Source organism: Salmo salar, chromosome ssa01, assembly GCF_905237065.1.
Source record: "Salmo salar chromosome ssa01, Ssal_v3.1, whole genome shotgun sequence".
NCBI lineage: Eukaryota > Metazoa > Chordata > Actinopteri > Salmoniformes > Salmonidae > Salmo > Salmo salar.
Genome location: NC_059442.1, coordinates 4,648,373 through 4,765,858, shown reverse-complemented (window position 1 = coordinate 4,765,858; position 117,486 = coordinate 4,648,373). Strand labels below are relative to the sequence as shown.

The window sequence follows — 117,486 nt, the reverse complement described above, 5'->3', positions numbered from 1 at the left end:
TTTTAATCAACTTGAGGGATACCTTTTCGAGAACAAACTTCTTTATGAACTCCAGTCTGGCTTTAGAACAGCTCATTCCACTGGTACTTGCCTTATCCACATTTTTGACCTCAACAAGCAGGAACGTGAGAAGGGGAACTATACAGGACTGGTCATGTTAGACTTGCAGAAAGCTTTTGATACTGTGGACCATGATATTCTCCTGATGAAACTGAAATTCATGTTTAAAAAATGATGTAGCTGTCATAAGCGTCGAAAGGGACAGACCAAGGCGCAGCGTGTTGAGTGCTCATCTTCTTTTATTTTTTGAGAGAACACTTAAACAAAATAAACAAACGACAAGGGACAGTTCTGTAACTATACGAAAAAACAACCACCCATAAAACCCAAAGGAAAACAGGCTGCCTAAATATGGCTCCCAATCAAAGACAACGAAAAACACCTGCCTCTGATTGGAAACCATACTCGGCCAAACATGGAAAATTAAACATAGAAATAGAAAACTAGAACCAAAATCCTCTAGAACCAAAAAAACCCAAAACACACAAAACAAACCCCCCTGCCACGCCCTGACCATTCTACTATGGCAAATGACCCTTTTTACTGGTCAGGACGTGACAGTTGCAGTGAATTGGTTTAGGTCTTATCTGACCAATAGAATACAAGTATAATGTTGATTATGTTCTGTCAGAGGCCAAAGAAATATCCCGTGGAGTACCACAGGGATCCATTTTAGGGCCTCTCTTATTTCTTATATACGTTAATGATATACCAGATACAGTAAAGTGCAAACTCCTGCTTTATGCTGATGACTCAGCCATACTGGTATCAGGGAAGGATACAGTTTACATAGAGGAGACCCTGATTAAGGAATTGCATTTTGTTAGAGATTGGTTGACTGACAACCCAAAATTGCTGCTAAAATTATTTCTAAAATGGCGAACAAATTGAAATGTTTATATCGTAACGCTTGATATTGTAACATCAAAATTAAGAAACTGCTTGTCTCAACTCAGTGTCATTTTTATTATGCCTGAACTGCTTGGTTTATCGTTGCTCTCTGAAAAAGAGAATGCAGGTCATGCAAAATAATGTTATCAGGTATATGCTGAATATCCCTCTAGGACCCACATAGGGTCCGGGAGGTGGGCTTTGTTTCCTTTGGCGTCCAGAGTGGATCAACTTAAATCTAATCATATATTTGACATCCTTAAATGATTGTTCCCCCAGGTTATATGAAAAACCACATTTGATATGGTCTATAAACAAGTCAGTTACAATTACCAGAGCTAATGTTATGTCTTGTAAAATCCCAAGAGTAAACAGTACTGCAAGGAGCATGTTCTTTTTCCAAACAGGCATTTGTCTATGGAATAACCTTCCCTTAGAGATCAAGCAAAGAAAAAGTAGAAATAGCTTTTTAAAAAGAAAAGCCAGCAAAGGTTTTAATTTGGACAGGGTTGTCTCAGTAAGAGAAACCACTCCACTGACCCTTGTGCCCCCTACTGCTGCTCAGTTGTATATATCTGAAGGGTCGGTATGATGTGCAATTAATAGACTGTTTTAATGTGAAAATAATACGGTTGATTTTTTTAAGGTTAGGGAGACGTGCAGTGAATAGTGCCCCTTAATAGGATGTCAATATAAATGAATGTATTTATGGTTGTTTGTAATTTTTTTTCTTGCCTTTTTAATCATTATATGTGTTATTGTTTGGAGAACCACTTTAGAAACAAACGTTTTAATTAATACTTTCAAGTGATATCCTTTGGTTCCACAGTGTACATTTTTTGTTGTGTATGTCTGTTACCCAAAATAACCGTATTCTACCTGTCAGAGGCATGTTTGTTCTACATGGCATATTTCTATCTGAATGTTCCCAAACATTGTGTCCTGATGAACGCACCCCTATGGAGGCAGAATTGGATGCAATGCTTGTATGACCTTGTATTGTTCTGGTATTGGGGAGCAACATGATGATCATCAACTGAGATTATTTGATTTAACAGATCACTGCCTTTGTAACAGCTTAGCTTCCGTCCCTCTCCTCGCCCCAACCTGGGCTCGAACCAGGGACCCTCTGCGCACATCAACATCTGACACCCCACGAAGCAACGTTACCCATCGCGCCACAAAAGCCGCGGCTCTTGCGGTGCAAGGGGAACAACTACTTAAGGTCGCAGAGCGAGTGACGTCAGCTGATTGAAACGCTACTAGCGCGCACCACCGCTAACTACCTAGCCATTTCACATCGGTTACACCTTCATAGAACCATAATGGATTATTTGCATTGTGCTTTAAAGGAGTAGTTAGCGGTTTAGGTATGTTCACAGAACATGTGGAGAATCTCAATTAGATTTTTTTCAATAAATACTACCTAGTGTGATATGTTGTCATTAGTGTGATTGCCCCCACCTGGATCATGACCTAATAAACTACCACATGATCTTGGCCCGTGTGGTTGTCTGTAGAGCATGGTGCTTGCAATGCTAAGGATTGTGGGTTCTATTCCCGCTAGGGCCACCCATACGTAAAATGTATGCACACATGAATGTAAGTCGTTTTTGATAAAAGCGCCTGTTAAATGTCGCTGTGACTTTACTTTCATTAATCTGATGACTGTTATTTATCTAATCAATTAACTCTGTTTAATTGTGACCCGATTTAAATTCATCATGTAACAATTAACTCATTAGGATTTGGGGCACCACGAGAGCGGTTCTTTAAAGAGTGACCATCTCCCGAATTAAACTCTAAAGGTCTTAACCTATCACACCTTAACAGTAAACGTATTAATCATAACCTTGTATCATATCATTCTGAACAGTCGTAACCTCCTTGCATCTGCAAAAACCCCAGCCTTACTTATGATTCAGTACTACCCAAATTGGTTTAATTAATTATTTACTAGCTAACTAAATGGTAAAACAGGATAAACATACACACTTAATACATTAGAAACAGGTCCCTAGCGGACTGACACAATATGGCGGCTTGTTACAAAAGAGATGGAGAGGCGGGCAGAGAGCGACAGAGACAGAATTTGATACATTTAGAAACTACTCTCACAGTAATCATATACTTTGCACACGAACCGCCGCCCGTTTGGAGTAAGAAATCATGAATGTATTTACATGTAAATGTCTTGCTTCTTCATGTATTTCTATCGGGACCAGACCTTCTTGGAAAAGGGTGTTGGGCCTTTTTGCGGCACACTTGTAAGGCTCCGATTGTCCAAAAGGGATCCCCACCCGTCTCCTATTGTTGTTCTCCTCTGCTGTTGTCCGGTATCTGGTTACCTGTCGTGTAGTCTTGAACAGAACTACAGAGTTGATTTTCCTTCCATTCGCTCTAGAAGATGCTCCTTTGAAGATAGGCTAGCCAGCCGCGTCGATGGTTTCCAATGGTTTGAAGAAAGTAGTAGAATGGTCCCACTTAAAATCGCTATTCGAGAAACTAGCTGTACCAGTGATTGTCTGGGAGGTAACTTTATCTTCTCTACCTCGTGTTGAGATTCAACGTTTAAACCACTTTAAATATGAGCTGCAGCTCAATGTCTTTCTGATCTGATATGTTAATTCTTAACCCATCATTTTATACTGTTGGTTCAAAAGGGGCGGTTCCATCAGGAGACTACTTACTTACAATTTCCTTCGTTTCTACGATCACATCCCTCTCTTAACAAAAACATGTTCATCGTTTTTCATATTTCATGCACAATGCATCGGATGGACACTTCACACATATAGTGGGTATACCTTCCAAGTTACAGTATTTCCTTTATTACATTTTTAATGACATCACAAAGTAACAACCGAAACGTCACCAGTGTTCTCCAGATTGCCTCTGCCCATTCTCCACATTCTATGTTAGAAATATTGTTCCAGTGTTCGCCTTAGAACGTGTTAGAGTTTCGGCTGGAAAAGTTCTGTTAAAACAAAGGCACATATCTTAGGTGAATTTGGAGGGGGAGATAGCTGAATGTTCTGTCCTTGATTTGTAACAGGGCATGACCCCCCCATCAGTTCCCTTCTATCAGACCTCAGTATTAGACCCAGATGCAGTTCGAAATAACAGGTGTTTATTAACAAAACCGGGCGCATGCAGACGACAGGTCAGGGCCAGTCAGAGGTCAGTAATCCAGGGCAGAGTCAGAAAAATACAGAACGGCAGGGCCTGGAAAGAAGAGACAGAGGGCTGTGAGACAGAGGTTTAATCCTTGATACATGAAAAGTGGGATGTATACGGAGGGTGTGGGGCAACGGAAGATGAACAGCAGAGGGGCTAAGGATCTAAGAGATGGGGATAGGGGCGATAAAACGGGGGAGAAAGTTTGCGGGATTACACCTGGAAGGGAAGATCCCAAGTGGACAGCCATACCCTCTGCCTGAGACGATAACGGGGAGCTGGGGTCCAGTGGCGGTCCGCCTGTCGTCTATCTGGAGGTGGTCTTGAGAAGAGAAGACCGGGCTCTCTTCCATGTACGGCGACAGCGGCGGACAGACATCTGGACCGAGGGTATGTTGACCTCTTCCTCTTGCTCAGGGAAGAGCGGTGGCTGATATCCAGTCGAACACTCAAAAGGCGAGAGACCAGTGGCTGAGCAGGGTAAGGTGTTGAGTGCGTGTTCTACCCACACTAGTTGCTGGCTTCAGGTGGTGGGGTTGGTGGAGACAAGGCAACGAAGAGTCGTCTCCAGGTCCTAATTATCTCGCTCCGACTGGCCATTAGACTGGGAGTGAAACGGGCGCAGGGTTTTGTCCCTGCAGCCAGCGAGTCCTCAATGTACACTACCGGTCAAAAGTTTTAGAACACCTTCACATTCAAGTGTTTTTCTTAAATAGTAAAGACATTAAAACTATATAATAACACATATGGAATCATGTAGTAAACAAAAAAGTGTTAAACAAATCAAAATATATTTTATATTTGAGATTCTTCAAATAGCCACCCTTTGCCTTGATGACAGCGTTGCACACGCTTGGCATTCTCTCAACCAGCTTCATGAGGTAGTCACCTGGAATGCATTTCAATTAACAGGTGTGCCTTGTTAAAAGTTATTTTGTGTAATTTCTTTCCTTCTTAATGGGTTTGAGCCCATCAGTTGTGTTGTGACAAGTCTCCTGTGACAAGACTCTGCTGCAGAGGATACGTTCATTAGAGTTACCAGCCTCAGAAATTGCAGCCCAAAAAAATGCTTCACAGAGTTCAAGTAACAGACAAATCTCAACATCAACTGTTCAGAGGAGACTGTGTGAAATCAGGCCTTCATGGTTAAATTGCTGCATAGGACACCAATAATAAGAAGAGACTTGCTTGGGCCCAAGAAACACGAGAAATGGACATTAGCCCGTGCCAAATTTGAGGTTTTTGATTCCAATCGCTGTGTCTTTGTGAGACACGGTGTGGGGGAACGGATGATCTCTGCATGTGTATTTTCCACCATGAAGCATGGAGGATGAGGTGTTATGGTGTGAAGGTGCTTTGCTGGTGACACTGTCAGTGATGCATTTAGAATTCAATGCACTCTTAAACAGCATGGCTACCACAACATTCTGAAGCAGTATGCCATCCCTTCTGATTTGTGCTTAGTTGGAGTATCAATTGTTTTTCAACAGGGCAATGACCCAACACACCTCCAGGCTGTGTAAGGGCTATTTGACCAAGAAGGAGAGTGATGGAGTGCTGCATCAGATGACCACAATCCCGCGACCTCAACCGAATTGAGATGATTTGGGATGAGTTGGACCGCAGAGTGAAGGAACAGCAGCCAACAAGTGCTCAGCATATGTGGGAACTCCTTCAAGACTGTTGGAAAAGCATTCCAGGTGAAGCTGGTTGAGAGAATGCCAAGAGTGTGCAAAGCTGTCATCAAGGCAAAGGGTGGCTACTTTTTTGTTTACTACATGTGTCACGTCCTGACCAGTATTTAGGTATTATTTGTATTGTAGTTTGGTCAGGAAAGAAGTTGAGTACACATAACCCCGCTGCGTATTGGTCCACTTTCTCCGACGATGATTTCTCTGTATCGTCTGACAAAGAAGAGTGTTACAACATGTGTTATTTCATAGTTTTGATGTCTTCACTATTATTCTACAATGTAGAAAATAGTCAAAATAAAGAAAACCCCTTGAATGATGTGGTGTTCTAAAACTTTTGACCGGTAGTGTATGTTTAGTGTCCGGACCCGACAGTGAATACAGCCATCCCCGGGGTGGTGTAGTGCCCGTAGAAGGTCGATCCCGCAGTCAAAGGGTCGATGCAGTGGAAGCGAAGTAGCCCAGGCTGTAAACCTTTTAATGGACAGGTAGACACATAATGACCGGTAGTCCCGCAATACAGACAACTCTCGGTGTTAAGTCTGCATAAACGTTCGGCTGGAGACAGCCTAGCTCTGCTGAGTTGCATTGGCTCCGGAAGAGGCGATTCGGCAGACCTTGGGGGAACTCGGGTAACCTCAGATTCTCTCGAGAACGTAGAAGCCGGGGACTTCCGGGATTCCTCGGAGGTGAGGTGGGATCCTTGGGCGAGCGAATGGGACCGGAATCAGACTTCCTCTCCCTCCTAAGTTCCCGTAGCCGCCCATCGATCCAGATGGTCCAGGCGATGAGCGAGTCGAGACCCGTAGGCAGCTCCCAGGACGCGAGCTCGTCTTTAACCTCCTCCGATAATTCATGAAGGAACGCGTCGAGGCGTTCTCCACTGTCAATGTGTGAAAATTATCTGCGTAGTTTGCCACACCATGAGAGTCCTGACGTAGTTGGAGAAGTTTACGAGCTGCCTCTCTTCCTGGACAACGGAAAATGAAACACTTTACGTACCTCCGCTACAAATTCCTCCAGACTGAGACAAGCTGCGGATTGTTGCTCCCACACCGCCGTAGCCCAGGCGAGAGCCCTCCCAGACATAAGCGTTATCAAGTACGCTATCCTCGAGCGATCCGAGGGAATTGAAAAGGGCTTCAGCTCAAAGATGAGAGAACACTGGGCGAGAAACACCCGGCAGGATCCTGGATCTCCAGCGTAGCGCTCCGGAGGTGGTAAGCGCGGTTCTCGGGAAGTCGGGGTAGGTTGGGTAGAGGCGCCGCTGTTAGCTGGGTAACTGACAGTCTGGGGGGTTACTGTAGTGGCGGGCTGCCTAACAGATAATCCGCGGAATTGCTCCAGCAATGTATGGAAGGCACGGTCATGGCGTTCCGCCACGGTCTAGAATCCTCCCTTAAGACCTTAAAGTAACTCCTTGTGTCTTCCAATGGTGGCTCCTTGGGAGGAGACGGCGTTGCGGAGCTGGTCCGAATCTGCTGGGTCAATCGTGGCCAGTTTGTACTATCAGACCTCAGGATAAGACCCAGATGCAGAAAGTTAAAATAACAGATGTTTATTAACAAAATGGGGCAGGCAGACGACAGGTCAAGGGCAGGCAGAGGTCAGTAATACGGAGCAGTGTCCGACAGGTACAGAACGGCATGCAGGCTCAGGGTCAGGACAGGCACAGTGGTCAAAACTAGAAAAACAAGGGCTAGAGTGAAACAGGAGTATGGGGAAAAACACACTGGTAGGCTTGACGAGACAAGACGAACTGGCAACAGACAAATAGAAAACACAGGTATAAATGCACAGGGGATAATGGGGGAAATGAGCAACACCTGGAAGGGGGGGTGGAGACAAGCACAAGACAGGTGAAACAGATCAGGGTGTGACACCTTCTCCCCCCCCCTCTGAGAGGTGGTCTGGTTGAAGTAATTTATTGCAAAGCTAATCTGACCTATTTGGATCCTTACAGGACAGTCATGACAATATAATAATGTAATTAGTATTATATGATTGAGACAAACAGTTTAGCAGCCTTATATAGCCTTGCTTATGCAACGAATAGTGTCTTAACACAACACACCCTCCAGATAGGTGTAATGCGATGCTCCTGGCGGCAGAGAAGTCAGGCGCAGGAGAGCGGAAACTCATTTACACCGTCAACAGAACAATACAATAAATGGGTCAAACAAAACCCGGTAAATACCAGCATACCGTGCACAAGCACTACAACAAACAATACCGGACAAGGACATGGGGGGGGGTTAAATAACAGAGGGTTAAAGAGGGTAACAGAGGGTTAAATACACAACATGCAATTGATGGAATTGGAACCAGGTGTGATGGAAGACAAGGCAAAACCAATGGAAAATGAAAAGTGGATCGGCGATGGCTAGAAAGCCGGAGACGTCGACCGCCGAACGCCGCCCGAACAAGGAGAGGGACCAACTTCAGCGGAAGTCGTAACAATAGGTTTTAAACATGCCTTGTAGAGTGATGGAAAGAATGACTGTGTACCAATGAATGGTGTTGTGACAGTGAATGGTGTTGTAACAGTGAATGGTGTTGTAACAGTGGATGGTGTTGTAACAGAGTAACAGTGAATGGTGTTGTGACAGTGAATGGTGTTGTAACAGTGAATGGTGTTGTAACAGTGGATGGTGTTGTAACAGAGTAACAGTGAATGGTGTTGTGACAGTGAATGGTGTTGTGACAGAGAATGGTGTTGTAACAGTGAATGGTGTTGTAACAGTGAATGGTGTTGTAACAGTGAATGTTGTTGTAACAGTGAATGGTGTTGTAACAGAGTAACAGTGAATGGTGTTGTAACAGTGAATGGTGTTGTGACAGTGAATGGTGTTGTAACAGTGAATGGTGTTGTAACAGTGAATGGTGTTGTAACAGTGAATGGTGTTGTAACAGAGTAACAGTGAATGGTGTTGTAACAGAGTAACAGTGAATGGTGTTGTAACAGTGAATGGTGTTGTAACAGTGAATGGTGTTGTAACAGTGAATGGTGTTGTAACAGTGAATGGTGTTGTAACAGTGAATGGTGTTGTTACAGTGAATGGTGTTGTAACAGTGAATGGTATTGTAACAGTGAATGGTGTTGTGACAGTGAATGGTGTTGTGACAGTGAATGGTGTTGTAACAGAGAATGGTGTTGTGACAGTGAATGGTGTTGTAACAGTGAATGGTGTTGTGACAGTGAATGGTGTTGTAACAGTGAATGGTGTTGTGACAGTGAATGGTGTTGTGACAGTGAATGGTGTTGTGACAGTGAATGGTGTTGTAACAGTGAATGGTATTGTAACAGTGAATGGTGTTGTAACAGTGAATGGTGTTGTAACAGTGAATGGTGTTGTAACAGTGAATGGTGTTGTAACAGAGTAACAGTGAATGGTGTTGTAACAGTGAATGGTGTTGTAACAGTGAATGGTGTTGTAACAGTGAATGGTGTTGTAACAGAGAATGGTGTTGTAACAGAGTAACAGTGAATGGTGTTGTAACAGTGAATGGTGTTGTAACAGAGTAACAGTGAATGGTGTTGTAACAGTGAATGGTGTTGTAACAGTGAATGGTGTTGTAACAGTGAATGGTGTTGTTACAGTGAATGGTGTTGTAACAGTGAATGGTGTTGTTACAGTGAATGGTGTTGTAACAGTGAATGGTATTGTAACAGTGAATGGTGTTGTGACAGTGAATGGTGTTGTGACAGTGAATGGTGTTGTAACAGAGAATGGTGTTGTGACAGTGAATGGTGTGGTAACAGTGAATGGTGTTGTGACAGTGAATGGTGTTGTAACAGTGAATGGTGTTGTGACAGTGAATGGTGTTGTAACAGTGAATGGTGTTGTGACAGTGAATGGTGTTGTAACAGTGAATGGTGTTGTGACAGTGAATGGTGTTGTGACAGTGAATGGTGTTGTGACAGTGAATGGTGTTGTAACAGTGAATGGTATTGTAACAGTGAATGGTGTTGTAACAGTGAATGGTGTTGTAACAGTGAATGGTGTTGTAACAGAGTAACAGTGAATGGTGTTGTAACAGTGAATGGTTTTGTGTTGATAGGTGAGACTCAACTGTGTTTACTGAACACCCACTGCCATGTAGGCCTCTGGTGAAAGCCCAGCGACTCAGGCCCAGACCGAGGCAAGCCTTTACATGTCAATGCAATAAGGCTAGATTAATTATAGGTAGTGGAAGTTGACTCTCATCTTCCTACAGAATCAGAAAAATAGAATAGATTATAAAATAAGATAAAAAAATCACTTTGCTGTAGAACCAGAATCAGAACGGAGGAATGTAACAGAAAACAGAACTGTGCATGTCTTCAGAGTCCCATTGTAGAATCGTGTCCTATTGATCTGTTCCTTCGATAATTATAAATAAATTTTCAAGTAGGCCCATACTTTGGATTAATGCGCCCTCTGATATCCCATCTGGGGCATTTCCCCCTCTCCCCTCTGCGGTGGTTCGAGGGGGCTGTCTCTCTTTGATTGAATCCAGCTGTTGTCAGAAATGCTCGAGGACCTGTCCCGGTCATTTGCATTGCTAAACTAAACTGTACAGTTTAGAGAGGGGGGGGGAAATAGACCAGACCGTTTCGAAAGACATTCCCCGTAAGGTGGGGCATAGATCAAGGTTTCGGTCGACTGGATAGCTGTTTATCAAATCCTGGTTTAGGTTTTCGGCGTAGTCTGGGCGGTGTGACTGGCGAGAGTAGCCCACCACATGCGCATTGGATTTTCGACTTCACAACAGTAGCAAAAGTGTTCAAAACCTTTCTTGCTCCAAAGTATCCACGGGTCATCTGAGTATATCAGCAAGATCCATAGAACATGTTTTTGGACATACGTGGCTTGAATGTCTGGACTTACGCAAGGTTAGTGAATGATGTTGGTTGTGAAATAGTTGTGATAAAGTTGACCAAGTTTTGTTGTAAAACAGAGCCATAGATTTTACTTTTATGTCACCAATATAATCTTACTCTGGTACATGCAATGGTTTGATATATCCTGATTCTTTTAAAACAGCCTTTAGCCTATATGGATTTGTCCCGTTGAATAATACAGGAGCCCAGTATTGAGATTATTCCATACATGATCCATCCTTGTGGAATTAAGATTATTTCTGACCAAAAAAAACCTCAATCTTTTCAGAATGTTGACAGTTGCGGTGTTGGTGTTATGTAGCATCCACTCTGGATATGGCCAGGTAACACATGTATTTATTTCTCATGGTATTTATTGAGACGTCTGTCTGTCTGCCTGCCTGCCTGCCTGCCTGCCTTCCTTCCTTCCTTCCTTCCCTGCTTCCCTCCTGCCCATCTGTCTTCACGCATTTCATTCATTCCTGCATGCATCTACAAAGAGTAGAGTGAATAGTGATGGACAGTAGGAGGCTTCAGTGGAAAATGATAAACTATGAACAAGATAATGTACGAATGAATGAAACAAAGTTACTGCAATGTTCCAAGTGCTTCATAAATTTTTTTCAAAAACCCAGAAAAGCAGCTCAACTTAAAGCTTCTACTGTAATGATGAATTAGTTGACTTCATAGTGTTTGTTTTTGCTTTCACTCACTGGTTGTCTGAATAATGCTCTTGGCCATCTGCTCTTTCCTATTCTTTCACGTAGACCTGCACGGAGGGGTTCGCCTATGATCGCAGAGCAAGAGTATGTGTTGGTGAGTTTAATCTCCCCTCCCCTCCCCTCCCCCACACACACCTACAGTATCCATTCTGTCTGTCTATAGGCTGTGTTTTGAGCAGTATCCATTCTGTCTATAGGCTGTGTTTTGAGCAGTATCCATTCTGTCTGTCTATAGGCTGTGTTTTGAGCAGTATCCATTCTGTCTGTCTATAGGCTGTGTTTTGAACAGTATCCGTTCTGTCTGTCTATAGGCTGTGTTTTGAGCAGTATCCATTCTGTCTGTCTATAGGCTGTGTTTTGAGCAGTATCCATTCTGTCTGTCTATAGGCTGTGTTTTGAGCAGTATCCATTCTGTCTGTCTATAGGCTGTGTTTTGAGCAGTATCCATTCTGTCTGTCTATAGGCTGTGTTTTGAGCAGTATCCATTCTGTCTGTCTATAGGCTGTGTTTTGAACAGTATCCATTCTGTCTGTCTATAGGCTGTGTTTTGAGCAGTATCCATTCTGTCTGTCTATAGGCTGTGTTTTGAACAGTATCCATTCTGTCTGTCTATAGGCTGTGTTTTGAGCAGTATCCATTCTGTCTGTCTATAGGCTGTGTTTTGAACAGTATCCATTCTGTCTGTCTATAGGCTGTGATTTGAGCAGTATCCATTCTGTCTGTCTATAGGCTGTGTTTTGAGCAGTATCCATTCTGTCTGTCTATAGGCTGTGTTTTGAACAGTATCCATTCTGTCTGTCTATAGGCTGTGTTTTGAGCAGTATCCATTCTGTCTGTCTATAGGCTGTGTTTTGAGCAGTATCCATTCTGTCTGTCTATAGGCTGTGTTTTGAACAGTATCCATTCTGTCTGTCTATAGGCTGTGTTTTGAGCAGTATCCATTCTCTCTGTCTATAGGCTGTGATTTGAGCAGTATCCATTCTGTCTGTCTATAGGCTGTGTTTTGAGCAGTACCCATTCTGTCTGTCTATAGGCTGTGTTTTGAGCAGTACCCATTCTGTCTGTCTATAGGCTGTGTTTTGAGCAGTATCCATTCTGTCTGTCTATAGGCTGTGTTTTGAGCAGTATCCATTCTGTCTGTCTATAGGCTGTGTTTTGAGCAGTATCCATTCTGTCTGTCTATAGGCTGTGTTTTGAGCAGTATCCATTCTGTCTGTCTATAGGCTGTGTTTTGAGCAGTATCCATTCTGTCTGTCTATAGGCTGTGTTTTGAGCAGTATCCATTCTGTCTGTCTATAGGCTGTGTTTTGAACAGTATCCATTCTGTCTGTCTATAGGCTGTGTTTTGAGCAGTATCCATTCTGTCTGTCTATAGGCTGTGATTTGAGCAGTATCCATTCTGTCTGTCTATAGGCTGTGTTTTGAGCAGTACCCATTCTGTCTGTCTATAGGCTGTGTTTTGAGCAGTATCCATCTTGCATCTTTATACATTATGTTTTGCAGGCAGATTGTTTACAAGTTGTCCAAGATAATTTTCCACTCTGGAACAATAAAGTTTCCCTATTCTTATCCTTAACTGGTGTCCCTTCCTCCCTAGACATTGATGAGTGTCGTACGGTACCAGACGCCTGCAGAGGAGACATGCAGTGTGTGAACCAGAACGGAGGCTATCTCTGCATCCCCCGGGGGCTGTACAGCCAGCCTACCTACCCCCGGGCTGGTGGAGAAGGTGGAGGGGCAGGCAGGTCCCAGGCCAGCTACCCAGACACCTCCCTGGGCTTCCCAGAACCAGACCCCTACCCTCTACAACCCCCTCCAGGTCCCGTGGCACCCAGCTACCCCGTCGTAAGCCGCTCCGCTCCCTGCCTTCTGGGATACACCCTGGCAGAAGATGGGACCTGTCATGGTGAGTCTTGGTGATTATGTCCATATACTATTTTCATGAGAAGGTCTAATGGATTTGTCCCATGTCCCTGGTTGTTTTAAAGTTAGATACCTGTAATGGTGAGCACTTCTTTGTCACAAATGTCATAACATATTATACTCAACTAAAATGGCTTTTTCATAAATAGGCGCAAGGTGGATTTAGTGGGTTGTATATTTGGTGGTCTTGATGGGATAGTGGGCTGTATATCTGGTGGGATAGTGGGCTGTATATCTGGTGGGATAGTGGGCTTATATTTGGTGGTCTTGGTGGGATAGTGGGCTGTATATCTGGTGGGATAGTGGGCTGTATATCTGGTGGGATAGTGGGTTGTATATCTGGTGGGATAGTGGGCTGTATATCTGGTGGGATAGTGGGCTGTATATCGGGTGGTCTTGGTGGGATAGTGGGCTGTATATCTGGTGGGATAGTGGGCTGTATATCTGGTGGGATAGTGGGCTGTATATCTGGTGGGATAGTGGGCTGTATATCTGGTGGGATAGTGGGCTGTATATCTGGTGGGATAGTGGGCTGTATATCTGGTGTCTTGGTGGGATAGTGGGCTGTATATCTGGTGGGATAGTGGGCTGTATATCTGGTGGTCTTGGTGGGATAGTGGGCTGTATATCTGGTGGGATAGTGGGCTTTATATCTGGTGGGATAGTGGGCTGTATATCTGGTGGTCTTGGTGGGATAGTGGGCTGTATATCTGGCGGGATAGTGGGCTGTATATCTGGTGGGATAGTGGGCTGTATATCTGGTGGTCTTGGTGGGATAGTGGGCTGTATATCTGGTGGGATAGTGGGCTGTATATCTGGTGGGATAGTGGGCTGTATATCTGGTGGGATAGTGGGCTGTATATCTGGTGGGATAGTGGGTTGTATATCTGGTGGTCTTGGTGGGATAGTGGGCTGTATATCTGGTGGGATAGTGGGCTGTATATCTGGTGGTCTTGGTGGGATAGTGGGCTTTATATCTGGTGGGATAGTGGGCTGTATATCTGGTGGGATAGTGGGTTGTATATCTGGTGGTCTTGGTGGGATAGTGGGCTGTATATCTGGTGGGATAGTGGGCTGTATATCTGGTAGTCTTGGTGGGATAGTGGGCTGTATATCTGGTGGGATAGTGGGTTGTATATCTGGTGGTCTTGGTGGGATAGTGGGCTGTATATCTGGTGGGATAGTGGGTTGTATATCTGGTGGTCTTGGTGGGATAGTGGGCTGTATATCTGGTGGGATAGTGGGCTGTATATCTGGTGGTCTTGGTGGGATAGTGGGCTGTATATCTGGTGGGATAGTGGGCTGTATATCTGGTGGGATAGTGGGCTGTATATCTGGTGGGATAGTGGGCTGTATATCTGGTAGTCTTGGTGGGATAGTGGGCTGTATATCTGGTGGTCCATTTCAATGTCAATAACTTGTCAAATGCCAAACATATCACTGACTACTTCAACAAAAGCATTGCTTCCTAGTTCTTCGAATTTTGTTGAGCACAGTATCATGTTTCGATTTTAGATGTTTGTGTCCTTGCATATCTTCAGTCTGAATGAATGCACAATCATGGGATTATCTAAACCTTTGTATGATTGGCTCTGTATCTCTCACCCAGTATTGGCTTACTCCCTGCTGATTGGCTAAGGAAGTACGTTACACCCTGCTGATTGGCTGAGGCAGCAGGTCCACCTCCATCTTCCCCCTGGGATGTACAGAGCGGTCCCTGACTCTCAGCTCTCTCTGATACATTGGACCAGAGCCATATCTATACAGTAGTGATGCTCGGGTTGACTCATAACCCGCAGTCCCCACGGGCAGGCGGGTTGAATAAAGAGAAAACAATACCCAACATTAAAACACCCAGAAATGTCTTATTTTTGTTCACTTACATTTTAACATTTTAGTCATTTAGCAGACACTCTTATCCAGAGCGACTTACAGTAGTGAATGCATACATTTCATTTCATGCATTTAAAAAATACTTTTTTTTGTACTGGCCCCCCGTGGGAATGAAACCCACAACCCTGGCGTTGCAAACACCATGCTGGCGTTGCAAACACCATGCTCTACCAACTGAGCCACTTCATATCTATAGGCTACATTGAGGTTTTTCTTTCACTATTTTCAGCTGTCATTAGTGCTTACGCTTTAGTGAGCCAAGTAGCCTACACACCAATCGCCAAATGCTTTTGGTAACAGTTACTGTTGGTAAGTTAACTTTGATCCACTGAGTCACAGAAAGGACAATGTTGGAGCATAATTCAATAAGAGAAAAGCTGCGAATTGGAGAGTTGAATATTTAAAAAAAAAATATCTTATTATATTTTAATTTAACCTATATTTAACTAGGCAAGTCAGTAAAGGACACATTCTTATTAACAATGACGGCCTACCCCGGCCAAACCCGGACGACCGCTGGGCCAATTGTGCGCCGCCGTATGGGACTCCCAATCACAGCCGGATGTGATTTAGCCTGGATTTCGAACCAGGGACTGTAGCGTCGCCTCTTGCACTGACAGAAAATAAAGAGAAGGGAGGGCCAGAAAAGTCATGTTTTGGGAAAAATTAGGTGACGGGGTAAAAGACAATGATAGCAGTACCGTTTATGTTATGATTGTGAGGCGCTATATAAATTAGACAGTCACAAGACGGAGACTTGAAACGGGAGTATGGCACGTCAATGGAACTTGTTCAGATGTGAAAAATGCAAACTGAAATGTGGACACTGACTGTAAGTCTATAACATCTCATTCAGCCTTAATATCAACTCATGCAGACTCAAGCATTTCTTGCATTAAAATTATACACCAAATGTAGGTACAATTTTTTTTACACGGGAACAGGAGTGGAGAAATATGATTTCTTTCAGCATCTTGACAGAATGTGAATGTGCAGTTAGGGATCATCTGTAAAGGTGTTGTCTTTATCAGCATCATAAAAGCTGATAGTATTTCAATCACAGTTAGGGACCGTCTGTAAAGGTGCTGTCTTTATCAGCATCATAAAAGCTGATAGTATTTCAATCACAGTTAGGGACCGTCTGTAAAGGTGCTGTCTTTATCAGCATCATAAAAGCTGATAGTATTTCAATCACAGTTAGGGACCGTCTGTAAAGGTGCTCTCTTTATCAGCATCATAAAAGCTGATAGTATTTCAATCACAGTTAGGGACCGTCACTCAAACGGTTCCGGTGTCTCTGACTGTAGCTTCTAGCGCATTTTCTATATTAGTGGGTTAGTGTCGGGTTCACTTTAGTGGGTTAGTTCACTTTAGTGGGTTAGTCTCAGATTCACTTTATCATATGTAGTCAGACGGTTGCGGATGGGTTATTAGCAATTGCTGGCTGTCACGTCCTGACCAGTATAAGGGGTTATTTGTTATTGTAGTTTGGTCAGGATGTGGCAGGGGTGTGTTTGTTTAGAGTGTTTCGGGGTTTGTTGGGCTATGTTCTTATTTAAGAGGGGTGTTTGTTTAGAGTGTTTCGGGGTTTGTTGGGCTATGTTCTATGTTAGTATATTTCTATGTTTATCTAGTATGTCTAGTTCTATGTTTAGTTAATGGGGTTGACCTTCAATTGGAAGCAGCTGCTCCTCGTTGCTTCTAATTGAAGGTCCTATTTAAGAGGGGTGTTTTTTTCTATGGGATTTGTGGGTAGTTGTTCTTTGTATAGCCTAGTAGCCTTACAGGACTGTTTCGTCGTTGTTTTTGTATACGTTTTAGTTTTCCTTCTTTCTGCCAAATAAAAAGAAGATGAGTATACACATTCCCGCTGCACCTTGGTCCAATCCATACGACGCCTGTGACACTGGCGGTTGAAAACAAGCATACAAGACAAAAATATAAATGCAACATGTAAAGTGTTGGTCCCATGTTTCACGAGCTGAAATAAAATAAATCAAATGTTCCAAACGCAAAAAAAACATATTTCTCCCAAATTTTGCTCACACATTTATTTACGTCCCCATTTCTCCTTTGTCAAGATAATCCATCCACCTGACAGGTGTGGCATATCAAGAAGTTGATTAAACAGCATGATCATTACACAGGTGCACCTTGTGCTGGGGACAATAAAAGACCACTCTAAAATGTGCAGTTTTGTCACACAACAGAATGCCACAGATGCCTGAAGTTTTGAGGGAGTGTGAAATTGGCATGCTGACGGCAGGAATGTACACCAGAGCTGTTGCCAGAAAATTTAATGTTCATTTCTCTACCATAAGCCGCCTCCAACGTCGCTTAGAGAATTTGTCAGTACGTCCAACGGGTCTCACAACCGCAGATCACGTGTAAGTAACCACGCCAGCCCAGGACAGCTGATGGGTTTGCACGACCGAATAATTTTTGCACAAACCGTCAGAAACCGTCTCAGGGAAGCTCATCTGTGTGCTCGTCGTCCTCACCAGGGTCTTGACCTGACTGCACTTCAGCGTCGTAACTGACTTCAATGGGCAACTTCGATGACCACTGGCACGCTGGAGAAGTGTGCTCTTCACGGATGAATCCCGGTTTCAACTGTACCTGGCAGATGGCAGACAGCGTGTATAGAGAGTCGTGTGGGGGAGTGGTTTGCTGATGTCAACGTTGTGAACAGAGTGGTCCATGGTGGAGATGGGGTTATGGTATGGGCCCCATGGTGGAGGTGGGGTTATGGTATGGGCCCCATGGTGGAGGTGGGGTTATGGTTGTTAACAGAGTGGTCCATGGTGGAGGTGGGGTTATGGTTGTGAACAGAGTGCCCCATGGTGGAGGTGGGGTTATGGTTGTTAACAGAGTGGTCCATGGTGGAGGTGGGGTTATGGTATGGGCCCCATGGTGGAGGTGGCGTTATAGTTGTTAACAGAGTGGTCCATGGTGGAGGTGGGGTTATGGTTGTGAACAGAGTGCCCCATGGTGGAGGTGGGGTTATGGTTGTTAACAGAGTGGTCCATGGTGGAGGTGGGGTTATGGTATGGGCCCCATGGTGGAGGTGGGGTTATGGTTGTTAACAGAGTGGTCCATGGTGGAGGTGGGGTTATGGTTGTGAACAGAGTGCCCCATGGTGGAGGTGGGGTTATGGTTGTTAACAGAGAGCCCCATGGTGGAGGTGGGGTTATGGTATGGGTCCCATGGTGGAGGTGGGGTTATGGTATGGGCAGGCATAAGCTACAGACAACGAACACAATTGCATTTTATTGATGGTAATTTTAATGCAGAGAGATACCGTGACGAGATCCTGAGGCCCATTGTCGTGCCATTCATCCACAGCCATCACCTCATGTTTCAGCATGATAATGCACAGCCAGTGGAGTAACTTCACACAGCCTTTGAAGAGGAGCGGGACAACATTCCACAGGCCACAATCAACAGCCTGATCAACTCCATGTGAAGGAGATGTGTAGCGCTGCATGAGACAAATGGTGGTCACACCAGATACTGACTGCTTTTCTGATCCACGCCCCTTCCATTCTTTTTAAGGTATCTGTGACTAACAGATGCATATCTGTATTCCCAGTCATGTGGAATCCATAGATTAGGGTCTAATAAATGTATTTCAATTGACTGATTTCTTTATATGAACTGTAGCTCAGTAAAATCTTTGAAATTGTTGCATGTTGCGTTTAATTTTGTACATAGCTCTGGGTTGGGTAACCTCTGGGTTTTATTATGTTATTGTATATATATTGTATTCCTCTATTACGGATATATCTGAAAGGACAACAATCCTCATTCTTGAGCAAGATTGCACAGCTGATCTGATACATTCTTTGTGATTTCAATAGAATAACACATACCAGTTAAGAAATAAACAGTAAACTTCCTTTCCAGTGATAGTCTTTACATTCTGAAAGTGTTGCATAAAGCAGGCCTGTACTGAGCCTGTTATGGACAAGCTGTTGAAATGGACAGAGCAGACGGAAATGAGCAGTGCAGAAGCCCCATTAGGGCATATTTCTGCCATTCTGGCTAAATGAAGCGTGACTCTATAATAAGTGGAAAATGCCTTCCTTACTTTCAGTTTAGACTGGCACATATGTATCCCGGCTTTTTGTGGGAAGGAAAAAAAAAGGAGATTTCAGTGATTCTACTACAGTATGCTAAAACCTTGGTAAAAACCCAAATCCTCCTCCTCCTCAGAGACAGAGAGAGCTGCTATGTATTCCAACCATCTGCAATGCCCATCACACACACACACACACACACACACACACACACACACACACACACACACACACACACACACACACACACACACACACACACACACACACACACACACACACACACACACACACACCCAAACGATGAGGTAATGTGGTAGTTGCAAAATCTGTGCCTTGTTGGTTGGCGGAATAGACATTCCTCTGTATAGAGCTGGGTAAGGACTTAGAGGCTTCATCTCACCCTGTGTGTGTGTGTGTGTGTGTGTGTGTGTGTGTGTGTGTGTGTGTGTGTGTGTGTGTGTGTGTGTGTGTGTGTGTGTGTGTGTGTGTGTGTGAGTGTGTGTGTGTGTGTGTGTGTGTGTGTGTGTGTGTGTGTGTGTGTGTGTGTGTGTGTGTGTGTGTGTGTGTGTGTGTGTGTGTGTGAGCGAGTGTGTGTGAGCGAGTGTGAGAGCGAGTGTGTGTGAGCGTGTGTGTGTGTGTGTGTGTGTGTGTGTGTGTGTGTGTGTGTGTGTGTGTGTGTGTGTGTGTGTGTGTGTGAGCGAGAGTGTATGTGTGTGTGTGTGTGAGCGAGAGTGTATGTGTGTGTGTGTGTGAGCGAGTGTGTGTGTGTGTGTGTGAGAGAGTGTATGTGTGTGTGTGTGTGTGTGTGTGTGAGCGAGTGTGTGTGTGTGTGTGTGTGTGTGTGTGTGTGTGTGTGTGTGTGTGTGTGTGTGAGAGTGTATGTGTGTGTGTGTGTGTGTGAGCGAGTGTGTGTGTGTGTGTGTGTGTGTGTGTGTGTGTGTGTGTGTGTGTGTGTGTGTGTGTGTGTGTGTGTGTGTGTGTGTGTGTGTGTGAGAGTGTATGTGTGTGTGTGTGTGAGCGAGCTCTTACAGGGCAGAGATTTTCCAGACCGTGACTTCCTGTCTCAACTAGTTAGCGGCAGATGTGGCTTTGTCTTAATGGCGGAGCTTTTCCTCTTCCACTAATGGTCATTAGCCATCAAACAACACGAAACACAAGACCCTCTGTAAGGGATGCCGCCATTGAAACTAGCAGAGAGACCCCCATCAGTCTGTTACCCTATTAGCAGAGAGACCTCCATCAGTCTGTTACCCTATTAGCAGAGAGACCCCCATCAGTCTGTTACCCTATTAGCAGAGAGACCTCCATCAGTCTGTTACCCTATTAGCAGAGAGACCCCCATCAGTCTGTTACCCTATTAGCAGAGACCCCCATCAGTCTGTTACCCTATTAGCAGAGAGACCTCCATCAGTCTGTTACCCTATTAGCAGAGAGACCCCCATCAGTGTGTTACCCTATTAGCAGAGAGAACCCCATCAGTCTGTTACCCTATTAGCAGAGAGACCCCCATCAGTCTGTTACCTATTAGCAGAGAGACCTCCATCAGTCTGTTACCCTATTAGCAGAGACCCCCATCAGTCTGTTACCCTATTAGCAGAGACCTCCATCAGTCTGTTACCCTATTAGCAGAGACCCCCATCAGTCTGTTACCTATTAGCAGAGAGACCCCATCAGTCTGTTACCCTATTAGCAGAGAGACCCCCATCAGTCTGTTACCCTATTAGCAGAGAGACCCCCATCAGTCTGTTACCCTATTAGCAGAGAGACCCCCATCAGTCTGTTACCCTATTAGCAGAGACCCCCATCAGTCTGTTACCCTATTAGCAGAGACCCCCATCAGTCTGTTACCCTATTAGCAGAGACCCCCATCAGTCTGTTACCCTATTAGCAGAGACCCCCATCAGTCTGTTACCCTATTAGCAGAGACCCCCATCAGTCTGTTACCCTATTAGCAGAGAGACCCCCATCAGTCTGTTACCCTATTAGCAGAGACCCCCATCAGTCTGTTACCCTATTAGCAGAGACCCCCATCAGTCTGTTACCCTATTAGCAGAGACCCCCATCAGTCTGTTACCCTATTAGCAGAGACCCCCATCAGTCTGTTACCCTATTAGCAGAGACCTCCATCAGTCTGTTACCCTATTAGCAGAGACCCCCATCAGTGTGTTACCCTATTAGCAGAGAGACCCCCATCAGTCTGTTACCCTATTAGCAGAGACCCCCATCAGTCTGTTACCCTATTAGCAGAGAGACCCCCATCAGTCTGTTACCCTATTAGCAGAGACCTCCATCAGTCTGTTACCCTATTAGCAGAGAGACCCCCATCAGTCTGTTACCCTATTAGCAGAGAGACCCCCATCAGTCTGTTACCCTATTAGCAGAGACCCCCATCAGTCTGTTACCCTATTAGCAGAGAGACCTCCATCAGTCTGTTACCCTATTAGCAGAGAGACCCCCATCAGTCTGTTACCTATTAGCAGAGACCCCCATCAGTGTGTTACCCTATTAGCAGAGAGACCCCCATCAGTCTGTTACCCTATTAGCAGAGAGACCTCCATCAGTCTGTTACCCTATTAGCAGAGACCCCCATCAGTGTGTTACCCTATTAGCAGAGAGACCCCCATCAGTCTGTTACCCTATTAGCAGAGACCCCCATCAGTCTGTTACCCTATTAGCAGAGAGACCCCCATCAGTCTGTTACCCTATTAGCAGAGACCTCCATCAGTCTGTTACCCTATTAGCAGAGAGACCCCCATCAGTCTGTTACCCTATTAGCAGAGAGACCCCCATCAGTGTGTTACCCTATTAGCAGAGAGACCTCCATCAGTCTGTTACCCTATTAGCAGAGAGACCCCCATCAGTCTGTTACCCTATTAGCAGAGACCCCCATCAGTCTGTTACCCTATTAGCAGAGAGACCCCATCAGTCTGTTACCCTATTAGCAGAGACCCCCATCAGTCTGTTACCCTATTAGCAGAGAGACCCCCATCAGTGTGTTACCCTATTAGCAGAGACCCCCATCAGTCTGTTACCCTATTAGCAGAGACCCCCATCAGTCTGTTACCCTATTAGCAGAGACCCCCATCAGTCTGTTACCCTATTAGCAGAGACCCCCATCAGTCTGTTACCCTATTAGCAGAGACCCCCATCAGTCTGTTACCCTATTAGCAGAGACCCCCATCAGTGTGTTACCCTATTAGCAGAGACCCCCATCAGTCTGTTACCCTATTAGCAGAGACCTCCATCAGTCTGTTACCCTATTAGCAGAGAGACCCCCATCAGTCTGTTACCCTATTAGCAGAGAGACCCCCATCAGTCTGTTACCCTATTAGCAGAGAGACCCCATCAGTCTGTTACCCTATTAGCAGAGACCCCCATCAGTCTGTTACCCTATTAGCAGAGACCCCCATCAGTCTGTTACCCTATTAGCAGAGAGACCCCCATCAGTCTGTTACCCTTTTTAAATACACTACAAGTTTTACCTTTCCTGCATCGCAGAAAAGTTATCCTGCAACAGGGTGATCAAATGAAGATCCTACATCTGTATATCAGGAGCTGAACTGAAAGGCTCCCAGACTGTGTTCATTAGTGGAGTTACCACACAGACAGGAGTTACCACACACACAAACCTTTAGTACTGGTTTGTAGACTACCTTGCACAGTGTTGACACTTGATGTGCAATTCTGAGCTCACCAAACACTAGAACCAAGGAATGTTCTTTCAATTCTTTGACTAGAACACTGAAGTACGATTGGAGACGACTTTGTTTTGATTTCAAACTTTCTTTGTGTGGAGTAACTGTCTTATTAAACAACAGTCATAATTTACTTAACCAATCATCATTTTCCTTTAACAGCTTTATCAATTGATTAATCAAATCAAATGTATTTATAAAGCCCTTCTTACATCAGCTGATATATCAAAGTGCTGTACAGAAACCCAGCCTAAAACCCCAAACAGCAAGCAATGCAGGTGTAGAAGCACGGTGGCTAGGGAAAAAACTCCCTAGAAAGGCCAAAACCTAGGGAAGAAACCAAGCGAGGAACCAGGCTATGAGGGGTAGCCAGTCCGCATCTGGCTGTGCCGGGTGGAGATTATAACAGAACATGGCCAAGATGTTCAAATGTTCATTAATGACCAGCATGGTCAAATAATAATAATCACAGTGAACAGGTCAGGGTTCCATAGCCGCAGGCAGAACAGTTGAAACTGGAGCAGCAGCACGACCAGGTGGACTGGGGACAACAAGGAGTCATCATGCCAGGTAGTCCTGAGGTATGGTCCTAGGGCTCAGGTCCTCCGAGAGAAAGAAAGAAAGAGAGAATTAGAGAGAGCATACTTCAATTCCACACAGGACACTGGATAAGACAGTACAAATACTCCACAGATATAACAGACTGACCCTAGCCCCCGACACATAAACTACTGCAGCATAAATACTGGAGGCTGAGACAGGAGGGGTCAGGAGACACTGTGGCCCCATCCGATGAAACCCCCGGACAGGGCCAAACAGGCAGAATAAAGTAATACATGAATGGTTGAAGGTTGGTTACTATAGCTAGGTTATATGGTTGAAGGTTGGTTACTATAGCTAGGTTATATGGTTGAAGGGAGGTTACTATAGCTAGGTTATATGGTTGAAGGGAGGTTACTATAGTGAGATTATATGGTTGAAGGGAGGTTACTATAGTGAGGTTATATGGTTGAATACTATAGTGAGGTTATACTGTGGTATTCTATAGTGTGGTATTCTATAGTGTGGTATTCTATACTGTGGTATTCTATAGTGTGGTATTCTATAGTGTGGTATTCTATAGTGTGGTATTCTATAGTGTGGTATTCTATAGTGTGGTATTCTATACTGTGGTATTCTATACTGTGGTATTCTATAGTGTGGTATTCTATACTGTGGTATTCTATAGTGTGGTATTCTATACTGTGGTATTCTATAGTGTGGTGTTCTATAGTGTGGTATTCTATACTGTGGTATTCTATACTGTGGTATTCTACAGTGTGGTATTCTATACTGTGGTATTCTATAGTGTGGTATTCTATACTGTGGTATTCTATACTGTGGTATTCTATAGTGTGGTATTATAGTGTGGTTTTCTATAGTGTGTTATTCTACAGTGTGGTATTCTATAGTGTGGTATTCTATAGTGTGGTATTCTATACTGTGGTATTCTATAGTGTGGTATTCTATAGTGTGGTATTATAGTGTGGTATTCTATAGTGTGGTATTATAGTGTGGTATTCTATAGTGTGGTATTCTATAGTGTGGTGTTCTACAGTGTGGTATTCTATACTGTGGTATTCTATACTGTGGTATTCTATAGTGTGGTATTCTATACTGTGGTATTCTATAGTGTGGTATTCTATAGTGTGGTATTCTATAGTGTGGTATTCTATACTGTGGTATTCTATACTGTGGTATTCTATAGTGTGGTATTCTATACTGTGGTATTCTATAGTGTGGTATTCTATACTGTGGTATTCTATAGTGTGGTGTTCTATAGTGTGGTATTCTATACTGTGGTATTCTATACTGTGGTATTCTACAGTGTGGTATTCTATACTGTGGTATTCTATAGTGTGGTATTCTATACTGTGGTATTCTATACTGTGGTATTCTATAGTGTGGTATTATAGTGTGGTTTTCTATAGTGTGTTATTCTACAGTGTGGTATTCTATAGTGTGGTATTCTATACTGTGGTATTCTATAGTGTGGTATTCTATAGTGTGGTATTATAGTGTGGTATTCTATAGTGTGGTATTATAGTGTGGTATTCTATAGTGTGGTATTCTATAGTGTGGTGTTCTACAGTGTGGTATTCTATACTGTGGTATTCTATACTGTGGTATTCTATAGTGTGGTATTCTATACTGTGGTATTCTATAGTGTGGTGTTCTACAGTGTGGTATTCTATACTGTGGTATTCTATAGTGTGGTATTCTATAGTGTGGTGTTCTATAGTGTGGTATTCTATACTGTGGTATTCTATAGTGTGGTATTCTATAGTGTGGTATTCTATAGTGTGGTATTCTATACTGTGGTATTCTATTGTGTGGTATTCTATTGTGTGGTATTCTATAGTGTGGTATTCTATAGTGTGGTGTTCTATAGTGTGGTATTCTATAGTGTGGTATTCTATAGTGTGGTATTATATACTGTGGTATTCTATACTGTGGTATTCTATAGTGTGGTATTCTATAGTGTGGTATTCTATAGTGTGGTATTCTATACTGTGGTATTCTACAGTGTGGTATTCTATACTGTGGTATTCTATAGTGTGGTATTCTATAGTGTGGTATTCTATACTGTGGTATTCTATACTGTGGTATTCTATAGTGTGGTATTATAGTGTGGTATTCTATAGTGTGTTATTCTACAGTGTGGTATTCTATAGTGTGGTATTCTATACTGTGGTATTCTATAGTGTGGTATTCTATAGTGTGGTATTATAGTGTGGTATTCTATAGTGTGGTATTCTATAGTGTGGTATTCTATACTGTGGTATTCTATAGTGTGGTATTCTATAGTGTGGTATTCTATAGTGTGGTGTTCTACAGTGTGGTATTCTATACTGTGGTATTCTATACTGTGGTATTCTATAGTGTGGTATTCTATACTGTGGTATTCTATAGTGTGGTGTTCTACAGTGTGGTATTCTATACTGTGGTATTCTATAGTGTGGTATTCTATAGTGTGGTATTCTATAGTGTGGTGTTCTATAGTGTGGTATTCTATACTGTGGTATTCTATAGTGTGGTATTCTATAGTGTGGTATTCTATACTGTGGTATTCTATAGTGTGGTATTCTATTGTGTGGTATTCTATAGTGTGGTATTCTATACTGTGGTATTCTATAGTGTGGTGTTCTACAGTGTGGTATTCTATACTGTGGTATTCTATACTGTGGTATTCTATAGTGTGGTATTCTACAGTGTGGTGTTCTATAGTGTGGTATTCTATAGTGTGGTATTCTATACTGTGGTGTTCTATAGTGTGGTGTTCTATAGTGTGGTATTCTATACTGTGGTATTCTATACTGTGGTATTCTATAGTGTGGTGTTCTACAGTGTGGTATTCTATACTGTGGTATTCTATACTGTGGTATTCTATACTGTGGTATTCTATAGTGTGGTATTCTACAGTGTGGTATTCTATACTGTGGTATTCTATAGTGTGGTATTCTATAGTGTGGTATTCTATAGTGTGGTATTCTATAGTGTGGTATTCTACAGTGTGGTATTCTATACTGTGGTATTCTATAGTGTGGTATTCTATACTGTGGTATTCTATACTGTGGTATTCTATAGTGTGGTATTCTATAGTGTGGTATTCTACAGTGTGGTATTCTATACTGTGGTATTCTATAGTGTGGTATTCTATACTGTGGTATTCTATACTGTGGTATTCTATAGTGTGGTATTCTATAGTGTGGTATTCTATAGTGTGGTATTCTATACTGTGGTATTCTATAGTGTGGTATTCTACAGTGTGGTGTTCTATAGTGTGGTGTTCTATAGTGTGGTATTCTATAGTGTGGTATTCTATAGTGTGGTATTCTATAGTGTGGTGTTCTATAGTGTGGTATTCTATACTGTGGTATTCTATACTGTGGTGTTCTACAGTGTGGTATTCTATACTGTGGTATTCTATACTGTGGTATTCTATAGTGTGGTATTCTATAGTGTGGTATTATATACTGTGGTATTCTATACTGTGGTATTCTATAGTGTGGTATTCTATAGTGTGGTATTCTATAGTGTGGTATTCTATACTGTGGTATTCTACAGTGTGGTATTCTATACTGTGGTATTCTATAGTGTGGTATTCTATAGTGTGGTATTCTATACTGTGGTATTCTATACTGTGGTATTCTATAGTGTGGTATTATAGTGTGGTATTCTATAGTGTGTTATTCTACAGTGTGGTATTCTATAGTGTGGTATTCTATACTGTGGTATTCTATAGTGTGGTATTCTATAGTGTGGTATTATAGTGTGGTATTCTATAGTGTGGTATTCTATAGTGTGGTATTCTATACTGTGGTATTCTATAGTGTGGTATTCTATAGTGTGGTATTCTATAGTGTGGTGTTCTACAGTGTGGTATTCTATACTGTGGTATTCTATACTGTGGTATTCTATAGTGTGGTATTCTATACTGTGGTATTCTATAGTGTGGTGTTCTACAGTGTGGTATTCTATACTGTGGTATTCTATAGTGTGGTATTCTATAGTGTGGTATTCTATAGTGTGGTGTTCTATAGTGTGGTATTCTATACTGTGGTATTCTATAGTGTGGTATTCTATAGTGTGGTATTCTATACTGTGGTATTCTATAGTGTGGTATTCTATTGTGTGGTATTCTATAGTGTGGTATTCTATACTGTGGTATTCTATAGTGTGGTGTTCTACAGTGTGGTATTCTATACTGTGGTATTCTATACTGTGGTATTCTATAGTGTGGTATTCTACAGTGTGGTGTTCTATAGTGTGGTATTCTATAGTGTGGTATTCTATACTGTGGTGTTCTATAGTGTGGTGTTCTATAGTGTGGTATTCTATACTGTGGTATTCTATACTGTGGTATTCTATAGTGTGGTGTTCTACAGTGTGGTATTCTATACTGTGGTATTCTATACTGTGGTATTCTATACTGTGGTATTCTATAGTGTGGTATTCTACAGTGTGGTATTCTATACTGTGGTATTCTATAGTGTGGTATTCTATAGTGTGGTATTCTATAGTGTGGTATTCTATAGTGTGGTATTCTACAGTGTGGTATTCTATACTGTGGTATTCTATAGTGTGGTATTCTATACTGTGGTATTCTATACTGTGGTATTCTATAGTGTGGTATTCTATAGTGTGGTATTCTATAGTGTGGTATTCTATACTGTGGTATTCTATAGTGTGGTATTCTATACTGTGGTATTCTATAGTGTGGTATTCTATAGTGTGGTATTCTATAGTGTGGTATTCTATACTGTGGTATTCTATAGTGTGGTATTCTACAGTGTGGTGTTCTATAGTGTGGTGTTCTATAGTGTGGTATTCTATAGTGTGGTATTCTATAGTGTGGTATTCTATAGTGTGGTGTTCTATAGTGTGGTATTCTATACTGTGGTATTCTATACTGTGGTGTTCTACAGTGTGGTATTCTATACTGTGGTATTCTATACTGTGGTATTCTATAGTGTGGTATTCTATAGTGTGGTATTCTACAGTGTGGTATTCTATACTGTGGTATTCTATACTGTGGTATTCTACAGTGTGGTATTCTATACTGTGGTATTCTATACTGTGGTATTCTATAGTGTGGTATTCTATAGTGTGGTATTCTATAGTGTGGTGTTCTATAGTGTGGTATTCTATACTGTGGTATTCTATACTGTGGTGTTCTACAGTGTGGTATTCTATAGTGTGGTATTATATACTGTGGTATTCTACAGTGTGGTATTCTATACTGTGGTATTCTATACTGTGGTATTCTATAGTGTGGTGTTCTATAGTGTGGTATTCTACAGTGTGGTATTCTATACTGTGGTATTCTATACTGTGGTATTCTCTACTGTGGTATTCTATAGTGTGGTATTCTATACTGTGGTATTCTATAGTGTGGTATTCTATACTGTGGTATTATATAGTGTGGTATTCTACAGTGTGGTGTTCTATAGTGTGGTGTTCTATAGTGTGGTATTCTATAGTGTGGTATTCTATAGTGTGGTATTCTATAGTGTGGTGTTCTATAGTGTGGTATTCTATACTGTGGTATTCTATACTGTGGTGTTCTACAGTGTGGTATTCTATACTGTGGTATTCTATACTGTGGTATTCTATAGTGTGGTATTCTATAGTGTGGTATTCTACAGTGTGGTATTCTATACTGTGGTATTCTATAGTGTGGTGTTCTATAGTGTGGTATTCTACAGTGTGGTATTCTATACTGTGGTATTCTATAGTGTGGTGTTCTATAGTGTGGTATTCTATACTGTGGTATTCTATACTGTGGTATTCTATACTGTGGTGTTCTACAGTGTGGTATTCTATACTGTGGTATTCTATACTGTGGTATTCTATAGTGTGGTATTCTATAGTGTGGTATTCTACAGTGTGGTATTCTATACTGTGGTGTTCTACAGTGTGGTATTCTATACTGTGGTATTCTATACTGTAGTATTCTATAGTGTGGTGTTCTATAGTGTGGTATTCTATACTGTGCTATTGTAGTAGGAGATTGGACAAAAGTGTAGTAGTCTTATTAGTGATGACATATGTGATCTAACTGCCCCAGACTCCAAATTAATACGGTTGATATACAGTCATGGCCAAAAGTTTTGAGAATGACAAATATTAATACAAACTGCTGCCTCAGTTTGTATGATGGCAATTTGCATATACTCCAGAATGTTATGAAGAGTGATCAGATGAATTGCAATTAATTGCAAAGTCCCTCTTTGCCATGCAAATGAACTGAATCCCCAAAAAACATTTCCACTGCATTTCAGCCCTGCCACAAAAGGACCAGCTGACATCATGTCAGTGATTCTCTCGTTAACACAGATGTGAGTGTTTACGAGGACAATGCTGGAGATCACTCTGTCATGCTGATTGAGTTCGAATAACAGACTGGAAGCTTCAAAAGGAGGGTGGTGCTTGGAATCATTGTTCTTCCTCTGTCAACCATGGTTACCTGCAAGGAAACACGTGCCGTCATCATTGCTTTGCACAAAAAGGGCTTCACAGCCAAGGATATTGCTGCCAGTAAGATTGCACCTAAATCAACCATTTATCGGATCATCAAGAACTTCAAGGAGAGTGGTTCAATTGTTGTGAAGAAGGCTTCAGGGCACCCAAGAATGTCCAGCAAGCGCCATGACCGTCTCCTAAAGTTGATTCAGCTGCGGGATCGGGGAAACACCAGCACAGAGCTTGCTCAGGAAAGGCAGCAGGCAGGTGTGAGTGCATCTGCACGCACAGTGAGGCGAAGACTTTTGGAGGATGGCCTGGTGTCAAGAAGGGCAGCAAAGAAGCCACTTCTCTCCAGGAAAAACATCAGGGACAGACTGATATTCTGCAAAAGGTACAGGAATTGGACTGCTGAGGACTGGGGTAAAGTCATTTTCTCTGATGAATCCCCTTTCCGATTGTTTGGGGCATCCGGAAAAAAGCTTGTCTGGAGAAGACACGGTGAGCGCTCCCATCAGTCCTGTGTCATGCCAACAGTAAAGCATCCTGAGACCATTCATGTGTGTGGTTGCTTCTCAGCCAAGGGAGTGGGCTCACTCACAATTTTGCCTAAGAACACAGCCATGAATAAAGATTGGTACCAACACATCCTCTGAGAGCAACCTCTCCCAACCATCCAGGAACAGTTTGGTGACAAACAATGCCTTTTCCAGCATGATGGAGCACCTTGCCATAAGGCAAAAGTGATAACTAAGTGGCTCGGGGAACAAAACATTGATATTTTGGGTCCATGGCCAGGAAACTCCCCAGACCTTAATCCCATTGAGAACTTGTGGTCAAACCTCAAGAGGCGGATGGACAAACAAAACCCCACAAATTCTGACAAACTCCAAGCATTGATTATGCAAGAACGGGCTGCCATCAGTCAGGATGTGGCCCAGAAGTTAATTGACAGCATGCCAGGGCGGATTGCAGAGGTCTTGAAAAAGAAGGGTCAACACTGCAAATATTGACTCTTTGCATCAACTTCATGTAATTGTCAATAAAAGCCTTTGACACTTATGAAATGCTTGTAATTATACTTCAGTATTCCGTAGTAACATCTGACAAAAATATCTAAAGACACTGAGGCAGCAAACTTTGTGGAAATTAATATTTGTGTCATACTCAAAACTTTTGGCCACGACTGTAGTAGTCTATCAAAACAATCACACCAATTATTTTAATATTCTTAACTTTGACAATATTTCACCTCTTCACTTAAAAGTCAAATGTTTTACATTTTTAACATTTTTAGTCATTTAGCAGACGCTCTTATCCAGAGCGACTTACAGTAGTGAATACATACATTTCATACATTATTATTATTATTTTTTCATACTGGTCCCCCGTGGGAATCGAACCCACAACCCTGGCGTTGCAAACACCATGCTCTACCAACTGAGCCACACGTGACCAGGCTCAGTACCACAACAATACTTTCAAAAAGCTGAAGCAAGTCACAAAATATTTATTTGTGGAAAATTACCATGTAATTACCATATTTAGAATACTATTTGAACCCAGTTCTGCCTGAGAGAGTATATAGCAGTTTAAATGCTGGCAGGTGCTGCTCTGTGTTTCTGTGTTGCTGTGCTGCTGTGCTGCTCTGTGTTGCTGTGTAGCTGTGTTGCTGTGTGTTGCTGTGCTGCTCTGTGTTGCTGTGCTGCTGTGCTGCTCTGTGTTGCTGTGTAGCTGTGCTGCTGTGTGTTGCTGTGCTGCTCTGTGTTGCTGTGTTGCTCTGTGTTGCTGTGTTGCAGTGCTGCTCTGTGTTGCTGTGCTGCTGTGTGTTGCTGTGCTGCTCTGAGCTGCTGTGCTGCTCTGTGTTGCTGTGTTGCTGTGCTGCTCTGTGTTGCTGTGCTGCTCTGTGCTGCTGTGCTGCTCTGTGTTTCTGTGTTGCTGTGCTGCTGTGCTGCTCTGTGTTGCTGTGTTGCTGTGCTGCTGTGCTGCTCTGTGTTGCAGTGTAGCTGTGCTGCTGTGTGTTGCTGTGCTTCTCTGTGTTGCTGTGCTGCTCTGTGTTGCTGTGCTGCTCTGTGTTGCTGTGTTGCTGTGCTGCTCTGTGTTGCTGTGCTGCTCTGTGTTGCTGTGCTGCTGTGTGTTGCTCTGCTGCTCTGTGTTGCTGTGTTGCTCTGTGTTGCTGTGTTGCTGTGCTGCTCTGTGTTGCTGTGTTGCTGTGCTGCTGTGTGTTGCTGTGCTGCTCTGAGCTGCTGTGCTGCTCTGTGTTGCTGTGTTGCTGTGCTGCTCCGTGTTGCTGTGCTGCTCTGTGCTGCTGTGCTGCTCTGTGTTTCTGTGTTGCTGTGCTGCTCTGTGTTGCTGTGTTGCTGTGCTGCTGTGCTGCTCTGTGTTGCAGTGTAGCTGTGCTGCTGTGTGTTGCTGTGCTTCTCTGTGTTGCTGTGCTGCTCTGTGTTGCTGTGCTGCTCTGTGTTGCTGTGTTGCTGTGCTGCTCTGTGTTGCTGTGCTGCTCTGTGTTGCTGTGCTGCTCTGTGTTGCTGTGCTGCTGTGTGTTGCTCTGCTGCTCTGTGTTGCTGTGTTGCTCTGTGTTGCTGTGTTGCTGTGCTGCTCTGTGTTGCTGTGCTGCTCTGTGTTGCTGTGTTGCTGTGCTGCTGTGTGTTGCTGTGCTGCTCTGAGCTGCTGTGCTGCTCTGTGTTGCTGTGTTGCTGTGCTGCTCTGTGTTGCTGTGCTGCTCTGTGCTGCTGTGCTGCTCTGTGTTTCTGTGTTGCTGTGCTGCTGTGCTGCTCTGTGTTGCTGTGTTGCTGTGCTGCTGTGCTGCTCTGTGTTGCAGTGTAGCTGTGCTGCTGTGTGTTGCTGTGCTTCTCTGTGTTGCTGTGCTGCTCTGTGTTGCTGTGCTGCTCTGTGTTGCTGTGTTGCTGTGCTGCTCTGTGTTGCTGTGCTGCTCTGTGTTGCTGTGCTGCTCTGTGTTGCTGTGCTGCTGTGTGTTGCTCTGCTGCTCTGTGTTGCTGTGTTGCTGTGCTGCTCTGTGTTGCTGTGCTGCTCTGTGTTGCTGTGCTGCTGTGTGTTGCTGTGCTGCTGTGTGTTGCTGTGCTGCTCTGTGTTGCTGTGTTGCTGTGCTGCTCTGTGTTGCTGTGTTGCTGTGTGTTGCTGTGCTGCTCTGTGTTGCTGTGCTGCTCTGTGTTGCTGTGCTGCTCTGTGTTGCTGTGTTGCCGTGTGTTGCTGTGTGTTGCTGTGCTGCTGTGCTGCTGTGTTGGCTATCAGCCGGCTGATACAACCCTGTCTAACACCCCTCCACCTCCTCACCCCTCCACCTCCTCACCCCTCACCCCTCCACCTCCTCACCCTTCCACCTCCTCACCCCTCACCCCTCCTCACCCCTCCATCCCCTCACCCCTCCACCTCCTCACCCCTCCACCTCCTCACCCCTCCAACCCCTCACCCCTCACCTCTCCTCACCCCTCCTCACCCCTCCAACCCCTCACACCTCCACCTCCTCACCCCTCCACCTCCTCATCCCTCGCCCACCCCTCCACACCTATTCCCTATATAGTGCACTGCTTTAGACCAGAGCCCTATTCCCTATATAGTGCACTACTTTAGACCAGAGCTCTACATGTACTATATAGGGAAGAGAGTGCCGTCTGGGACGCTGATCAACACTTACCGGGCCGGACTGCAGACTTTACCGTTTATCACAGCTGCCTGTTTAAACAAGAACACTTTGCTTAGCTGACTTCTCACCCTCCCTCCCTCCCTCCCTCCCTCCCTCCCTCCCTCCCTCCCTCCCTCCCTCCCCTCTACATAAAATAACTTCATTGTCTGAGAACCACGAACAGTCTGAATTTTGATTTGTAATATCCACATAAGGAAATGTAATGTTACAGTGGGGGAAAAAAGTATTTGATCCCCTGCTGATTTTGTACGTTTGCCCACTGATAAAGAAAGGATCAGTCTATAATTTTAATGGTAGGTTTATTTGAACAGTGAGAGACAGAATAACAACAAAAATATCCAGAAAAACGCATGTCAACATTTTTTTTAATTGATTTGCATTTTAATGAGGGAAATAAGTATTTGACCCCTCTCTCAATCCGAAAGATTTCTGGCTCCCAGGTGTCTTTTATACAGGTAACGAGCTGAGATTAGGAGCACACTCTTAAAGGGAGTGCTCCTAACCACAGCTTGTTACCTGTAAAAAAGACACCTGTCCACAGAAGCAATCAATCAATCAGATTCCAAACTCTCCACCATGGCCAAGACCAAAGAGCTCTCCAAGGATGTCAGGGACAAGATTGTAGATCTACACAAGGCTGGAATGGGCTACAAGACCATCGCCAAGCAGCTTGGTGAGAAGGTGACAACATTTGGTGCGATTATTCGCAAATGGAAGAAACACAAATGAACTGTCAATCTCCCTCGGCCTGGGGCTCCATGCAAGATCTCACCTCGTGGAGTTGCAATGATCATGAGAACGGTGAGGAACCAGCCCAGAACTACACGGGAGGATCTTGTCAATGATCTCAAGGCAGCTGGGACCATAGTCACAAAGAAAACAATTGGTAACACACTACGCCGTGAAGGACTGAAATCCTGCAGTGCCCGCAAGGTCCCCCTGCTCAATAATACATGTACATGCCCGTCTGAAGTTTGCCAATGAACATCTAAATGATTCAGAGGACAACTGGTGAAAGTGTTGTGGTCAGATGAGAGCAAAATGGAGCTCTTTGGCATCAACTCAACTCGCCGTGTTTGGAGGAGGAGGAATGATGCCTATGACCCCAAGAACACCATCCCCACCGTCAAACATGGAGGTGGAAACATTATGTTTAGGGGGTGTTTTTCTGCTAAGGGGACAGGACAACTTCACCGCATCAAAAAGACAATGGATGGGGCCATGTACCGTCAAATCTTGGGTGAGAACATCCTTCCCTCAGCCAGGGCATTGAAAATGAGTCGTGGATGGGTATTCCAGCATGACAATGACCCAAAACACACGGCCAAGGCAAAAAAGGAGTGGCTCAAGAAGAAGCACATTAAGGTCCTGGAGTGTCCAGTCTCCAGACCTTAATCCCATAGAAAATCAGTGGAGGGAGCTGAAGGTTTGAGTTGCCAAACGTCAGCCTCGAAACCTTAATGACTTGGAGAAGATCTGCAAAGAGGAGTGGGACAAAATCCCTCCTGAGATGTGTGCAAACCTGGTGGCCAACTACAAGAAACATCTGACCTCTGTGATTGCCAACAAGGGTTTTGCCACCAAGTACTAAGTCATGTTTTGCAGAGGGGTCAAATACTCATTTCCCTCATTAAAATGCAAATCATTTTAAAACATTTTTGACATGGGTTTTTCTGGATTTTTTGGTTGTTATTCTGTCTCTCACTGTTCAAATAAACCTACCATTAAAATTATAGACTGATCATTTCTTTGTAAGTGGGCAAACGTACAAAATCAGCAGGGGATCAAATACTTTCCCCCCCCACTGTAGCTTCCCTTTTCATCAGTGCTGTGACTATAGGGCTGCGGTGTGAATTGGAAACACTCCTAGTCTAAGGTGCATGAAACCCGTTAAACTACCACAAACCTTGTGAATCTGATATCAAAAGAGCCGGAGACAACAACTTCGATGGACAACATCCTCTGTAGTTTAGTGAACTACCAGAGCAGGGCTGAGCATTGTGCAAACAATGGTTACAATGTCTTTAAATATTAATTTCACTCTATACACACAATGTTAAACAGTAGATTTATAAATAAACCACCCTGCTCTCCCTGCTCTCCCTCCCTCCCTCCCTCCCTCCCTCCCTCCCTCCCTCCCTCCCTCCCTCCCTCCCTCCCTCCCTCCCCTCTACATAAAATGACTTCATTGTCTGAGAACCATGAACAGTCTGAATTTTGATTTGTAATATCCACATAAGGAAATGTTATGTGTTGATTATGGGGTAGTGTGTGAAACTGTTTAAGGGAAGTTAAATGAATTTCACCCAGAACATTAGTCTTTAATCTAGTGTAATACACGGAATTACAGTTATTTATGTGCAATCTGTGGGAACTATTATCATACTACATTAAGAACAATACATTCAGTTAATGCGATACTGACCTGTAGCAACTGCATATTTAGTGAAACTTAGAATGTTAAGGTAGGCTACCTCCAAAAAACGTTGTAATATTGGGTAGATTCAACAAACAAGGTTACTTCACGATCAATAGTGACTTTTTTTTATCAACTATCAAGGTTACTTCACGATCACTATTCACATACTGGGGTGGGGGACAGTTCTACATGAACTGGGGTGGGGGACAGTTCTACATGTACTGGGGTGGGGGACAGTTCTACATGAACTGGGGTGGTGGATAGTTCTACATGTACTGGGGTGGGGGACAGTTCTAAATGTACTGGGGTGGGGGACAGTTCTATATGTGCTGGGGTGGGGGACAGTTCTACATGTACTGGGGTGGGGGACAGTTCTATATGTACTGGGGTGGGGGGACAGTTCTATATGTACTGGGGTGGGGGACAGTTCTATATGTACTGGGGTGGGGGGACAGTTCTATATGTACTGGGGTGGGGGACAGTTCTACATGTACTGGGGTGGGGGGACAGTTCTACATGTACTGGGGTGGGGGGACAGTTCTATATGTACTGGGGTGGGGGGACAGTTCTATATGTACTGGGGTGGGGGGACAGTTCTACATGTACTGGGGTGGGGGGACAGTTCTATATGTACTGGGGTGGGGGGACAGTTCTATATGTACTGGGGTGGGGGGACAGTTCTATATGTACTGGGGTGGGGGGACAGTTCTATATGTACTGGGGTGGGGGACAGTTCTATATGTACTGGGGTGGGGGGACAGTTCTATATGTACTGGGGTGGGGGGACAGTTCTATATGTACTGGGGTGGGAGGACAGTTCTATATGTACTGGGGTGGGGGGACAGTTCTATATGTACTGGGGTGGGGGACAGTTCTATATGTACTGGGGTGGGGGACAGTTCTATATGTACTGGGGTGGGGGGACAGTTCTATATGTACTGGGGTGGGGGACAGTTCTATATGTACTGGGGTGGGGGACAGTTCTATATGTACTGGGGTGGGGGGGACAGTTCTATATGTACTGGGGTGGGGGGGACAGTTCTATATGTACTGGGGTGGGGGGACAGTTCTATATGTACTGGGGTGGGGGGACAGTTCTATATGTACTGAGGTGGGGGGACAGTTCTATATGTACTGAGGTGGGGGGACAGTTCTATATGTACTGGGGTGGGGGACAGTTCTATATGTACTGGGGTGGGGGGACAGTTCTATATGTACTGGGGTGGGGGGACAGTTCTACATGTACTGGGGTGGGGGGACAGTTCTATATGTACTGTGGTGGGGGGACAGTTCTATATGTACTGGGGTGGGGGGACAGTTCTATATGTACTGGGGTGGGGGGACAGTTCTATATGTACTGGGGTGGGGGGGACAGTTCTATATGTACTGGGGTGGGGGACAGTTCTATATGTACTGGGGTGGGGGACAGTTCTATATGTACTGGGGTGGGGGGACAGTTCTATATGTACTGGGGTGGGGGGACAGTTCTATATGTACTGGGGTGGGGGGACAGTTCTATATGTACTGGGGTGGGGGACAGTTCTATATGTACTGGGGTGGGGGACAGTTCTATATGTACTGGGGTGGGGGGACAGTTCTATATGTACTGGGGTGGGGGACAGTTCTACATGTACTGGGGTGGGGGGGACAGTTCTACATGTACTGGGGTGGGGGGACAGTTCTACATGTACTGGGGTGGGGGACAGTTCTACATGTACTGGGGTGGGGGGACAGTTCTATATGTACTGGGGTGGGGGGACAGTTCTACATGTACTGGGGTGGGGGGACAGTTCTACATGTACTGGGGTGGGGGACAGTTCTACATGTACTGGGGTGGGGGACAGTTCTATATGTACTGGGGTGGGGGACAGTTCTATATGTACTGGGGTGGGGGGGACAGTTCTATATGTACTGGGGTGGGGGACAGTTCTATATGTACTGGGGTGGGGGGACAGTTCTATATGTACTGGGGTGGGGGGACAGTTCTATATGTACTGGGGTGGGGGGACAGTTCTATATGTACTGGGGTGGGGGACAGTTCTATATGTACTGGGGTGGGGGACAGTTCTACATGTACTGGGGTGGGGGACAGTTCTATATGTACTGGGGTGGGGGAGAGTTCTACATGTACTGGGGTGCGGGACAGTTCTACATGTACTGGGGTGGGGGACAGTTCTATATCCAGCTCATAATATTTGTTTAACTAGGCAAGTCAGTTATGAACAAATTCTTATTTTATAATGACGGCCTACTGGGGAACAGTGGGTTAACTGCCTTGTTCAGGGGCAGAACGACACATTTTGTTCGAGGATTCAATCCAGCAACCTTTCAGTTACTGGCCCAATGCTCTAACCACTAGGTTACCTGCCGCCCCAAAATTTATGGAAGATGCCAAATATTATTGTTATTTTTTTTAGGGTGTAGATCAGCTTTAATATTGCAGATAGATTGTGGCTTCCGTCATTGAATATATACAGTACTGGTCAAAAGTTTAGACACCTACTTCAAGGGGTTTTCTTTATTTTATTTTTTTTACTATATTCTACAAAAAAAAAGTCAAAAGCTATGAAATAACACCAAAGAAGTGTTAAACAAATCAAAATATATTTTATAAATGAGATTCTTCAAAGTACCCACCGTTTGCCTTGATGACAGCTTGGCATTCTCTCAACCAGCTTCCCCTGGAATGCTTTTCCGACAGTCTTGAAGCATTTCCCACATATGCTGAGCACATGTTGGCTGCTTTTCCTTCAGTCACAATCCGAGGGGGAGGAAGAAGTCAAGACTATCCAACCACACGGAGCAGGACCAGAACAAGGCTGTGATCAACATTTCTGGAGAACCCCTTTCTGATGATTGCGTAAGGGTATTGTCTAAAGGACTGTCCTTTGCCCCCACATACTCAACTAATGAATTTAATACAAAGATTGACCTATTTCGTTTCTACAGGAATCTACATCTGAAGGCCTGGTACAAGCAAAACATCTCTCCAGTGTGATGAGACAGGCAGAGAGTGTAATGAGACAGGCAGGGAGAGAGTGATGAGACAGGCAGGGAGAGAGTGATGAGACAGGCAGGGAGAGTGATGAGACAGGCAGAGAGAGTGATGAGACAGGCAGGGAGAGAGTGATGAGACAGGCAGTGAGAGTGATGAGACAGGCAGGGAGAGTGATGAGACAGGCAGAGAGTGTAATGAGACAAGCAGGGAGAGTGATGAGACAGGCAGAGAGAGTGATGAGACAGGCAGGGAGAGTGATGAGACAGGCAGGGAGAGTGATGAGATAGGCAGGGAGAGTGATGAGACAGGCAGGGAGAGTGATGAGACAGGCAGGGAGAGTGATGAGACAGGCAGGGAGAGTGATGAGACAGGCAGGGAGAGTGAGCTCATCCGTGGTGTCTCGGCAAACCCTCAAGCTTCTGGCCCGTTAGCTCTGTGTAGCATCGACTATTCCACAAAACCATCCTGAAGAGGTCAAGTCTATATCCACGTTTATAAACAAAGAATCACTACAGTTATTGTTATTTGTGGTGGTGATCATTGTTTTTTTTTGTTCATTTTATCAGAGAGGAGGGTGTGACCATTTCTTTTATAGTACAAGGGGGAAAATATATTTTCCATTGGGGGAGGAGGGATACATTTAACCCAGTCGAACCAACCTGTCTCTGTTCCTCTATTGCAGACATTGATGAGTGTGAGACAGATTCCCACCAGTGTAACCCCACCCAGGTGTGTATCAACACAGCTGGAGGTTACACCTGTTCCTGTACCGAGGGCTACTGGCTGGTCGGGGGACAGTGTCAGGGTAAGAACCTGTGTGTGTGTGTGTGTGTGTGTGTGTGTGTGTGTGTGTGTGTGTGTGTGTGTGTGTGTGTAGGACAGATACTACCCTATATCGTCATTATGGAAATGTCAATCATTACTATATGTGGAAATACACTATATGTTTACGTTTTTTTTTGTTGCTGTGTCAAACTTGGCTTTTCCTGATTGTTCCAGGTCTTTCCAGATATTGATTGTTTAACTTCCAGATATTGATTGATTAACTTCCACCTCTCTGTGTCCAGATATTGATTATTTAACTTCCAGATATTGATTGTTTAACTTCCAGATATTGATTGTTTAACTTCCATCTCTCTGTGTCCAGATATTGATTGTTTAACTTCCAGATATTGATTGTTTAACTTCCAGATATTGATTGTTTAACTTCCATCTCTCTGTGTCCAGATATTGATTGTTTAACTTCCAGATATTGATTGTTTAACTTCCACCTCTCTGTGTCCAGATATTGATGAGTGCCGTTACGGGTACTGCCAGCAGCTGTGTGCCAACGTGCCAGGCTCCTATTCCTGCTCCTGTAACCCTGGCTTCCTCCTCAACCCTGACAGCAGAACCTGTCAAGGTGGACACACACACACACACACACACACACACACACACACACACACACACACACACACACACACACACACACACACACACACACACACACACACACACACACCGTGCAGACACACACACACACACACACACCGTGCAGACACACACACACACTGGCATCCATGCATGCACCCGTATACACACACACACACACACACACACACACACACACACACACACACACACACACACACACACACACACACACACACACACACACGTATAAAGTGCCTTATGAAAGTATTCACAGCCCTTTACTTTTTCCACATTTTTTTGTGTTAAAAGGTGAGATTAAAATGTTTGTAATTGTCATTTTTTTGGGGTCAACGATCTACACAAAATACTCTGTAATGTCAAAGAGGAAAGAAAAATTCTAACATTTGTTAAAAAATAAATCATGAAAAATCAAACACTAATATATCATGATTAGATAAGTATTCAACCTCCTAAGTCAACAGTACATGTTAGAATCACCTTAGGTAGTGATTACAGCTGTGAGTCTTTCTGGGTAAGTCTCTAAGAGCTTTCCACACCTGGATTGTGCAACATTTGCCCATTTTATTATTTTTACAATTCTTCAAGCTTTGTCAAGTTGGTTGTTGATCATTGCTAAGACAACGATTTTCAGGTCTTGGCATAGATTTTCAAGTAAATTTAAGACAAAACTGTAACTAGGCCACTCAGGAACATTCACTGTCTTCTTGGTGAGCAACTCCAGTGTAGATGTGGCCTTGTGTTTTAGGTTATTGTCCTGCTGAAAGGTGAATTCATCTCCCAGTGACTGGTGGAAAGCAGACTGAACCAGGTTTTCCTCAAGGGTTTTGCCTGTGCTTAGCTCCATTCCATTTCTTTTTTATCCTGAAAAACTCCCCAGTCCTTATAGATTACAAGCATACCCATAACATGATGCAGCCACCGCTATGCTTGAAAATATGGAGTGGTACTCAGTAATGTATTTGTATTGGATTTTCCCCAAACATAACACCTTGTATTCAGGACAAAAAGTTAATTGCTTTGCCACATTATTTGAAGTATTACTTTAATGCATTGTTGCAAACAGGTTGCATATTTTGGAATATTTGTATTCTGTACAGGCTTCCTTCTTTTCACTCTGTCAGTTAGGTTAGTATTGTAGAGTGACTACAATACATTGTTAATCCATCCTCATTTTTCTCCTATCACAGTCATTAAACTCTGTAACTGTTTTAAAGTCACCATTGGCCTCATGGTTAAATCCCTGAGCAGTTTCCTTCCTCTCCGATATTCAATGTCTGCTTTTTACATTTTTACCCATCTACCAATAGGTGCCCTTCTTTGCGAGGCATTGGAAAACCTCCCTGGTCTTTGTGGTTGAATCTGTGTTTGAAATTCACTGCTCGACTGAGGGACCTTACAGATAATTGTCTGTGTTGGGTACAGAGATGAGGTAGTCATTCAACCATGCAACTTATTATGTGACTTGTTAAGCACATTTTTACTCCTGAACTTATTTAACCTCTACTGGAGCGGTGACCAACAAAAAAATAAATAGAAAACACATGTTTTTTTCTTTGTAATATCTTTTACCAGATCTAATGTGTTATGTTCTCCTATATTAATTTCACCTTTCCACAAACTTCAAAGTGTTTCCTTTCAAATGGAATTAAGAATCAGCATATCCTTGCTTCAGGTCCTGAGCTACAGGCAGTTAGATTTGGGTATGTCATTTTAGGTGACATTTTTTTTTAAAGGGTCCGATCCTTAAGAGGTTTTAAGCTTGTCATAACAAAGGGGTTGAATACTTCTTGACTCAAGACATTTCAATTTTTTTCATTTGTAATTAATTTGTAAAAAAAAAAATTAAAACCAGAATTCCTTTTTTTTTTTAAATATTATGGGGTATTGTGTGTAGGCCAGTAATCAATTTTAAATTCAGGCTGTAACACAACAAAATGGTGAAAAAGTCAAGGTAATAACCTTGTTGTAGTGAAGGTGTTAATCTAACCTCCTCTCTCCTCTCTCTAGATGTGGACGAGTGCGAGGATAACCCCTGTACCCACGGCTGTTTCAACACCTACGGCTCCTACATGTGTAGCTGTGAAGAGGGGTTTGAGCTGGCTTCTGACGGGACCACTTGCAATGGTGATGACGCGAGATCAAATAAGTTCTGTGTTGCTGCAACCAAAGAGAAGGGTGTCCATCCCCAATGACACCCTATTCTCTATATATAGTGCACTACATACATGACCTCAGAGAGTCAGGACACCCCTTTAACGTCCCATCCGGAAGACGGCACCCTACACAGGGCAGTGGGATATTTTTTAGACCAGAGGAAAGAGTGCCTCCTACTGGCCCTCCAACCAGGGACTGATGGGTGCCCTATGGCACCCTATTCCCTACATATATAGTGCACTATGTTTGACCAGAGCCCTATGGTGCACTATATATAGGGAATAGGGTGCTATTTGAGCCACTAAGTTGTTGAAGTGAGACAGATAAAGGAGGTCTATGGTAACCTAGTGATTCATAACCATCCAAATCATTATTTTATATCTGGCTATTGTTCAGTCATTATTGTGCCCCTCCTTACACTTTGAACTGTAATTCTTGGGCAATATTGTAATGACAGTGATGACTATGATGTGGTGTTTTATGATGTACTGTGGTATACTGTGGTGTACTGTGATGACTGTGGTATACTGTGGTGTACTGTGATGACTGTGATGTACTGTGGTGTACTGTGATGTACTGCGATGTACTGTGATGACTGTGGTGTACTGTGATGACTGTGGTGTACTGTGATGTACTGTGGTGTACTGTGGTGTACTGCGATGTACTGCGGTGTACTGTGATGACTGTGGTGTACTGTGATGTACTGTGGTGTACCGTGGTGTACTGTGATGTACTGTGGTGTACTGTGATGTACTGTGGTGTACTGTGGTGTACTGTGATGTACTGTGGTGTACTGTGATGTACTGTGGTGTACTGTGGTGTACTGTGATGTACTGTGATGTACTGTGATGTACTGGGGTGTACTGTGATTGACTGTGGTGTACTGCGATGTACTGTGGTGTACTGTGGTGTGCTGTGATGTACTGTGATGTACTGTGGTGTACTGTGATGTACTGCGATGTACTGTGATGACTGTGGTGTACTGTGATGACTGTGGTGTACTGTGATGTACTGTGGTGTACTGTGGTGTACTGCGATGTACTGTGGTGTACTGTGATGACTGTGGTGTACTGTGATGTACTGTGGTGTACCGTGGTGTACTGTGGTGTACTGTGATGTACTGTGGTGTACTGTGATGTACTGTGGTGTACTGTGGTGTACTGTGATGTACTGTGATGTACTGTGATGTACTGGGGTGTACTGTGATTGACTGTGGTGTACTGCGATGTACTGTGGTGTACTGTGGTGTGCTGTGATGTACTGTGATGTACTGTGGTGTACTGTGATTGACTGTGGTGTACTGTGATTGACTGTGGTGTACTGTGGTGTACTGTGGTGTGCTGTGATGTACTGTGACGTACTGTGATGTACTGTGATAACTACTAATGCTGTGTATCACCCGTAGACCTGGACGAGTGTGGTTTCTCAGAGTTTCTGTGTCAGCACCGCTGTGTGAACACACCTGGCTCCTTCCAGTGTCACTGCCCAGGGGGATACTACCTTTATGAGGATGGGAGAAGCTGTGAAGGTAATCAGGACACCTACTGTACTAACCCTAACCTGTCCAGGGGTGGGAGAAGCTGTGAAGGTAATCAGGACACCTACTGTACTAACCCTAACTTGTCCAGGGATGGGAGAAGCTGTGAAGGTAATCAGGACACCTACTGTACTAACCCTAACCTGTCCAGGGGTGGGAGAAGCTGTGAAGGTAATCAGGACACCTACTGTACTAACCCTAACTTGTCCAGGGATGGGAGAAGCTGTGAAGGTAATCAGGACACCTACTGTACTAACCCTAACCTGTCCAGGGGTGGGAGAAGCTGTGAAGGTAATCAGGACACCTACTGTACTAACCCTAACTTGTCCAGGGATGGGAGAAGCTGTGAAGGTAATCAGGACACCTACTGTACTAACCCTAACCTGTCCAGGGGTGGGAGAAGCTGTGAAGGTAATCAGGACACCTACTGTACTAACCCTAACCTGTCCAGGGGTGGGAGAAGCTGTGAAGGTAATCAGGACACCTACTGTACTAACCCTAACCTGTCCAGGGGTGGGAGAAGCTGTGAAGGTAATCAGGACACCTACTGTACTAACCCTAACCTGTCCAGGGGTGGGAGAAGCTGTGAAGGTAATCAGGACACCTACTGTACTAACCCTAACCTGTCCAGGGGTGGGAGAAGCTGTGAAGGTAATCAGGACACCTACTGTACTAACCCTAACTTGTCCAGGGATGGGAGAAGCTGTGAAGGTAATCAGGACACCTACTGTACTAACCCTAACCTGTCCAGGGGTGGGAGAAGCTTTGAAGGTAATCAGGACACCTACTGTACTAACCCTAACCTGTCCAGGGGTGGGAGAAGCTGTGAAGGTAATCAGGACACCTACTGTACTAACCCTAACTTGTCCAGGGGTGGGAGAAGCTGTGAAGGTAATCAGGACACCTACTGACAGCAGTCTGTAATCTGTCAGCATGACAGGAGACTGACTTACTGGGTGAATCTCAATATATCAAATCACGTTATTGGTCACACACACATATTCAGCAGATGTTATTGGTCCATACACATATTCAGCAGATGTTATTGGTCCATACACATATTCAGCAGATGTTATTGGTCCATACACATATTCAGCAGATGTTATTGGTCACATACACATATTCAGCAGATGTTATTGGTCACATACACATATTCAGCAGATGTTATTGGTCACATACACATATTCAGCAGATGTTATTGGTCCATACACATATTCAGCAGATGTTATTGGTCCATACACATATTCAGCAGATGTTATTGGTCCATACACATATTCAGCAGATGTTATTGGTCCATACACATATTCAGCAGATGTTATTGGTCACATGCACATATTCAGCAGATGTTATTGGTCACATGCACATATTCAGCAGATGTTATTGGTCCATACACATATTCAGCAGATGTTAGCGAAATGCTTGATTCCTTGCGTTGCGTCCTCTCTCCTCGCTTCTTACTCAAAATGTCAGAGGAAACTAAGGATCTTCTCTTCAAAGCTATCCTCGTTTACCTCTGGCATTTTGGGAAGGTGATGAGAATACTTTTTAGATTCACCCCGGGACTAACTTTACCATAACCTTTCTAGATAGGACTAGATAGATGTAAACCTACAGTAGGTGTCTCTCCAGGAACAGGGTTGGAGAGCCCTGGACTAGATAGATGTAAACCTACAGTAGGTATCTCTCCAGGAACAGGGTTGGAGAGCCCTGGACTAGATAGATGTAAACCTACAGTAGGTGTCTCTCCAGGAACAGGGTTGGAGAGCCCTGGACTAGATAGATGTAAACCTACAGTAGGTATCTCTCCAGGAACAGGGTTGGAGAGCCCTGGACTAGATAGATGTAAACCTACAGTAGGTATCTCTCCAGGAACAGGGTTGGAGAGCCCTGGACTAGATAGATGTAAACCTACAGTAGGTATCTCTCCAGGAACAGGGTTGGAGAGCCCTGGACTAGATAGATGTAAACCTACAGTAGGTATCTCTCCAGGAACAGGGGTTGGAGAGCCCTGGACTAGATAGATGTAAACCTACAGTAGGTATCTCTCCAGGAACAGGGTTGGAGAGCCCTGGACTAGATAGATGTAAACCTACAGTAGGTATCTCTCCAGGAACAGGGTTGGAGAGCCCTGGACTAGATAGATGTAAACCTACAGTAGGTATCTCTCCAGGAACAGGGTTGGAGAGTCCTTTAGTATAGTATACCTACCTATTGCTTGTTTTGTTTTCATTGTGTAATAATAATATTTGTAATTTGTTATGATGGATGATGATGTTGTGTAACTAACGTTAATTGTTGTGTGTTTGATTTTTGAAGATATCAATGAATGTGAGACTGGTAACAACACGTGTACAACAGCACAAGTATGTTTCAATTTCCAGGGAGGCTATACATGCTTGGATCCGCTAAAATGTGATCCACCGTACGTTGAACTCAGTGACAAGTAAGTACTCTCAATACTCTCTCTCTCTAAGGACTGTAGACATATTAATGCCTAGTCAATATCTCTCATTATAACTAACTATTGCTATTTTAACGCTTAGAACTTCACAAATAAATACAAAATAATTTAAAAAATTTAAAAGGAATTCCTTTATGAAATCAGATTTTTTTTTTTAAATGATACACTAAATGACCAAAAGTATGTGGACACCTGCTTGTCGAACATCTCATTTCAAAATCATGGGCATTGATATGGAGTTGGTCCCCCCTTTGCTGCTATAACAGCCTCCACTCTTCTGGGAAGGCTTTCCACTAGATGTAGGAACATTGCTGCGGGGGACTTGCTTCCATTCAGCCACAAGAGTTTTAGTGAGGTCGGGGCACTGATGTTGGGCGATTAGGCCTGGCTCGCAGTCGGTGTTCCAATTCATCCCAAAGGTGTTTGATTTGGTTGAGGTCAGGACTCTGTGCAGGCCAATCAAGTTCTTCCACACCGCGCTTCCACTGCTCCAGAGACCAATGGCGGCGAGGTTTACACCACTCCAGCCAACGCTTGGCATTGCGCATGGTGACATTAGGCTTGTGTGCGGCTGCTCGGCCATGGAGACCTATTTCATTAAGCTTCTGACAAACAGTTCTTGTGCTGACGTTGCTTCCAGAGGCAGTTTAGAACTCGGTAGTGAGTGTTGCAACTGAGGACAGATTTTTTTTATGCACTACGTTCTTCAGCACTTGACGGTCCCGTTCTGTGAGCTTGTGTGGCCTACCACTTCACAGCTGAGCCGTTGTTACTCCTAGACGTTTCCACTTCACAATAACAGCAGGGAAGAAATTTGACAAACTGACTTGTTGGAAAGGTGGCATCCTACGACCGTGCCACGGTGAGCTCTTCAGTAAGGCCATTCTAATGCCAATGTTTGTCTATGGAGATTGCATGGCGGTGTACTCGATTTTATACACCTGTCAGCAACGGGTGTGGCTGAAATAGCCGAATCTACCAATTTGAAGGGGTGTCCACATACTTACGCATATATAGCGTACAGTTGAATTCGGAAGTTTACATACACCTTAGCCAAATACATTTTAACTCAGTTTTTCACAATTCCTGACATTTAATCCTGGTAAAAATTCCCTGTCTTAGGTCAGTTAGGATCACCACTTTATTTTAAGAATGTGAAATGTCAGAATAACACTAGAGAGAATGATTTATTTGAGCTTTTATTTCTTTCATCACATTCCAAGTGGGTAAGAAGTTTATATACACTCAATTAGTATTTGGTAGCATTGCCTTTAAATTGCCTCCTTGCTCGCACACACTTTTTCAGTTCTGCCCACAAATTTTCTATGGGATTGAGGTCAGGGCTTTGTGATGGCCTCTCCAATACCTTGACTTTGTTGTCCTTAAGCCGTTTTGCCACAACTTTGGAAGTATGCTTGGGGTCATTGTCCATTTGGAAGACCCATTTGTGACCAAGCTTTAACTTCCTGACTGATGTCTTGAGATGTTGCTTCAATATATCCACATCCTTTTCCTACCTCATGATGCCACCTATTTTGTGAGGTGCACAAGTCCCTCCTGCAGCAAAGCACCCCCACAACATGATGCTGCCACGACCGTGCTTCACGGTTGGGATGGTGTTCTTCGGCTTGCAAGCGTCCCCCTTTTTCCTCCGAACATAACGATGGTCATTATGGCCAAACAGTTCTATTTTTGTTTCATCAGACCAGAGGACATTTCTCCAAAAAGTATGATCTTTGTCCCCATGAGCAGTTGCAAACTGTAGTTTGGCTTTTTAATGGCGGTTTTGGAGCAGTGGCTTCTTCCTTGCTGAGCGGCCTTTCAGGTTATGTCGATATAGGACTCATTTTACTGTGGATATAGATACTTTTGTACCTGTTTCCTCCAGCATCTTCACAACGTCCTTTGCTTTTGTTCTTGGATTGATTTGCACTTTTCGCACCAAAGTACGTTCATCTCTAGGAGACAGAACGCGTCTCCTTCCTGAGCGGTATGACGGCTGCGTGGTCCCATGGTGTTTATACTTGCGTACTATTATTTGCACAGATGAACGTGGCACCTTCAGGCGTTTGGAAATTGCTCCCAAGGATGAACCAGACTTGTGGAGGTCTACAATTTTTTTCTGAGGTCTTGGCTGATTTCTTTTGATTGTCCCATGATGTCAAGCAAAGAGGCACTGAGTTCGAAGGTAGGCCTTGAAATACATCCACAGGTACGCCTCCAATTGACTCAAATGACGTCAATTAGCCTCTCAGAAACTTCTAAAGCCGTGACATCATTTTCTGGAATTTTCCAAGCTGTTTAAGTCACAGTCAACTTAGTGTATGTAAACTTCTGACCCACTGGAATTGTGATACAGTGAATTATAAGTGAAATAATTTGTCTGTAAACAATTGTTGGAAAAATGACTTGTGTCATGCACAAAGCAGATGTCCTAACCGACTTGCCAAAACTATAGTTTGTTAACAAGACATTTGTGGAGTGGTTGAAAAATTAGTTTTAATGACTCCAACACTACAAACTTCCGACTTCAACTGTATTTCTGTCAGTAACCAGGTTTCCATCCAAACGTTTTATGCGAGTAAAGTACGTTGGTTAAAAAAATTATGTCACGAAAACAGGAAACAGCTCATTTGTAAGGTGAACTTTCCAAATGTCGACAAAATGAATGACGTCGGTGGAAACACTTTTATGCTCAAATATGGAAATAATAACCATCATGTCGAAGTAAACTTGGAGTCACGTGATGACGTGGTCTTTCCCACTACGACTCAGGAAACCATGCAGTTTATTATTAGGCTCTGGATGAAATAGATGATGATGAACTTCACAGGGTGGCGAAAAATACACATGATGAGTTTGATGAGCCTTTCTAATAAACACCGAGGTTCTTATTTCTGGTCACATGATGATAGATGCTCGACTGCCATTGAATTTTTTTTTTAAATGATCTCGCTCTTTTCATCCATAATGATGCTCTTTTCATCCAATAATGATTTAGGACACTGTATCTGCCAGCTGTTGACCAGAGCACAGGGACCAATACCAGAAAAGACACATTCGCTATATCATTATTAATTTTTTGGCGCTTAAAGCATCAGTAGAGTTTAGAATGTTTCTGGAAACCTATTTAACTTTCTTTTTTTTGTGGGGGGGGGGGGGGTAACATGGGAATTAAACCGCAAAAAGTGATTTTTATGCACACTGTGTCATCATTCACATCCTTTTATCTGCAACAATTCCATTGGATGGAAACACATCTCTGGTGGGAAAATGCTAATTGTTATGCAGATTTTTTGATGATTCTCATGAAAATCTGTCGCCAATTGGATGGAAACCTAGCTAGTGATCATGAGTTGCCGTGATACTTCTGATGTTTTAGTTGTGTATATATATAAATGTTTTCATTTGAGTTTATTGTAAATGTACCTATTATACTGTTATATTATTAACCCAGGTTACAATATGTTTCCCTCCCTCCCTCCCTCTCTCCCCTCCCTCTCTCCAGTCAGTGTATGTGTAGTGCTGAGAACCCAGCTTGTAGAGACAGGCCCTTCACCATCCTTTACCGCCACATGGACCTGTCCTCAGGCCGCAGCGTCCCAGCAGACATCTTCCAGATGCAGGCCACTACCAGATACCCTGGAGCTTTCTATATCTTCCAGATCAAAGGACCGGGCAACGAGGGACGAGAGTTCTACATGAGGGTGAGAGAGAAAGGGAGGGAGGGAGGGAGGAGAGTTCTACATGAGGGTGAGAGAGAAAGGGAGGGAGGGAGGAGAGTTCTACATGAGGGTGAGAGAGAAAGGGAGGAAGGGAGGAGGGTTCTACATGAGGGTGAGAGAGAAAGGGAGGAAGGGAGGGAGGGAGGAGAGTTCTACATGAGGGTGAGAGAGAAAGGGAGGGAGGAGAGTTCTACATGAGGGTGAGAGAGAAAGGGAGGGAGGGAGGAGAGTTCTACATGAGGGTGAGAGAGAAAGGGAGGGAGGGAGGGAGGGAGGGAGGGAGGGAGGGAGGGAGGGAGGGAGGGAGGGAGGGAGGGAGGGAGGGAGGGAGGGAGGGGAGGAGAGTTCTACATGAGGGTGAGAGAGAAAGGGAGGGAGGGAGGAGAGTTCGACACGAGGCTGAGAGAGAATGGGAGGGAGGAGAGTTCTATGTGAGGGAGGTAGGGAGGGAGGGGAGTTCTACGGGAGGAAGGGAGAGCACAAGGAAAGTTCTACATGAGGGTGAGAGAGAAAGGGAGGGAGGAGAGTTCTATGTGAGGGAGGTAGGGAGGAGAGGTCTACATGAGGGAGTGAGGGAGGGAGGGGAGTTCTACGGGAGGAAGGGAGAGCACAAGGAAAGTTCTACATGAGGGTGAGAGAGAAAGGGATGGAGGGAGGAGAGTTCTACACGAGGGTGAGAGAGAAAGGGAGGGAGGGAGGGAGGAGAGTTCTACATGAGGGTGAGAGAGAAAGGGAGGGAGGGAGGAGAGTTCTATGTGAGGGAGGTAGGGAGGAGAGGTCTACATGAGGGAGTGAGGGAGGGAGGGGAGTTCTACGGGAGGAAGGGAGAGCACAAGGAAAGTTCTACATGAGGGAGGGAGGGAGGGAGGGAGGAGAGTTCTACGTGAGAGAGGAGAGTTATACAAGAGGGTGAGAGAGGGAGAGAGGAGAGTTCTACATGAGGGAGGGAGGAGAGTTCTACATGAGGGAGGAAGAGAGGAGAGTTCTACGTGAGGGAGGGAGGGAGGGAGGGAGGGAGGGAGGAGAGTTCTATGTGAGGGAGGGAGGAGAGTTCTATGTGAGGGAGGGAGGAGAGTTCTATGTTAGGAAGGTAGGGAGGAGAGGTATACATGAGGGAGTGAGGGAGGGAGGGGAGTTCTACGGGAGGAAGGGAGAGAGCAAGGAGAGTTCTACATGAGGGAGGGAGGGAGGAGAGTTATACGTGAGGGAGGAGAGTTATACAAGAGGGTGAGAGAGGGAGAGAGGAGAGTTCTACATGAGGGAGGGAGGGAGGAGAGTTCTACATGAGGGAGGGAGGAGAGTTCTATGTGAGGGTGAGAGGAGAGTTCTATGTGAGGGTGAGAGGTAGGGAGGGGAGTTCTACATAAGGGAGGAGAGTTATACAAGAGGGAGGGAGGGAGGAGAGTTCTACGTGAGGGAGAGAGGAGAGTTCTACATGAGGGAGGGAGAGAGGAGAGTTCTATGTGAGGGAGGGAGGGAGGAGAGTTCTACATGAGGGAGGGAGGAGAGTTCTATGTGAGGGAGAGAGGAGAGTTCTACATGAGGGAGGGAGAGAGGAGAGTTCTACATGAGGGAGGGAGAGAGGAGAGTTCTACGTGAGGGAGGGAGGGAGGAGAGTTCTACATGAGGGAGGGAGGAGAGTTCTATGTGAGTGAGGGAGGAGAGTTCTATGTGAGGGTGAGAGGTAGGGAGGGGAGTTCTACATGAGGGAGGAGAGTTATACAGGAGGGAGGGAGGGAGGGAGGGAGGGAGGGAGGGAGGGAGGGAGGGAGGGAGGGAGGGAGGGAGAGTTCTACGTGAGGAGGGAGGGAGTTCTACGTGAGGGAGGGAGTTCTACCTGAGGGAGGGAGGGAGTTCTACCTGAGGGAGGGAGGAGAGTTCTACATGAGGGTGGTAGGGAGTTCTTCATGAGGATGGTAGTGGAGTAGCGGCCTGAGGGCCATGTAATATAATGTTTTTAAAATGGGACAACTGCCTTAATTTTGCTGGACACCAGGAAGAGAAGCTGCTACCTTGGCAGGAACTAATGGGGATCCATAATAAACCCCAGGAAGAGTAGCTGCTCCCTTGGCAGGAACTAATGGGGATCCATAATAAACCCCAGGAAGAGTAGCTGCTGCCTTGGCAGGAACTAATGGGGATCCATAATAAACCCCAGGAAGAGTAGCTGCTGCCTTGGCAGGAACTAATGGGGATCCATAATAAACACTATGTAGGGCCCTGGTCAACTGTAGTGCACTATGTAGGGCCCTGGTCAACTGTAGTGCACTATGTAGGGCCCTGGTCAACTGTAGTGCACTATGTAGGAATTGGGTGCAATTTGGGATGCTGACTGGGTGGATATTTTGATTCCTTGATAAGACTAGAAGTTTCCCTCAAGCTGTTTTTGGTGTGTAGTACTGTTACTGCAAAGACAAAGTGTGATGAAATCCCTCCATGGTAAAGTGTGAACATACAGTATCGTTCTGAACTCTCTGCCACATCTCCACATAGTTTAGAGAACAGGCGTGCGCAATGTAGTTTACAATAGAAGTTACCCGCTGCATATCTCAAGAGTTCTGCACTCGGCTCTTTTGCCCCCAGTTGCTCTCTGTCTATCCGTCGTAGCTCAGTTGGTGTATCATACAATGTTGTCCATATGGCAGAGGGAGGCACATGCATAACTAGAGTGTAGAGGCCTGCCTACTGTCCCGTGATAGATGGAGGCCGACAATTTGATCCCATGTTTTTCGTCAATATGTCAAACAATCAATCTATCAAATTTATTTCTAACAAATTCTTTACATAAACAAAACATTTCAAAAGTGCTTTAAACTTCAGTAACACGGCCTACAATCTCAAATTCCAAGCAGAAACACAGTGGCCCAGATGTCTAAAGTTAGGAGCTACATTCAGCCATTAGTCCATGATGTCTGAAATCTCTCTCTGTCTGTCTGTCTGTCTGTCTGTCTGTCTGTCTGTCTGTCTGTCTGTCTGTCTGTCTGTCTGTCTGTCTGTCTGTCTGTCTGTCTGTCTGTCTGTCTGTCTGTCTGTCTGTCTGTCTGTCTGTGTCTCTCTCTCTCTCTCTCTCTCGTTGCAGCAAACCAGTAACGTGAGTGCCACTCTGGTCCTGTCTCGACCCATCAAGGGTCCCAGGGAGCTGGTCCTGGACCTGGAGATGGTAACCGTTAACAACGTCATCAACTTCAGAGGCAGCAGTATCATACGGCTCACGATATACGTGTCTGAGCATCCTTACTGAGGCCCCCCCCGACCTTTAACCCCTGACCTCTGACCAATCACTACGTCCGGTCCAACTCTCACAAGCCCGAAGTATTACCTTCCTAGATTCCTTCCTTCCAGCAGGCAGCTCCACTCTGCTTCACTCCCATTTTTTTATGGATGATGGGGTCTCTTCCACTACAACTATCGTCTCAATAAACTCTTACCCGTTGTTATAGGAGACGGGGGGGGGGGGCTGTACATTATGACTGTCTATACATCAGACTGTACATTATGACTGTCTATACATCAGACCGTTACTGGACTGTACATTATGACTGTCTATACATTGGACTTTACATTATGACTGTCTATACATTGGACTGTACATTATGACTGTCTATACATTGGACTGTACATTATGACTGTCTATACATTGGACTTTACATTATGACTGTCTATACATTGGACTGTACATTATGACTGTCTATTCATTGGACTGTACATTATGACTGTCTATTCATTGGACTGTACATTATGACTGTCTATACATCAGACTGTACATTATGACTGTCTATACATCAGACTGTTACTGGACTGTACATTATGACTGTCTATTCATTGGACTGTACATTATGACTGTCTATACATTGGACTGTTACTGGACTGTACATTATGACTGTCTATACATCAGACTGTTACTGGACTGTACATTATGACTGTCTATACATCAGACTGTACATTATGACTGTCTATACATCAGACTGTACATTATGACTGTCTTTACATCAGACTGTTACTGGACGGTACATTATGACTGTCTATACATCAGACTGTTACTGGACTGTACATTATGACTGTCTATACATCAGACTGTTACTGGACTGTACATTATGACTGTCTATACATCAGACTGTTACTGGACTGTACATTATGACTGTCTATACATCAGACTGTTACTGGACTGTACATTATGACTGTCTATACATCAGACCGTTACTGGACTGTACATTATGACTGTCTATACATCAGACTGTTACTGGACTGTACATTATGACTGTCTATACATCAGACTGTTACTGGACTGTACATTATGGTGCCTATCAGAGTAAGGACGTATCTACACAGAAGGATATTTATGTTGTATTGTAAAGGCTGTGTGACTCTGTCTGTCTCTCTCTCTCTCTCTCTCTCTCTCTCTCTCTCCTCTGCTCTTTAAAAATACAGATTTCCAATGACATTTACTATTAAGGTAATTGAAAGCAGTGTTGTCAGTCTGGGTTGTTTACTGCGTACTTCTATTTGTGTTATTAATGAACTCACAGTTACCTTATTTTCTGTGAAGCGTTATCCTTTAAATAAGCTGTGAATGTGAGCTTTACAATATGTGATACAATGTGTTAGTGATGCTTTGGCCTTTTTTTTGTGTGTGTCAACCATCTACAGACTAAGATCTGTTAAAAACAAAAAAAGGACCTTAATAAAACCTTGACAGTATGTTTTCTACCTACCTGACTGAATTAGCCTGATCCCATGTCTGTTTGTGCTATCATTCCATGAGAATGGCAAGGAGTGAAATGTTAGCCCAAAACAGACTGCTACCAGGCTATGACTGCTCTGGTCTGGGTACACTTTGTTTCTGTCACTGTATTGTGAATGAACAACACAAGTGTGTGTTCTACTGTTATAGGGGGGGCTCACCTCCTTCAGCTGGTGAATTACCATCCTAATTAAGCTACACACATTCCATTTTTCATTTTTTCATTTTTGAGACAATCATTTTTGTCATCGGTGCCCCCTCAGATGCACAACGGATGTAATAACAAGATACATTTCCATTGAATATTGTCTTTGTGTTTCATTTTGCTACGTTTGCCATGAACAAAACTCTCCCCATAAAAATTTAAAAAATGGTGGTCAGTTCTGTTTTGTGTTTTTTTTTTTTTGTCTAAAAGTCTTTGGCAGATTTCATTAATTCCTCTTCAGTAACAACCTGTAAGTTCTACAAGCGAGCCAAGTCAGTCATAATAAAACATTGTACTAGACCTGAACACTATATCTGGTCAAAGTTATTCTTCTTATGTTACAATGTCATGGGTATTTTGGAATAAGATATCATAACACAAGGCGAGCCACAGATGGAGACACAGGAGGCAGATGGTTGGAGTCTTCGATGTTTAATAATCCAAAATGGAGTAGGCAAAGAGAATGGTCGTGGACAGGCAAAAAGGTCAAAACCAGATCAGAGTCCAGGAAGTACAGAGTGGCAGACAGGCTCAAGGTCAAGGCAGGCAGAATGGTCAGGCAGGCGGGTTCAGAGTCCAGAAAACAGGCAAGGGTCAAAAACCCGGGAGGACTAGCAAAAGGAAAATAGCAAAAAGGCAGGAGAACGGGGGAAAAAACGCTGGTTGATTTGGACATACAAGACGAACTGGCACAGGGAGACAGGAAACACAGGGATAAATACACTGGAGAAAATAAGTGACACCTGGAGGGGGGGGGGGAGACAATCACAAAGACAGGTGAAACAGATTAGGGTGTGACATAAGACCTTTATTAAAGTGGTCAAATGAGATCACTTGTGATAAGGGTCGCCTAATAAATGCACTGTACATACAGTTGAAGTCGGAAGTTTACATACACTTAGGTTGGAGTCATTAAAACTCATTTTTCAACCACTCCACAAATTTCTTGTTAACAAACTATACTGTAGTTTTGGCAAGTCAGTTAGGACATCTACTTTGTGCATGACACAAGTCATTTTTCCAACAATTGTGTACATACAGATTATTTCACTTATAATTCACTGTATCACAATTCCAGTGGGTCAGAAGTTTACATACACTAAGTTGACTGTGCCTTTAAACAGCTTGGAAGATACCAGAAAAGGACGTCATGGCTTTAGAAGCTTCTGATAGGCTAATTGACATAATTTGAGTCAATTGGAGGTGTACCTGTGGATGTATTTCAAGGAATTCCTTCAAACTCAGTGCCTCTTTGCTTGACATCATGGGAAAATCAAAAGAAATCAGCGAAGATCTCAGAAAAAAATGGTAAAACTTGTAGACCAAGTCTGGTTCATCCTTCGGAGAAATTTCCAAACGCCTGAAGGTACCACGTTCATCTGTACAAACAATAGTACGCAAGTATAAACACCATGGGACCACGCAGCCGTCATACCTCTCAGGAAGGAGACGCGTTCTGTCTCCCAGAGATGAACGTACTTTGCTGCGAAAAGTGCAAATAATTCCCAGAACCACAGAAAAGGACCTTGTGAAGATGCTGGAGGAAACAGGTACAAAAGTATCTATATCCACAGTAAAACGAGTCCTATATCGACATAACCTGAATGGCCGCTTAGCAAGGAAGAAGCCACTGCTCCAAAACCACCATTAAAAAGCCAGACTACAGTTTGTAACTGCACATGGGGACAAATATCGTACATTTTGGAGAAATGTCCTCTGGTCTGATGAAACAAAAATAGAACTGTTTGGCCATAATGACCATCGTTATGTTCGGAGGAAAAAGGGGAGGCTTGCAAGCCAAAAAACACCATCCCAACCGTGAAGCACGGGGGTGGCAGCATCATGTTGTGGGGTTGCTTTGCTGCGGGAGGGACTGGTGCACTTCACAAAATAGATGGCATCATGAGGTAGGAAAATGATGTGGATATATTGAAGCAACATCTCAAGACAGTCAGGAAGTTAAAGCTTGGTCGCAAATGGTCTTCCAAATGGACAATGACCCCAAGCATACTTCCAAAGTTGTGGCAAAATGGCTTAAGGACAACAAAGTCAGGGTATTGGAGTGGCCATCACAAAGCCCTGACCTCAATCTTATAGAAAATTTGTGGGCAGAACTGAAAAAGCGTGCGCGAGCAAGGAGGCCTACAAACCTGACTCAGTTACACCAGCTCTGTCAGGAGGAATGGGCCAAAATTCACCCAACTTATTGTGGGAAGCTTGTGGAAGGCTACCCGAAACATTTGACCCAAGTTATAAAATGTAAAGGTAATGCTAGCAAATACTAATTGAGTGTATGTAAACTTCTGACCCACTGGGAATGTGATGAAAGAAATAAAAGCTGAAATAAAAGCTGAAATAAATCATTCTCTCAACTATTATTCTGACATTTCACATTCTTAAACTAAAGTGATCCTCCTAACAGACCTAAGACAGGGAATTTTTACTCTGATTAAATGTCAGGAATTGTGAAAAACTGAGTTTAAATGTATTTGCCTAAGGTGTATGTAAACTTCTAGACTTCAAGTGTATATAGAGAGATAAAGTTGAAGAGTCTGTTCTTTATTAAGGAAGCAATTGAGAGTTCTCCTGTTTGTTTGTTCTCTGTGTTCAGAGAAGGAAGCTTGTGGTGTTTTTTCCGAGAAAGTCTTGTTGAAGGGCATTCCCCTTGAGACAGAGAGTAGGTGTGTGTGAGAGAGAGAGTGCGTGCCAACACTGGTCAACCAGCACTATAATAGACAGGCACTAGGATCCAACACTAATCTGAGGTTCCAGAGGAGGTTTCACAGATCAAAACAGACTGGCAGAATTCCCACTATTCCACTTGTATTCCTGGCGAGATAACCGTTCTGCGTATTCCAGGCGGGATAAACGCTTTGCAGGTATTTAGAAGTTGTTTTGTTTTGGTTGATCTGATTATTGAGAGATTATAATAGTTGTTTATTGTTATAGGTATCTTATTGTTACTACATTTTCTAGATATTCATCTATTTTCATCGTAAGATATAGCCGACTACTGTCTATTAATTTCATGAAGTATTCTGTTGTCCCCAAAAAATTGTCAATTATAAATGAATGAGAGTGTAGTTATGAGACTCTTTCATGCCTCCTGTCCTGTGCTTAATGTTGCACTCTGCTTTAATGTCGACTCTGATTTCGACCCTGTTACAGCATGGCAATGGAATGCATCAATAACTGCTTCAAAAGCTTCCTAGGCAAAGACAAGGCAATCGAACAGCAAGGTAAATTGTTAACTTTATAAATATAAAAAAAATATTCTAAACTATACTGGATTATTCCGTGTGTTATAGCCTTACATCCTTCTGACAATTGTTTGTTAAGTAAAATAGATTTGAGAACAAAACACCATTTTGTTTTACTTTCATGTAAGTTGTTAATTTTCCCATTTCAAATAGTCAAATGTAGGATATTGCCCAAATTACATGTGATACGTGAATAGTATGTGATGAATGTCCTGTACTCTGTAGAGTTCACATTGAAAATGCCCCCTGGGAGTGGAATTATCTCTTTCAATAAGTGGGATATAAACTACACTGAACAAAAATTTAAACACAACATGTAAAGTGTTGGTCCCATGTTTCATGAGCTGAAATAAAAGATCCCAGAAATGTTCCCTACGCACAAAAAGCTTTTTTTCTCTCAAATGTTGTGCACAAATTTGTTTACATCCCTGTTAGTGAGCATTTATCCTTTGCCAAGATAATCCATCCACCTGACAGGTGTGGCATATCAAGATGCCGATTAAACAGCATGAACATTACACAGGTGCACCTTGTGCTGGGGACAATAAAATGCCACTCTAAAATGTGCAGTTTTGTTACACAACGCAATGCCGCAGATCTCTCATGTTTTGAGGGAGCGTGCAATTGGCATGCTGACTGCAGGAATGTCCACTAGAGCTGTTGCCAGAGAATTGAATGTTCATTTCTCTACCATAAGCAGCCTCCAACGTCATTTTAGAGAATTTGTCAGTACGCCCAACCGGCCTCACAACGTGTAACCACGCCAGCCCAGGACCTCCACACCTGGCTTCTTCACCTGGGGGATAATCTGAGACCAGACACCCGGACAGCTGATGAAACTGACGAGTATTTCTGTCTGTAATGAAGCCCTTTTGTGGGGAAAAAAGTCATTCTGATTGGCTGGGCCATCGCTGGCTCTGCCCAGTCATGTGAAATCCATAGATTAGGGCCTAATTCATTTATTTCAATTGACTGATTTCCTTAAAATCAGCTGTAAACTCAGTAAAATCATTGAAATTGTTGCATGTTGCGTTTTGATATTTTTTTGTTCAGTATATTTTAACTGATCTATGTATGTCCTACTCTGTAGTGATAACGGTGAAGATGTCCCCTGCCAGAGCCATCTCAGGTGACCCCAGGAAGAGTGTAGGTGTATCGGAAGACTATCTCCTCTCTAAACTCCCCCCGGGTGGGAAAGACGTTCCCTTTGTCATCCCCACGTTCAAACCTTCCTACGTCCAACCGCCAGGCTCACGTTACCTCGGCTACCTGACACCGTGGATACACAGTACGAACCAAATCAATCAATGTTTTTATTTTTTTAGTGAAAATCTATATAAATCCGTGTTTTATTACTAAGGGACACTTCTAAATGTACATGTTTTACTATATAATGTCTTCCATATAGCCACATTTCCTAGTCTTCTTACATGCTCCTTCCCAATCAAGGTGTTTTGGTACTTCCCTTATGCACCACGCTTTTCTGCACGCTTAACTATACAGTCAACTCTATCCTGCCCTCTATCAATAGTAACGATGGTGGTAGGTGAACCTTTTGTCCAGATCTGCAATAGGTTAATTAACTAGCAATCCTACCACACATAAAATCATTCAAATATGCAAATATAATATTCAATAAAAATATTCCAATATATCTAAACGCCACAAGAACATAGAGGGATGGCTGATAGGCAGCGGAGAGGCAAGGTGAGGCATTACGCAATTATTAAGAACAGTCAAGACATGAGAGACACAGCTTAAAAATCTCCCCTATTGATCTTGTTTAAAGCCGTACACATGTAATTTACTATATATGCATAGGGTGTTTACATAAGGTGTTTACATAAGGTGTTTGCCTTTCATGCCAGTGACTCGGTTTCACTTCCTTGTCCTGCCTTTCGCTACATTGGTGTCAGGAGTGAGAATGGCGAACGCGCGGTTCGGATGTGCTATGGGGCTGAGTAGTCGAAGCACAGGTGACGTGCCTTCAAGCACAGAGGGGCCAGTGTAGAAAAACTCGCTATATGAGCCACATTACAATTCACAGCAAGTGGGTTAACCCTACTGGTGTGATGTATAGGGTGGGTTTTTTTTGTCTTTCACGCCAGCGACGCGAGTTGTATTCCCTGCCCCGGCATTCGCTACTATACCAAAAGGCTAAAACATCTGTTGGTGAGGTCGCTAGGTGATGTTACAAAAAGTTGTTTAGTATTATTACAAAAGGTACCGTTTTTTTCCTCCCCTGCTGGCTCGCATCACTTTTACAGTTAATGACATTTTTTTATGGCCTTAGGGACAGTAAAACTATCCTACCTAGACTACAACACCACAATCTAATTAATATTTGCATTATTGTTTTTCAAGTGAGTACAATTCTACTCTAGGCTGTAAACTGCAGTGAAAACACCAATTTTAAACAATAGCATTATTTGAATGTTTCGTTCCGTTTGGATCAGTTGTAGGTCTACTCTCTCGACAGATTATAACGTCTAGAAAAGCACAGGACAGTCTGACTGTATTTTTTACACATAGACATAGACACATAGACCTATGTGTGGCTCAGTTGGTAGAGCATGGTGTTTGCAACGCCAGGGTTGTGGGTTCGATTCCTACGGGGGACCAGTACGGAGAAAAAATGTATGAAAATGAATTAAATGTATGTATTCGCTACTGTAAGTCGCTCTGGATAAGAGCGTCTGCTAAATTACTCAAATCTAAATGTATGCTTCCAATAGGCTCAGTTATTCAGGAGTATAGCTTCACTTCCATTCTGCCTCTTTTCTGATCCGATCGGCTATTCCTCGGCCTAGAACCTAACCTAACGCTTCAATATAGCCTAAATATTTGTCATTTAACTTCTAAATGCCCACCCCAGTAGAAATCCATATATTTTTTTCAAGCTGAGTCAAAGTATGACGTATTTGGGCTTGAAGTGACAACCCGAACTGTCAGCTTGGTGCAAATTCTTGCCAATGGTGTGTCTTTTCCTATGACATAACGTGTACATCATTTTTTTTAGCTTCCAGTACATTTCGTTTCAGGGCTGGGTTTTATTTGAATGGTACCACCCACCAGCATGGCACTGTTTATTCATTAATCAGGTACACCTGCAAAGTTTGCGAGTCACGACTGAGCACAGCAACATAACAGATCTTCTTTGGCTCCAGCGAAGATGGGGGAAGGAATGAATATAGTTCACTCAGGCCTTTTACCGTTCAGTAATTTTTAAAGGGACGCGTCTCCCATAGACACCAATGTAATAGCAGCTGGGTCTGGTCTACTTAGTTCATTGACTTTCATTGAACCAGATAAAAACAAACAGCTGGAGTGGAGTGTCTCGCTTCCTCTTCCGTCTCTGGCTACAGTTTTATTTGCCGTAGTCTACACTTGGCATCTTCACTTTTTTCCCCACCAGATAATTATCATAATCCATTGGATAATTTGTCAAGTTTCACTTATTTTTTTTCGCTAGTCTGTATTAAAAATATATATATATATATATATATATATATATATATATATATATATATATATATATATATATATATATATACACTGAGTATAGGAAACACTAAGAGCACTTGCTCTTTCCAATGACATAGACTGACCAGGTGAATCCAGGTGAAAACTATGATCCCTTATTGACGTCACCTCTTAAATCCACTTCAATCAGTGTAGATGAAGGGGGAGGAGACGGTTTAATAAAGAAGGATTTTTTTAAGCCTTGAGACATGGATTGTGTCATTCAGAGGGTGAATGGACAAGACTAAATATGTACGTGCCTTTGAATGAGGTATGGTAGTCGGTGCCAGGCGCACTGGTTTGTGTCAAGAACTGCAACGCTGCTGGGTTTTTCACACACACAACAGTTTCCCATGTGTATCAAGAATGGTCCACCACCCAAAGGACATCCAGCCAAATTGACACAACTGTGTAACTCAATATTAGGCAGGTGTTCTTATAATGTTTTGTACACTCAGTGTATAAGACCATTTTATAAATGGTAAAATTGCATGTGATATGATTGCATTTTTGACCAGAATCAAACTGTCTCTAATATCACAATAATGTACCTACTGTGTATTGATTATGTTGATAAATTCTGTGTGTACCCCAGGTTTAGGTGATGTGTCCTGTAACTTCTGACCTGTCACCTCTAACCTTTGTGTACCCCGGGTTCAGCCAGTAGCGCCTATGCAGATAGGAAGGCTGAGCTGTCAGGGGCCAATCACATCGTCTATAACCCTGACTCCTCCCCCAACATGTGTCCCGGGACAACACCACACAGCACCCTGGAAAAGACTCCCCGTGGATCAGGTGTGTACTGTAATATCACCCTAACACTAAACCTGTACTGTAATATCACCCTAACACTAAACCTGTACTGTAATATCACACTAACACTGTACTGTAATATCACCCTAACACTGTACTGTAATATCACTATAACCCTGTACTGTAATATCACCCTAACACTAAACCTGTACTGTAATATCACACTAACACTAACCCTGTACTGTAATATCACCCTAACCCTGTACTGTAATATCACCCTAACACTGTACTGTAATATCACTATAACCCTGTACTGTAATATCACCCTAACACGAACCCTGTACTGTAATATCACTATAACCCTGTACTGTAATATCACACTAACACTAACCCTGTACTGTAATATCACTATAACCCTGTACTGTAATATCACCCTAACACTAACCCTGTACTGTAATATCACCCTAACCCTGTACTGTAATATCACCCTAACACTAACCCTGTACTGTAATATCACACTAACACTGTACTGTAATATCACCCTAACACTGTACTGTAATATCACCCTAACACGAACCCTGTACTGTAATATCACCCTAACACTGTACTGTAATATCACCCTAACCCTGTACTGTAATATCACCCTAACACTGTACTGTAATATCACCCTAACACTGTACTGTAATATCACTATAACCCTGTACTGTAATATCACCCTAACACTGTACTGTAATATCACCCTAACACTAACCCTGTACTGTAATATCACCCTAACACTAACCCTGTACTGTAATATCACCCTAACACTAACCCTGTACTGTAATATCACTATAACCCTGTACTGTAATATCACCCTAACACTAACCCTGTACTGTAATATCACCCTAACCCTGTACTGTAATATCACACTAACACTAACCCTGTACTGTAATATCACCCTAACACTGTACTGTAATATCACCCTAACACTGTACTGTAATATCACTATAACCCTGTACTGTAATATCACCCTAACACTGTACTGTAATATCACCCTAACACTGTACTGTAATATCACCCTAACCCTGTACTGTAATATCACCCTAACACTGTACTGTAATATCACTATAACCCTGTACTGTAATATCACCCTAACACTGTACTGTAATATCACCCTAACACTGTACTGTAATATCACCCTAACCCTGTACTGTAATATCACCCTAACCCTGTACTGTAATATCACTATAACCCTGTACTGTAATATCACACTAACACTGTACTGTAATATCACCCTAACACTGTACTGTAATATCACCCTAACCCTGTACTGTAATATCACACTAACCCTGTACTGTAATATCACCCTAACACTGTACTGTAATATCACTATAACCCTGTACTGTAATATCACCCTAACACTGTACTGTAATATCACACTAACCCTGTACTGTAATATCACCCTAACACGAACCCTGTACTGTAATATCACACTAACCCTGTACTGTAATATCACTATAACCCTGTACTGTAATAAGTGCACGGTATGAGCTTGATGCTCCTTTCCAATAAATATCGAGGGTCTGATTCTAGTGACATGATGATCGATGCTTGACTGCCGTTTGACAAAGAAAAACGTTCTTGCTGCTCTGACCAAACTAATCTCATCATTTAGACTGGCTACCGTTATCTGGGAGTTGTTGTCTAGAGAGCGTGGTCCAAGACCTGAGTAGGCACATTTGTTATTTAACGGAACAGTTTTTGTAATAAAACTATCCGTAGAGTTGAAAATGCGATTGGAAAAAATATTAGATTTCTATTCGGTACATAAAAAAAATCTGCAACAAGTTAGTTTGGTGTAAACACCACAGGTGGGAAAATTCACATATATTCTTTATGCATATTTTTGAATATTAGCATAAAAATCTGTCGCTAATTGGATGGAACTCTAGGCACTGTTTTCCAATATTTAGAACCTGAGCTTCCGTTTTAGATTTTTCGAAATTTTTGACAGTTTGCGGTTATCTGCCCTTCCCATTATTTTAGCGTTATGGATATAGTGTGAGGAGAGACCAGGACCTCTGAATCAGGTGTTAAACTACAATATCAGAAAAATTCAATAGAAAATCATCACACTAAGAAAAGGTTCACGGTGTATCATTTAGATTTAGATATTCCTGTGTCTTTTAAGTACCATTAACTGTTGGCTTGGCTTTCACGTTGGTATAAATCCTCTTGGTTGGCTTGGCTTTCAGGTGGGAATATGAAGACTGGAAGACAGAGTCTGAGTAAATCCATGTTTGATCTGTCCAACTCCAGCCCTCACAACCACATACAGGTGAGGTTTTATGTTATGTAATATTTATTTAACTCGGCACCCGTGAAACCACACAGTAAACCAAGCCTAACGCCTAACCTATGAGCTGCCATACCTATTTCTGTCCTCTTAAATCATTGTGCGTCACTTGTATCATCAATGTTTTCATTGACCGTTACTCAACTTGCTGTCTGTAAAAGACGGAGCAAATCTCTGTTGATTGTGTTAAATGAAGTGGAAATCAATCACATTTATATGTAGTGTATCACAAAGGGTTTGGTTAGGGCTGTCTGGGTGGGGTTCTCTTAGCTGTATTAGTAAAGGATATGGTGTAGTACTGTATCGTATTCGCGTGTCATCAACAACCCATTGGTTACCAGGTATATACATATATATATATATATATATATATATATCGATAGTGAAGCTGTTATGAATACTCCGTATCTCGTGTCTCGCCCCAAAACCACAAGAAACATTACAATCTCTCGTACAGAACCTCGTCTTAAATAACGTGATAGGCTTCAGTGCTGAACACATAGTACTCCTGAGTTGTACTCCAAATGGCATTATATTGCCTTTATAGTGACCTATGGGCCTTGGTCAAAAGTAACGCAAGTAGTTTTTCGGCTGTCCTTCGTGTGTTGTAGTGTTTTATTTATAACGTGTTATTGGGGAAACTACCTTTACAGCTGTTACTGTGTTTAGTGTAATTATACATACCGGTAGATAATAATACAGAGGCTGTTTGAGTATCCTGTTCATGTCTTGTTGACTTTCTCTTGATATCATGCAATACTGTCTCTGTGTTTTGTTGCGACATTGCGTCCACTGTTTAAAACACGTTGTGTTTATCCCGATGCAGCGTTACGACAGTGTGTCCAATGTACAGAGCGGCAGTGCTTCATCCTCCAAGAGGGACTCCCTGGAGAGCAGCCGTAGTCTTGGTAACCATTACACACACACACACACACACACACACACACACACACACACACACACACACACACACACACACACACACACACACACACACACACACACCAGGGTCAGACCTAAATCACATTTCGATTATGGTAATGAATCCGAACAGAACACACAGCTCATCTAATGAAGCAGTCAATTTCAAACATTTGCCAAAATGCAATTCACGGGAAAACACCATTCCAAACAGCGCACCTGGAAAACACCATTACAAACAGCACACCTGGGAAAACACCATTCCAAACAGCACACCTGGGAAAACACCATTCCAAACAGCACACCTGGGGAAACACCATTCCAAACAGCACACCTGGGAAACACCATTCCAAACAGCACACCTTGGATAAAAACACCATTCCAAACAGCACACCTGGAAAAAACACCATTCCAAACAGCACACCTTGGATAAAAACACCATTCTAAACAGCACACCTGGAAAACACCATTCCAAACAGCACACCTGGAAAACACCATTCCAAACAGCACACCTGGGAAAACACCATTCCAAACAGCACACCTGGGAAAACACCATTCCAAACAGCACACCTGGGGAAACACCATTCCAAACAGCACACCTGGGAAACACCATTCCAAACAGCACACCTGGGAAAAACACCATTCCAAACAGCACACCTGGGGAAACACCATTCCAAACAGCACACCTGGAAAAAACACCATTCCAAACAGCACACCTGGGAAAACACCATTACAAACAGCACACCTGGAGAAACACCATTCCAAACAGCACACCTGGGAAAACACCATTCCAAACAGCACACCTGGGGAAACACCATTCCAAACAGCACACCTGGGAAAACACCATTCCAAACAGCACACCTTGGATAAAAACACCATTCCAAACAGCACACCTGGGAAACACCATTCCAAACAGCACACCTGGGAAAAACACCATTCCAAACAGCACACCTGGGAAAAACACCATTCCAAACAGCACACCTGGGAAAACACCATTCCAAACAGCACACCTGGGAAAACACCATTCCAAACAGCACACCTGGAAAAAACACCATTCCAAACAGCACACCTGGGAAAACACCATTCCAAACAGCACACCTGGGAAAAACACCATTCCAAACAGCACACCTGGGAAAAACACCATTCCAAACAGCACACCTGGGAAAACACCATTACAAACAGCACACCTGGGGAAACACCATTCCAAACAGCACACCTGGGAAAACACCATTCCAACCAGCACACCTGGGAAAACACCATTCCAACCAGCACACCTGGGAAAACACCATTCCAAACAGCACACCTTGGGAAACACCATTCCAAACAGCACACCTGGGATAAAAACACCATTCCAAACAGCACACCTGGGAAACACCATTGCAAACAGCACACCTGGAAAAAACACCATTCCAAACAGCACACCTGGGGAAACACCATTCCAAACAGCACACCTGGAAAAAACACCATTCCAAACAGCACACCTGGGAAAACACCATTACAAACAGCACACCTGGAGAAACACCATTCCAAACAGCACACCTGGGAAAACACCATTCCAAACAGCACACCTGGGGAAACACCATTCCAAACAGCACACCTGGGAAAACACCATTCCAAACAGCACACCTGGAAAAAACACCATTCCAAACAGCACACCTGGGAAAACACCATTCCAAACAGCACACCTGGGAAAAACACCATTCCAAACAGCACACCTGGGAAAAACACCATTCCAAACAGCACACCTGGGAAAACACCATTCCAACCAGCACACCTGGGAAAACACCATTCCAACCAGCACACCTGGGAAAACACCATTCCAAACAGCACACCTTGGGAAACACCATTCCAAACAGCACACCTGGGATAAAAACACCATTCCAAACAGCACACCTGGGAAACACCATTGCAAACAGCACACCTGGAAAAAACACCATTCCAAACAGCACACCTGGGGAAACACCATTCCAAACAGCTCACCTGGAAAAAACACCATTCCAAACAGCACACCTGGGAAAACACCATTTCAAAGAGCAAACCTGGTAAAAACACCATTCCAAACAGCACACCTGGTAAAAACACCATTCCAAACAGCACACCTGGGAAAACACCATTCCAAACAGCACACCTGGGGAAACACCATTCTAAATAGCACACCCGGGAAAGACCATTCTAAACAGCACACCTGGAAAAAACACCATTCAAAACAGCACACCTGGAAAAACACAAATTTCAAAGAGCACACCTGGGAAAACACCATTACAAACAGCACACCTGGGGAAACACCATTCCAAACAGCACACCTGGGAAAAAACACAATTTCAAACAGCATACCTGGAAAAAACACCATTCCAAACAGCACACCTGGGAAAACACCATTACAAACAGCACACCTGGGGAAACACCATTCCAAACAGCACACCTTGGATAAAAACACAATTCCAAACAGCACACTTGGGGAAACACCATTCTAAATAGCACACCCGGGAAACACCATACTAAACAGCACACCTGGAAAAAACACCATTCTAAACAGCACACCTGAGAAAAACACCATTCCAAACAGCACACCTGGAAAAAAACACCATTCCAAACAGCACACCTGGGAAAACACCATTCCAAACAGCACACCTGGGGAAACACCATTCCAAACAGCACACCTGGGAAACACCATTCCAAACAGCACACCTGGAAAAAACACCATTCCAAACAGCACACCTGGGAAACCACCATTCCAAACAGCACACCTGGAGAAACACCATTCCAAACAGCACACCTGGGGAAACACCATTCCAAACAGCACACCTGGGGAAACACCATTCCAAACAGCACACCTGGAAAAAACACCATTCCAAACAGCACACCTGGGAAAAACCCCATTCCAAACAGCACACCTGGGAAACCACCATTCCAAACAGCACACCTGGGAAACCACCATTCCAAACAGCACACCTGGAAAAAACACCATTCCAAACAGCACACCTGGGAAAAACCCCATTCCAAACAGCACACCTGGGGAAACACCATTCCAAACAGCACACCTGGGAAAAACACCATTCCAAACAGCACACCTGGGAAAAACACCATTCCAAACAGCACACCTGGGAAAAACCATTCCAAACAGCACACCTGGGAAACACCTTTCCAAACAGCACACCTGGGGAAACACCATTCCAAACAGCACACCTTGGATAAAAACACCATTCCAAACAGCACACCTGGAAAAAACACCATTCCAAACAGCACACCTTGGATAAAAACACCATTTTAAACAGCACACCTGGAAAACACCATTCCAAACAGCACACCTGGAAAACACCATTCCAAACAGCACACCTGGGAAAACACCATTCCAAACAGCACACCTGGGGAAACACCATTCCAAACAGCACACCTGGGGAAACACCATTCCAAACAGCACACCTGGAAAAAACACCATTCCAAACAGCACACCTGGGAAAAACCCCATTCCAAACAGCACACCTGGGGAAACACCATTCCAAACAGCACACCTGGGAAAAACACCATTCCAAACAGCACACCTGGGAAAAACACCATTCCAAACAGCACACCTGGGAAAAACCATTCCAAACAGCACACCTGGGAAACACCTTTCCAAACAGCACACCTGGGGAAACACCATTCCAAACAGCACACCTTGGATAAAAACACCATTCCAAACAGCACACCTGGAAAAAACACCATTCCAAACAGCACACCTTGGATAAAAACACCATTCTAAACAGCACACCTGGAAAACACCATTCCAAACAGCACACCTGGAAAACACCATTCCAAACAGCACACCTGGGAAAACACCATTCCAAACAGCACACCTGGGAAAACACCATTCCAAACAGCACACCTGGGGAAACACCATTCCAAACAGCACACCTGGGAAAACACCATTCCAAACAGCACACCTTGGATAAAAACACCATTCCAAACAGCACACCTGGGAAACACCATTCCAAACAGCACACCTGGGAAAAACACCATTCCAAACAGCACACCTGGGGAAACACCATTCCAAACAGCACACCTGGAAAAAACACCATTCCAAACAGCACACCTGGGAAAACACCATTACAAACAGCACACCTGGAGAAACACCATTCCAAACAGCACACCTGGGAAAACACCATTCCAAACAGCACACCTGGGGAAACACCATTCCAAACAGCACACCTGGGAAAACACCATTCCAAACAGCACACCTTGGATAAAAACACCATTCCAAACAGCACACCTGGGAAACACCATTCCAAACAGCACACCTGGGAAAAACACCATTCCAAACAGCACACCTGGGAAAAACACCATTCCAAACAGCACACCTGGGAAAACACCATTCCAAACAGCACACCTGGGAAAACACCATTCCAAACAGCACACCTGGAAAAAACACCATTCCAAACAGCACACCTGGGAAAACACCATTCCAAACAGCACACCTGGGAAAAACACCATTCCAAACAGCACACCTGGGAAAAACACCATTCCAAACAGCACACCTGGGAAAACACCATTCCAACCAGCACACCTGGGAAAACACCATTCCAACCAGCACACCTGGGAAAACACCATTCCAAACAGCACACCTTGGGAAACACCATTCCAAACAGCACACCTGGGATAAAAACACCATTCCAAACAGCACACCTGGGAAACACCATTGCAAACAGCACACCTGGAAAAAACACCATTCCAAACAGCACACCTGGGGAAACACCATTCCAAACAGCTCACCTGGAAAAAACACCATTCCAAACAGCACACCTGGGAAAACACCATTTCAAAGAGCAAACCTGGTAAAAACACCATTCCAAACAGCACACCTGGTAAAAACACCATTCCAAACAGCACACCTGGGAAAACACCATTCCAAACAGCACACCTGGGGAAACACCATTCTAAATAGCACACCCGGGAAAGACCATTCTAAACAGCACACCTGGAAAAAACACCATTCAAAACAGCACACCTGGAAAAACACAAATTTCAAAGAGCACACCTGGGAAAACACCATTACAAACAGCACACCTGGGGAAACACCATTCCAAACAGCACACCTGGGAAAAAACACAATTTCAAACAGCATACCTGGAAAAAACACCATTCCAAACAGCACACCTGGGAAAACACCATTACAAACAGCACACCTGGGGAAACACCATTCCAAACAGCACACCTTGGATAAAAACACAATTCCAAACAGCACACTTGGGGAAACACCATTCTAAATAGCACACCCGGGAAACACCATACTAAACAGCACACCTGGAAAAAAACACCATTCCAAACAGCACACCTGGGAAAACACCATTCCAAACAGCACACCTGGGAAAACACCATTCCAAACAGCACACCTGGGAAAACACCATTCCAAACAGCACACCTGGGAAACACCATTCCAAACAGCACACCTGGAAAAAACACCATTCCAAACAGCACACCTGGGAAACCACCATTCCAAACAGCACACCTGGAGAAACACCATTCCAAACAGCACACCTGGGGAAACACCATTCCAAACAGCACACCTGGGGAAACACCATTCCAAACAGCACACCTGGAAAAAACACCATTCCAAACAGCACACCTGGGAAAAACCCCATTCCAAACAGCACACCTGGGGAAACACCATTCCAAACAGCACACCTGGGAAAAACACCATTCCAAACAGCACACCTGGGAAAAACACCATTCCAAACAGCACACCTGGGAAAAACCATTCCAAACAGCACACCTGGGAAACACCTTTCCAAACAGCACACCTGGGAAACCACCATTCCAAACAGCACACCTGGAAAAAACACCATTCTAAACAGAGCACGTGATAGCGGTTCCATATGTGACAGATTAAAATCTGTGTTAGAAACTTAGAAAGTGGGGGAAGATCTAAAGATGCAACAACTAGTATGGGTTGATAATATGTCTAGGCTTCTGGCCTTTGGCTTCTGGACAACGAAAGAAAGGTGATATGAAAACCAATACACACACCCTTCTACCTGGAACCGAAAAGGGGTTCTTCAAAGGGTTCTCTAAGAATAATTTCAGTTTCTAGATAGCACCATTTTTTCTAAGAGTGCAAAACAGGAGTGAAATGGCAGAACAGTGGGTCCAATTGGTAAGTAAATGGAAATACATTTGCTGAAATTATATAATTACTTCTGTCTATACAGAAATAAATTAAATAATTCAAAATACTTTACCAGAAAGCATCAGGAATCATTAGCTTCTTTTGAAAGCCTGCAATTTGGTCATTGTGCTTGGCAACAGGCCTAGCCAGGGGCGAAAATCTGATATCCACTTTGGAGGGGACAATTACATGACATTTTCTCAAGAGCAATTCCTGAGGGGGACACCAAAAGTAGTGCTGTAACACATAGCCTACATTGTAATATGGTAAATGTATATTGAGGAACCAAAGAAATAAGGTGTTTGCCGTTCTCCTAACTACCGGTACGGATTGTGTCAATGTTTGTCTATGGAGATTGCATGGCTGTGTGCGCGATTTTTTTTTTTTTTACACCTGTCAGCAACGGGTGTGGCTGAAATAGCCAAATCCATTAATTGGAAGGGGTGTCCACATGGTATCAGTCAAACATACACACACACAACAATATACAACAAACTCCACATTGCAGATCGATATTCAAACAAACACTCATGAGTTCTGGCCAGCAGCATACTACCCTGCATCCCACTGCTGGCTTGCTTCTGAAGCTTAACAGGGTTGGTCCTGGTCCATCCCTGGATGGGAGACCAGATGCTGCTAGAAGTGGTGTTGGAAGGCCAGTAGGAGGCACTGTTTCCTCTGATCTGAAAGAAATATCTCAACGCCCCAGGGCAGTGATTGGGGACATTGCCCTGTGTTGGGTTCCTTCTTTCAGATGGGACGTTAAACGGGTGTCCTGACTCTGTGGTCACTAAAGATCATATGGCACTTATTGTAAGAGTAGGGGTGTTAACCCCGGTGTCCTGGCTAAACTCTGAATCTGTCCCTCATAACATCATGGCCACCTAATCCTCCCCAGCTTCCAGACGGCTCATTCATCCCCCCCTCCTCTCCCCTGTAACTATTCCCCAGGTTGTTGCTGCTTAAAAAAAAATATATAGCTTACTCTTAGAAAAAAAAGTGCTGTCTAGAACTTTTTTCGTTCAATGTAGAACTTTTTCCACAGAAGGTTCTACATGGAACCCAAAAGGGTTCTCCTATGTGGATAGCCCGAAGAAACCTTTTGGAACCATTTTTTTTCTTGGAGTGTAGGTTACAACGTTGTGTTTTCCGTTGAGCTAACGTATGTCTCTGTGTGTCTTGTAGAGTCCATCACGTTGTCAGGCGATGAGAGGGAGCAGAGAGAGCTGGGGAAGGTGTGTGTCCGGCTGAGTTACCAAGAGGCCCTGGAGCAGGTGTGGATCACGCTGGTACAGGTACGGTTACAGGCCGGGAGGAGGGGTGAGGATGAGTGATTGGGGGACTAAAGGGCCCATTGTACCTGCCTTCTAGGTGGCTGAATGGGGCCTCTGTCTCAGACTGTTGGAACAGAAACCAGAAACCCCATCTCAATATCTCCTCTCTCTTCACAAGTCACTGCTCTGTTAACTTCTGAGAGGTTACTCACTCAAGAGGAATAATCATGAACAACAATTTTCTTTCCAAACAAAACTTAAAATGGTCATAGTCTTCTTATCATATACTGTAACAAAACGATCACAAAGTAGATACACTAACAAGTAAATGGCCTGCCACACAAGTCCCTGTATAATAAATACACTATGATACCTAGCCAGCTCTCCAGCTCTGTAGCCAGCCCTCCGGCTCTGTAGCCATACTCCCAACTCTGTAGCCAGCCCTCCAACTCTGTAGCCAGCCCTCCAACTCTGTAGCCAGCCCTCCGGCTCTGCCCTCCAACTCTGTAGCCAGCCCTCCAACTCTGTAGCCAGCCCTCCGGCTCTGTAGCCATACCGCCGGCTCTGTAGCCAGACCTCCAGCTCTGTAGCCAGCCCTCCAACTCTGTAGCCAGCTCTCCAACTCTGTAGCCAGCCCTCCAACTCTGTAGCCATACCCCCAACTCTGTAGCCAGCTCTGTAGCCAGACCTCCAGCTCTGTAGCCAGCCCTCCAACTCTGTAGCCAGACCTCCAGCTCTGTAGCCAGACCTTCAGTTCTGTAGCCAGACCTCCAACTCTGTAGCCAGACCTCCAGCTCTGTAGCCATACCCCCAACTCTGTAGCCATACCCCCAACTCTGTAGCCAGACCTTTAATTCTGTAGCCATACCCCCAACTCTGTAGCCAGACCTTTAATTCTGTAGCCAGCTCTCCGGCTCTGTAGCCATACCCCCAACTCTGTAGCCAGACCTTCAGTTCTGTAGCCATACCTCCGGCTCTGTAGCCAGCTCTCCGGCTCTGTAGCCATACCCCCAACTCTGTAGCCAGACCTTCAGTTCTGTAGCCATACCCCCAACTCTGTAGCCAGACCTTTAATTCTGTAGCCAGACCTTTAATTCTGTAGCCAGCTCTCCGGCTCTATAGCCAGCTCTCCGGCTCTGTAGCCAGACCTTTAATTCTGTAGCCAGCTCTCCGGCTCTGTAGCCAGACCTCAAATTCTTCTTTCTCTCCTTCTCTCAGTGTAAGGATGTGTCCCTCGTTCAGAACAGCAGTGAGCAGCAGAAGATTAGCTTTAAAGGCATCATCACTATGAGCAAACCAGTACAGTTCAAGAGCTCCGTCAAGGAAGGTTCTCCGGTAAGTTATTTAACGCATCCCAACCACATCTTAGCCTGGTACCAGATCTGTTTGTGCTGTCATACCAACTCCTATGATCAGTGATGTAGGAAAGACAATACAAACAGATCTGGCACCAGGTAACTCTATGTACTGTACAGTACTGTAACTCCAGTCACATCCAGATAGACTATCATCAGCCTGGTGGTCCCGTACCTGTTTGTGTTTGTTGGCCTATAGCAAACGTCTATAGGTGTTGTCATGCAATGACCATGGGAGTTAAAAAGACAGCACAAAGATATCTGGAACCAGGCTACTGTAGCATGACCTCATCGATCTAAAACACTGGACCACTGGAACCAGTAGCATGACCTCACCGTTCTAAAACACTGGACCACTGGAACCAGGCTACTGTAGCATGACCTCACCGTTCTAAAACACTGGACCACTGGAACCAGGCTACTGTAGCATGACCTGACTGTTCTAAAACACTGGACCACTGGAACCAGTAGCATGACCTCACTGTTCTAAAACACTGGACCACTGGAACCAGGCTACTGTAGCATGACCTCACCGTTCTAAAACATTGGACCACTGGAACCAGGCTACTGTAGCATGACCTGACTGTTCTAAAACACTGGACCACTGGAACCAGGCTATGGTAGCATGACCTCCCATATCTAAAACACTGGACCACTGGAACCAGGCTACTGTAGCATGACCTCATCGATCTAAAACACTGGACCACTGGAACCAGTAGCATGACCTCACTGTTCTAAAACACTGGACCACTGGAACCAGGCTACTGTAGCATGACCTCACTGTTCTAAAACATTGGACCACTGGAACCAGGCTACTGTAGCATGACCTGACTGTTCTAAAACACTGGACCACTGGAACCAGGCTACTGTAGCATGACCTGACTGTTCTAAAACACTGGACCACTGGAACCAGTAGCATGACCTCACTGTTCTAAAACACTGGACCACTGGAACCAGGCTACTGTAGCATGACCTCACCGTTCTAAAACATTGGACCACTGGAACCAGGCTACTGTAGCATGACCTGACTGTTCTAAAACACTGGACCACTGGAACCAGGCTATGGTAGCATGACCTCACTGTTCTAAAACACTGGACCACTGGAACCAGGCTACTGTAGCATGACCTCCCATATCTAAAACACTGGACCACTGGAACCAGGCTACTGTAGCATGACCTCCCATATCTAAAACACTGGACCACTGGAACCAGGCTACTGTAGCATGACCTCACCGTTCTAAAACACTGGACCACTGGAACCAGGCTACTGTAGCATGACCTCACCGTTCTAAAACACTGGACCACTGGAACCAGGCTACTGTAGCATGACCTCACCTAAAACACTGGACCACTGGAACCAGGCTACTGTAGCATGACCTCCTCTATCTAAAACACTGGACCACTGGAACCAGGCTACTGTAGCATGACCTCACCGTTCTAAAACACTGGACCACTGGAACCAGGCTACTGTAGCATGACCTCACCGTTCTAAAACACTGGACCACTGGAACCAGGCTACTGTAGCATGACCTCACCGTTCTAAAACACTGGACCACTGATGGTCAGTTAACTAATAGCTTCACATCCAATTCCAGTAGCAGTTCTGACTTCCAGTATTCTCCCATTCTAGACATTGGTGATCTGTTTGATAGGCAACGTGTGTTGAATAGAGAGGAAAGGTCTCTGGCAGCTGATCTCATTCCTTCCTCTCCCCTGGCCATTATATTACCTGCTCAGTGTCTATGAGTAGGAGAGCCGATATAGGATCAGTTGAGTCTTTTAGATCATAATGAATGAGATGATATGGACAGATCCTAGATCAGAATGAATGAAAGATGATATGGACAGATCCTAGATCAGAATGAATGAAAGATGATATGGACAGATCCTAGATCAGAATGAATGAAAGATGATATGGACAGATCCTAGATCAGAATGAATGAAAGATGATATGGACAGATCCTAGATCAGCACTCCTTCGTTAAGATGCTTTGTGGATACAGGCCCAGATCTGACCACCGTCAAGGAAGAGAGAGAGAGAGAGATCTCCTCACAACTAAAAATCTTTTTTAGTTGTCACTTTATCCTCTTGTCTAGCGTAGTGTTTCTGTTGTTGAGCTGTTGCAGCCCCTGAAGAGTCAGACTGATTTGTTAGGTCTAGAACGAGTTAGTGCCAGTGAATAAAGTGCTATAGCCCAGGGAATCTACGTGAGAACAGGGTTTGTTTATTTGCGCTGTTGAGGCTCTTTGCTCTGCTAAAGAGCTACAAGGAAGTAGGTAAATAAGTCAAGAAACAAAGTGATTCTCTTGTAGAAGACTATCAGACAGAGCCAGAGTGGAATACTGTCTAAGGGCTCTATTCGAGCCTTACAGATTCTACAATATGAATGTAAAGGTCCTTTCAGATTGAGCTGACATTTGCAACGTTTTTTTTTTCTGTGAATGCTGTCTACACTTCAGCGGGAACATCGCCTTCTACATTTCAATCACGCTGTACAGCTGAACTTCCATGATGTGGATTGAATAGAGCCCTTATCTTTTATCTCTGCTCCCTCTCTCTCTCTCTCTCTCTCTCTCTCTCTCTCTCTCTCTCTCTCTCTCTCTCTCTCTCTCAGGACACAGTCTTCATGGAGACCTTTGTGTTTACATTGCGGCTGCAGCAGCTGCGTTGCTGTGCTCTGGTATTCCGGCTGCAGACCCACCAGCCCAGGAAGAGGACGGTGGCAGAGTGTGTTCTCTCCCTCAGACAGCTAGGCCCTGTGGAGACACAGCACTGGATGGAGCTCAACCCCCTCTCCAAGACCACAGTAAGTATGGATTTATACAGCATAGAATGTCTAGAATATACATTCCAACTCAGTGGCCTTGTGGTTAGTGTCCCGTCCCTTAGGTTGGAAGGTTGTGGAGTTCGATCCCTGGCCGAGTCCTTAAGATTAAGTTCACTTTATTGGTCAATTGTGCATAAAGGTTCCAACTGAAATTTGACTTCCACTTATAACTCAACCCCTTCAAAAGACACACACACACACACACACACACATAGAGGTTTTGGAAAGGCGTGGGTGGTGCCTTGCTTAAGGGCACAACGGCAGGCAATGGCATCTGGGATTTGATACCAGCAACCTTCCGGTTTCCAGCTCACTTCCCGTTAGATTTTTCCCGTCAGACCCGGAATTCAAACCTGGCAACCATCTGGTTGCTGAATAGCCTCTCTAACCGCTACACCAAAGACTCTAAAAATGGGACCTGATTCGTTCCTGCTTGGCACTCAGCATTAAAGATAGACTAGTGTCCTGTCCAGGGGGTGTACTGGTACATCAAGCTGTCTCACTACAGAAACTGGAGATGGACTAGTGTCCTGTCCAGGGGGTGTCCTGGTAAATAAAGCTGTCTCACTATAGAAACAGGAGATAGACTAGTGTCCTGTCCAGGGGGTGTACTGGTACATCAAGCTGTCTCACTTACAGAAACATTTAAAAAAAATGTGTAATACATTTGCAAAAATCTCTAAAAACCTGTTTTCTTTGTCATTATGGGATATTGTGTGTAGATTGCTGAGGATTAAAAACATATATATATATATAATCCATTTTAGAATAAGGCTGTAATGTAACAAAAAGTGGAAAAAGTCAAGGGGTCTGAATACTTTCCGAAGGCAAATCACATTCTGCCTGTAGTTTGGTGGTGTTGTCGTCGTCTTTGGTCTCTGACCAAGAGGAAATGCCTGTAGAATGGAAAAAGCATATGACTTTGTAATTTAAATATGTAATCTATTCTCTGTGCCTATGCTCTGGGTATCTTCCTATTATCAGGACAGTATGTAAAGAACAAAACTTACGTCTGCCAAGTCATGAAACAATGTTTTTATTTGTTGATCTATTGCAGGCTGTTGGCATATTGAGGAACATGCCAATATTGATATACTGATGGAGCCTCTCCGGGGTTGCATAATCTGGCAGTGGGGAATTTTTTGAGAAGTTTTTGTGAAACAGAAACTGGAGGTGAAAGGTTTATTGGAAAAAGCCATCAGGCTGAGGCTGGGATGGATGGTGGAATTGTGAGGCCCGGAAAGTAGGTCCAACCTCAACACTTCAGGGGAGAAAGAGAGAGAGGCACCGAGAGAGAGGCACCGAGAGAGAGGCACCGAGAGAGGCACAGAGAGAGAGGCACCGAGAGAGAGAGGCACAGAGAGAGAGAGGCACAGAGAGAGAGAGGCACAGAGAGAGAGGCACAGAGAGAGAGAGGCACAGAGAGAGAGAGAGGCACAGAGAGAGAGAGAGGCACAGAGAGAGAGAGGCACAGAGAGAGAGAGGCACAGAGAGAGAGGCACAGAGAGAGAGGCACAGAGAGAGAGGCACAGAGAGAGAGACACAGAGAGAGAGACACAGAGAGAGAGACAATATTAGAAACACATATTTCCCTCAGATTACACAGATCCACAAAGAATTTGAAACAAACCCAATTTTGATAAACTCCCATATCTACTGGGTGAAATACCACAGTGTGTTATCACAGCAGCAAGATTTGTGACCTGTTGCCACAAGAAAAGGTTAACCAGTGAAGAACAAACACCATTGTAAATACAAACAGTATTAATGTTGAGTTAGAAGGATTCGATCTTCATCCTGTATTGACTGTTTTGACTGTTTGATGGTCGTAGCCGGATTTCATAAAAGCGTCAGGATTACTGTCCCGCTCCTTGAAAGAGTTCTAGCCTTTACTGTCCCGCTCCTTGAAAGAGTTCTAGTCTTTACTGTCCGGCTCCTTGAAAGAGTTCTAGTCTTTACTGTCCCGCTCCTTAAAAGAGTTCTAGCCTTTACTGTCCCGCTCCTTGAAAGAGTTCTAGTCTTTACTGTCCGGCTCCTTGAAAGAGTTCTAGTCTTTACTGTCCCGCTCCTTAAAAGAGTTCTAGTCTTTACTGTCCCGCTCCTTGAAAGAGTTCTAGCCTTTACTGTCCCGCTCCTTAAAAGAGTTCTAGTCTTTACTGTCCCGCTCCTTGAAAGAGTTCTAGTCTTTACTGTCCCGCTCCTTGAAAGAGTTCTAGCCTTTACTGTCCGGCTCCTTGAAAGAGTTCCAGTCTTTACTGTCCCACTCCTTGAAAGAGTTCTAGCCTTTACTGCCCCGCTCCTTGAAAGAGTTGTAGTCTTTACTGCCCCGCTCCTTGAAAAAGTTGTAGTCTTTACTGTCCCGCTCCTTGAAAAAGTTCTAGCCTTTACTGTCCCGCTCCTTGAAAGAGTTCTAGTCTTTACTGTCCCGCTCCTTGAAAGAGTTGTAGTCTTTACTGTCCCGCTCCTTGAAAGAGTTCTAGCCTTTACTGTCCTGCTCCTTGAAAGAGTTGTAGTCTTTACTGTCCCGCTCCTTGACAGAGTTCTAGTCTTTACTGTCCCACTCCTTGAAAGAGTTGTAGTCTTTACTGCCCCGCTCCTTGAAAGAGATGTAGTCTTTACTGTCCCGCTCCTTGAAAGAGTTGTAGTCTTTACTGCCCCGCTCCTTGAAGGAGTTGTAGTCTTTACTGCCCCGCTCCTTGAAAGAGTTGTAGTCTTTACTGCCCCGCTCCTTGAAAGAGTTGTAGTCTTTACTGGCCCGCTCCTTGAAAGAGTTCTAGCCTTTACTGTCCCGCTCCTTGAAAGAGTTCTAGCCTTTACTGTCCCGCTCCTTGAAAGAGTTCTAGTCTTTACTGCCCCGCTCCTTGAAAGAGTTGTAGTCTTTATTGTCCCGCTCCTTGAAAGAGTTCTAGCCTTTATACTGTCCCGCTCCTTGAAAGAGTTGTAGCCTTTATACTGTCCCGCTCCTTGAAAGAGTTCTAGCCTTTATACTGTCCCGCTCCTTGAAAGAGTTGTAGCCTTTACTGTCCCGCTCCTTGAAAGAGTTCTAGCCTTTACTGTCCGGCTCCTTGAAAGAGTTCTAGTCTTTACTGTCCCGCTCCTTGAAAGAGTTCTAGCCTTTACTGTCCCGTTCCTTGAAAGAGTTCTAGCCTTTATACTGTCCCGCTCCTTGAAAGAGTTCTAGCCTTTACTGGAATATTTTCCAGTCTGTGCGAGCGAAACAGTCCTGTAGCTTAGCGTCCGCTTCATTGGACCACTTCTGTGTCGAGCGTGTCACTGGTACTTCCTGTTTCAGTTTTGTGCTTGTAAGCAGGAATCAGGAGGATAGAGTTATGGTCAGATTTGCCAAATGGAAGGGCCTCCCGAGTGGCGCTGTGGTCTAAGGCACTGCATCGCAGTGCTAGCTGTGCCACTAGAGATCTTGGTTCGAGTCCAGGCTCTATCGCAGCCGGCCGCGTCCGGGAGTCCCATGAGGCGGCGCACAATTGTCCCAGTGTTGTCCGGGTTAGGGGAGGGTTAAATAGTGACTCCAGTGGTGGGCTGGGTGCAGTGCACGCTGACACGGTCGCCAGGTGTACAGGGTTTCCTCCGACACATTGGTGTGGCTGTTGGGCATTGTGTCAAGAAGTAGTGTGGCTTGACTTGGTTGAGTTTCAGAGGACGCGCGGCTCTCGACCTTCGCCTCTCCCGAGTCCGTACGGGAGTTGCAGCGATGGGACGAGACTGTAACTACCAATTGGATACCACGAAAAAGGGGTAAAAAAAAGTTATTAAAATAAAAATAAGATTTGCCAAATGGAGGGCGAGTGAGAGCATTGTATGCTTCTCTATGTGTGGAGTAAAGGTCATCTACAGTTTTTTTTCACCTCTCATTGCACAGGTAAACATACTGGTAAAAATGAGGTCAGACAGATTTCAGTTTCCCTGCATTAAAGTCCACGGCCACTAGGACGGCGCCTCTGAATTGGCTTTTTCTTGTTTAATTATGGCCGGAAACAGCTCGTTGAGTGTGATCTTAGTGCCAGCATCATTTTGTGGTGGTAAATAGAAGGCTATGAAGAATATAGATACAAACTCTCTTGGTTGGTAGTGTGGTCTACAGCTCTTCGACCTCTGGAACGGCGTCTCCTCCTCATACGAATTATGGGGATTTGGGCCTGGTCTGGGAGGAAAGGGAAAGGTATCCCCCTTTCCCTTTCCTCCCAGACCAGGCCCAAATCCCCATAATTCGTTTGAGGAGGAGACGCCGAGTCAGTTGTACAACTGAATGGTTTCAACTGAACTGTGACTTCCGCATTTAACCCAACCCCTCTGAATCAGAGAGGTGCTGCGGGGGGCTGCCTTAATCAACATCCACGTCTTCGGCACCCGGGGAACAGTGGGTTAACTGCCTTGCTCAGGGGCAGAACTACAGATTTTTACCTTGTCAGCTCGGGGATTCAATCCAGCAACCTTTCGGTTACTAGTCCAATGCTCTAAGAGCAGTATATCCTTCGGGTCAGACTCATTAAAGAAAAAATACATAGAATTGCTGTTCTGAACAGTTTGAGGTGAATAATCACTGTTCTGATTGATCATACGGGCTTCCGAGTGGCACAGCGGTCTAAGGCAGTGCTAGAGGCGTCACTACAGACCCTGGTTCCATCCCGGGCTGTATCCCAACCGGCTGTGATCGGGAGTCGCATAGGGCGGCGCAAAATTGGTCTAGCATCGTCCGGGTTAGCAGAGGGTTTGGCCAGGGTAGGCCGTCATTATAAAGTAAGAATTTGTTCTTAACTGACTTACCTGGTTAAATAAATAAAATAAAATATGGAGAGTGGTACTCAGTGATGTGTTGTGTTGGATTTTCCCCAAACATAATGCTTTGTATTAAGGACATAAAGTACATTTCTTTGCCACATTTTTTGTAGTTTTACTTTAGTCAATTAGGTTAGTATTGTGGAGTAACTAGATGTTGTTGATCCATCCTCAGTTTTCTCCCATCACAGCCATTGAACTCTGTAACTGTTTTAAAGTCACCATTGGCCTCATGGTGAAATCCCTGAGCTGTTTCCTTCCTCTCCTGCAACTAAGTTAGGAAGGACGCCTGTATCTTTGTAGTGACTGGGTGTATTGATACACCATCCAAAGTGTAATTAATAACTTCATGCTTAAAGGGATATTCAATGTCTGCTTTTTTTAAATCTACCAATCGGTGGCCTTCTTTGTGAGGCTTTGGAAAACCTACCTGGTCTTTGGGGTTGAACCTGTGTTTAAAATTCACTGCTTGACTGAGGGACCTTACAGATAATTGTGTGTGTCGGGTACAGAGATGAGGTAGTCATTCAAAAATTATCTTCATTATTATTGCACACAGAGTCCATGGGACTTATTATTTGACTTGTTAAGCACATTTTTACTCCTGAACTTATTTAGGTTTACCATAACTAAGGGGTTGAATACTTACTGACTCAAAACATTTCATATTTTTATTTTTATTAATTTGTAGAAATAATTCCACTTGATGGGGTACTGTGTGAAGGCCAGTGGGTGTGAATAGTTTCTGAAGGCACTGTAGCTACCTAACCAAGTACAGCCATTTGGGATAGGACCAGTATGTTCAGCAACATGAAGTTGGTAGAATATTTTTTGGGAAACTGTAGAAATGTGTACCTACTGTCTCCAGCGTCTGATGTTCTCACTCCTTCTCCAGGTGTGTCACGCTGGAGCTGCACCTGGCCACCTGTCTCCAGCGTAATGATGTTCTCACTGCTTCTCCAGGTGTGTCACGCTGAGCTGCACCTGGCCACCTGTTTCCAGCGTCTAATGTTCTCACTCCTTCTCCAGGTGTGTCACGCTGAGCTGCACCTGGCCACCTGTTTCCAGCGTCTAATGTTCTCACTCCTTCTCCAGGTGTGTCACGCTGGAGCTGCACCTGGCCACCTGTTTCCAGCGTCTGATGTTCTCACTCCTTCTCCAGGTGTGTCATGCTGGAGCTGCACCTGGCCACCTGTTTCCAGCGTCTGATGTTCTCACTCCTTCTCCAGGTGTGTCATGCTGGAGCTGCACCTGGCCACCTGTTTCCAGCATCTAATGTTCTCACTGCTTCTCCAGGTGTGTCACGCTGAGTTGCACCTGGCCACCTGTTTCCAGCCTGTTAACGGACGCATCCAACTGCAGGTTCTCGCTGCCCAGAACCTCCCAGCTCCACTCAGCCAGGGTAGGGGTCTACGTAGCCCGTTATATATTTGTTCTAACCTCCCAGCTCCACCCAGCCAGGGTCGGGGTCTACATAGTCTGTTATATATCTTTTATAACCTCCCAGCTCCACTCAGCCAGGGTAGGGGGTCTACGTAGTCTGTTATATATCTGTTATAACCTCCCTGTTCCACTCAGCCAGGTAGGGGTCTACATAGTCTGTTATATATCTGTTATAACCTCCCAGTTCCACTCAGCCAGGGTAGGGGTCTACATAGTCTGTTATATATCTGTTATAACCTCCCTGTTCCACTCAGCCAGAGTAGGGGTCTACGTAGTCTGTTATATATCTGTTATAACCTCTCTGCTCCACTCAGCCAGGGTAGGGGTCTACGTAGTCTGTTATATATCTGTTATAACCTCCCTGCTCCACTCAGCCAGGGTAGGGGTCTACGTAGTCTGTTATATATCTGTTATAACCTCTCTGCTCCACTCAGCCAGGTAGGGGTCTACGTAGTCTGTTATATATCTGTTATAACCTCCCTGCTCCACTCAGCCAGGGTAGGGGTCTACGTAGTCTGTTATATATCTGTTATAACCTCTCTGCTCCACTCAGCCAGGGGTCTATGTAGTCTGTTATATATCTGTTATAACCTCCCAGCTCCACTCAGCCAGGGTAGGGGTCTACGTAGTCTGTTATATATCTGTTATAACCTCCCTGCTCCACTCAGCCAGGGTAGGGGTCTACGTAGTCTGTTATATATCTGTTATAACCTCCCAGCTCCACTCAGCCAGGGTAGGGGTCTACGTAGTCTGTTATATATCTGTTATAACCTCCCAGCTCCACTCAGCCAGGGTAGGGGTCTACGTAGTCTGTTATATATCTGTTATAACCTCCCTGCTCCACTCAGCCAGGGTAGGGGTCTACTTCATCTGATCCCAACATGTATTATATGTACTAATAGGGAGAAGTACACTATATGACCAAAAGTATGGGGTTGAGGTCAGGGCTCTGTGCAGGCCAGTCAACTTCTTCCACACCGATCTCGTCAAACCAGTTCTTTATGGACCTCGCTTTGTGCATTGGGGCATTGTCATACTGAAACAGGAAAGGGCTTTCCCCAAACTGTTGCCACAACGTTGGAAGCACAGAATCATCTAGAGTGCCATTGTATGCTGTAGCGTTAAGATTTCCCTTCTCTGGAACTAAGGGGCCTGAACCATGAAAAACAGCCCCAGACCATTATTCCTCCTCCACCAAATGACAGTTGGCACTATGTAATGGGGCAGGTAGCGTTCCCCTGGCATCCGCCAAACCCAGATTCGTCCGTCGGACTGCCAGATGGTGAAGTGTGATTCATCACTCCAGAGAACGTGTTTCCACTGCTCCAGAGTCCAATGGCGGCGAGCTTTACACCCCTCCAGCTGACGCTTGGCATTGCGCATGGTGATCTTAGGCTTGTGTGCGGCTGCTCGGCCATGGAAACCCATTTCATGAAGTTCCCAACTAACACTTATTGTGCTGACGTTACTTCCAGAGGCAGTTTAGAACTCGGTAGTGACTGTTGCAACCGAGGACAGACGATTTCTACGCCCTAAGTGTATCAGCATTCGGCAGTCCCGTTCTTTGAGCTTGTGTGGCCTACCACTTCACCGCTGAGCCGTTGTTGCTCCTAGAAGTTTCCACTTCACAATAACAGCAGGGCAGAAATTTGACAAACTGACTTGTTGGAAAGCCATGTTGAAAGTCACCGAGCTCTTCAGTACAGACCATTCTACTACCAATGTTTGTCTATGGAGATTGGATGACTGTGTGCTCAATTTGATACACCTGCCAGTAACATGTGTGGCTGAACCGGGCCAAATCCACTAATTGAAGGAGCGTCCACATACTTTTGTATATACAGTGTATGTCATTCTTTGTAACAGAGAAAATGTATTATAATGAACTGTATGTGGATGTTTAACCAGTTCAAAATTGGTTAAGGTTAGGTTTAGGGTTAGTTAGAGAGCTTCAACCTGGAACCATTTTCAAATCTGCCAGCTGTATACACACTGTCTACTAAGTAACCATTTCCCTTTGTGCTTTTCCATTTCCCTTGTGATTCCCTTGTCCATCAACCAGCATTCTTTGTGAAGATAGAGATGCAGCAGTTGAGCAGGGTGGTGATGAAGAAGAAGACTCACGCCCTGAAGTCCTCCGGAGGTCAGCTGACCTGGACTGAGTCTTTCTACTTCCCCTTAGCTCTGGACCAGGGCTTCCTGCTGTCAGTCAAACTCTACAGCCGCGGTTCTGTCAGACGGAAACACTACCTAGGACAGGTGAGACGAAAGCCTAGGGCTCTATTCCCTGCCTTCCCTGTAGCTCTGTTGGTAGAGCATGGTGTTTGCAACACCAGGGTTGTGGGTTCAATTCCAACAGGGGGGGGCCAGCACAGGAAAAATAAAATGTATGAAATGTATGCATTCACTACTGTACGTTGCTCTGGATAAGAGCATCTACTAAAATGTAAATGTATTCAATCCGAATAGCAGAAGTTCAGTTTGTCAGCGCAATTGAAATTTAAAGGCAATATTCCAACTTTAGCGGAGACTGAATTCATGGTAAACGGTGAAATCTGAAATGACCTTTACATTTCTATTAGATTACAAGGCTACAAGGGGATTTTCTCTCAATGCGACTTCGTGCAGCCAATTGCAATGTCTCCTTAAGGTGTAACACCAGGAGCCGTTGTGGATTTGATCCGCATTTCCATCTATTACGTTCCCACAAGACAAACTCAAAATGTTGCTCACAACAAAAGGACCAAAAAACAGAAAGGGGTACTGAAAAGGCACCCATGTGGGGTCTCCGCTGAAAGTTGACAAGCAACTAGGAAATGTGCCCTAAAACATTCCCAGGATGGACGCCCACTAAATGTGGCTAGGGAAAGGAGGAAACAGGGAAAATACATATAAAAGGCTTTTTGTTTCAGAACTTAAATAACGAGAGCCAACGAAAGGTGTTACTCTCTCAAGAACTGACTGATCCATAGGCCAGCAGGTCTTAAATATCAGCTGGGCTGACTGATGCACAGGCCAGCAGGTCTTAAATACCAGCTGGGCTGACTGATGCACAGGCCAGCAGGTCTTAAATACCAGCTGGGCTGACTGATGCACAGGCCAGCAGGTCTTAAATACCAGCTGGGCTGACTGATGCACAGACCAGCAGGTCTTAAATACCAGCTGGGCTGACTGATGCACAGGCCAGCAGGTCTTAAATACCAGCTGGGCTGACTGATGCACAGGCCAGCAGGTCTTAAATACCAGCTGGGCTGACTGATGCACAGGCCAGCAGGTCTTAAATACCAGCTGGGCTGACTGATGCACAGGCCAGCAGGTCTTAAATACCAGCTGGGCTGACTGATGCACAGACCAGCAGGTCTTAAATACCAGCTGGGCTGACTGATGCACAGACCAGCAGGTCTTAAATACCAGCTGGGCTGACTGATGCACAGACCAGCAGGTCTTAAATACCAGCTGGGCTGACTGATGCACAGACCAGCAGGTCTTAAATACCAGCTGGGCTGACTGATGCACAGACCAGCAGGTCTTAAATACCAGCTGGGCTGACTGATGCACAGACCAGCAGGTCTTAAATTGAGTTTAAGATTAGGCCAGTTACATAACTTTTATTACGGCTTCTACAGGTTCACCTTGGCTTCGACAGCCCAACACAGGAAGCAGCAGAGCAGTGGAGGGACAGCATGTCTCACCCTGAGAAGGTGGTAGCTGTATGGCACAGACTCAACGGATTCTGACACACCTGTATAAATTCACACAGTGTCCCAAAGGAGTTGACAGTCTCACCTGTATCGCCACCTGTACCGCCACCCAGTGGTGTAAAGTACTTTAGTAATAATACTTTAAAGTACTACATAATACGTTTTTGGAGGTATCTGTACTTTACTTTACTATTTATATGTTTGCCAACGTTTACTTTTACTTCACTACATTCCTAAAGAAAATAATGACCTTGTATTATTTTTGTATATAAAGTATGTAGCTAACACATTTATGTTGCATAGACTTGTTTTGTGTCATGCCATATGTTGTATGTTCAGTTGATATAATATTTTAGAGGACAGATATTTGGCGGCAGGTAGCATTGGGCCAGTAACCGAAAGGTTGCTAGTTCGAATCCCCGAGCTGACAAGGTTAAAAAAAAACTGTCGTTCTTCCCCCTGAACAAGGCAGTTAACCCAAGGTTCCCTGGTAGGCCGTCATTGTAAATAAGAATTTGTTCTTCACTGACTTGCCTAGTTAAATAAAGGTTCAATAAAAAAATATAAACAATTCATGAGTAATGGTACCCCAGAGTTGATGTGTTCTCATTAGTGGTCCTGATGAATTCCTGGTCTTCTGCATCTCCTGTACTCACACTGTTTAGTGTTTCCCACATATTTAAGGGTCTCTATTCAGTCTGTAAAGCTGAAGACTTAGGGCTCTATTCAGTCTGTAAAGCTGAAGACTTAGGTCTCTATTCAGTCTGTAAAGCTGAAGACTTAGGTCTCTATTCAGTCTGTACAGCTGAAGACTTAGGTCTCTATTCAGTCTGTACAGCTGAAGACTTAGGTCTCTATTCAGTCTGTAAAGCTGAAGACTTAGGGCTCTATTCAGTCTGTAAAGCTGAAGACTTAGGGCTCTATTCAGTCTGTACAGCTGAAGACTTAGGGCTCTATTCAGTCTGTAAAGCTGAAGACTTAGGTCTCTATTCAGTCTGTAAAGCTGAAGACTTAGGGCTCTATTCAGTCTGTAAAGCTGAAGACTTAGGTCTCTATTCAGTCTGTAAAGCTGAAGACTTAGGGCTTTATTCAGTCTGTAAAGCTGAAGACTTAGGGCTCTATTCAGTCTGTAAAGCTGAAGACTTAGGTCTCTATTCAGTCTATAAAGCTGAAGACTTAGGTCTCTATTAAGTCTGTAAAGCTGAAGACTTAGGTCTCTATTCAGTCTGTAAAGCTGAAGACTTAGGGCTCTATTCAGTCTGTAAAGCTGAAGACTTAGGTCTCTATTCAGTCTGTAAAGCTGAAGACTTAGGGCTCTATTCAGTCTGTAAAGCTGAAGACTTAGGTCTCTATTCAGTCTATAAAGCTGAAGACTTAGGTCTCTATTAAGTCTGTAAAGCTGAAGACTTAGGTCTCTATTCAGTCTGTAAAGCTGAAGACTTAGGGCTCTATTCAGTCTGTAAAGGTGAAGCGTTAGATTCAGACATGAATGCTGCCTCCGCTAAAGAGGGAAAAACCGCCTTTAAATTTCAATCACGTTGTAAAGCTGAACTTCTGCGATGCGGATTGAATAGAGCCCTTAACTGTCTAATATTATAGTCTTAATCTAGACATCTACTGTATATTTTTTAGTATTATAAGAATTGATTAACCGTCATTAGCATATAGTTATCGTACAAACTGTTTCATGGTTTGAGTCTTTCATCCCATCTAATGTCATTTTATGTATTTTATTTTGTCATTTTATGTATTTGTATTTTATTTTATGTCATTTTATGTCATTTTATGTATTTTGTCATTTTATGTATTTTTATGTATTTTATGTCATTTTATGTCATTTTATGTCATTTTATGTATTTTTATGTATTTTATGTCATTTTATGTATTTTATGTATTTTGTCATTTTATGTTATTTTATGTATTTTATGTCATTTTATGTATTTTATGTCATGCCATGTAAAGACTGTAAAGATAAGCATGATTAAAACTACAGTAGGTTTTTCTCAAACCCAAAATCAATGACTTTTACAGTATCAGTCAAACATTTAGACACAACAACTCATTCAAAGGTTTTTCTTTATTTTTACTGTTTTCTACATTGTAGAATAATAGTGAATACATAAAAACTATGAAATAACACATATGAAATCATGTAGTAACCAAAAAAAAAGTGTTAAACAAATCAAAATATATTTTATATTTGAGATTCTTCAAAGTAGCCAAGCCTTTGCCTTGATGACAGCTTGGCACACTCTTGGTATTCCTCTCATGCGTGTCATGAGGCGCAGGTGAGCGAGACAAGGGTGACAGGTGTGCTGGATAATCAGCAGCCTGATCACCTCGAGGCCGGAGAGGGAGTATACGTGACATATATTGTGCACTAAGACTTGTGTTTGTGTCCTTGTCGGTGCGTGCTTCGGCCAGTCATCGTTTACGTAATAAATATTTGATCTAAGTTAATGTTTACTCAGCCTGCAGGCATTCCAGACACACCTTGGCCGTAAGCTTTTCTCATTACTCAACAGCACCTTTCACTCAACACCATTCGGAGAGCAAAGGGTCTGACTAACACTTCGGGATTTGAGAATCTGTGTCCCTAATTTACATGAGGTACTGTCTAGTTTGATCTTTAGGGGGTTGTAAAAGACCTGGGTTTAAATACTTACAGGGTTCGCTTTAGGGAGTCCAAACAGATCAGTTGAGAACGGACACCAAATGAGAACCAGTACACTGGTCACTGGTCCGTGCGCATGTCCTCTTCCAATTGGCTAACGTTTCAGTGGGCCCGTCCAAAAGCTCGAAATCATCTGAACATTTTGTTTGTGAAAACGGATAAACATTTTGAAGGTTAAGGACGCGTCATCTCCGCTGTCCGACTTACGACTCCCCATTTCAGTAACTATTGGAACTCGCGGATAAAATCAACGTGCCGGTTTGGCCACGCTCTTAGACCGTCTGGAGTGTCTGGCAGGTAGTGTTTAAACTTTTAACACTTCTCTATTGGTTTTCATTGCAACAGGCTAGCTCAATCAAGCACAGATACAGTATATGAAATTATTTCGATTAGTACTTAACACCAGGTCTGGTGTGTAACAGGTTTTCATGTTGACAATCTGACACTCATTCCAACCTGTCATCTATGTTCTCTTGTAAGAAGGAGCTCATTCCATCACTATGGATACAATGATGGAATGGAACCTCACTGTTTCTGAAGTGGCCAGAGTCATCCTGAGATACCAGGATCTATGTTCATTCTGTGTGTTCTGACTGTGGCTAGAGGGAGAACAGCTATATGCCTTGTGATTGGGTTTTGGCTAGAGGGAGAACAGCTATATGCCTTGTGATTGGGTTTTGGCTAGAGGGAGAACAGCTATATGCCTTGTGATTGGGTTTTGGCTAGAGGGAGAACAGCTATATGCCTTGTGATTGGGTTTTGGCTAGAGGGAGAACAGCTATATGCCTTGCGATTGGGTTTTGGCTAGAGGGAGAACAGCTATAGGCCTTGTGATTGGGTTTTGGCTAGAGGGAGAACAGCTATATGCCTTGTGATTGGGTTTTGGCTAGAGGGAGAACAGCTATATGCCTTGTGATTGGGTTTTGGCTAGAGGGAGAACAGCTATATGCCTTGTGATTGGGTTTTGGCTAGAGGGAGAACAGCTATATGCCTTGTGATTGGGTTTTGGCTAGAGAGAAAACAGCTATAGGCCTTGTGATTGGGTTTTGGCTAGAGGGAGAACAGCCCATGTGGGGTCCTCTGAGAAACTAATCTTATCAAACCGTGTGGCTCGCTTGGTAGAGCATGGCACTTGCAATGCCAGGGTTGTGGGTTTGATTCCCAAGGGGGACCAGTATGAAAAAAAAATTATGCACTCACTACTGTAAATCGCTCTGGATAAGAGTGTCTGCTAAATGATGAAAATGTAAAAAAACAAATTAGTAACTTGTTTTTCTTCAAATGGGTTATAGAATACAACCTTTTTTTAGGTAAGGGTATTTTACACTATCAGAATGCACTTTGTGTAATTTATGTGTCGGGGCAAACATGCGGCACCTACAATATAGTGAATATGAACACCGCGTTAATTAGAGATGATCATTTTTCCAAGTGGAGGTCCTCTTTATTTTCTAATGTCAGATTGTGTTTGTTTGCAGAAAAAGTTTGGGAAACCCTGACATAGCAGCCGGGCCAGATTACAGACCGGGCACGTGCCCTGGGGCCCCGATCTTCAGAGGAACCCCAAAAATAATCTAATAGTACATGAACACATCACAAACCATTGTAAAAATGTGTAGCATTGCCGTAAATGAGCTTTAAGACGGTAAACATTTCTTGTAAATGCAGGAAGTTAACTGATTTCCTAAATATTAAAAATGTTTTCAAAAGAAAATCTGGGCCTCAGAAGGTGTGTTTTTTTGATCAGACTAGAATCAAAGATTGTGGTATAATAAAGCAATGTGGCAAAACGTACCCTCTGATAGGCTAGATGAAATGTTCAACAATCTGAAATTATTTGATGGTCTATCAGAGAGTTTCCACTCTCTAGAAATGTATGAAAATTCCACGACTTTTCCATGACATGAGAATTCCAATGACAACGGCCAAACACAAAGGGAAATAAAATGCTGAAAAATAAATGTATTTTAATGATCGTTGAATTTCCAAAACATGATGCAACTGAACTGTGTGTAAATTCCTGAAAGCGTGGTCTCTTTCCCAGGCCTTTTAAATGGTCCAAAAAACACAAACAGTTCCCGACAACAGAAACCAACGGCATCAGATGGCCTAACATAATAGCTGTGCTATTCTGTTACACAACCCCATACAACTAATGTCAATAAAGACTTGCAGTCCCTCGTAACAGATCAGTCTATTTCCTGTGACCTCACAACCAGTCAGAATAGTCAGTCCACTAAGGAGGAGAGTCTGATGAATATTATGTTCCTCTTGAGTTCAAAGACAACCAGTCTGACAGGAAATCAAGAAAATCTGAAGGTGTAACAGTGGTGTCCAACATTCTCAGGGCAGGTCCACATGTTGAGGAAGGAATCAGACTTCATGTCCCTCTAGTATAGCAAATAGAGGATCTGTGAATAAAATGAGAAACAAAGTATGCATTCGCAGTGGCAATCAACTTTCTGGGGGTGGTTAAAAAAAAAAAGTGACTGTAGTGACGCTTTCGACTGTGCCGATAAGATTGTGGTTATTGACAGACTCAACAGCTTTGGTTTCTCAAATGACTGCCTCGCCTGGTTCACCAACTACTTCTCAGACACAGTTCAGTGTGTCAAATCGGAGGGCCTGTTGTCCGGACCTCTGGCAGTCTCTATGGGGGTGCCACAGGGTTCAATCCTCGGCCCAACTCTTTTCTCTGTATACATCAATGATATCGCTCTTGCTGCTGGTGAGTCTCTGATCTACCTCTACGCAGACGACACCATTCTGTATACTTCTGGCCCTTCTTTGGACTCTGTGTTAACCTGTCTGGGAACCTGGGATGCTTGCGTCCCACCCTAGTCAACAGCCGGTGGAATCGCGTCGCGCGAAATACAAATACCTCATAAATGCTATAACTTCAATTTCTCAAACATATGACTATTTTACACCATTTTATAGATACACCTCTCCTGAATCGAACCACGTTGTCCGATTTTAAAAAGGCTTTACAGCAAAAGCAAAACATTAGATTATGTTAGGAGAGTACCCAGCCAAAAATAATCACACTGCCATTTTCAAAGCAACTAGCATGCATCACAAATACCCAAAACACAGCTAAATGCAGCACTAACCTTTGACAATCTTCATCAGATGACACTCCTAGGACATCATGTTACACAATACATGCATTTTTTGTTCGATAAAGTTCATATTTATATATAAAAACAGCATTTTACATCGGCGCGTGACGTTCAGAAAATATTTTCCCTCAAATGCTTCCGGTGACCAGCGCTACAATTTACAAAATTACTATTCGAAAACATTGTTAAAATTTTATATTGTCATTCAAAGAATTATAGATTAACATCTCGTGAATGCAACCGCATTGCCAGATTTAAAAATAACTTTACTGGGAAATCACACTTTGCAATAAACGAGGTGGTATGCTCAGAAAAATAGGCTAGGCGATACATGTTAGCGCCATCTTGGAACCATCTAAAATCAAATATACTATTGTAAATATTCCCTTACCATTGATTATCTTCATCAGAAGGCACTTGCAGGAATCCCAGGTCCACAACAAATGCAGTTTTGTTCGAAAAAGTTAATAATTTATGTCCCAATAGCTCCTTCTTGTTAGCGTGTTCCGAAGGCTACTCATAATGTACGAGGCGCGCGGGACTTGTCGTCACAAATGTGCAAAAAATATATATTTACGTTCGTTCAAACATGTCAAACGTTGTATAACATAAATCTTTAGGGCCTTTTTCAATCAGAGCTTCAATAATATTCAAGGTGGACGATTGCAGTGTCTTACTAAATGTTTCGGAACAAAAGGGTACCCACGGGCGCCCGCGTCATAGTAGTAATGGCCCTCCCCCTATGACCAACTTTCCAGGCCTCTCGTTCGGTCAGTTTCTACCGGAGAAGACTCAAAAAACTTTGTAAAGACTGTTGACATCTAGTGGAAGCCTAAGGAAGTGCTAAATGAATCCTAACTCACGGTGTGTTTCATAGGCAAAGTGTTGAAGGTGATTCCACAAATCAGATTTCCACTTCCTGCATGGTATCTTCTCAGGTTTTGGCCTGCCATATGAGTTCTGTTATACTCACAGACACCATTCAAACAGTTTTAGAAACTTTAGAGTGTTTTCTATCCAAATCTACTAATTATATGCATATTCTAGTTACTGGGCAGGAGTAGTAACCAGATTAAATCGGGTACGTTTTTTATCCGGCCGTGCAAATACTGCCCCCTAGCCCCAACAGGTTTTAACTAACCTCCAGACGAGCTTCAATGCCATACAACTCTCCTTCCGTGGCCTACAACTGCTCTTAAACGCTAGTAAAACTAAATGCATGCTCTTCAACCGATCGCTGCCCGCACCTGCCCGCCCGTCCAGCATCACTACTCTGGACGGTTCTGTGGACAACTACAAATACCTAGGTGTCTGGTTAGACTGTAAACTCTCCTTCCAGACTCACATTAAGCATCTCCAATCCAAAAGTAAATCTAGAATCGGCTTCCGATTTCGCAACAAAGCATCCTTCACTCATGCTGCCAAACATACCCTCGTAAAACTGACTATTCTACCAAACCTTGATTCGGTGATGTAATTTTCAAAATAGCCTCCAACACTACTCAGCAAATTGGATGCAGTCTCATCCGTTTTGTCACCAAAGCCCCATATACTACCCACCACTGCGACCTGTTTGCTCTCGTTGGCTGGCCCTCGCTTCATATTCGTTCCCAAACCCACTGGCTCCAGGTCATCTATAAGTCTTTGCTAGGTAAAGCCCCGCCTTAGCTCACTGGTCACCATAGCAGCTCCAGCAGGTATATTTCACTGGTCACCCCCAAAGCCAAATCTTCGTTTGGCCACTTTTCCTTCGAGTTCTCTGCTGCCAAACGGGAGATCTGCTGCCAAAAATCACTGAAGCTGGAGACTCATATCTCCCTCACTAACTGTAAGCATCAGCTGTCAGAGCAGCTTACAGATCATTGCACCTGTACATAGCCCATCTGTAAATAGCCTATCCAATCTACCTCATCCCCATACTGTATGTATTTATTTATCTTGCTCCTTTGCACCCCAGTATCTCTACTTGCACATTCATCTTCTGCACATCTATCACTCCAGTGTTTAATTGCTAAATTGTAATTACTTCGCCACTACGGCCTATTTATTACCTTACCTCCCTTATCTTACCTCATTCGCACACACTGTATATAGATTTTTTCTATAGTAAATAGTAGTAAGCATTCAGAGAAGCATGTACGTTTTTAGAGAACACAAAAAAAAATATATGTGCCTCATCAATATATTTTCTAAAGGTAGACACAGTTGTGTGTGCATGCAGTTATTCTCACTAGACAGTCCGTGTTGATAGAGATCGACAGTGAACATGGGAGAAAAAACCTCTACCCACGATGTCAAGAGTTTACCAGCAGAGATGACGATGGCTCTTCATCATGACTGAGAAGTTGCGTCCTTAACGTGTTGGGTCTAATGGAACAAGCCACTGCTTTTGAAATACTGTAGTCGACGCTCTTTTCCACCACTAGATGTGAAATGAAGCGTAAATCAAAGTGACTCATATAAGAACTGGGTAACAAATAACATCCCCCAATAAGCTCTTCTCTTAAGTCACACAATAGTCAATTATCTGATTCTTAAAAATAATATTGTCAACACACCTTTAGGGATTTGAGGTGAAGAGTTGTGAAGAGTTGTAAGAGTTTACTTCAAAATGGAGAAGGGACGATAAGGTTTTGGGGAAACTGCTGGAAACATACATTTATTTATTTATTTTTATTTCACCTTTATTTAACCAGGTAGGCTAGTTGAGAACAAGTTCTCATTTACAACTGCGACCTGGCCAAGATAAAGCAAAGCAGTTCGACAACATACAACAACACAGAGTTACACATGGAGTAAAAACAAACAAACAGTCAATAATACAGTAGAAAAATAAGTCTATATACAATGTGAGCAAATGAGGTGAGATAAGGGAGGTAAAGGCAAAAAAAAAGGCCATGGTGGCAAAGTAAATACAATATAGCAAGTAAAACTATAAGAACTGGGTAACAAATAACATCCCCCAATAAGCTCTTCTCTTAAGTCACACAATAGTCAATTATTTGATTCTTAAAAATAATATTGTCAACACACCTTTAGGGATTTGAGGTTCCCTTGTGAAGAGTTGTAAGAGTTTAGTTCAAAATGGAGAAGGGACGATAAGGCCGTGCTGCTTTGGGGAAACTGCTGGAAAGTTATCAGACCAAGCAATAACAGCTAGTTTACATTCATTTAAGTGTTGAAATGAATGCCATTGGCACCCGTCAGATATGAATTATTAACATAATTCACCAAACTAAGAATATGAAATATTAAAATGACAATGGGAGAAGCTGAATTGTGCATCCAAGTCACACATTTGCTTGCATACCTTTTCATCCAGAGGCTCACAGGTGTCAGAGGAACACCTAAATATGTTAGTTATCAGACCAAGCAATAACAGCTAGTTTAAACTCATTTAAGTGTTGAAATGAATGCCATTGGCACCAGTCAGAGGAACACCTAAATATGTCAGAGGAAGTGTCCTTTTCAAAAAAAAAAAAAAAAAAAAATTGATATTTTTCACAGTAGAATAACTCCATGTTCAAAACAGGAACATATTTTTAAATCTCACAACAACAATAAAATGAATAAAATATTTTCAGGCAAATGTGCAACTGTCTTTTCACAGAGAGAAGATCAGACTCTTCCTTATGACTCCTTTCCTCCTTGTCAGCAGGTCGTTTTACTTGTTCCCGGCCAAGATGAGGAGATTTCCCGTCGGGCATCTATTTATTTATTTTTTTCTTCTGAGATTACGGTCAGAAATAAAGGAACTGCTTTTCTTTTCCTGGGATGAAGCAGGTCAGAGATGCTCTCCATCTCATCACAATGAGGTTCTACTTGTCTGACTTCATGTCTTATTGGCTATAATCCAGGACCTTTATACCAGGCGGTGTCAGAAGAGGGCCCTAAAAATCTGCAGCCACTCAAGTTAGACGGTTCGTAACAATTCACCAAGTCTGGAACCAACAGGACCCTGAACAGCTTCTATACCAAAGCCATAAGACTGATAAATAGCTAGTTAAATAGTTAAAAAATCGCTACCCGGACTACTGTGTATTATCTATCCTGTTTATACCTTATTACCTAGTTATATATACACATATCTACCTCAATTACCTTGTACCCCTGCACATCGACTCAGTACTGGTACCCAGTGCATAGAGCCATGTTATCATTGATTCAGTACTGGTACCCAGTGTATAGAGCCATGTTATCATTGACTCAGTACTGGTACCCACTGTATATTATAGCCATGTTATCATTGACTCAGTACTGGTACCCAGTGTATAGAGCCATGTTATCATTGACTCAGTACTGGTACCCAGTGTATAGAGCCATGTTATCATTGACTCAGTACTGGTACCCAGTGTATAGAGCCATGTTATCATTGACTCAGTACTGGTACCCTGTGTATAGAGCCATGTTATCATTGACTCAGTACTGGTACCCAGTGTATAGAGCCATGTTATCATTGACTCAGTACTGGTACCCAGTGTATAGAGCCATGTTATCATTGACTCAGTACTGGTACCCAGTGTATAGAGCCATGTTATCATTGACTCAGTACTGGTACCCAGTGTATAGAGCCATGTTATCATTGACTCAGTACTGGTACCCAGTGTATAGAGCCATGTTATCATTGACTCAGTACTGGTACCCAGTGTATAGAGCCATGTTATCATTGACTCAGTACTGGTACCCAGTGTATAGAGCCATGTTATCATTCACTCAGTACTGGTACCCAGTGTATAGAGCCATGTTATCATCGACTCAGTACTGGCACCCAGTGTATAGAGCCATGTTATCATTGACTCAGTACTGGTACCCAGTGTATAGAGCCATGTTATCATTGACTCAGTACTGGTACCCAGTGTATAGAGCCATGTTATCATTGACTCAGTACTGGTACCCAGTGTATAGAGCCATGTTATCATTGACTCAGTACTGGTACCCAGTGTATAGAGCCATGTTATCATTGACTCAGTACTGGCACCCAGTGTATAGAGCCATGTTATCATTGACTCAGTACTGGTACCCAGTGTATATAGCCATGTTATCATTGACTCAGTACTGGTACTCAGTGTATAGAGCCATGTTATCATTGACTCAGTACTGGTACCCAGTGTATAGAGCCATGTTATCATTGACTCAGTACTGGCACCCAGTGTATAGAGCCATGTTATCATTGACTCAGTACTGGTACCCTGTGTATATAGCCATGTTATTACATCGTACCCCTGTTCATCGACTCAGTACTGGTACCCTGTGTATATAGCCATGTTAGTACCTCGTACCCCTGCTCATTGACTCACTACTGGTACCCTGTGTATATAGCCATGTATATAGCCATGTTAGTACCTCGTACCCCTGCTCATCGCCTCAGTACTGGTACCCCAGTGTATATAGCCATGTTATTACGTCGTACCCCTGTTCATCGACTCAGTACTGGTACCCTGTGTATAGCCATGTTATCGTTACTCATTGTGTATTTATTATTACTCGTTTACTTCATTATTTCTCTATTTTATTTCTCTCTGTATTGTTGGGAAGCAAACATTTCACTGCTAGTCTGAACCTGTTGTTTATGAAGCATGTCACGAATGCAATTTGATTTGATGAACATGTTCAGTCGTCAATTTCTTCCCTTCCTTTGGTTACTACTTTCAGGTTTTGATTAAAAAAAATTCTCAAGTGATGCTGCAGTGACCATCTGGTTTTATCTGTGAAATTGGTTAGATTTGACTTTCATAATACTGGCTGGTTTGCCCTGTCTGTAAAGTGAAGCGAGCGGCGTATGTTGATCCTGCAACTCTCAGTTCACTCACTTCATATTTCACCTGATCACTCCTCATTCGCACTTCTTTCAGTTTTCACACACGACAACTGTAGTTTAGACACTTACCACTACTACTTACCACAACCACTAAACCACAACACTACTGACCACGTCCATACTGTAGGGCCCAAAGAACTTGTAACACAACTACACTGACCAAAACTACTGTCCAAAACCAATTGGCATGCTGACTGCGGCAATGTCCACCAGAGCTGTTACCAGATAATTTTATGTTAGTTTCTTTTCTATAAGCCACACCTCCAACATCATTTTAGAGAATTTGACAGTACATTCAACCAGCCTCACAACCCGCAGATCACGTGTAACCACGCCTGCCCAGGACCTCCGCATTCGGCTTCTTCACCTGCGGGATCGTCTGAGACCAGCCACCGGGACAACTGATGAAACTGTGGGTTTGCACAACTAAAGACTTCCTATACAAACTGTCAGAAACATCTCAGAGAAGCTCATCTGCATGCTCGTCGTCTTCACCAATGTATTGACCTGACTGCAGTTCGGCTTTGTAACCGAATTCAGTGGGCAAAGGTTCACCTTCGATGGCCACTGGGCACGCTGGAGAAGTGTGCTCTTCACAGGTAAATCCCGGTTTCAACTGTTCTGGGCAGATGGCAGACAGCGTGTATAGAGAGTCATGTGGGGGAGTGGTTTGCTGATGTCAACGTTGTGAACAGAGTGCCCCATGGTGGAGGTGGGGTTATGGTATGGGCCGGCATAAGCTACAGACAACGAACACAATTGCAATTTATTGATGGAAATTTGAATGAACAGAGATACCGTGACGAGATCCTGAGGCCCATTATCGTGCCGTTGATCCACAGCCATCACCTCATGTTTCAGCATGATAATGCACGGCCCCATGTCGCAAGGATCTGTACACAATTCCTGGAAGCTGAAAATGTCCCAGTTCCTCCATGGCCTGCATACTCACAAGACACGTCACCCGTTGAGCATGTTTGGGATGCTCTGGATCGATGTGTACGACAGCGTGTTCCAGTTCCCGCCAATATCCAGCAAATTCACACAGCCATTGAAGAGGAGTGGGACAACATTCCACAGACCACAATCAACAGCCTGATCAACTCTATGTGAAGGAGATGTGTCGCGCTGCATGAGGCAAATGGTGGTCACACCAGATACTGACTGGTGTTCTGATCCACGCCCCTACTTTTTTACCTAAGGTATCTGTGACCAACAGCTGCATATCTGTATTCCCCAGTCATGTAAAATCCATAGATTAGGGTCTAATGAATTTATTTTAATGCATCATCCCACTACTTGGCCCTCCCACCACCCCATCCCACTACTTGGCCCTCCCACCACCTTGACCCTAAACCAGAAGTGTCAGACATGCGGCCCGGGTGTTCAATCTGGCACGGGTTGTTTGAGTAAAAAAATAACTTTTGAAATAACACATGTATTAATACTCTTGACCATCTTGCTAGGCAGACTGAGTCAGCAGCGACTTCCAATACTGTCTCTACTTCTGTTATCCACACGTCCGCCTGGGAGGAGTCGGCCTGAGAGGGGTCGGTCTGGGAGTATGGAACCCCTTCTCTCAAAACTCTGTAGATATTCTGCACTAAAATCTCTCACACTCAAATATTTATCTGCTGCTGCAACTATCACCTCTTTATTCTGTGATCAGTGCAGTCCAGTTTATTGCCATGGCTAGTCAGGGGCTTGTGGCTGGATGTGTTACAGCTACGGACGGAAGTGCTTTTACCCATGAAATTGAGATGGGGGTCCCTTGAGAAAAACAGCAATCTTAACAAAACAAATGAAGTATTTGTTTTTCTTCAAATGGGTATTTAATACAACCTTTTAGTGTCAAGTAAGGGCTTTTTCTACTATTAGAATGTCATTGTGTGTTGGGACAGCAAGCTGCATCCTAAAATTGAGTGAATATGAACACAGAGCGTTATGTCACTTTTTAGGTGACCCGCCCAAATTCACATAGATATGCGACTTATGGATCTGTCATTCTCATTGAAAGCAAGTCTAAGAAGTAGATCGGTTCTATGTGCGCTATTTCACTGCTTCCCATTCTTAAGTTTTGTTTTTGCGTGTTTTACTTTTAGTTTTGTACAGCAGCTTCTAAAACACAGATAGAACAATGATTTCACTGGATGTACTGTATAAATGTGAAGCATCCTGTTGGTGTTTCCACTCACTACCAAATATGATAGTGAGAGGAAGCCCACTTGCGGGTAGTTGGAGAAGATGCAACGAGGTGAATTTTGGCTGACATTCTGTTCATTTTCTCATCAATTAAATATTTGATCTCAATACAGTTTTCTGTTCCCAAAACTAGAATATGTAATGAACAAAATTTGTAGACTTTACACTTAGCGCACTTTTTTACAACTTTGGCAGTTTAGAAGGATTGCAAAAGCAAATTGAGTTATTGCACACGTGCATTTCACAGAGTAGACGTTCCCTGCATCTGTAAAGGTTTGTGAGGGTCTTAGGGGCCAAGAGGAATTTCTTCAGCTGTTGCGCCTTCTTCACCACACGGTCTGTATGGGTGGACCCTTTTCAGATTGTCAGTGATGTGTACGCCGAGTAACTTGAAACTTTTCACCTTCTACACTGCGGCCCCGTCGATGTGGATGGGGGGGGGGGGGTGCTCCCTCTGCTGTCTCCTGAAATCAACGATCGGCTCCTTCGTTTTGTTGACGTTGAGGGGGAGGTTATTTTCCTGGCACCACTCCGCCAGGGTCCTTCACCTCCTCCCTGTAGGCTGTCTCGTCATTGTTGGTAAATTAGGCCTACTACTGTTATGTCTGCAACCATGATGAGTTGGAGGCGTGCGTGGCCATGCAGTCATGGGTGAACAGGGAGGACACAGCTAGGGATGCCATCTGGGCTGGTAGCCTTGAGGGTTAACACGCTTAAATATCTAACTCATGTCGGCCACGGAGAATGACAGCCCTTGGGAGCGGCTCGCGTCATGTTTAGCTTGTCCGGGAGCAAGACGTCGGTGTCTGCGACGTGGCTGGTTTTCCCCTAGTAGTCTGTGATTGTCTGTAGTTCCTGCCACATACGTCTCATGTCTGAGCCATTGAATTGCGACTCCACTTTGTCTCTGTACCTGTTTGATTGCCTTACGGAGGGCATAACTGCACTGTTTGTATTCAACCATATTCCCAGTCACCTTGCCGTGGTTAAATGCGTTGGTTCATGCTTTCAGTTTTGCACGAATGCTGCCATCTATCCATGGTTTCTGGTTTGGGTAGGTTTTAATAGTCACAGTGGGAACAACATCCCCTATACACTTCCCGATGAACTCAGTCACCTTGTCTGTGTATACGTCAATGTTGTTCTCAGAGGCTACCCGGAACATATCTCAGTCCGCATGATCAGAACTATCTTAAAGCATGGATTCCGATTGGCCAGACCAGCATTGAATAGACCTTAGCACGGGTACTTCCTGTTTGAGTTTCTGCCTATAGGAAGTGGGGAGCAGAATGGAGTCGGGATCTGATTTGTCGAAGCGAGGGTGGGGGAGGGCTTTGTAGCTTTCCCGGAAAGGAATGTAACAATGTTTGAGAGTTTTTGAAGCCTGATTACTACAAGTAATGTTGATAGAACTTTACTAGCGTTTTTCCTTCAGATGTGCTTTTGTTGGTTCCACTTTTCTGGGCTCCGTTATTTACTTAACAAATAAGGAACATTCAAAATGTGTACTTATAAATCATAACAATTGTAATCAAAATACAGCTGTAGACAGAAGTCAAAGATCAAACAACAGACACACAACTGATGTCTCTCCTGAGTTCTGCCCCGAACAAAAGAAAGACAGCGTCTTATATAACCGAGATCACACCTTATCCTATGTCAAACCCTGTATGTGCAGCTGAAAGAACAAGTTATTATTAACACAAGGTTTCTGAGAACCTGTCTCAGCGGTATGCAAATCTGCCCTTTTTTCAGAGACAAACAGACGCCGTCTCTCTGTGTCTCGCTAACACCCTCAGTCCCTTTTCTCACCTTTTCTCACAGACGTGGGGCTGCGGGGTTTTGGCAGAGAGCTAGACACAGACAGAGGCCTCAATATTCAGCTATACAGTGAGCATAAGTACAATGTCAGTTAAGCAAATGAATAACAACATAATCAATGATAGGAGTCTTTAGAAGACCCCCAAAATCAACTTTAACCCTACACATTGTTAAAGTCTTTACAATCTACAATAAATGCGGCCTCAGGATATGTGGTTTCCAGTTTGAACAAGGTCCAGTGTAGTTCCTTTAGGGCCGCCGTGGGATCGGCTTGAGGGGGAATATACACGGCTGTTTTTGATAGCCGAAGAGAATTCTCTTGGGAGGTAGTACGGTCGGTATTTGATTGTAAGGTATTCTAGGTCAGGTGAACAAAAGGACTTGAGTGCCTGTACGTTACCACAATCGCACCATGAGAAGTTAATCATGAAACATACACCTCCGCCTTTCTTCTTCCCAGAGAGTTCTTTATTCCAGTCTGTGTGATGTACTGAGAACCCATCTGGCTGTATGGACGGGAACAGTATATCTGGAGAGAGCCATGATTCCGTGAAACAGAGGACTGTATGTTACTGTCCCTAATGTCTTTCTGGAAGGAGATCCTCCCCCTGAGCTCATCTATTTTATTGTCCAGGGACTAAACATTAGCAAGTAATATACTCGGAAGCGGTAGATGTTGTGCACACCTCCTGAGTCGGACTAGTAGTCCATTCCGAATACCTCTTCTCTGCTGGGGGGCGTCTTGGAGTAGCCTCCCTTGTCTTGGGGGGTACGAACAAAGTATCCAATTCAGGAAAGTCGTATTTGTGGTCGGAATGCTGGTGAGTTACCGCCACTCTGATATCCAAAAGTTATTTCCGGCTGTATGTAATAACACAAAAAAACATTCTGGGCTAGTAATGTAAGAACTAACACAGAAAAAAATACTGCAAAATTGCTTAGGAGCTAGAAACAGAGCTGCCATGTCTATTGGCGCCATCTTGACATAGCATGCTAGCCAGGTTTGCTAACTTGCCGAGGAAAGCTAGCTACTGCTAGCTATTCTGGCTTCCTAGCGGAGGAATTGCTTGGGTAGAGCTCTTTTTTAGCATACGTAGCTAGCGTTAAGTCGCTTGGTTATTCCAAACGGATCGTGTTGAGGTCAAAGAGGCTAGCTAGCCCAGCTCAGACTAGAAGCCTCGTCGTGGCTAACGTTGGCTAGCATGCATAACCTCCGGCGAATGAAACTTACTAGCTTTCCCCTGCGTTATGGCAATCACATTCCCATTTCCAATTCCAGGAGTTGGAGGAAGCGGGGCTTGCTGGCACCTCCCATGAGGAAGCATCCTCAGGGCACTTGGCTTGGGTAACCCCTAGAGGGAGGGGTCTGAGCGACCGGTGAGACCCTCCACAAAGACATGACTTCTTCTTTAAATTTGAATTGGCGGATTGCAACCATGAGGTGCATACACCGTCACCTATTGTACTGAATTGTGAGGCCATTCACGGTCTCCCTATTAATCTATTCCTCTTATCAAGCTCTGTATTTCCACCTATTGTTCTATAGTTGATTACACTTCCTATAAAAATTGCCCTACATCCATCAAATAAACACCACTATTCCACTACTTGTCCCTTATCTGATCCTACAGCAGGCCGGAAACCTGAGAGGGCGGGACACTATCACTCAACACAGCTTGTAACTCTTCTGCAGTAAAATCCTTCGTACACCCAAGTACTTCTCTACAGCTGCCACAGCCATTTCCTGTGATTTACATTCCATTTCTGCGGTACAGTTGATAACCATTGCAGAAACGCAAAAAATCATCAGGAGTCCACTTCGAAATATTTTCACTTGACAGTTGGTACGTGCATGCTTTGAGTACACGTCCTGGTAATCCGTCTGGCCCAGCGGCTTTGTGAATGTTGACCTGTTTAGAGGCTTTGTTCATATCGGCTACCGAGAGCGTTATCACACAGTCATCCAGAACAACTGGTGCTCTCGTGCATGCTTCAGTGTTGCTTGTCTCGATGCGAGCATAAAAGGCATTTAGCTCATCTGGTAGGCTCGCGTCACTGGGCTGCTTGCGTCTGGGTTTCCCTTTGTAGTCCGTAATAGTTTTCAAGCCCTGCCACATCCGACGAGCGTCAGAGCCGGTCTAGTAGGTAGTAGGAGTGAGTATGTGTGTGTGGGAGCATTTACATTTCTTTTTTTACATTTTAGTCATTTAGCAGACGCTCTTATCCAGAGCATGAGTGCATATATTTCATGTAGCACAACTTAGTTTGGAAGCTTGTCCATTTTTAAAGCCCCCTCTTTCACCCCGAATTCCATGATGTTCAAAAGGTTCAAGGGGTATATCAATCTCCCCAGAGTGAGAGCAAAAAGTTGTGTGAGTCGCTCTCTGTCCACAAGGGGGCACTCCTTCCCCATAGATGGCTCATTTCTGGCCTTCATTGCAGATTCCTGCTTGTTGTTCACTAGTCCCTATGAGGTGCTTGTTCATATAGGTTATGGGTTCCTGTAGGCGATTGGTTTCATTCCTGGGAATTGGATTGAATTATGAATTGACCCCTGTCTGTTATCACAGAAGGGGTCAGTTTCTAAGAGCTGTCCCTTTTCCAGCTGGGTTACAAGGTGCTGTGGTACCGGTACCTAAGATTGATGGGTATGATAACCTTTATGAGAACCGTTTTTCCCCCGGGTTTATTTTTAATGCGTGGAGTCCAGCGCTGGGTGCCAGGTGGTTACCGGGACGCATCTTACCGCCTAAACCAAGCCTTTCGTTGTGACAGAAGTATATCAATTGGGCTACAGCAGGCCCCGAAAACCAGAGTGGACCGGGTTTTAGGCAAACCTTGGTGCATAAACACAGTTTGGTCAATCCAAAGTTTCACAGTGTATGTATTTTCACAGTATGTCAAAAGATTTGCATCTTACGCATGTGTGGGTGCAATGAAAAAGTCTCCCTTCTGCATATTCAGACACATGGTCGAGAGTATTGGAAAGGGAAAAATAACAAATCTTTCTCAGTCCACAAGATGGCATCCCGCCCCTTCAGATGGCACCTGGCGGGAGGCTCGCTGTCTGCTTCAACCAATGTCATCCACACGCAAATGTTGCTCTGGATCATGCAACAGTGGCAAAACTGTGGAGCAGTGTGCATTTTCTCTGACTTCAGGCGATGCATGTTCCCAGTTGCCTCACCTCGGATGTGGATCTGCTATCCGGGGGTGGGGGGGGGTGGTTCTTCCCCCTGGGTGGTTGCCCAGATATGGGAGAGGCTCGGCAGAGCTGACGTAGATCTTTACCCATTACGAGACACTGCCCTTTTGGGAACGGTCGCTTCGGACACTCCTTCACGCCAGTTGTTCTGAATCAGATGTTGAAGAGGGTGCGCCTGGAGGGTTACTAACCGGAGAATGCCAGTGGAAGAATTCCTTTTTTTTTTTTAAGTGCACTTCCACTTACTTCATATTTGATGGTAGAATAACTCCATGTTCGAAATAGGAAAGTAAAACAGGTCTTGATGCAGTGTCTTTTCTTAATTTTGCCACACAAAAAAAATAAAAAATAATAGCCTTTACATAAAATAAAATCATGATCCATCAAAGTAGGTTATTTAACAAATGCGTAGCCTACTCTCAATTTGAAAATAAAATATCCTCGTTCGTCTTCTTATTTCCAAAATGTTTTAAAAAAAAGATCAGAGGTTATTCTACAGAGGCTTGTAAAGGTAGTTTAGTTTGGCTAGTCAATTAAAACGTTGAAGACAAAATAAGTCTATCAATAATCCTGCTGTATTCAGTCTCTTTACAACAAGACAAGGCATCAAGAGTTAACCAACAGGAGGCCAAGGGAATGTACACAATCCACGATTCAAAGACTAAACCCTTAATACAAATAAGTCAAAAATATACATATGTTTTGTCACCCTATTTCACTCAATCTTAAAAAGACTAGGCTACTCATTCTTGTGTATCTGAACTTGTCCAAGAAACGCTAGTGACTCCCAGCTAACACATAACGTTCTGAGAACCATATGTTTCCTAGAGTTTGGTGAGAGTGGGGTTGTCCTATGGTTAATTTGCATACAATCTTCCCACAACTTTCTGGGAATGGTGCAGGATAGTTGCTTGGCTTTGGAACATTCTCAGAACTTTGGCAAGGAACTTGCCAAAAAAAAAAACACATTTTCTTGGTATTTCATTACTTTAACGGGAATTCTGCCTAAAGGATCCAACACGGTTACATTTCAATTTCAATGTTGGTAATGTTGTAGGAACATTCTCCAACTGGTTTGACATTGGGAATGCTCTCAAATAGTTCAGAGAACGTTAAGAAATCAGAGAATATTTTTTTTTTTAAATCATAAACATTCTGTACTTCATAATGTTTTCTTAACGTTCTCGTAACAATTTGAGAACGTGACTTCAAATAGAACCATGAGGAAACCTGTAGGAACTACTATTTGAAGTCACGTTCTCAAATTGTACCTAGAACATTAAGAAACAACATTCTTCTGTGGGAATTTCAGTACTTCAACATGATGTATCCTTACAGGTTTCCCCATGGTTCTATTTAAAGTCACGTTCTCAAATTGTTTCGAGAACGTTAAGAAAACCTTCCATAAAAACCACAAGAAAACGTCTAAGAATGTTATTTTAAAAAACGTACATTCCATTCTTAGCGTCGAACAAAACTCTATCCTCTATCTTGTTAAATGTTAATAGGCCTTGTTTCATTTGAAATGAGGTCTGTTTGAATATACTAAAATGAACAGCTTTGTATGAGTTAGAATACCATGTTTTATGATGGTTTTTTTTTATCTCCATCCTGGTGCTGCAGTGGACTAATTCCATGGATAGAGAACAGAAGATTGATGCCGTGCCAGATTTTTTTTAAAAACGAGGTGTTTGCATGATTAATGCCTAAGCAAATAAATGTCCATGTGTCCCATCTGTGCTTGAAGTTCGAAACACTTAACCCAAACTAAGTTAGCAGTGTTATTAAAAAGTATTTTTTGAAACATGTTCTCAAAATATTATTTAATTACCTTCAAATAACCTAATGATTTCCAATCTCAAAATGTTTTTAAATAACATTCTTAGAACTTTCCCTTGAACGTTAAAAATGTTGTGGTTTTTATGAAAAGCTTTCTTAACGTTGTCAGAAACAATTTGAGGACATTACTTTAAAATAGAACCAATGAGGAAAACGTTACGCAGAAGTACCCGAAATTCACACAGAATAACGTTGTTTCTTAACGTGGTGCCAGCAGGGGTGGCACCACTGGTTCAAAAATGGTATGGCAAAATTAGTATGTATCTTTTCTAGGGCCTGAGTTTTTCCCGATCTCATGACCTGGTCAGGTAAAACTCTGGGTCCTATTCGCAGGCTATGACAAAATATTATTATTATAGATAGCTTCCCTTTTCATCAGTGCTGTGACTATAGGGCTGGGGTGTGAATTGGAAACACTCCTAGTCTAAGGTGCATGAAACCCGTTAAACTACCACAAACCTTGTGAATCTGATATCAAAAGAGCCGGAGACAACAACTTCAATGGACAACATCCTCTGTAGTTTAGTGAACTACCACAGCAGGGCTGGACAACATCCTCTGTAGTTTAGTGAACTACCACAGCAGGGCTGGACAACCTCCTCTGTAGTTTAGTGAACTACCACAGCAGGGCTGGACAACATCCTCTGTAGTTTAGTGAACTACCGCAGCAGGGCTGGACAACATCCTCTGTAGTTTAGTGAACTACCACAGCAGGGCTGGACAACATCCTCGGTAGTTTAGTGAACTACCACAGCAGGGCTGGACAACATCCTCGGTAGTTTAGTGAACTACCACAGCAGGGCTGGACAACATCCTCTGTAGTTTAGTGAACTACCACAGCAGGGCTGGACAACATCCTCTGTAGTTTAGTGAACTACCACAGCAGGGCTGGACAACATCCTCGGTAGTTTAGTGAACTACTATAGCAGGGCTGAGCATTGTGCAAACAATGGTTACAATGTCTTTAAATATTAATTTCACTCTATACACACAATGTTAAACAGTGGATTTACAAATAAAAAAGACAGGTTGCATTGTAGCATAGTCTGACTATGAAAAAACGCATTCCGATTGGCTGGGCCTGGCTCTCCAGTGGGTGGACCGGCTCTCAAGTGGGTGGGCCCATGCCCTCCCAGGTCCACCCATGGCTGCGCCCCTGCCCAGTCATGTGAAATCCATATATTATGGCCTAATGAATTTATTTAAATTGACTGATTTCCTTTTTTATGAACTGTAACTCAATAAAATCATTGACATTTTTGCATGTTGGGTTTATTTTTGTGTTCAGCGTACATAGTTTTAGAGGATGACTAAACTGATTTTATTAACACATACCTTGAACATGTGTTCGCTCTCTCAGACAGGAGAGGACGGATTCCACTAGATAACACAGCCGCAAACAGACCAGAGAGGAGCGTGAGCGAAGAAAGAAACCAAGTGCAGAGTCAAACAATAAGGTGCTGGTGCAACCAAGGGTGCGTTTGCAAATTCACAGTGCCAGAGAGCGCTCAGAGTGTGCTCTGGGCGTTTGTAAATTCAGAGCGTTGTCAGATTGTCCATTGGTAAATTCAGAGCATTGTGTGACGATCGTCATAGTGAGGAGACCAAGGTACAGCGTGGTGAGTGCTCATTAATAATATTTTATTAACTCAGAACAATAAATCAAAACAACAAACAAAGGAAAAAATGAACGTCACGTTCTGCAGGCTTTAAAAACAAGATCCCACACTGAAGGAGGGAAAAAGGGCTGCCTAAGTATGGTTCCCAATCAGAGACAACGATAGACAGCTGCCTCTGATTAGGAACCACACTCGGCCAAAACAAAGAAATACATCACATAGAATGCCCACTCCACATCACACCCTGACCTAACAAAATAGAGAAATAAAACGTCTCTCTCTCAGGTCAGGGCGTGACACATTGTCAGTTTGTCCGTTGGTAAATTCAGAGCGTTGTCAGTTTGTCCGTTGGTAAATTCAGAGCGTCGTCAGATTGTCCGTTGGTAAATTCAGAGCGTTGGCAGTTTGTCCGTTGGTAAATTCAGAGCGTTTCGATCTCGGAGCGTTCAGAACACACACTGGACGCTCTGGCCCAGGAGTAGGGTTGATCCGAGCGTTCTGACCATCACAACGGCAGTCAAGCCCCCATTTTACTCTCCCTAACAGAGCTGGTTAGGCTGTTTTCATGTTATCCACAGCGTTGGTGACTGCAACTGTGCTGCTGGCAATAATGAAATTATTTTTTTTTGACGACATTTACTGACACCAGCCAAATTCAACGGGTGTTGAGCTGGAATTTTGGGAGGTATTATGTCAACTATGTCCATTAAGAAAAACCTGCTTTCTTTTCTGTTGCAAAACGTTTTTCTATATGCTCTATGACGTCAACTAATGAATATGTCTGGTCAGAGAGGAAGAGGCGAAGCGAGAGGGATAACTGGGCCCAAAATCTGTCTTCTCAAACAGGTGGCGTCGATGAGAGTGTGTCGAATTTGGTTAAAGTGATACTTAGGGATTTTGAGGCTTTTGCTGCATTTCAAACTCTCATCGACGCCTTATGCCCTTGGGTGAATCCCCGTCACCATCTTGGACGTCGGCCCAAACCATTAGCAAACAGGAGAAGTTCGCAACGTAAGCACCTCAGCCCTCGTTTTTGATCGAGTTTGCGAGTGTACAATTATGTTCACTTCGGGGCCTGAAATGCCCCATAATTCAATTCGCGATGATTGTACATCCGCTATGAAATGTCAGCCGAAACTTAAAACCTCAACGTTAATATGGGTAAGTCAACATACAAGTGTAAGTAAAAACGAATGTAAAGAGGTTAGAAATTGTGCTACTAATGCACATTACGGCACAAACACGTCTCGTAAAAGTAATGATGTTTTTGTTTGGTTAGCTTTTGGAGATTGTAGAAATAAAGCATTTTCCTTCTTCAGAAGTTCCAGCTTGGCAGGCTAATGTTATTTAGCTAATTAATTTACTATCTATCATACAGTAGGCAGGCTAACGTTATTTAGCTAATTAATTTACTATCTATCATACAGTAGGCAGGCTAATGTTGTTTAGCTAATTAATTTACTATCTATCATACAGTAGGCAGGCTAATGTTATTTAGCTAATTAATTTACTATCTATCATACAGTAGGCAGGCTAATGTTATTTAGCTAATTAATTTACTAACTATCATACAGTAGGCAGGCTAACGTTATTTAGCTAATTAATTTACTAATTATCATACAGTAGGCAGGCTAATGTTATTTAGCTAATTAATTTACTAATTATCATACAGTAGGCAGGCTAACGTTATTTAGCTAATTAATTTACTATCTATCATACAGTAGGCAGGCTAATGTTATTTAGCTAATTAATTTACTATCTATCATACAGTAGGCAGGCTAATGTTATTTAGCTAATTAATTTACTAATTATCATACAGTAGGCAGGCTAATGTTATTTAGCTAATTAATTTACTAATTATCATACAGTAGTTATTTAGCTAGTACTGAGTCAATGATAACATGGCTCTATACACTGGGTGCCAGTACTGAGTCAATGATAACATGGCTATATACACTGGGTACCAGTACTGAGTCAATGATAACATGGCTCTATACACTGAGTACCAGTACTGAGTCAATGATAACATGGCTCTATACACTGAGTACCAGTACTGAGTCAATGATAACATGGCTCTATACACTGGGTACCAGTACTGGCTCTATACACTGGGTACCAGTACTGAGTCAATGATAACATGGCTCTATACACTGGGTACCAGTACTGAGTCAATGATAACATGGCTCTATACACTGGGTACCAGTACTGAGTCAATGATAACATGGCTCTATACACTGGGTACCAGTACTGAGTCAATGTGCAGGGTAATACAAGGTAATTGCGGTAGGATATGTACACTGAACAAAAATATAAACTCAACATGTATAGTGTTGGTCTCATGTTTCATGAGCTAAATAAAAGATTCCATATGCACAAAAACCTTATTTCTCACAAATGTTGTGCACAAATTTGTTAACATCCCTGTTAGTGAGCATTTCTCCCTTGTCAAGATAATCCATCCACCTGACAGGTGTGGCATATCAAGAAGCTGATTAAACAGCATGATCATTACACAGGTGCACCTTGTGCTGGGGACAATAAATGGCCATGATAAAATGTGCAGTTTTGTCAAACAACACAATGCCAAAGTTTAGAGGGAGCTTGCAATTGGCATGCTGACTGCAGGAATGTCCACCAGAGCTGTTGCAAGATAATTTAATGTTATTTTCTCTACCATAAGCCGCCTCCAATGTTGTTTTAGAGAATTTGGCAGTACGTCCAACCGGCCTGACAACCGCACACCACGTGTAACCACGCCAACCCTGGACCTCCATATCTGGCTTCTTCACCAGCGGGATCATCTGAGACCAGCCACCCGGACAGCTAATGAAACTGTGGGTTTGCACAACCAAAGAACTTCTGCACAAACTGTCAGAAACCGTCTCAGGGAAGCTCATCTGCGTGCTCGTGGTCCTCACCTGGGTCTTGATTTGACTACAGCATTGTAACCAACTTCAGTGGGCAAATGTTCACCTTCGATGGCCACTGGCACGGTGAAGGAGTGTGCTCTTCACAGATAAATCCTGGTTTCAACTGTACCGGGCAGATGGCAAAAGCTACGGACAACGAACACAATTACATTTTATCAATGGCAATTTGAATGCACAGAGATACCATGATGTCGTGCCGTTCATCTGCCGCCATCACCTCATGTTTCAGCATGATAATGCACAGCCCCCATGTCAACAAGGATCTGCACACAATTCCTGGAAGCTGAAAATGTCCCAGTTCTTCCATGGCCTGCATACTCACCAGACATGTCACACATTGAGCATGTTTCAGATGACAGCGTGTTCCAGTTCCCGCCAATATCCAGCACCTTCGCACAGCCATTGAAGAGGAGTGGGACAACATTCCACAGCCTAAAATCAAATCAAATGACATTTTATTGGTCACATACACGTGTTTAGCAGATGTTATTGTGGGTGTATCGAAAATGCTTGTGTTTTCTAGTTCCAACAGTTGCAGTAGTATCTAACAAGTAATATCTAACAATTTCACAGCACATACCCAATACACACACAAATCTAAGTAAAGGAATGGAATTAAGAATATATAAACATAATGTCAGAGTGGCATAGACTCTGATACAGCAGAATAGTATAGAATACAGTACCAGTTTATAATACAGTATATACACATGAGATTAGTAATGCAGCTATATGAAAAAAGGAGATCGATGTGTGTGTCATGCTACATTTTTTTTTCTCCTAACCAAACTGTGCTATTTTCTGTGGGGTTTTTTTCTCCCCCGCATTGTTTGTAACTTATTTTGTACATAATGTTGCTGTTACCATCTCTTATGACCGAAAAGAGCTTCTGGAAATCAGAACAGCGATTACTCACCTCAGATTAGACAAATATTTTTTTTCTTTAATGAGTCCTACGTGAAGGATATACTGCTTCTCCGAGACTAGGCCCAAATCCCCGTCATCTGTTAACCAACAGATGCATATCATGTGAAATCAATAGATTAGGGCCTAATGAATTCATTTCAATTGACTGATTTCTTTGTATAAACTGTAACTCAGTAAAAATCTTTGAAATTGGTGCATGTTGCGTTTTATATTTTTGTTCATAACTAAGAATAACGCCTAGATCACACCGACCGAGATATTTTATTTTTGTTACACCAGAAGAAGTACATTAATTTCCAATGTGTTTGCCGTGCAGCATTGCGTTGCAGAGACAGTTGAGGTGTGTTCTGTGTGGTGCATACGTTGGATTTATCAGGATGTATGCATCAAACTGTATGTGTAGACAGCTTGACAGAAATGGTAGCAGAATGTGAATGTTGAACCTTTGTTGCATACATATCCAGATGATGCCGTGTACTATTTTGCGCGAAAACCACTGTTCGGTGTTATCCAGGCGTCAAGTAACTATAGGAGTGTATAGCCTGCTGCAAACATTCCCTTTGGACAGTAAGATGAAACGACTTAATATCGCCATCTGCCGGCCTTTGGGTTTACCGTTCCATGTTGCGAGCAGATCCACAAACAAGATGTTGTATTTTACAGAGAGTATGGGCTGTATTTAACCCGAAGTACCTGCACTACAGCGCGATAGAAAATGTAAAGTAAATAAGTACGTTTACATGCACACTAATAATTCGATATTAAACGTATTATGGCAGTATGCCGAGTATGCCATAGTCATCATGTAAACACCTTACTGTGTTTATAATCAGGGTAAGGTCATAATCGGAAGTAAGAATACAAAGGTTAAAACGCCTGTTTTCTTTTTTTCAAATGAGGATATGCAAACACCTTAATCGGATTTCCGGCGGTGTATTTCATCTGCCTATGTGCTGGTGTAACCGATGTGAAATGGCTAGTTAGTTAGCGGTGGTGCGCGCTAATAGCGTTTCAATCAGTGACGTCACTCGCTCTGAGACTTGAAGTAGGGTTGCCCCTTGCGTTGCAAGGGCCGCGGCTTTTGTGGCGCGATGGGTAACGATGCTTCGTGGGCGTCAGTTGTTGATGTGTGCAGAGGGTCCCTGGGACGGAATCTACACTGTTACACTAGCATGAGTGAAGTGAGTTCGAATAAACGGAATAGTTTTCAAATGTCCGAACTCGGAATGAAATAGGCTTCCCCACCCAAAAAACAAGACACCGTTTCCGTGGTAGAACGTTTACTTGTAGTCCCACCAGACCTGATTTCAGAAGTGATCATGAAAACAGGATTTATTAGGGAAATTGTTATTTTTGTAAAGCATGTAAAACGTTTAAATTGAACTATTGTAACGACCCTGGGTTTATAAGCGCGGATATCGACTCTGCCGTTCGAGCATGTTTTTGCGGCACAGTCGATAGCGCGCCGGACTTCGGGCTTGAAGGTCGAGGGTTCGAGACCTGCTCCCTGCCTGTTTCTTTACACTGGTGTCAGAAGGGATCGGACCTTGCATCCACGACAGTGCGTGTGCTTGGCCGGTTGAGCACGTTCCTGCTGTTTCATTACACTATTATATTAATCTGACTATTACTGTGTGCACGTAACCGACGATTACTCATTCCTGTTTCTGTTTTTGCGGAGACTGGATCCACTTAAAAACTCTGCATATGTCGATTTAATCGGAATTTACCTTTTATATTTCAAATGCGCTATAGCGCTGTAGAGAAAAAGGCTTATTTTTTTTGTGGAAAGAGCCACGTTTTTTTTCCCCCTGCATTCCGATGTTGTGAGAGTTCTGTGCTGGCTGGGTGTGTACCAGATGACTCACCAGCCAGGTGAGAGATATACCATTACTCCGCACCAGAGCCGAGGTAGAACAGCTGACTGACTATGGAAGAAGAGCAGCAGAACCCGATCCTGAAAGAGGGATTCCTTGTGAAACGGGTATGATATAAATAAACCGTTATATGTCCATATGATGCGCATTTCACTCGACTATTATTCATCAATGTGTTATAACATTGTTTTAAATAAGTAGTTATAAAATGCGTAGTATTTTAATTAATATATATTTTGTAATTGTATCTCTAGGGTCATGTAGTTCACAACTGGAAGGCTCGCTGGTTTGTACTCAAGCCAGACAAGTTGCTCTACTATAAATATGATGGAGGGAAGAGAGACTCCTGTCAACGCGGGAGGATCATGTTGACCGATTGTAAAATCTCTTGTCCGTTTCTGGAGTATGACAACCGCCCGGTGAGTTAATGTACAAGCCCCTTTACGTTTACCTCGTCTGGAATCAGTGACATTTTGGCTGTTGAACAGCATTCAAATCATAGAATTACATACTCCATCATGGTTCTAATGCTGATCTCTGTGATTAGAACAGCATTATATTCTATTGTTTTCTAGAGTTATGATTCTATTCTAGAATGATGATTCTATTCTAGAGTTACGATTCTAGAGTTATGATTCTATTCTAGAGTTATGATTCTATTCTAGAATTATAATTCTATTCTAGAGTTATGATTATTTTCTAGAATTATAATTCTATTCTAGAGTTATGATTCTTTTCTAGAATTAGAATTCTATTCTAGAGTTATGATTCTATTCTAGAATTATGATTCTATTCTAATAGAATAGCATTATATAGTGTATGCTGTTCATGTCTCTGAAACTGTTGCCCTGAGGATATATCGCTGCACTAGATATGTCAATAGATTGACGTGGTGTATTGTTGAAAACAGGCTGCGAAGTGGGAGTGTCTCAGCTCTGTTGAGCCCAGCCCAGCTTTTTGCTTCCTTCTGTAATCATACGAGAAAATGCAAGGCCTGGGGACATCTCGTCATAAATAGACTAGAGTAAATGTCCCATTTTGTTTTTTATTAGAGTAGTTTCAACCTTAGACCACTTGACACTATCATCGTAGATAGAGTATGCTTTTCATAGTTTTCAAAGGTGTGTTGGGATACATCTCTCGATGCTGTTGGACACATCAGGATATCATCTTGGGGTTAAGATGTAATCTTCAGGTATTCAACATCATCCGTTGGTCTTCTTTGTTGTTTACTGTACCTCAGCTGGTGTTCAAACTGCAAACCAAGAGTTCTGCCGAGTACTTCCTGGAGGCGTGTTCTCGGGAGGAGCGTGACCAATGGGCAGCGGATATCGGTGCAGCGGTGGAGAAGCTCCGCCCGGCTGACTCTCCTACCCCCAGCCAGTCTAAAACCACTGGACACCAGTCACTACAACTACACAACGTCAGCCTGAAGTGAGACTCTTAGGAGGCTTGGCTGAAAGACTTTCGCCAACCGTCGACACTGGTTAAAATTACACCATTACAACCAGATTACATGGTTATAAACTGGTTAAAATTACACCATTACAACCAGATTACATGGTTATAAACTGGTTAAAATTACACCATTACAACCAGATTACATGGTTATAAACTGGTTAAAATTACACCATTACAACCAGATTACATGGTTATAAACTGGTTAAAATGACGTTATTACAACCAGATTACATGGTTATAAACTGGTTAAAATTACACCATTACAACCAGATTACATGGTTATAAACTGGTTAAAATTACGCCATTACAACCAGATTAC

General features: G+C 43.5%; 3 protein-coding genes across 5 annotated transcripts in view; all 3 read left to right on the top strand.

Annotated features, from left to right (window-relative positions):
* Positions 1-10,310: 10,310 nt before the first annotated feature.
* fbln5 (fibulin 5) lies at positions 10,311-55,650 on the top strand. Its single transcript, XM_045707216.1, has 11 exons — positions 10,311-10,695; positions 10,973-11,027; positions 11,451-11,499; positions 13,003-13,311; positions 39,767-39,889; positions 40,370-40,486; positions 42,529-42,645; positions 44,081-44,203; positions 46,529-46,655; positions 50,182-50,380; positions 53,478-55,650. The coding sequence occupies exons 1-11, from the start codon at positions 10,652-10,654 to the stop codon at positions 53,637-53,639; spliced, it is 1,425 nt and encodes a 474-aa protein (XP_045563172.1). The 5' UTR covers positions 10,311-10,651; the 3' UTR covers positions 53,640-55,650.
* Positions 55,651-58,086: 2,436 nt separating this feature from the next.
* Positions 58,087-92,056, top strand: LOC106599381 (tandem C2 domains nuclear protein). 2 transcript variants are annotated; one of them, XM_045707184.1, is made up of 12 exons: positions 58,087-58,223; positions 58,513-58,583; positions 59,695-59,892; positions 62,787-62,921; positions 65,114-65,196; positions 66,041-66,122; positions 73,463-73,572; positions 74,770-74,886; positions 77,522-77,713; positions 83,825-83,930; positions 86,034-86,230; positions 87,598-89,720. In XM_045707184.1, the coding sequence occupies exons 2-12, from the start codon at positions 58,514-58,516 to the stop codon at positions 87,706-87,708; spliced, it is 1,401 nt and encodes a 466-aa protein (XP_045563140.1). In that variant the 5' UTR covers positions 58,087-58,223; position 58,513; the 3' UTR covers positions 87,709-89,720. The 2 variants fall into 2 exon arrangements, 1 of the variants encoding a protein (XP_045563140.1); XR_006761893.1 differs by lacking the exons at positions 58,087-58,223; positions 58,513-58,583; positions 59,695-59,892 and adding an exon at positions 91,825-92,056 and having other exon boundaries at positions 62,329-62,921; positions 87,598-90,643.
* Positions 92,057-115,263: 23,207 nt separating this feature from the next.
* plek2 (pleckstrin 2) overlaps positions 115,264-117,486 on the top strand; it is a 7,320-nt gene continuing 5,097 nt past the window's right edge. For both annotated transcript variants that reach the window (XR_006761876.1, XM_014189394.2), the window contains exons 1-3: positions 115,264-115,813; positions 115,961-116,125; positions 116,950-117,140. Coding sequence is in view for 1 of the 2 variants with exons in the window: in XM_014189394.2 (XP_014044869.1) it covers positions 115,760-115,813; positions 115,961-116,125; positions 116,950-117,140 (410 nt within the window). In the remaining variant the exon portion in view is untranslated. The remainder of the gene's footprint in view (positions 115,814-115,960; positions 116,126-116,949; positions 117,141-117,486) is intronic.

Coding starts and splice junctions, on each gene's coding strand:
- fbln5 (XM_045707216.1), top strand. CDS start 10,652: ATGTTTTTGGACATACGTGGCTTGAATGTCTGGACTTACGCAAG. Junction 11,500..13,002: donor CAGAGCAAGAGTATGTGTTG/GTGAGTTTAATC, acceptor CTTCCTCCCTAG/ACATTGATGAGTGTCGTACG. Junction 44,204..46,528: donor GGATGGGAGAAGCTGTGAAG/GTAATCAGGACA, acceptor TGATTTTTGAAG/ATATCAATGAATGTGAGACT.
- LOC106599381 (XM_045707184.1), top strand. CDS start 58,514: ATGGCAATGGAATGCATCAATAACTGCTTCAAAAGCTTCCTAGGCAAA. Junction 58,584..59,694: donor CAAGGCAATCGAACAGCAAG/GTAAATTGTTAA, acceptor CCTACTCTGTAG/TGATAACGGTGAAGATGTCC. Junction 66,123..73,462: donor GGAGAGCAGCCGTAGTCTTG/GTAACCATTACA, acceptor TGTGTCTTGTAG/AGTCCATCACGTTGTCAGGC.